This window comes from Haliotis rufescens, unplaced genomic scaffold (assembly GCF_023055435.1).
Source record: "Haliotis rufescens isolate VD_foot unplaced genomic scaffold, xgHalRufe1.0.p SCAF_6, whole genome shotgun sequence".
Lineage (NCBI taxonomy): Eukaryota > Metazoa > Mollusca > Gastropoda > Lepetellida > Haliotidae > Haliotis > Haliotis rufescens.
Window position 1 is genome coordinate 60,467,956 of NW_025964334.1, and position 117,169 is coordinate 60,585,124.

The 117,169-nt window shown below is 43.4% G+C and overlaps 7 protein-coding genes across 9 annotated transcripts; 3 read left to right on the plus strand and 4 right to left on the minus strand.

The window, feature by feature from the left end:
* Positions 1–574: 574 nt before the first annotated feature.
* Positions 575–26,686, plus strand: LOC124121716 (major egg antigen-like). Of its 3 annotated transcripts, none has more exons than XM_046484773.2 (2): positions 575–841; positions 23,908–26,686. In XM_046484773.2, the coding sequence occupies exon 2, from the start codon at positions 23,938–23,940 to the stop codon at positions 24,892–24,894; it is 957 nt and encodes a 318-aa protein (XP_046340729.1). In that variant the 5' UTR covers positions 575–841; positions 23,908–23,937; the 3' UTR covers positions 24,895–26,686. The 3 variants fall into 3 exon arrangements, with proteins under 3 accessions (XP_046340729.1, XP_046340732.1, XP_046340730.1); XM_046484776.2 differs by lacking the exon at positions 575–841 and adding an exon at positions 11,878–12,022; XM_046484774.2 differs by lacking the exon at positions 575–841 and adding an exon at positions 13,440–13,674.
* Positions 6,448–22,600, minus strand: LOC124121702 (sialidase-like). Its single transcript, XM_046484754.2, has 3 exons — positions 22,477–22,600; positions 7,484–8,216; positions 6,448–6,508 (listed from the first exon to the last, which is right to left on the minus strand). Exons 1-3 carry the CDS (start codon positions 22,598–22,600, stop codon positions 6,448–6,450), a joined length of 918 nt encoding a protein of 305 aa, XP_046340710.2.
* Positions 26,687–43,676: 16,990 nt separating the features above from the next.
* Positions 43,677–49,473, minus strand: LOC125374882 (circumsporozoite protein-like). Its single transcript, XM_048386570.1, has 2 exons — positions 49,179–49,473; positions 43,677–45,063 (listed from the first exon to the last, which is right to left on the minus strand). The coding sequence occupies exons 1-2, from the start codon at positions 49,471–49,473 to the stop codon at positions 44,531–44,533; spliced, it is 828 nt and encodes a 275-aa protein (XP_048242527.1). The 3' UTR covers positions 43,677–44,530.
* A 1-nt stretch (position 49,474) lies between these two features.
* Positions 49,475–60,050, minus strand: LOC124121703 (mucin-12-like). Its single transcript, XM_048386571.1, has 3 exons — positions 60,021–60,050; positions 49,952–50,586; positions 49,475–49,862 (listed from the first exon to the last, which is right to left on the minus strand). Exons 1-3 carry the CDS (start codon positions 60,048–60,050, stop codon positions 49,475–49,477), a joined length of 1,053 nt encoding a protein of 350 aa, XP_048242528.1.
* A 4,051-nt stretch (positions 60,051–64,101) lies between these two features.
* Positions 64,102–82,658, plus strand: LOC124121706 (di-N-acetylchitobiase-like). The gene is made up of 9 exons (XM_046484758.2): positions 64,102–64,428; positions 66,776–66,917; positions 68,055–68,275; positions 68,796–68,973; positions 70,143–70,240; positions 71,362–71,544; positions 73,051–73,144; positions 74,214–74,357; positions 76,278–82,658. The coding sequence occupies exons 1-9, from the start codon at positions 64,279–64,281 to the stop codon at positions 76,442–76,444; spliced, it is 1,377 nt and encodes a 458-aa protein (XP_046340714.2). The 5' UTR covers positions 64,102–64,278; the 3' UTR covers positions 76,445–82,658.
* Positions 82,659–83,368: 710 nt separating this feature from the next.
* Positions 83,369–96,744, minus strand: LOC124121707 (hsp70-binding protein 1-like). Its single transcript, XM_046484759.2, has 6 exons — positions 96,206–96,744; positions 95,222–95,396; positions 94,748–94,969; positions 90,426–90,581; positions 88,857–89,065; positions 83,369–84,763 (listed from the first exon to the last, which is right to left on the minus strand). The coding sequence occupies exons 1-6, from the start codon at positions 96,344–96,346 to the stop codon at positions 84,686–84,688; spliced, it is 981 nt and encodes a 326-aa protein (XP_046340715.1). The 5' UTR covers positions 96,347–96,744; the 3' UTR covers positions 83,369–84,685.
* A 3,002-nt stretch (positions 96,745–99,746) lies between these two features.
* LOC124121712 lies at positions 99,747–111,666 on the plus strand. Its single transcript, XM_046484766.2, has 7 exons — positions 99,747–99,958; positions 100,493–100,669; positions 105,059–105,233; positions 105,905–106,187; positions 106,787–106,891; positions 108,407–108,664; positions 111,200–111,666. The coding sequence occupies exons 1-7, from the start codon at positions 99,799–99,801 to the stop codon at positions 111,500–111,502; spliced, it is 1,461 nt and encodes a 486-aa protein (XP_046340722.2). The 5' UTR covers positions 99,747–99,798; the 3' UTR covers positions 111,503–111,666.
* Positions 111,667–117,169: the final 5,503 nt, after the last annotated feature.

The window sequence follows — 117,169 nt, forward strand, 5'->3', positions numbered from 1 at the left end:
ATAAGTGGAATAATCTTGCACGCGACGTTAAACCCAATTTCACCTCACCTCACCTTCCTGAGTAGACTTTGGATGACAGGTGGCTGGGACAGATTGTTTTTTTCCAATTCTGTTTCTTCTTTTTCATTTTTTGAATTCTGCAATAATAACGCGACGTTAAACCCCATTTCACATCATGTTGTTCTACCCAAAGGTGGTACTAATGCTTACTAATTACTGAGTTTTTTCCATCATTTATCTTGTTTGATAGAGGGATGACGGGCAAAAACAGTCCCCTTCTGTACTTCTGGGTCACTCAAAGATGAACATGTCACGTTATCGCCTTCAGCAGCAGATCACAGCAGACGACAACCACACCATGTTTACGCCATATGTGCACTAGCTTCTTCCACGGACACAACGTAGAAATAAATTATGAAATATAAATATATTTCACTATATGTCAAAATCACTCGTTTAATTTATTTATGCAAATCACCTTTATTATGACGTCACGATCAGTATAAAGCGTATTGTGTGCAGGTCCTACCCATATATCGTCTGCCCCCGCACGTGCCGGCCGCCATCTTGGATGGGTGCAGCGGTAGCGGCTGTTTCGCAGAGAGTAGTGACAGATATCAAAAACGCGAGAATTATTCAGCATTGCTCAGATTCCGCGTAGGGAGGATCCCAAACCACATCCCGCACCCCCTACTTTTACAAATAGACTGGCCTAGCTAGCGGTTGCACCCAGCAAAATACGAGTAGGAATCGGTCGTCTGCTAGCGCCCCAACAGGTTTACATTTTACTGGATTTTTCTCGGATTGGATTGTATCGACACCGACAAGGAATACCCTACAGGTAAGAATCTCTCTGTTGTCTCCGTGTCTGTGAGTGACATGATTCTAGCGCTTAGGAACAGGCGTTGATTTCACGCCTGCCAAATAACATTGGTTCCGATCAGATGCTGATATCGATTTTATGGCTGTCACGTGACTGTGGTGCGAGCTCGTATAGCCTGTTTTTCAGATCGGTGGACAACAAGACTATCATTTGATGGGAAGGCTGACGGTGATTTGACCGCAATTTCTCTTTATGCAGCAATAATGGTTAAATGACATAAGATCATGTACTTTTGTTGAGCATTAAACCACATGATCACGTAACTAATAATAATAACAAACAAACTCGCAGACGAGGCCGAACCAGCAGATAAATAAATCATGCAGACATGCAAAAATGTTCTTTATCGACTGAAGAATTCAAGACGCATTACATCACGTAGAGAAGCTGTATATCGCAACAGTCGTACAGTCGTACAGTCGTACTCGTTTACTGTCTGCTGTCCGTATTTGTTATATCGGAAACTAAAGAATAACTTCGAGTATCAAATCATGTTCCCATTTTGCCAGGATTCCTCGACATGCAACAGACTTGCATCCATACTTAGCTTATCGTTATCGGGTGTTCCAGTGTTCCAGGGTCAGAACATAAAGCATGTTTACAGATAGTGTTTCTGTCAGTGGCGACATTTCCCGGACAGTTTTCACGCACTGCATTGTTTCGAGTGTGCTGGCTGCTGCAGGCGGTTTAGTCCGCCTGAGAGAGGGTGTGCAGTGGGTCAGTGAGAGATATCTATTCTCATCTCTACTGGGCGTGATACTCGACAAACACGGAACCAGCCCCTCGCTGTGATAACGGCGAAGTGGGATGCAGCAGGCACGTTATCTGTCTTTTTACTTTTTTATCTTGTCTATAAAAACTCAGGACTCTTTAGGCATTTTCTTGGGGTAAGGAAAACTGGTAAAAATGTATTCCTCTTTTATGTACAGGTTAGGTGAAAAAAAATAAAACATAGATGAATGTCACAATTACAAGGTTTGTCACCTGTTAAATAGTTTTATGTCAGCTCCACTTCCGTACCTGCGCAGCGATGCATATTACCTGGCGAGAAGATTAACAACGGGAGACCCTTCGTAGTGAAGAAATTCGGATTATATAATGCTGATCTTTGGCCAAAGTTAAACAATCTGCTGCAAAACAATTCGCCTTCAAGTGGGGGTATACTATTACCGACTAAATGTTTGGGGGCGTTGGAAGACCCTGGTTTTGTAGATGGTTGCTGAACAGGATATGCCAGACCGTACCCACGACTAAAAGTGAAAAACAATTAATAATTTTGTAGTTGTTAAAGTATACTACCCTAGAGAAATTAAGAACACTCGAAGCTTTCTTATTGCTATAGTTAATCTGTCATGCCGTGGCAGATTAACCATACTGATATATAGAATTGTTTTAAGTCGATTTTAGCAATGTCCCAGCAATAACACAGCGGAGGACACCAGAAATGGACTTCACACGTTGTACCCATGCCGGGAATCGAACCCGGACATTCGGCGTGACTAGCGAACGCTTTAACCACTAGGCTGCCCCTCACAGTAATATGAAAGAATCGGGTGTTCCTTAATTTCTTTTGAGTAGTATATTTATCCTCCATCACTCAACAAGACTTCGACTGTGATGGTAATGATGATGGTGGCAATGTATCTGTTACCATGGTGATGATGTGTTTATCTTGTCAGGCAATTGTGGACTTTGATTGATGTGAATGAGATACGAGATGTCAGAGGTCTAGATAACTTGTTAAGTAGTTGAGTATTTACTCCAGGGTTTCTATTTATATTGGGTTATTACATTTTTCATTGGTAACCAACATTTTTTCACTCATCTATTCATCACTCTATTGGGTATTTCCAAAAAAGAGTGAACAGTTCAGATTTAAAAAAATGAAATTACGTTTTAGATGTATATAACCATGATAACTGTTCTAAATATATAGGCTTGACTCGGATAGTAAATTAGCTCGTAATTGTGTTTCGGAAATTAGCTCCTTTGTACGCATGTTGAAAAAGCTTCATTGGGTATTTACGCGTGCTGTTTTTACACATTTGAGTTCTTGATTAAATACATACGTTTCTGTACGCAAGTTAATTAAAAGTAATTGGGTTTGAATATTTTGGGGGGTATTTAACGCAAATACGCTGCTTATCTGTAGCTCTGACTGATGGTGTTCAATGCCTAATGTGTACCCGCAGTGATGGTGTGTTTCTACAGTGCCAGTATATTACCACGCACCTGTTGTGTGGGGAGCTGTCGGCCTACTGTCTCCCGGCTGGGGGGAGACGCACCTATGTTCCGTGTGTCTTTATTAGGCATCATGGAGTTGCCCAGAGTCCTTGGAGACATGATCAGGAAGTTTTAGTGACAGCGAGATGTCGGTGGGGTCGGTGATGGTGGAATGAGTGGTTTGCCAAGGGCGGTGTTTAGGGGTGGGTAGTTCAGGGCGGTGTTGAGAGGTGGGTAGTTTAGGACAGTGTTGAGGGGTGAGTAGTTAAGGTCGGTGTTTAGGGGTGGGTAGTTCAGGGCGGTGTTTAGGGGTGGGTAGTTTAGGGCGATGTTTAGGGGTGGGTAGTTCAGGGCGGTGGTTAGGGGTGGGTGGGTAGTTTAGGGCGATGTTTAGGGTTGGGTAGTTCAGGGTGGTGTTTAGGGGTGGGTAGTTCAGGGCGGGATTTTGGGGGTGGGTAGTTCAGGGCGGTGTTTAGGGGTGGGTAGTTTAGGGCGATGTTTAGGGGTGGGTAGTTCAGGGCGGTGGTTAGGGTTGGGTAGTTTAGGGTTGGGTAGTTCAGGGTGGTGTTTAGGGGTGGGGTAGTTCGGGGCGATGTTTAGGGCCGGGTAGTTCAGGGTGGTGTTTAGGGGTGGGTAGTTTTGGGGTGGGTAGTTCAGGGCGGTGTTTAGGGATGGGTAGTTCAGGGCGGTGTTTAGGGGTGGGTAGTTTAGGGCGGTGTTGAGGGGTGGGTAGTTCAGGGCGGTGTTTAGGGATGGATAGTTCAGGGGTGGGTAGTTTAGGGCGGTGTTGAGGGGTGGGTAGTTCAGGGCGGTGTTTAGGGGTGGGTAGTTCAGGGCGGTGTTTAGGGGTGGGTAGTTTAGGGTGGTGTTTAGTGGTGGGTAGTTCAGGGCGGTGTTTACTACTGTTTAGGGGTGGTTAGTTTAGGGCGGTGTTGATGGGTGGGTAGTGTAGGGTGGTGTTTTGGGGTGGGTAGTGTAGGGCGGTGTTTAAGGGTGGGTAGTTTAGGGCGGTGTTTAGGGGTGGGTAGTTTAGGGTGGTGTTTAGGGGTGCTTAGTTGAAGGTGATGTTTATAAAATAAATAGGAGCCAAGAGACTTTCTTCATTTTCTGATACTGCAGTAATCTAGACCTGCCAAACATTATAGATTTGCATGGGCTGTATTTGTTTCAGGGTCTGTATTACAGACATGTGTACTTTATAAACATCTGCCAGTGAAACATATTCCGGTCCTGTGTAGTAAGTCCCTGAACACGACGGTAGTCCTTATGCTGAGTGTGAAGTCACGTGTCAGGTCACTGAAGTCACGTGTCAGTGGCACGACCTTTTTGTTTCGTCGGCTACGATGACATAACCAACAGTCACCGAGCCTGACCACCCGACCTATTTAGTTGTCTCTTACGACCAGCATGATAAGGAACCAACCCCGTCCCGGAATCTCCGGGGTTTGAACAATAGCTCTGTTTTAACACAGCGTGTCTGCTTCTTGTGGGAGGGAAGCATGGAGTAACATGGATAAAACCGGGAGCCTGGACGTGGTGATGACGACATCACGGCTGGGATGAACTTAACTTCAAACCATCACAGCAAGTCCCTGTGTTACATGGAGAAGAACAATGGCCGCGCTTTTATTAACACTTTCTACTTTGAAAAACACTACACTGCTGAAGCTGTGTCCATGACTTGCCGCTGACTCGAAGGCTGTTTGCTTTAGTTACTGAGAGGGAATGGAACTATTGGCTATTTCTCATCAGCTGCTGTGGGCTGTGATGGCCGGCCACTGTGGGCTGTTCTAGACGGTTCAGAGTCGATTGCCTTTCCCTTGATTATGTAGTTTGTTAACAGGGTTCAGCCGACTGAGTAGAATGGAAATACTAACGTCATTGATTACTCGCGGAATGTACGGTAGCCTGTTCGGACCAACTGGTAAACCTGTGCAAACAATCTCTAAATACATTGAACAAATCTTCAGTGTTGTTCGGTTGAGCACGGACTTGTATAGGTCCGTGGTTTGAGCTAAGCTTCACTAGCTCATAAACACGAGGAAAAACTCATTGATTAATCTGAGTGAAGTATGGAAGCCCAATTGGGGCATCTCTGTGTGTGATGCCCGTCAGTTCGAAATGCTACCGTGTTTTTTAATACTGTTTATACAATGTCGATTTTTAGCCAGTTACCCGAAAAGCGATAAAATTCCTCAAAACCAACAACAGCATTGCGTGCATACCAATTTCAAGCAGATTTCAATTCCAAAATCAATCTCAAATTATTTGACATAAAACTGGTTTATCGGAAACGGTTCTGTAGATCGTATCAGAATATTTATAAGCCTGTCTTTTGTACCCTGGAAGTATCGGCGGTCGCTGGGGGATGTGATTGTGTGTTGGGGAAACATCGCTGTGTGGAGTTCCCGGCCTGTGTGGGCCTGGGGTGATTGATCGGGGAGCGACAGATTTGTATGGAAGTCCGTGTGGACAATAACACCCGGATTAATTCGAGGGAGGCTGTCAGACGCTCTCTTATGAGTCTTCATTAGACTTGCTGCAGGACTTGAAATATCTTCCTTCCTTATTCGCTTGCACTATCGGCTGGTACGCCATGATGGTTGTCTGCCGCCATCCGTATACACATGGTCCACTGGAGTGAGTGAGTGAGTGAGTTGGGTTTAACGCCGCTTTTAACAGTATTCCAGTTATATCGCGGCGTGTCAGCTTAACGTGGGAGGAAAGCCCGAAGTGATGCAGGTCTCAGACGTTTACCACTTCGGTGAAACCCACGAGCACGGGCATGGTGCTGACAAACCTAGAAACATAATCGGGGTGAACCGGGATTCGAACCCACAATCATAGGTTTCTGGCGTGCCCAAGGGACGCAACTCTGCACAGCGAATCGCGGCGCCTTAGACGACTGGGCCACCCGTGCCCCCTGGTCCACTGGAAGTATGGAAGAACAACCATCGTGCTTTCCATCACAAGGTGCGCGTCATGTTAGATCATAGAGACGCATGGTACGTCGCGTTAGATCTCAAAGACCCATTGTACGCCATGTGAGATTTTGCAAATACGTTAGAATATGCAATCATATGTCGTAATCAATGTTAGTATGATTAAAATGATACGCTGCACATCATGTCAGATCATAGAGACGCATGGTACGTCACGTTGGATAATAGAGAGACAAGGTACGTCACATTGGATCATAGAGATACAAGGTACTTCACGTTAGGACTAAGAGACACATGGTAGATCACATTAGGTCTGGAGAGATATGGTACGTCAAGTTAGGTCATAGACACACTGCACACCACGTTAGATCATAGAGACGCATGGTACGTCACGTTGGATCATAGAGACGCATGGTACGTCACGTTGGATCGTAGAGAGACGCGGTACGTCACGTGAGGCCTGGAGACACATGGTATGTCACGTTAGGTCATAGACACACTGCACACCACGGTAGAAGATAGAGCCGCATGGTACGTCACGTTGGATCATAGAGACGCATGGTACGTCACGTTGGATCATAGAGAGACACGGTACGTCACGGTAGGTCATCGAGACACATTACGTCCCGATGGATCATAGAGACACGGCACGTCACGATAGGTCATAATCGTAACCATGTAATCAATGCTAGTATGTATGAGGAACATATTGGAACGTCCCGTTAATTAAAATGACACGCTGTACATCACGTTAGGTCCTAGAGAGACATTATAGGTCATAAAGACACATGGTACGTCTCGTTAGGTCATAGAGAGACAAGGCGCGTCACGCTGGATTGTGAAGAGACGTGGTTCGTCTAGGTCTCTTCACTAGTACGTGGGAAGAAAACACGGGGTACGTCACATTAGACGTACATTAACAACGATTCGTTAGAAAAGACAGGAACATCCACAGCGTGGATTTTATAAGCATGAAACCTCGAAAAAATTAACACGGTTTATTCCGAACGACAGTTAAGGGCTTCACGACTGAATTCATCCAAATCATCGTCCGTCTCTTGCTTCAGTGTGATAAACATTCGAAGGGAAGAGACTGCCGTACAGTCTAGGCCACCTCTTAGACATTTAGACTTTTATACGGTTTACAAAATTTGAATCGAAAATATGTCAAAATATTTTTCAAAGCGCTGTTGCCACTTTGAAACTAGTGCCGTCGACTTCTTGTTTGCCATGTCATTGGTCGATCAAAGTTCGCGAAAGGTCGTTCTGACATGACCTGTAATTATTTTGTTTTGCCGTAGTGAGAACTAAGATCTGATTTTAATGAGAATGCATCATTACTCCTTGGCTATACATACGGCAACCAGTACAGCAGTTTCTCCAGCATCTTGCAGGTACATGCTACCAGATGTCAAGTAATAGTGACATTTCTGACCCGCTGGGAAGCACTGCTGGATCCGCTACACTGAAGTCTGCAGGATCCGCTACACTGTAGTCTGCAGGATCCGCTACACTGGAGTCTGCAGGATCCGCTACACTGGAGTCTACAGGATACGCTACATTGGAGTATGCAGGATCCACCACACTGTAGTCTGCAGGATCTGCTACACTGGAGTCTGCAGGATCTGCTACACTGGAGTCTGCAGGATCCGCTACACTGGAGTCTGCAGGATCCGCTACACTGGAGTCTGCAGGATCCGCTACACTGGAGTCTACAGGATCCGCTACACTGGAGTCTACAGGATCCGCTACACTGGAGTCTGCAGGATCCGCTTCACTGGAGTCTGCAGGATCCGCTACACTGGAGTCTGCAGGATCCGCTACACTGTAGTCTGCAGGATCCCCTACACTGGAGTCTGCAGGATCCGCTACACTGGAGTCTACAGGATACGCTACATTGGAGTCTGCAGGATCCACCACACTGTAGTCTGCAGGATCCGCTACACTGGAGTCTGAAGGATCTGCTACACTGGAGTCTGCAGGATCCGCTACACTGGAGTCTGCAGGATCCGCTACACTGGAGTCTGCAGGATCCGCTACACTGGAGTCTACAGGATCCGCTACACTGGAGTCTGCAGGATCCGCTTCACTGGAGTCTGCAGGATCCGCTACACTGGAGTCTGCAGGATCCGCTACACTGGAGTCTGCAGGATCCGCTACACTGGAGTCTGCAGGATCCGCCAGTTTGATAAGATGTGTAGATACTCACAACCCCGTGTTAGATAGACACTGTCTGCTGCAAATCCCGTGGCTGGTGATGTAGGGAAGGGGGAAACCACATCGATCTGCGCCTAACCCCACTCTCCACATCCCCCGGGACGTGAATACAACGGCTCCTGGGTCGTCAACGAGGGCAGGGCGAGGAGGCGATCAATGGAATTGGATAACTAGCAAGCACTGATTTAATGGTTTAGTGCCCTTGAAGGATCCGACCCATTTCATCACAGACTTGACGGCGTTAACTCAAGTGGCACCAACCCACTCCACTCAGTGCCTCATCTTCTACGTCATTAAGTATACAGATTACTCCCCATCATCACACGTGACATCAACCACGACACTACCCCTGTCGTCAGATCTGATGCCTGGATGTAAATTATATAATTACTCACAACTCAAGACCTACTCGATGTCCGAGGGTAGGGTCTTATGATTAACGCCAGGCAGTACGTTACCGCTATAGAACTGTCTCTGGGTGAAGACAGGATATAACAGATTTAACGGTGGCCTTATTACCACATTCAGTAACATTTAGGTCCAATCGATGTCGTAACGCCCCACTTTGAACATGCCTTTAAGATGAGATGTTTCACAGAGGGGGGTGAACGTCTACTGCAGGGAGGGGATTACTGCCGTCTGATTGGGGCCTATTGAATGGGTAACGCTCATCTGGTAAAATGCCTTGCCCTCAGAAGGTGAAATGGACTGAATATGATTGCCCAGCTCGGGAATTTATTGCTTTGCCGGAATTAAGATACGGTACATTTAAGTAAAGGGAGTCTTTGAGAAGGACGTTTATTCGCTGACTATTGCCTCACAGCAGAACGTTGATGTTTACAGATTTGATCGAGCCATTGATTTGAGATGGAGAGTGCGGCAGAGTGTTTGCTCAGTGGAGGAAGTCTGTCGTCAGACAGTCAGGTCGGGGGAACCAGAAGCTGATGAACAGAGGAACTGGGAGCTCATCGCGCTGTGCACGTTCTGTGTACATGGCTGTCAGGCTCCCTCGGCTGAAACACACTGCGTCCCCCTTCTCAATCCTTAAAGACGCCACTCTCTGATAGAAATGATTGTGGTCAAACATACAGTCATATCGTCATTCAACCGTGGTCATACTGACATTTTAAACTGTGGTCATACCGACATTTTAAACTGTGGTCATACCGACATTTTAAACCATGGTCATACCGACATTTTTAACCATGGTCATATCGACATTTTAAAGCGTGGTCATACCGACATTTTAAACCATGGTCATATCGACATTTTTAACCATGGTCATATCGACATTTTAAAGCGTGGTCATACCAACATTTTAAACCGTGGTCATACCTACATTTTAAACCGGGGTCATACTGACATTTTTAACCATGGTCATATCGACAGTATAAACCACTGTCATACCGTCATTATAAATAATGGTCATACCGTCATTATAAACCATGGTCATACCGTCATTATAAACCATAGTCATACCAACATAATAAAGAAAACATGGTCACAATGACAGCAGGCAGGTTGTAGTCGTGTGTGTGAAACGACGTTGAAGTCTCGTGTGTGTAACAACGCTTTTGTCTTTTGTGTGTAACGTTGAAGTCTCGTGTGTGTGACGACGCTGTAGTCTTGTGTGTGTAACGTTGTAGTCTTGTGTGTGTAAAGTTGTAGTCTTGTGTGTGTAAAGTTGTAGTCTTGTGTGTGTAACGTTGTAGTCTTGTGTGTGTAACGTTGTAGTCTTATGTGTGTAACAGTGTAGTCTTGTGTGTGTAACGTTGTAGTCTTATGTGTGTAACGTTGTAGCCTTGTGTGTGTGACGTTGTAGTCTTGTGTGTGTAACGTTGTAGCCTTGTGTGTGTGACGACGCTGTAGTCTTGTGTGTGTAACGTTGTAGTCTTGTGTGTGTAATGTTGTAGTCTCGTGTGTGTAACGTTGTAGTGTTGTGTGTGTAACGTTGTAGTCTTATGTGTGTAACGTTGTAGTCTTGTGTGTGTAACGTTGTAGTCTTGTGTGTGTAACGTTGTAGTCTTATGTGTATAACGTTGTAGTGTTGTGTGTGTAACGTTGTAGTGTTGTGTGTGTAACGTTGTAGTCTTATGTGTGTAACAGTGTAGTCTTGTGTGTGTAACGTTGTAGTCTTATGTGTGTAGCGACGTGGTAGTCTTGTGTGTGTAACGACGCTGTAGTCTTGTGTGTGTAGCGACGTTGTAGTCTTGTGTGTGTAACGTTGTAGTCTTGTGTGTGTAACGTTGTAGTCTTATGTGTGTAACGTTGTAGTCTTGTGTGTGTAACGTTGTAGTCGTGTGTGTGTAACGTTGTAGTCTTGTGTGTGTAACGTTGTAGTCTCGTGTGTGTAACGTTGTAGTCTTGTGTGTGTAACGATGTTGTAGTCTCGTGTGTGTAACGTTGTAGTCTTGTGTGTGTAACGTTGTAGTCTTGTGTGTGTAACGTTGTAGTGTTGTGTGTGTTGCGTTGTTGATATGACTGTGTTCTCCTGGAACCTTCGTGTACAGCAGGATGGCAACTGTTTTTGTTTCGCCTCAGGAGGCTGGCCGGAGATGGGTCCATCTTTAAGTCATCTTCATCGTTAATAGGTCGTCTTTCAAGCACAGCTTGGACATATATCCTTCAGCTGATGTGCAGTTAGTGTCGGCTATGTCCTCGTTACTGTGGTGGGGCGTGATATGGACAATAGTTTCCTAATCAGATACACCTGGACATCCCGCCCTGCTCACACTGGGTGACTGGACCCGCTCACCAGGCAACTCGGCAGTCAGTTCACCTTTCACGACCTCCAGACGTCTTCATACGTCGGATGTTTACCTACATCACCAAGCAATACCAACTCACAGCGCCCCCTCCACCGTCACAGCAACCTCTATACTCCTCACCACGCCCTATTCACACCTCACAGCGCCCCCTGTGAAACCGCATCTCACAGCGTCTCCTATACCCCTCACCGCGCCGTGTTCACACCTCACAGCGCCCCTATACATCTCACAGCGCCCCCTATGCTCCTCACCGTGCCGTCTTCACACCTCACAGCGCCCCCTACGCATCTCACAGCGCTCCTATACACCTATACCTACATGCCATACCCAATCACACACAAATGTATCAAATCATTCACACATCCTATAAAGGGGCGATTAGATAGACTAGTGGTTAAAGCTTTCGCTCGTCACGCAAAATACCCGGGTTCTATTCCCAACATGGTTAAAACGTGTGAAGGCCATTTCTTTTGTCCCCCGCCCTGATATTGCTGGAATATTGCTAAAATCGGCATAAAACCATACTCACTCACTGCTCCCTTACAAATGATTAGCTTGAGAAAAACGGGTCTAAGGAATATTTTATGCTCTTTAACAGTGAAAAACACGGGCCTGGCATAACAGCCACATTGATTGGACGATTTCTCCCTAAATGCAGGCATGTTGTTTATGTCCTAACGTGATAAGAGAGACGTGAGTGGTTCCTGATCGATTGTTTCGCTTGTGGGTGATGTGCAGCAGGTTTATGTGCGCGCCAATCAATTGCTCCCCCTGTTGAGCCATGCCATAACACATTCTAATCACCAGCTCGTTGTTAAAACAGCGTATGATCAACGGTCGGTTATTCCTGGGTGCTTGGCGAGATGACCTGTTTTGTAAGAAGGGGCATGTTCCTGTAAAGACTTATCGATTCCCTCAAGTCAACGTCTTGTGATACCCCCTCCCAGGACACCTTGAACGGGGCTGGAGAATCGTTTCCAAACCAGCAGGTACTTGCCACATTGCTCGGTTTTCTGCCATTAAGGATTAACTCACAATTTCCACATGGTAATCATATTACTGAACTGCATCGCTCGGGTGAAACTAGACTTGCTGCAAGGTTGTGTTGGTCGCTCCCGGGGGATTAACCGTTATTATATTTCGTTATGATTAAAACTTATGAACATTATGTTTTATGATCCATGGTAAAATAACGCTTCGCTTCATTCCACTGAGAAGCGCTGGTAGAGGTGTCGAGTTTCAATTGATTCCTTGATACCAGATAGATGGCCCTTTACTGCTGCTGGGGCTCTGTCAGCAGATCAGCGGGAATACGATTGTTCAGTATTAGGCTCAGACTAGTTCATGCTTCTGCTGACGTAATGTAGGATGAAAGGTAAGTCTCACCTCAGTGGCAGACCTCAATAACATGTTTCACTAGTGGGTTTCACCTCAGTGGATGACCTCAACAGCCTGCTTCATTCGTTGGTTTCACCTCAGTGGCTGACCTTAACAACCTGCTTCATTCACGGGTTTCACCTAAGTGACAGACCTCAACAAACTGTTTCATTCGTGGGTTTCACCTTAGTGACAGACCTCAACAAACTGTTTCATTCGTGGGTTTCACCTTAGTGGCAGACCTCAACAAACTGTTTCATTCGTGGGTTTCACCTCACTGGCAGAACTCAACAACATGTTTCACTAGTGGGTTTCACCTTAGTGGCAGACCTCAACAACCTGTTTCATTCGTGGGTTTCACCTTAGTGGCAGACCTTAACAACCTGTTTCATTCCTGGGTTTCACCTAAGTGGCAGACCTCAACAACCTGTTTCATTCGTGGGTTTCACCTTAGTGGCAGACCTCAACAAACTGTTTCATTCGTGGGTTTCACCTCACTGGCAGAACTCAACAACATGTTTCACTAGTGGGTTTCACCTTAGTGGCAGACCTCAACAACCTGTTTCATTCGTGGGTTTCACCTTAGTGGCAGACCTCAACAACCTGCTTCACTTGTGGGTTTCATCCTAAGCGGCAGACCTCAACACCCTGCTTCATTCGTAGGTTTCACCTTAGTGGCAGACCTCAACGACCTGTTTCATTCGTGGGTTTCACCTAACTGGCCGATCTCAACAACCTGCTTCACTAGAGGGTTTCACCTAACTGGCCGATCTCAACAACCTGCTTCACTCACGGGTTTCACCTTAGTGGCAGACCTCAATAACCTGCTTCATTCGGGGGTTTCACCTAACTGGCAGACCCCAATAATTTGCTTCAGTTTCACTCACTCTCTCCCTCACTCACCCCAACCAACCAACGACTCACTCACTCACTCATCTGTATATCTACAAAGTTTCCTTCGCCTCATGTAAAGATATTCAAGCGGGGGCCTGTGTAAGTCTAGTCTTGAGGGAATCTCCCCTAGCTGAGGTGTCCGTGAGGTCGGTAGAGCGGCTGGGATAGACGTCGCTGGTCGTCGTCCAAGTCGGTCCGGGCGGTGTTTGTGTTGGCTCCGTCTGCCGTTACTGTCACGTCACACACCTGGAGTGTAACATACCTGCTGATTTACCTGTCAGGTACCATCGACAGGCGGCGTTCTTTGATCTGTCAGTTGGTCAGGACACGATCAGCATGGGAATCACGATCAAGGAAATGTTGGGTCGGGGTAAGTTTTTTTTTTCTCTTTGATAATCAGATGTAGTGTAACCGGGTAACAGAATACCGTACATTAGTTACATTGTTGACAGGGGTATAGTCGTCACAGATGTGGCTCAGTTTGTGATGTTACAAAAAAAATATACTGTCGTGCTACACAAATTGACACGATCAAATTTTGTGACCTCATAATATATTTGATACTTTTCAACGGTAGTATTTCACATCTCATACTATGTGGGTCATTTGTGACGTCATACCAGGAACCACGACACGGGATGGGTAGCTGTTGAAACAAGCACCTGAATTTCGAAATCGGTGCCACGACAGTGAAATAGACAACCGCGTGCAGGGGACTATATCTGTCAATCATATATCTGTCAATCATGTGTCGCTTCAACCTCGGATCACTTACTGTAGGTATAATACTTATATCACGCCGAGTGATAACCTCCATATCATGTCTAGATCTTGTGTCACTTAAGTTATGTCGTCTTACGTTGGTCGACGTATCGGGAATAAACACGTCGACAGTGATCGATGTACAGATGTGTCACTTGTTGAATTCTATACCATATGTCGCAAGAGTGGTTACTAGTTTCAATGCATACTTTGATAAGGCAGTTACTTCCTCACAGTGTTGAACAACACTCGGCTATAGTCGTCTGTGTATTAAACCTATTCTGTATGACATGGCGGTGTGACATTCACGTTGAATATTAATGCTTCATGTAATGTTATTGACAATGACAGGAATACACCCAACACGTATTGGTGATGTAAATGATTTACTATAGAGAAGGGACTAGTACAGTAGAAATAGCAACCTCGCTATGTCAACATCTGACGCGGGCACGGAGGAATGTTGAGTCTATTTACGGTCGATTTGAAACGCGCGGCACACGCCCACGAATATAGGTGACCCTGACAATGTGACGCATTGACAATAGGTAGCCTGCTGTAGGCGACATGAATCGCCCCAGTATGGATGTAGGGAGCCTGACACATGGCACAGCATCTTCCTCTAACTCAACAGTTGATGCAGATACAGATGAACATGGCTGGCTGGGTACAAGCAAATGAAGCAACTGTTCGGTGTGGGCGATATTGATCAGGTTTCTGCACCTGGTTGAGTATATATGAATATTGATAAACAAGGAAAGGTGTTTCACGGTGAATGAGGAAAATGTTTTTATCAGCCGCGGAGGGGTATTATTTGGTCAACAAGAGATACGATTATGCGGTATAACGTCCTTGCCGTGGGGGGTGGGGAGGGGGCAAGGGTCCTCCTGATCCTTTTATGTTTGAGTGAGTGTGTATGGTTTTACGCCGCTTTTAGCAATATTCAAGCAATATCACGGCGGGGGACACCAGAAATGGCTTCACACGCGGTACCCATGTCGGGAATAGAACCCATGTCTTCGGCATGACGAGCGAACGCCTTAACCACTAGGCTACCCGACTGCCCCTAATATATATGAAATACGTGACAATGAACTTTGTAATAATACAATGCCAATCTATTATTGGACCGGTTTACCGCTTTCGCAGTCCCCTGATACTTCCTTAAGTATTGTGTGAAGAGGAAACTATTCCGTTTGCCGAGATTATCCGTGGGACCTTGTTAATCTGTGCTATTACTGGGGTTGTGTTTGTTAGGGTCTGGTTAAAACAGTGGAGTGTTTGTTCAGTGACTCGTGTTTGCCAGTGTTAATTATGCTGTGTCAGCAGTCGATGTTATTGAGGCGAACTCGGGGACGTTTAACTGTGTTGACAATGAAGGAGTGGACGTCAACACATCGAATCGCTATGGAATACTCGCCGGGACATCTTATTTAAAACGGGATATATGTGTACGTCGGACAATGACAAACTTGTCGAGATATTGTATTTATAACAATATGATTTGTACGTCGAACTATGGCAGATCTGTCGGGACATTGTTTTGTTATAAAATAATGACGTGTCCGTGGAACTATGGCAGATCTGTCGGGACATCTTCGGGTTTTTAAGATAATGATGTGTACGTCCAACTGTGGCAAATCTGTGGGGACCTATTTTTGTTATAAAATTATGACCTGTACGTCGAACAATGGCAGATCTGTCGAGACATCTTCTTCTCTTTAAATAACGATGTGTACGTCGAACTATGGCAAATCTGTCGGGACATCATATTTGTGACAATATGTGATCTTCAAATTATGGGGGGGCGGTCGGGTAGCCTAGTGGTTAAAGCGTTCGCTCGTCACGCCGAAGACCCGGGTTCGATTCCCGACATGGGTACAATGTGTGAAGCCCATTTCTGGTGTCCCCCGCCGTGAAATTGCTGGAATAATGCTAAAAGCGGCGTAAAATCAAACTCACTCACTCACTCACTCACTCACTTCAAATTATGGCAGACCAGCTGGAACATTTGGTGCATCGTACAGAAACCAGGACGTGTCTGCGCTGCCACACACCTCCAGTAGTAGACTTGATGAGGGTATTCTGTAATTATACACGTGTGAACAGAACAAGAACAGAACAGAAGTTTATTCAATATTTTAGGCCATATGACCTATAGTACAGTAGTGTTTGTTTTTTGTATCAACATTGTACAGTCACGTGTGGGTAATAATAAGTTTACATAAAATATTATCGTCTAATTTCAAAAATCTTCTTCAGGAATATTGACAGAGATGATATTGTATTTGCATTGCAGGAGTTCAACAAATTTCTCATCAGTTGTTCATCTTTGTACATAGTTGAAATCATAGGGAGGTATCTATTTCTAAGAAACTGATAATATTTACAAATGAGAAGTACATGAAACTCATCCTCAACATAGCCTTCATTACAATAACGGCATAAACTACTTTCTTTATCTTGTACATTTTTCTTTCTGAGATTGTTAACATTAAAATTATGTAATGATATACGTAATTTACACAAAGATCTTCTCAAAGTTCTATCCTGAAGTACAGATACATATTTTTCAGGAACAAGTAAAGATTTTATATTCGTATAATGGCATAAAAACCTTGAGGATGATATTTGACAGTGCCAATCTTGTGAGAATATATCAACTAATCTTTCCTTAAGCATGAAGATAAATAGTTTATCATTTCCAACATCTTGAGATATCCATGCAAGAGAAAAACCAGACATACAAAGAATATTCCTGATATCAGACACCCATAAACAATATTTACCCTTTTCATCCAAGGCTTTTAACATATTATAACAATGAAGAGGAAATCTATTTGAATTCATACGAAGTAGCTTTATCCAATATTTAACTGCCCGTATACACGTGTGGCACTGCTAGGATGTCATGGCTGTGTGGGTAGTCTTTGCACAATGCTATTGCGCCATGGGGTCCGACTAGGTTGCTTTCACCATGTTGTTGAATGTTGAACTGAATAGAAATAAATAGGTGCCTGAAATCTCCACGTTCGTCTCCATGGTAACGTGCTATTGAGTATTCAGCGAGGATTCAAACACCATCTCCCTCATGATTAGCAATGGCCTATCACCACATCCATGGGTTTCACAAAAGTGGTCAGTGTCTTGGATCTTGTTTGTTTGTTTTGTTTGTTGTTTAACACTCAGCAATGTTCCACCTAATGACGGCGGTCTGTAAATAATCGAGTCTGGACTAGACAAATCAGTGATTGACATCATGAACATCGATCCACGCAATATGGAAACGATGACATGCATCGACCAAGTCAGCGAGCCTGACCACCCGATCCCGTTAGTCGCCTCTTACAACAAGCATAGTCGCCTTTTACGGCAAGCATGGGTTGCTGAAGACCTATTCTACCCCGGATCTTGTTCTTGGATCTAAAACCTGCACTGCCACGTCATACAGAAAGAATATAGAAGTTGACTCTGCAGTCTTTAAATTTAACTGAAAGAGTGAGTATGGTTTTACGCCGCTTTTAGCAATATTCCAGCAATATTACGACGGGGGACACCACAAAAAGGCTTCACACATTGTAACGTGTGGGGAATCGAACCCGGTTCTTCGGCGTGATGAGCGAACGCTTAAACCACTAGGCTACCCCACCCAAATGTGAAGCTCATTTCTGATGTCCCCCGCCGTGATATTGCTGGAATAATGCTAAATGCCCGTAAAACCATACTCACTCACTCCCATCCCCCACCCCCCACTCCCCACCCCCCTCCGTGATATTGCTGGAATATTGCTAAAAGCGCGTAAAACCATACTCACTCACTTCACGTTTATGAGTGTGGCGTGCGGTGTACATTACACCACCTTGTTACAGTCGATGTAGTCTTCCCATCTCTGACACGGCTCTCACACGTATCGCGATACCGAGATAAATGATCGTTTTTCCCCTCATTTACTCATTACGAGACCATAAATAGCCATCAGCTTCAACAAGTGCCCTGAAAATACCACGGTAACACTTGAGACTATTTCTGTGCGGCTTCAAAGTCAAACACGTCACTTCCGGTGCCTCCACAGATCTGCCTGTCGTGTACAATTCGGTGGGATTCACTCCCATGGTCAGATCTCGTCGCTCACATCTTGGCCATACCTGTCTGGCCACGTTAGTGGTCCGTTCTGGAATTGATGTCGACTTTTGTTCTTGTTTCCCGGAGTGTAGATGGGATGAACTCAGTGTACACTGTCACATCTCGTTTCACGTGTTCTAGGTTTGGTTGGATGGTTTGTTGTTTAACGCCGCACTCAGCAATATTCCAGCTATATGACGGCGGTCTGTAAATAATCGAGTCTGGACCAGACAATCCAGTGATTGATATCATGAGCATCGCGATCCACGCAATTGGGATCGATGATCGTGCATCAACCAAGTCAGCGAGCCTGACCACCCGATCCCGTTAGTCGCCTTTTACGACAAGCATAGTCGCCATTTACGGCAAGCATGGGTTGCTGAAGACCTATTCTACCCCGGATCTTCACGGGTTCGTTTCCTAGGGTACATGCCTGCGTGAATGGTAGGTGTAAGAGGCAGTGAGTGAATTGAGTTTAACGCCGCTTTGAACAGTGTATCAGGTGAGGTGAGGTGAGATAAATTGGTGAGGTAACATCTTTTTGTATGACGCGCCCGGGGATGGAACCCCGGACCTCCCGCTCTCTGGGATGACGTAAAAGATGGTATTTGTTGTTACCCTGCCTGGCGCTCGGTAATAAGGGGCTAAACAAGGACTGGTCGGCTTGGAGTCAGTATACTGTGTCTGAGTGGGGTATTCATGTTAAACTGCGGCATGGTATCTCAGTGAGCTAGCAATATAAATCGGCATCAGTCTGGACTAGTACAAGCAGCTACACACACACTCACACACGTGGCTATATGAGTGCAATAATCTTTGACGCGACGTTAAAACCCATTTCACCTCACCTCACCTCACCTCATCTCATCTCACCTCACCTCACCTCACCTCACCTGGGTGGACGCTCTACCACCAGACAAGGGAGGTGGTCTTCAGTTATATCATCTTGATGTGGATTAAATGCCCGAGTTGACGCAGCAGGTTCTAACCCACACGCATGGATATGGTGCCCATAAACCAAGATCAGGGGCAGGGCGAAGCTGGGATTCGAACCCCTGATTATGTCCCGGGACGTGCGACTTGAGACCGTGTGAGAGTGTTGCAAAACTGTTAACGTCGATCAGTACCGAGCCCCGTTCCCAAAGCGATCCAAGCGCACCGACTACCGTAAGCCAATGTTACGGTATTGGAGTTAGAACTGTACACGTGAGACTGTACACCTGAGAGTTTACACCTAAGAGTGTAGACCTGAGAGTTTACACCTCAGACTGTACACCTAAGATTGTACACCTGAGAGTTTACACCTGAGTCTGTACACCTACGACTACACATGAAAGTTTACACCTAAGACTGCACCTGAGTCTGTACTCATGAAATTGAACACATGGGATAGAAGGTGTAGACTATAGGCATGAGATGGTACGGTGTGGATGGAGACCCGCTACCACCACTGTCAACGTCAGGTGTTTGTGTGTGTGTGTGTGTGTTAGTGTTAGTGTTAGTGTGTTAGTGTGTGTGTGTGTGTGTGTGTGTGTGTGTGTGTGTGTGTGTGTGTGTGTGTGTGTGTGTGTGCAAGACCATGTTTTACATATGAGTTTTTACACCAACAAGTGCGTCATCTCCTATGTCCGTGTTCACACAGCATCCTTTGGTCCTGGGAGACAGATCCCCCTGCTTCCCCCATCAGCCTCTGTGTGAGGTACATAGCAAGACGCGGTGTTTACTGCCACGTGAAGATCGAAGCACTCAATCCCGGGGGCTTATCACGTCTGGATGTGAGCGGTTTATCGATAAAGCAGAAAGCTTAGAAAGTGTTTCATGCCAATGCAATTTGCTATCAATAAATATTGTAAGAATTTCAACGTCAGCGTGTGTCTGTTAAAAGAATGCAGCAATGGCCGTGTTGAATTGGACTCTTACGAACACAGTAGGGATGGTGTGTGTGTGTGCGCGCGCGCGCGCGCGCGTGAGTAATGTATCTTCTGGGCACGTGTCCCGTGAAGATCCGGCGTAGAATAGGTCTTCAGCAACCTATACTTGCCGTAAAAGGCGACTAGGCTTGTCGTAAGAGGCGACTAACGGGATCGGGTGGTCAGGCTCACTGACTTGGATCGTGGATCGATGCTCATAATGTCAGTCACTGGATTGTCTGCTGCAGACTCAATTATTTACAGACCGCCGTCATATAGCTGGAATATTGCGGCGTTAAACATCAAACAAACAAGAAAACAACCAAACTGGACACGTCAGTCTAGTCCCCAATGTCATGTATCTACTGGACACGTCAGTCTGGTCCCCAATGTCATGTGTCTACTGGACACGTCAGTCTTGTCCCCAATGTCATGTGTCTACTGGACACGTCAGTCTGGTCCCCAATGTCATGTGTCTACTGGACACGTCTGTCTGGTCCCCAATGTCATGTGTCTACTGGACACGTCAGTCTGGTGCACAATGTCATGTGTCTACTGGACACGTCAGTCTGGTCCCCAATGTCATGTGTCTACTGGACACGTCAGTCTGGTGCACAATGTCATGTGTCTACTGGACACGTCAGTCTGGTCCCCAATGTCATGTATCTACTGGACACGTCAGTCTGGTCCCCAATGTCATGTATCTACTGGACACGTCAGTCTGGTCCCCAATGTCATGTGTCTACTGGACACGTCAGTCTGGTCCCCAATGTCATGTGTCTACTGGACACGTCAGTCTGGTCCCCAATGTCATGTATCTACTGGACACGTCAGTCTGGTCCCCAATGTCATGTATCTACTGGACACGTCAGTCTGGTCCCCAATGTCATGTGTCTACTGGACACGTCAGTCTGGTCCCCAATGTCATGCATGACACGTCAGTTGTATGGTCGGTCGTGTCAGATCATTCCAATCTGATGTACCCGGAGAGACACTCGCGTGTCTAAGAGCCTGGAATCCGTGCACAAGGCCGTGAATCCGTGACATTTGCCGAATTCACCCGAATTGTTCCGAGAATCCCAGGCTGGGCGGCACACCAACTTAATGTTTGTGTTTCCTTTGAACGTACATTACATCCGGGGCACGAGGAGACGGGGTCGTGTACACTCCGGGCCCGAGGGGACATAGGTTCCGACGAGAACATACTGCACGTGCCAACAACTGTTATGACCTTGGATACACGCGCTGCGCATTTGTAACACAGTAATGTTCGGATTATATAACGGTATGAGGCCCTATCCCCTGCTGGTTTGTAAAGTACAACCAACAGGCCTTGGGGGGGGGGGGGGGGGGGGGGGGCTGGAGGGGGGAGGGGGGAATTCAGTACATCCGTATCCTCAGGAACATCCTCAAGTGTCTACCTCTTGTGTCGTATGAATAGCACTCAAGCTGATCCCTGAAGCGCATGTGAGTCCGGTAGTAACTTTACAGAGCTACCTTTCTTTCCTGTGTATGTAGTGTTGCGACCCCGCCATTGTGGCTGAGTGGGCTGGAGTGTTAAAGGGTACAACCCATCTACATCAAAGCCCCAGTAGTACCGGCACACAACCTTGCAGTATTTGCTAGACAATGACTGACAATCAGCGTACTTTGAAGATGTAAAGTGGAGTAAGGCCCATCTGATCTTGTGAGGGAGAGCACACGGCGGTATGAATAGACGTTTATAGGACATAACGCCCTCATTGGGCAGGGTCCAAGCATACAATTATGCATTATATTTTGTGTTATGTGAAAGAAAGAGAGAGGAGAGACAGGAAGAGAGAGAGAGAGAATGTTTGTTTGTTGTTTAACGTCACACTCACTCAGTAACACTCCAGCCATATGACGGCGGTCTGTAAATAATCGAGTCTGGACCAGACAATCTAGTGATTGGCATCATGAGCATCGACTTACACAGTTGGTATACGATGACATGCATCAACCAAATCGATCACCTGACCACCCGATCCCGTTAGTCGCCTCTTATTTAAGCAATATTCAAGCCATATAACGGTGTAGGACACCAGGAAGTGACGTCACACAATATCCCCCATGTAGGAAGTCTTCCGATAACGTCCCCAGGGGAACACGTGCCGTGATAATATGGAGAGAAACAGGTCGAGGGAGAGAGTTGGTCGGGTGGGGGGACCTGGAGGAATCTGCCCCCTGTTGTACACACCACCCGGAACCTCGTTATTCAGCTCCGTTCGGTGTGGAGGTGCCGACTGACAGGGTCACGGTATAGGGAGGTAGCAGTGTCAGGTCACGTGGTTCCGCCATCATGGCGTTACCTGTATCCGTGGTGCAATTATCGCGTACTTCATGCATTGTTTATTTACCTTCCAGTGGGAATGTTTCGAAAATAAGCTGCTGAATAGCCATGTACGATGTTGATGCTGATAACGACAGCACTGTAACGGCAGATGGAAACACGGCCGTCCATGCTGCATCCATCTCCGACATGCCAGCGTTCAATTATCTTACCATCTGACTGAGATCCCCCAAGGATAAGGAACGATCGAAACCTGCTGGTGGGTTGAACACAAAGTTGGCAAGTTGGCAAACTAAGAGAGCGTTTAAGTATTTCCCCGGCAGTGAATTCCAGAGGGATCTCTAGGTTACAGTAACCTCCGACTGGAATACTCTCGTCCCCGTGATGCTGCAATGTTGAGATGTAGTTGCGGTGATCAAGGTCGCCAAAGACGTAGCGTTCACGGTCACTTATGTCAAAGAGTTAGTCAACAGAAAGAAGTTGGATATTGATGCCAACATCAGACAATAGACTGGGAATGTATAACCTGTTTTATCTTTGTAATTGTTGTTAACTCGGGGAATGTATTCTTTTGTCTATATCAGGATAAACCTATTTTAATTGCAATAATATTTGTTTCAAAAATGGCTGTTTCGTGTTACAGGAATGAGACTCGTTCGCTAGGCTCTTCTCGCAACTACAATTATTTCCAGGCTATGCAATCACATGTTATTCTTGGTATGTCATGTGTCATGTGTCATGTGTATGTCAGGCGGATAGAGGTGTGTGGCCTGGTCCTGGAGAGGTAGTTCAGTGGTATAGGCGTGTCAGGTGACCGGTTTCGACTTCCCACGTGTGTACACCATGCAGACCCCTTTCAGCACCACATGCCTTCGTATCAAGACCCTCTTATCTTATGAGAAGGGAAACTCACTCACTCACTCACTCACCGTATTATTCACCTCCCATCCTCCAAGTTATGTGATCTTCCTCCAATCATCTGTGACTTGGTTGAGTCGACGGCCGACGGCGGGATCGATGCTCATAATATCAATCACGGGACTGTCTGGCCCAGATTCATTTTTGTACAGACGTAGTATAGCTGGGATGTTGCTGAATGCGGCGTAACTCAACATTCACCTTTCCATCCACTCACCTACTCACCCACTCACCCACTCACCCACTCACCTGGTCCGTGAAGATCCGGGGTAGAATAGGTCTTCACCAACCCACGCTTGCCGTAAAAGGTGACTATGCTTGTCGTAAGAGGCGACTAACGGGATCCGGTGGTCAGGCTCGCTGACTTGGTTGATGCATGTCATCGATCCCAATTGCGTGGATCGATGCTCATGTTGTCAATCACTGGATTGTCAGGTCCAGACTCGATTATTTAAAGAACGCCGTCATATAGCTGGAATATTGCTGAGTTCGGCATGATACAACAAACAAACAAAACAAAACAAAACCAACTCACCTGCTCACACTATGATGAGATGATACAACTGTTCTTCTGTTTCAGGTGACTCGACCCCTCCCCCAGCAAGCTACAATGGCGAGATTCCGATCTGAGCTCCACATTCCGATAAAGAAAGATGATTTGAACTTCCAGGACCGCCAGATCAGTCTGTGGACGGACATGGAAAGCAGGATGGAGCAGCGGAGGAAGGAATGGGAAAATGAGTTCGAGAAGATGCGGCATGACTTCTTCACCCTTAAACCCTCAGAAAAGAGGTCTAGCATCATTCAAATGGACAATAACAAAACTATGTTTGAAACAGACAGTGAGGGACGACAAAAGTTCAAGGTCAGATTTGACGTCAGCGAGTTCAAGGCTGAGGAAATACAGGTCAAAGTTCAGCAATCAAAGATCATTGTGAACGCTCGCCACGAGGAGAAGACCTCCAACTCGACGGTGAGTCGCGAGTACAGCCGACAGGTGGACATTCCCAGCCACGTCGACCCCGACAAGCTGCAGTGTCTCCTCAGCAAGGACGGCATACTCAGTATAGAGGGACCAGTGCAGAACTTGCTGCAAAGGGAGGTAATGCTTCCTATCCAGAGCGACACTACATCAAAGCCACTAGGAGTCGCTACACCCGTGAAGAATCCAATCATAACGGAAGCGGACGGGTCGAGGAGACTTCGGCTTCAGGTGGACGTTGGAGAGTTTAATCCCGAGGACATTGTCGTCAAAACTATGGACAAGAAGCTGATCGTCCACGCGGAGAGGCAAGAGAAGATGACGAACCGAACGCTACATAAGGAGTTTAATAAAGAGTACGATCTTCCGGACAGTGTCGACCCTACAACCATCACGGCCTACATAGCAGAGGACAAACAGCTGACAATAGAAGCGCCCCTGAAGCCCCTTCAGACTCAGCGCAAGTCATATGCCGTGACCCAGAGCTCCAATGTCAGGAAAGTATCTGTTACCAAGGATTCGGCCGTCACCATCACAGACAGCCAAGACAGGCCAATGGTCACCATCAGCGTGCACAGGAGATAGGCGTGTCACATGACACGCACACTTTGATGACGTTTACACATTTACGGTTCTGCTGTTGAGCTATGGATATATCGTCTGTAGACCCCTGGTGGTGTAGATGTTTCCAAGGTGATGACGTCATGGCGCTTTCATCTCATCACGTGATGTCGTCACGCGAGTTGTCATGGAAACAATGTTGACATGTTCACGACTGCTTCCGATGCATGTTCGATATCACCAGAGAAGCTTTCCGATTCAACCCGAGGGTGGCCGATTTAAACAATATTGGTCTTCGGTGTATTTCGGAAAATGGAACGTGCTAATTCTGTGCATACGGAGCGCATATATTCGTCGAGTAGAGAGAAGGCAGGGGTATAGGCGGTGTCCAGGACAGGAATCGGCCGATTTCAGTCAATGTGCTTATGTGAGAGTTATGTCCCGTGTGTGCCCCTGAGTGGCCCCGTGCAATATGGTCACGTGACACCAGGCCATGTGTACAAGTATGACATCCGCAATTCTAATGAATTTCCCATAATTCCAAGTGTGGCTAAGGAGTACTGCTTCCGGTAACAGCAGCAGCAACAGCGGGTCGCGTGCTTGTGATGCGACAACGTTTCAGGATGTAGATAGTTTGTCCACGCTATCCTGTGACACGAAGACAAGATGTATGTCCAGCAGTGATCTATGGTATAGCGGTTGGTAACACTCTAGCTTTAGATATCGCCGTTTACGTACTAGATTGTATATAGAGATAGGCTATTTATTCCACTTGTTTAAGCATATTTTGTTGAATTTTAGAACTGTGATAGTTTCTAGTCTATGTATATTTGAAGCACAGAGGTATAATGTTTTCAATGGTGCTTGCAATATCGCCAATCTATATAATATAAACTGTATGCTTTATGTTATCAGGGGATATCTGTTCTTTAACTGAAGTGTCTGTCTGTCCGTCCGTGCGTCTGTGACAACTCCTGCTAAGGTGTATAAGGGGAGCGTTTAGAACGTTCGTTGCAGGACAGACCCCAGTCTCCACGTCTGGTCATCCATCAGTTCTGAGTTGTTTATTCTGTAATGTGCCTGAATCTAGAAACGGTCCTCGTCGCTTTTTGTCCCAACGTAAATTATCTGTAAAAAAGAAAAGAAATCCAAACTGTACACGAGTATCGGCATGTGTCGACTGATATCCAGGACGAATATATGATTGACCTCAAACAGTGAACAAACTTAATGTGCAGTTTTTTCATCTTAGGCTGGTGGTAGTATTAAGGTATAGGTACTAGATCGTTGTTTAGGCGGGTACGAAACCTCGAAGACTAGATAACCAATGACTCCCCAGATATGCCAGGAATCTCGCCCTCATCGCTGAATGAAAGATGGATACAACCCAGGGCCAAAATAGAAATTCATCTGTTTCAAGTTTATTTAGCTTTTTAAGCATGAAATCTTTCCCTCTGGCAACAACGCTTGAACCGCGGAGATGATCTATTTCTGTTAAACTTATCAGTTATGTGCGGAGGTTGGCATGTTTGGGGATCAGTACTATCTCTACTGGGATGGAGGAGGGGGGGAAGGATGAGGGGGATTACGCCATAACATCTGCCGGGGGATATCTCGTGAATGAATCATTCACAATATGCAGAAATATCTTTCACCTTCAGTGCAGGACTCCATATAGACACCGGCGTATATTTGAGCAGGGGGAATCCAGTCTAAGAAACGCCGTGGCTCCACCCTCCCTTGTTGTTGCCACTATCAGAATTAAATTGTCATCAACACACACACACATACACACACACACACACACACACACACACACCCCTTGTCTTTATAGGCACCCTGCCCGTACAGCCTTTTCAGTCCGAGTTATTGTATCTATGCCATTGAATATATCAACAACAAATATCAAAATAATATTCATGTGATGAGTTGTGTCATCTTTATCACTAATAATTAACTGGTACTATCCTCCGCCTTGGGATTGTAGGTCACAAGTTCTTCGTTATTTGTTCTCAGGATACAGAGTAAAGTTTGTTTTTGAAATCTCACCTTTTTTCGAAAACTGAAACATGTTGATATTTTCATATTGCGGTGGTTGAGAGTGACTTTAATATGGAATGTCTGTTGTTTATTTATTTATTTTATTCATTAGTCGATAGATTTTGGTTTCCTTGCAACCTATCTCAGTACCTGATAGATAAATGGGTATATTTACAACGTATTTTAAAACCTGATGTGGTTTCCTGACAACTTTTCTCAGTACCTGATAGATCTGGTTTTCCTAACGGCATATTTCAGAATCTGGTGGATTTGCATCTCAGAACCTGATAGATGTGGGTTTCCCAACTTATTTCAGTATTATATCGGGGCCGACCCAACATTCAGTGTTATATCGGGGCGACCCAAACATTCAGTGTTATATCGGGACCGATCCAACATTCAGTGTTATATCGGGGCCGACCCAACACTCAGTGTTATATCGGGGATGAGTCCCACATTCAGTGTTATATCAGGGCCGACCCAGCATTCAGTGTTATATCGGGGCCGACCCAACATTCAGTGTTATATCGGGGCCGACCCAAACATTCAGTGTTATATCGGGGACGACCCCAACATTCAGTGTTACATCGGGGACGACTCCGACAGCTTTGTCAACTGCCACCATCGTTGCTGTTTCTGTTAAGTCAGCCATCTTGGTTCTGCAACCCTTGCTATAGTTTTCAATCTTAGTTTGTTTTCTGCAATATTGTATTCTATTTACGTGGATCTAATGTTTGTTTCACGTCTATGAAAGTTGTCGTTTCAGGTATCAATCTTGTTGTTGGCAAACGGTTGGATGTATAATACTATATACGTTGAAACAAAGAACATGTTATAGTTCTCAGCTATATTACCAGTTACTCCGTTCCTCGTCATTATACCAGGGGGTTATCTCCCCTTGACTTCCATTGCCGCATGAATATACATGCTCTTGTCATTCGTCACCACTCGCCCCTTTCCGTAACCTGCAAGAAGACTCGTCCGCCTATCGATGAATGTTATGTGCGAAAATACGACAAACCAATCAGAATACGCGTATGATTTTAAGTTCTTCATCAAAGAATCCCTCAGAAATATTTTTTTATTTTATATACGTACTGCATCTAAAGATATACCCAAGACACAGTTAAGTGTGTTCAATCATACTGTATAATTCCGCACGTCCCGATGTGCTTAAAATTGCATCTGAAATAGATATAATATATGGGGGAAAATGTGTGAACCATTACGCAACGAGTTGATAATATTTAGGTATGCCCGTTTGCGCTAAGACGGAACCCGGTCGCAAAAAATGGCCATGAGAGGGGCACGAGTCGCTATTCGCTTGTCCCGGAATAACACGAGTTGGTTACGAATGTGCTCTTGTGGGCGAATGTTAACACGTGACTGTGTTTGAGTCGCGGCATGTGTATGTCAAACTGAGACATGTTGAATTTCAGAGGCAATGCTCTTATCACGGGGAGATAACTCTCCATACACTTCCGTTACGTATGTTATTCCTTCGTAAAACGTTAATAAATGATTCAACAGGTTCGTGTTCGTCCTTGTTGTCTGCTTCTCATGTTGGGGTTGTGTACAGTGAAGCCCCGTTATACAGCAAAACCCCGTTATACAGCGAAACCCTATTAGTCAGGAAACAAAACCAGCCCGACAGCATGTGGTAGATATGTACACACGCGACCATTCATCCATACCCATGATTACCCCGGGAACTGAATAGTCTGCATTAACGGGGTTAACTACATGCTACGGAAGGTGTGGTCCTGCACCATGACTTTGGAATATATATATATATATATATATATATATATATATATATATATATATATATATATATATTACTAAAAGCCTAATCTAGTCTATATCAAACAAGTCTAGTTTCCTTGAAAACAGCAGAATAGGAAAGGTTCTTTTGAAGAGAAACATATATGATTATTTTAAAGATAGACTAAGTGTTAGAGCAAAAGCAAATACTTTCGTCCAATAGATGGTCACTATTTTGATCAGGTGGAGTACATTTATATGATCATAAAGTACTGTTAAGTAGACAGTCTATATGGGCTTGAAACCACGTGCTCCATGAAACTTGTACACTTCAGCATGACAGGCCTTAAACAACAAACAATGGGTTCATGTATTTATTAACCCCAATAACAGGTGAGGTGAAATTGGGTTTAACGTCGCGTCCAAGATTATTGCACTTATATAGCGACGTGCAGGTACGTGTGTGTGTTTGTGTGGCTGCTTGTACTAGTCCGGACTGATGCCGATTTATAGTGCTAGCTCACTGAGATACCATGCCGCAGTTTAACATGAATACCCCACTCAGACAGTATACTGACTCCGAGCCGACCAGTCCTTCTTTTAGCCCCTTAAGGCCGAGCACCAGACAGGGTAACAACAAGTACCATCTTTTAACATCTTTTGGACGCGGTCGGGTATCGAACCCCGACCTTCCGCTCTCCGGGCGGACGCTCTACCACTAGACCACGGAGGCGGTCCAACACCAATAACAACCTTTTGTAATTCATTTAATAAATTCTGCTGGCATAAGTTCTATTCCATAGCAATCTGGATCTCTTTGTGGCCTTGCTTAAAAATATAGAAACTGTCCCTTTCCTGGACTTGATTCGTCATGACAGAGAGACAGTTTTGATTCCTCAGACTGAAAATTCAAAATACAATCTCGAAAATTGTCCCTTATAGACCTCAATTGAGCGCACGCTTTCTGATAAAGAGGCGTGTGGCTAGCGTTCTGCATAGAAAGACTGAAGCCAATGGTTTACGGAAGCCTTTTAAAGCCATTTGTTTGTTTTTTGTTTTTTTCTTGAAATTTCAAGATACTAAGTTAAAATTTCAAGCTACAGTTTTAAAGTTTCAACTTCTTTTCTTGAAAGATCATTATCTTGAAATTTCAAGAATAAATAAAAAGATAAAGGCGTCCGTACTTCTTTGATTCCATCAGATCTTAATAGAAGTAGATAGTGGTATCAGGTCTTTGAAAGAGGCATTTAGGAGTTGTTTGTTTGTTTGTTGTTTAACGCCGCACTCAGCAATATTCCAGGTATATTACGGCGGTCTGTAATTAATCGAGTCTGGACCAGTCAATCCAGTGACTGACATCATGAACATCGATCCACGCAATTGGGAAACGATGACATGCATCAACCAAGTCAGCGAGCCTGTCCACCTGATCCCGTTAGTCGCCTCTTACGACAAGCATGGGTTGCTGAAGACCTATTCTACCCCGGATCTTCACGGCTCTCATTTGGAAGTGATACACATAAGGAAGAGAGTTAAATTCTCTTCCTCAGATAGAGGTAGTAGAAAATTTAATATAAGTTAACTATTCATGTTGAGTCGCGGACTTGCTCAGCCTTAGATAGAAAATATCGGCCTTGTAGACTTATTTTAGCCACTGTCGTGGCGGGAACCCCACAGCGTGCACGTGAGTGAGTGAGTGAGTGAGTGAAGGCACGAAGTGGTGGAACCCACGAGCACGGGTGTAGTACCGACCGACAGACCTAGAGACAAGTGGCTACGCTCAGGCACAGAGTGGATCATAGTTGTCGACATCGTGGTATGTAATTGTGGCCGAAGTGTCTGGTATGCTAACAGCATCACGGGGCGAACTGGAACACCTACAGCAGGAGTGGGTTACCTGTGTGTCATGTGGGATTTGATCGCGATGCACTGCCTGAGTACCCATGTGTGCGAGGCACGTCTTGTATTCCTAGACACGAGTGTATGTGCGGGGGGTAAGGTGTTGGGCAGGCAAAGTGTACCTCGGGAAGGTGTTTAGAGCGCTTTCACGTTTCACGCGAAGAAAAAAAATGATGTTATCATGGAAGAGTTATATTTGAAGAATATATTTTGAGGTATTTTTTTATGACTTGGGTCAGCCTCTACAACCACCCCTTCCCCTACAACCACTCCTACCCCTACAACCACTCCTACCCCTACGGCCACCCCTACCCCTATAACCACTCCTACCCCTACAACCACTCCTACCCCTACAACCAACCCCGTCCCTACAACCACCCCCACCCCTACAACCACCCCTACCCCTACAACCAGCCCCGTCCCTACAACGAACCCCACCCCTACAACCACCCCTACAAACATCCCTACCCCTACAACTACCCCTACAACCATCCCCACCCCTACAACCACCCTTACTCCTCCATCCCCACTCCCACGTGGCTGGTGTACACCCACCACCACCCCCACAGCGACCTTGTGAGGGTGACCCCAAACAAATCCCAGTGCAATTACTTCATTTGGTTTTCTCGTAACTCCCCTCGCAAGATGAGCTGCTTGTGGTGCGATGTCTCTTAGGTTTTCCGTGAATTTGGGAGGTTTTCCAACAAGTTTTAGTGTAATTGTGTAGCTGTGCCAACCATGGGAGGCATGTCGGTGTCTCTGCGAGTGTCGATGGTGGGGGCGAGACTACCGGTGACTAACAGAGGGTGAATGCTGGTTCAAAATAACGGTATATTTCGGGCACAACTGGCGCTATATCCAGACATGGCCATTATTTAACAATGTGTCTCGCGGTGGAGAAAATGTTTTATGTATAACGGTACAGTTACCAGATACATTTATCCACTGAAACAAGAGCATGCGATATCAGAGTTTCTAGTTTTCATGTCAATCAATATCTTTGAGAACAGGAATACATGGTACATGCTTTATGTATGATAGCTTCGAATCCTATGTTCCTACAACTTATTTTACTCAAAGGGTTCATTATTTAGCCACACATGCACACATACCTCTCAATGAAATATATACTCTGAACCAGGACGGCCGATCCGTTGAGTGAGGGACGTTCACAGGTCTTGATTCTGATTCTGACACAACTCCCTGTACCATGTTTTTAAAAAGTGAGAATTAACAGATACTAAATCATTAACAAAGATAGTATCACGTTTTGCACGACACAATCAGTCGGCTGTTGGTGTCGTCACCTGGTGAACACACGTGGCTGTTGACGTCGTCTGATGAACACACGCGGCTGCTGACGTCGTCTGATGAACACACGCGGCTGCTGACGTCGCCTGGTGAACACACGTGGCTGTTGACGTCGTCTGGTGAACACACGTGGCTGTTGACGTCACCTGGTGAACACACGCGGTTGTTGACGTCGTCTGGTGAACACACGCGGCTGTTGACGTCGTCTGGTGAACACACGCGGCTGTTGACGTCGTCTGGTGAACACGCGGCTGTTGACGTCGTCTGATGAACACACGCGGCTGTTGACGTCGTCTGATGAACACACGCGGCTGTTGACGTCGTCTGGTGAACACACGCGGCTGTTGACGTCGTCTGATGAACACACGTGGCTGTTGACGTCGTCTGGTGAACACGCGGCTGTTGACGTCGTCTGGTGAACACACGTGGCTGTTGACGCCGTCTGGTGAACACACGCGGCTGTTGACGTCGTCTGGTGAACACACGCGGCTGTTGACGTCGTCTGGTGAACACACGCGGCTGTTGACGTCGTCTGGTGAACACACGCGCCTGTTGTTGACGCCGTACACACCTGTGTGAGTTAGTGAGTTGGGGTTAACGCCGCTTTTAACATTATTTCAGTTCTATCACGACGTGTCAGCTTAATGAGGGAGGAAAGCCCGAAGTGATGCAGGTCTCAGACGTTTACCACTTCGGTGAAACCCACGAGCACGGGTATGGTGCTGACAAACCTAGAAACATAATCGGGGCGGACCGGGATTCGAACCCACAATCATAGGTTTCTCTGCACCGCGAATCGCGGCGCCTAAGACGACTGGACCCCCCGTGCCCCAACACGTGTGTAATTCAGCAAGGGATTAATGAAGATTCTCTGGCATCAGTCTTTTATTTAAGACTAATAATACGTGAATCGCTCGTGTATCTCTTAAGCCAGACCACATTAACGGTCGTCGTAAATCCCTAGCTAATAAATCTGCGTATAATACCATATTGGTGTCACATTGCTTGCTGTGCTACTCAAGGTAATTAACTACCATCTAACAATGTACACAATGCACGCCCAAAGATAAATAACGGCTACATCGGAGAACCGTTCTGTGTGGCGTACAGCTGGCATGACGCCAGCATCTCACGGCAGCGACAGGGACGTGTGTCAAGTGACCTGGACGCCTTCCAACGACATCACGGCAGGTGCTGCTGGTATTCGACGAAGGGCTGTAAACACGGAAGTGAAGGTTGTGTGACGAGATGCAGACAGACGCAGATGTGTAATGGGATATGCTGCAGTCTTTGGCAACGTTTCCGAGGCGACATCAAGGTTTGAAGACAGAGGACAGGAACGTCAGAAGTGTTGTCAATGCAGCTTCAAGCTGTGTTTGGCTCACGTGTACATTCTTGTGAATATGTCGACATCTCTTGTCCTCTGTCACCCGCTGCAGCCAGTGAAGCAGGACAGTGAAGCAAGACTGCTATGTGGGCTATAGATGGGCACACAACTCTACAATTCCACTGACATAGATTCTACTTGTTCTACCCTTTGGACATTGCGTAGCACACAGAGCTCTATAGATTGTCTTTGTATATCAACAAGTTTTGGACAGTCAACAGACTACAGACTCACACTGCAGGCTCTATCAAACTACAGGGTCTATCATACTACAGTCTCTATCACACTAAAGGCTATCACACTACAGGCTCTATCACACTGCAGGCCCTATCTTACTACAGTCTCTATCACTCTATAGGCTATCACACTGCAGACTCTATCACACTGCAGACTCTATTTTACTACAGTCTCTATCACACTACAGGCTCTATCACACTGCAGGCCCTATCTTCCTACAGTCTCTATCACACTATAGGCTATCACACTACAGGCTCTATCACACTGCAGGCTCTATCATATTACAGTTTCTATCACACTACAGGTTCTATCTTACTACAGACTCTATCACACTACAGGCTCTATCACACTACAGTCTCTATCACACTACAGACTCTATCACACTACAGTCTCTATCACACTACAGTCTCTATCACACTACAGTCTCTATCACACTACAGACTCTATCACATTGCAGGCTCTATCATACCACAGTTTCCATCACACTATAGGCTATCACACTGCAGGTTCTATCACACTGCAGGCTCTATCATACTACAGACTCTATCATACCACAGTTTCCATCACACTATAGGCTATCACACTGCAGGCTCTATCACACTGCAGGCTCTATCACATTGCAGGCTCTATCACACTGCAGGCTCTATCACATTGCAGGCTCTATCTTACTACAGTTCCATCACACTATAGGCTATCATACCACAGTCTCTATCACACTATAGGCTATCACACTGCATACTCTATCACACTGCAGGCTCTATCTTACTACAGTCTCTATCACACTATAGGCTATCACACTGCAGGCCCTATCATACTACAGGCTCTATCACACTATAGGCTATCACACTGCATACTCTATCACACTGCAGGCTCTATCTTACTACAGTCTCTATCACGCTATAGGCTATCACACTATACGCTATCACACTGCATACTCTATCACACTGCAGGCTCTATCTTACTACAGTCTCTATCACGCTATAGGCTATCACACTACAGGCTCTATCACATTGCAGGCTCTATCTTACTACAGTCTCTATCACACTATAGGCTATCACACTGCAGGCCCTATCATACTACAGGCTCTATCTTACTACAGTCTCTATCACGCTATAGGCTATCACACTGCAGGCCCTATCATACTACAGGCTCTATCACACTGCAGGCTCTATCTTACTACAGTCTCTATCACACTATAGGCTATCACACTGCAGGCCCTATCATACTACAGGCTCTATCTTACTACAGTCTCTATCACGCTATAGGCTATCACACTGCAGGCCCTATCATACTACAGGCTCTATCACACTGCAGGCTCTATCTTACTACAGTCTCTATCACACTATAGGCTATCACACTGCATACTCTATCACACTGCAGGCTCTATCTTACTACAGTCTCTATCACGCTATAGGCTATCACACTGCAGGCCCTATCATACTACAGGCTCTATCACACTGCAGGCTCTATCTTACTACAGTCTCTATCACACTATAGGCTATCACACTGCAGGCTCTATCACACTGCAGGCTCTATCATACTACAGTCTCTATCACGCTATAGGCTATCACACTGCAGGCCCTATCATACTACAGGCTCTATCACACTGCAGGCTCTATCTTACTACAGTCTCTATCACACTATAGGCTATCACACTGCAGGCTCTATCACATTGCAGGCTCTATCTTACTACAGTCTCTATCACACTTAAGGCTATCACACTGCAGGCCCTATCATACTACAGGCTCTATCACACTGCAGGCTCTATCTTACTACAGTCTCTATCACACTATAGGCTATCACACTACAGGCTCTATCACATTGCAGGCTCTATCTTACTACAGTCTCTATCACGCTATAGGCTATCACACTGCAGGCCCTATCATACTACAGGCTCTATCACACTGCAGGCTCTATCTTACTACAGTCTCTATCACACTATAGGCTATCACACTGCAGGCTCTATCACATTGCAGGCTCTATCATACTACAGTCTCTATCACGCTATAGGCTATCACACTGCAGGCCCTATCATACTACAGGCTCTATCACACTGCAGGCTCTATCATACTACAGTCTCTATCACGCTATAGGCTATCACACTGCAGGCCCTATCATACTACAGGCTCTATCACACTGCAGGCTCTATCTTACTACAGTCTCTATCACACTATAGGCTATCACACTGCAGGCTCTATCACATTGCAGGCTCTATCTTACTACAGTCTCTATCACACTTAAGGCTATCACACTGCAGGCTCTATCATACTACAGGCTCTATCATACTACAGTCTCTATCACACTACAGTCTCTATCACACTACAGTCTCTATTACACTACAGTCTCTATCACACTATAGGCTATCACACTGCAGGCTCTATCACATTGCAGGCTCTATCTTACTACAGTCTCTATCACACTTAAGGCTATCACACTGCAGGCTCTATCATACTACAGTCTCTATCATACTACAGTCTTTATCACACTATAGGCTATCACACTGCAGACTCTATTACACTGCAGGCTCTATCATACTACAGTCTCTATCACACTATAGGCTATCACACTGCAGACTCTATCACACTGCAGGCTCTATCATACTACAGTCTCTATCACACTATAGGCTATCACACTGCAGACTCTATCACACTGCAGGCCCTATCATCCTACAGTCTCTATCACACTATAGGCTATCACACTGCAGGCTCTATCACACTGCAGGCTCTATCATACTACAGTCTCTATGACACTATAGGCTATCACACTGCAGACTCTATCACACTGGAGGCTCTATCATACTACAGTCTCTATCACACTATAGGCTATCACACTGCAGACTCTATCACACTGCAGGCCCTATCATCCTACAGTCTCTATCACACTATAGGCTATCACACTGCAGGCTCTATCACACTGCAGGCTCTATCATACTACAGGCTCTATCACACTAGAGGCTATCACACTGCAGACTCTATCACACTGCAGGCTATATCACACTACAGGCTCTATCTTACTACAGGCTCTATCACACTAGAGGCTATCACACTGCAGACTCTATCACACTGCAGGCTATATCACACTACATGCTCTATCTTACTACAGTCTATATCACACTATATGCTATCATACTGCAGGCTCTATCACACTGCAGGCTCTATCATACTACAGTCTCTATCTCACTATATGCTATCACACTGCAGGCTCTATGACACTACAGGCTCTATCACACTGCAGGCTCTATCTTACTACAGTTTCCATCACTCCACAGGCTCTATCGCACTGCAGGCTCTATCACACTACAGTCTATCATACTACAGGCTCTATCACGCTGCAGGCTCTATCACACTACAGTTTCCATCACACTATAGGCTATCACACTACAGGCTCTATCACACTACAGGCTATATCATACAACAGGCTATATCATACTACATCTTACTACAGGCAATCAAGTCAGATAGCACGGAAAGGGATCCCATCTACCGACTGGGTCACAAGACGGCCTGAACTGGCGTTCCTGCATATGTGCCCAATCTCCAGTCCGCCTACCAATCTCACTAACACCATTATACAGCCCTGCTGTAATTACATCAATGGCTTTATGGCGTAATACAACATGCGATCTCCCAATCTAACGCGAGAGTATCGGAGATATAGCACTATCCTTCCGACTAGTTAGACTTTATGCGTGTTTCACGGTTGTCGGATGGTAATCGTGCTTCAAGAGAAATTACCAGCAGATGGCCCGGCTGCGTGTAGTATGGTAATCAATACCATATTATATGGGGTATCTGTTAGACAAATGTTCACAGTTAGTGGCTAGGAAGACAGTAGCGCTTCACAGCGGAACCAACTGTCCGCAACGTTAGGAACAATGTCATTAAACTACTTAAAACTCTCACTATTAAACTAACACCTCTGACGTATTACTGTGGTGTCAAGGTAGATTTGCACAAGTCTCTGAGGCAATAGTTTATTAGTTTGAATCATAAGTTAAGGATTATGTAAATGTTAAGAACAAGTTGTCTCTATGATAGACTGGAGTCCTTAGACTGTCCACATATCTGGACAGAATTATGACACATCCATGGACTTTTCTTTCAGTACAGCCTTGGAGCAAGGCTAGTGCCAAGGTGGGGGTAGATTGTTCAGCTTGCTACATTTCCTTGATTTCTACAATGCCACGTGACAACGTCCATTGACTTGGATCACCTCGAGACATCAGTGTGGAGACGAGTGTGTTCTTGGGTACGTCACGCCTTTCAAGGTCACCGCTGCCACTCCGCTGACACGGCAGAGTACGTGACCTATATGTACCGGATGAAGAAACATCTGTTAAAGTGTTTTAGAGTATTTGAGACGGTGTGGAGGTAAACAATAACAGGGTGAAACAGACAGCTGATGTCACAGACAGATTCACATTAAGATTTCAGAGTTCCCCGATCCAACCAGTTCAAACCGATTAATATTAATTTAAAGAAGCCAAGAGAGAGAGAGAGAGAGAGAGAGAAAGAGAGAGAGAGAGAGAGAGATCGGTGGGCAGGATGGTTTTTTCCGGGACACCAAGCTTCAACACCAAGAATCTTCAGCAGAACAGACACGAATTATGTCGTTGTCTGCGTTTTCATTGGTTGATATTAATATAATAAAGAGTCTATATGCCGTGAACATGGCATAACCTGTTACAAGCGAGTAATGAAAGCAGATAAAACTATGGCATAGGGTGTCACCGCCGTGCCACGCCCCATGAAAGTATTGTATCTGTTAGTGTCTTGAGTTCGCAATATCTGTTTAACGAACCCTGCTGGCGCACGCGGATCTGTTGTTGGGGTCGAACAGCTCAGCACTGCCTGCACGATCCTGCTTTCAGCCAGTTGAAGTGTTATGAGTGAGTGAGTGAGTTTTGGTTTTACGCCGCTTTTAACAATATTCCAGCAATATCACGTCGGGGGACCCCAGAAATAGGCTTCACACATTGTACCCATGTCGGGAATCGAACCCGGGTCCTTAGCGTTAGGAGCGAACGCTTAAACCACTAGACTACCCGACTACTGACGTCATACATGTAATACCTCACTAGTGAACATCAGTAGTAACACAGAGGTCATACATGTCATATTGGTCAAACCACGCCATGTCCGTTATCTAATGAACAGGAAATGCTGACTTGACATAATATATCTCCTCTGACAGAGATATGTTGAGACAGCGGCAGATGTAAGTACACCCCAAACATCTCAAGAACAGGTCGGCACACTCTCCTGCTGATTTGATAACGAAGAATATTACGAAAGCCATCCAGAAATAACCTTTTAAATCTGTTACCTGGCAACCTGCCATTACAGTGTGCTTGAAGCCAAAGTTTCGGTTAATCTTAGTTCACGATTGCACAGCTTAAAATACCCCACGGTTGTTTTTAAATCTAATTAGACCCGAAATGAACTCGGCGTTTTTAACCCAGGAAATGAAAGTTGAGTGAGACCAGATTTCTTTGAACATCCTATTTAATGGCCAACGCTTGATAGGTAAATCCCCTAGCGGAAGAAGTTAGGCATTGAAAGACGACCACAGCACCCAGGAGGTTGAATAGAGATGTAGGGTTAATCCACAAACGTTACCTTAGTTTCACGCGTGTGTTTGATTGCGTTTGCGGATTGATGCTGTGTGTTTGATTGTTTTTTGGGTTGAGGTCGTGTTTGTTTGTTTTGCGTGTAGAGATCGTGTGTTTGATTGTTTTGCGTGTAAAGGTTGTGTGGTTGATTGTTTTGTGGGTTGAGGTCCTGTTTTAGATTGTTTTGCGTTTAGAGGTCGTGTGTTTGATTGTTTTGCGTGTAGAGGTCGTGTGTTTGATTGTTTTGCGTGTAGAGTTTGTGCGGTTGATTGTTTTGTGGTTTGAGGTCGTGTGTTTGATTGTTTTGCGTGATGAGGTCGTGTGTTTGATTGTTTTGCGTGTAGAGGTCCTGTGTTTGATTGTTTTGCGTGTAGAGGTCCTGTGTTTGATTGTTTTGTGGGTTGGGGTGGTGTTTGTTTGTTTTGCGTGTAGAGGTCGTGTGTTTGATTGTATTGTGGGTTGGGGTCGTGTGTGTTTGTTTTGCGTGTTGAGGTCGTGTGTTTGATGGTTTTGCGTGTAGAGGTCGTGTGTTTGATAGTTTTGTGGGTTGGGGTCGTGTGTGTTTGTTTTGCGTGTTGAGGTCGTGTGTTTGATGGTTTTGCGGTTTGAGGTCGTGTGTTTGATGGTTTTGTGGGTAGGGGTCGTGTGTTTGATGGTTTGGCGGGTTGAGGTCGGTGTTTGTTGGTTTTGCGGTTTGAGGTCGTGTGTGTGATGGTTTTGTGGGTTGGGGTCGTGTGTTTGATGGTTTTGTGGGTTGAGGTCGTGTGTTTGATGGTTTTGCGGCTTGAGGTTGTGTGTTTGTTGGATTGTATTGGCGGGTTGAGATCGTGTATTTGTTCTATTCTATTTGCGAGTCGCGTGTTTGTTGATTTCATTTGCAGGTTGGGGTCATCATGTTTTTGTTTACATTTGCGGGTTGAGGCCGTGTGTTTGTTTATATTTGCGTGATGAGGTCGTGATTGTTTGTTTATACTTGCGGGTTGAGGTGTGTCTGTTTATATTTGCGGGTTGAGGTCATGATTGTTTGTTTACATTTGCGGGTTGAGGCCGTGTGTTTGTTTTTATTTGCGGGCTGAGGTCATGATTGTTTGTTTATACATGCCGGTTGAGGTCGTGTGTCTGTTTATGTTTGCAGGTTGAGGCCGTGTGTTTATTTTTATCTGCGGGCTGAGGTCGTAATTGTTTGTTTATACTTGCGGACTGAGGTCGTAATTGTTTGTTTATACTTGCGGGCTGAGGTCGTAAGTGTTTGTTTATACTTGCGGGCTGAGGTCGTAAGTGTTTGTTTATACTTGCGGACTGAGGTCGTAATTGTTTGTTTATACTTGCGGGCTGAGGTCGTAAGTGTTTGTTTATACTTGCGGGCTGAGGTCGTAATTGTTTGTTTATACTTGCGGGCTGAGGTCGTAATTGTTTGTTTATACTTGCGGGCTGAGGTCGTAATTGTTTGTTTATACTTGCGGACTGAGGTCGTAATTGTTTGTTTATACTTGCGGGCTGAGGTCGTAATTGTTTGTTTATACTTGCGGACTGAGGTCGTAATTGTTTGTTTATACTTGCAGGTTGAGGTTTTGATTGTTTATATTTACGGGTTGAGGCAAACTCATTAAAATCATATCTTAGTTCTCGCTACCGCTAAACAAAGATCTGAGGACATCCCATTAGGGGTCACGTCAGGACGACCGTTCATCCGACCAATCAAAGCGTCGCTTACCAGATCATGAACGTGACAGTCGGAATGTGTTTCAGATCATGCAACCTCGATAATGTTAAAATCCGAACGATAGTTAAGGCCCGTACGACTAATTCAGTCAAAAGTATCGCCTATCTCTCACCTCCATGGGATGAACATTTGAACGGAGGAGGCGTTGCACAGTACGTGGGAAGCACTGCCATACAATCTCAACCATGTATCAGACATTCCGGAATGTTCGTTTGTTCAGTTTTTAAAAGTTTAATCGAGAACTGTGTCAACATATTTTTCAAGCGTAGTCTGAAATGGAAGTCGCCAGGTTGAAACCAGTGCCCTAAAGCTCGAGAATGTGTGAAGCCCATTTCTCGTGTCCCCCGCCGTGATATTGCTGGAATATTGCTAAAAGCGGCGTTAAACATACTCACTCACTCTAATTGGCTGATGTCGACTTCTTGTTAGTCATTTCAACTTCGCGAAAGGTCGTTCTGACGTGACCCGTAATAGGATGTCCTCAGATCTTTGTTTAGCGGCAGCGAGAACTTAAATTTAGATCTGATTTTAATGAGATTGGGGTTGAGGTCGTGATTGTTTGTTTACATTTGCGGGCTGAGGTTGTGATTGTTTGTTTATACTTGCGGGTTGAGGTCGTGATTGTGTATCCATGTCTCGAGCCAGGGTGTCAAGCATGCCGGGTAATAAACACTACGACATGAGTAAGAGAATGGGGTATTCACGTCGTGACAGCTTCACATGGAATGAAAACCGGAAGTGATGCAGGTCTTCGACCTTTACCACGCGGTGAACCCACAAACACGGTCTGTTGCTGGAAGTCGAACCCCAGAGTGTTTGTGACACGTCTGACACATCGCACTGACGACTGGGCCACCCGCGCCGACCTTAGTACGGGTACATCTCGAGATGCAACACTGACACCACTTCCACACCCGTGACAGTGAAGACAGCCAACGTCTCTGTTTAGGGTTTGCTTGGACAAAGGCAAATTGCTTGCTTGTCATCGGTATCCACGAATACTTCGCGGTACAGACACGTGACGGTGGGGACGAGGATCTTGGGTGTACAAGTCGTTGATAACATTAGCAACTACCCGTCGGGGACCTCCATCACAGTTCACACGATGACCACCCCATCCTCCTTCTTGAATTGCGATTCTTAAAGCAGGTGCGTGTCAATCCCGAGTCTCTTCTGTTCAAGGGCGCCATGACAACCTGCCCGCCTGAAGCAAACCACTGTCGATGTATTGATAAACCAGTGCTATTTTCATGTGCGCGTTTGCACAGTTGTTTTGCAAAGAATTGTGCCAATATTGACACGGCATAAATTGACGCGGAAGACGTGACCACGTGACGGCAGGATATATCGCTCCCCTACAACTGATCACAGATACACGCTGGCAAAGAACGTCTGTTAGTTTTGTATTGAAGAATAAGGAAGGACTAAAACCGTTTTGTTTTGCTGCAGTTGAACAAGGCGACTAGGTCTATGTGTATTAGACTCGCCAGTTGTATAACGTCTCTTTGTCTAGAATGACAGTCGTATAACGTCTACTCGTCTAATATGACAGTTGTACAGGGCATATTTGTTTAGTATGACAGTCGTATAACGTCTATTTGTCTAGAATGACAGTCGTATAACGTCTACTTGTCTAATATGACAGTTGTATAGGGCATATTTGTTTAGTATGACAGTCGTATAACGTCTATTTGTCTAGAATGACAGTCGTATAACGTCTACTTGTCTAATATGACAGTTGTATAGGGCATATTTGTTTAGTATGACAGTCGTATAACGTCTATTTGTCTAGAATGACAGTCGTATAACGTCTACTTGTCTAATATGACAGTTGTATATGGCATATTTGTTTAGTATGACAGTCGTATAAAGTCTATTTGTCTAGAATGACAGTCGTATAACGTCTACTCGTCTAATATGACAGTTGTACAGGGCATATTTGTTTAGTATGACAGTCGTATAACGTCTATTTGCCTAGAATGACAGTCGTATAACGTCTACTTGTCTAATGTGACAGTTGTATGGGGCATATTTGTTTAGTATGACAGTCGTATAACGTCTATTTGCCTAGAATGACAGTCATATAACGTCTACTTGTCTAATATGACAGTTGTATGGGGCATATTTGTTTCGTATGACAGTCGTATAACGTCTATTTGTCTAGAATGACAGTTCGATTGCGTCTATTTGTCTAGTATGACATCTCAGATGCATGGTCCTCTTACAACAACATGACGGAAGACTAGACTCGGAGATCTTCTCGTATCAGTTTTTTTCACAGACGAATGTAGGTTTTGACTTGGTTGGAAGCTGGAGTTGGAAAGACATCTGGACACGTTTGTGTTGTTGAAAACAAAGACGCCGATCGGAATACAGGTGAAGTTTGGATGGTTGGTTATGAACGTCAGTGGTCGGTGGTGAGATCAGGTCCTCCAGAGAAGCACGTCAGCTATAACACTTGCCATGTAATGTAGAAGGAGTGAGTTTCCTCACCACTGCTTACATTAAACAGTACTACATTGCTGACAACTTATCATTGTCCAAATACAACGCAATGATCTTCTACCGAATCTCAGCCGAAACAATGCAGTAAAGTTTCAATCATTGTCAAACAACAGAACACAGTACCATATAACAGTCAAGAATTTTCGGGGACAATTTATTTTTTCCGATAAATTCCCATTCTTTTGAATTACAGCTGTAATTAAGTCTGACGGAGTGAAACACTTCACGTTGGTACTGACGATGTTGCAATATGAGGATGTCGCAATATGTAACCGCGCGGGTCAGCCAACACAGGGAAACCGGCTCAAACCAGTTACAGATCCATTACAAGCTGTACATAGGGTTGTCGTCATCTGGTACGTTGTTGTTACGACAACAAACCAGAATACGGCAGGAATTCCGGTCACTATTTGTGTACCTTGGACACGTGTCAAGAATGTACTGGCTACTTGATCAAGAAGCACTCACTTCCCTCGCTAAACCGCATTGCAGTCTGAAAAATAAAAAAAATATAATGGAATTGGTTCTTCTGTGATTATTATGACAGTGTTCCATGTACAGAGATCAATGTTCGTAGATGCCATGTGTCAGTCACCTGTTATCTTCCTTCTCTCTGTTACCTCCCCCCTTCTCTGTGTTATCTCCCGCCTTCTCTGTGTTACCTCCCGCCTTCTCTCTGTTACCTCCCGCCTTTTCTGTGTTATCTCCCGCCTTCTCTGTGTTACCTCCCGCCTTCTCTCTGTTACCTCCCACCTTCTCTCTGTTACCTTCCACCTTCTCTGTGTTATCTCCCACCTTCTCTCTGTTACCTCCCACCTTCTCTCTGTTACCTCACACCTTCTCTCTGTTACCTCCCGCCTTCTCTCTGTTACCTCCCGCCTTCTCTGTGTTATCTCCCGCCTTCTCTGTGTTACCTCCCACCTTCTCTGTGTTACCTCCCGCCTTCTCTGTGTTACCTCCCGCCTTCTCTCTGTTACCTCCCGCCTTCTCTCTGTTATCTCCCACCTTCTCTCTGTTACCTCCCGCCTTCTCTCTGTTACCTCCCGCCTTCTCTCTGTTACCTCCCGCCTTCTCTGTGTTATCTCCCGCCTTCTCTCTGTTACCTCCCGCCTTCTCTCTGTTACCTCCCGCCTTCTCTGTGTTACCTCCCGCCTTCTCTGTGTTATCTCCCGCCTTCTCTGTGTTACCTCCCACCTTCTCTGTTACCTCCCGCCTTCTCTCTGTTACCTCCCGCCTTCTCTCTGTTACCTCCCGCCTTCTCTCTGTTACCTCTCGCCTTCTCTGTGTTATCTCCCGCCTTCTCTCTGTTACCTCCCGCCTTCTCTCTGTTATTTCCCGCCTTCTCTCTGTTACCTCCCGCCTTCTCTCTGTTACCTCCCGCCTTCTCTCTGTTACCTCCCGCCTTCTCTCTGTAACCTCCCACCTTCTCTCTGTTACCTCCCGCCTTCTCTGTGTTACCTCCCGCCTTCTCTGTGTTACCTCCCGCCTTCTCTGTGTTACCTCCCGCCTTTTCTCTGTTACCTCCCGCCTTCTCTCTGTTACCTCCCGCCTTCTCTCTGTTACCTCCCGCCTTCTCTGTGTTACCTCCCGCCTTTTCTCTGTTACCTCCCGCCTTCTCTCTGTTACCTCCCACCTTCTCTCTGTTACCTCCCACCTTCTCTATGTTACTGCCCGCCTTCTCTCTGTTATCTCCCGCCTTCTCTCTGTTACCTCCCGCTTCTCATGTTGCAGTGTCCGGGAGAAGCTTGCGTGTTTTAGAACTAGAGACGGATGATGGCGCCATATTAACCATGTTTCGGGGGAATAACCTCAGGCTTGCTGTTGAATGCGGCAGCCATACGAAGACTCCTTATACGAAACTTCACTGTTTATTCTGCCATGCCAGATCGAGGCTCTGATCACGTTGAGGATGGTTTACATGTATTGTTGATATGTGACAGCAATTCCATAAATCCACCAATAACTGAAGCCTTCGTTAGACTTATGACAACCGACAATATCCCTATTATCAAATGTACCTGAGATCAGAAGAAAATCACCTTTCCCTGTAACATAAAGGTCACTTTCCTCCAGCCGTTTATTCAGCATGTAAATTCTGTCTTGTTTGTATTATGGGCCGAGGACCTAAAGTGGACCCGTGAACATCCGGGGCATTATACGTCTTCCTCAACCCATGCTTGCCGTAAAAGGAGACTATGCTTGTCGTAAAGGAGACTATGCTTGTCGTAAAGGTGACTATGCTTGTCGTAAAGGTGACTATGCTTGTCGTAAAAGGCGACTATGCTTGTCGTAAAAGGCGACTAACGGGATCGGGTGGTCAGGCTCGCTGACCTGGTTGAAGCATGTTATCGAACCCAATTGCGTGGATCGATGCTCATGACATCAATCACTGAATTGTCTGGTCCAGACTCGATTATTTTCAGCCCGCCGTCATATAGCTGGAATACTGCTGTCTGCGGCGTTAAACAACAAACAAACAAACAAATCATAGATGACGTGCCTGATGAATGAAAATGTATTGATCTGGAGCGAAATGAGATTGCACCTACTTGTATAGTTGATATTCGGGAGATCACGAACAGGATTGATGGATGAATGATTTGATGATTGGTTTGAAATGTGAATACACAAAGCCTTTTAGAAAGTGGTGAAATGAAACAATTGGCCGCCGTCATATAGCTGGAATATTGCTGAGTGCGCCCTTAAACATCAAACAACCTAACTGTCTGCCTGTCTCTCTGTTTGTAATGTAGCCATACTAGAGTGATGCAGTTAACTACGGTTATAACGAACTCAAATGAACCACTAATGCTAGTACGTTATAACCGTAGTCCGTTATATGCATATATATACCGCATAATAACAGCAAGTGGACGGGGCCCCAAAACAGTTCGTTCTATCCGTCAATACGTTACAATCGTGTTCGTTATAAACGTAGTTTACTGTGTAATTGTGTGCAATACCTTAATGTGTCTAAGCATTGTTTGCATTTCATTATGCAAGCTGCAAATGTCAAATGTGTGATGGAACAACGGTATGTAAATAGTATACGTGGTTGTGGGCACTAAAATGGGCTGAAGTTCCATTGGTGTTTTCGTTCTGTTATTTGGATATTCCTTATTACCACCGCCCCTCTCGTGTAGCGCTGGGATCCTGGCGTGTGGTAGATACAGTGTTGAGGAGGACACCTTAATGCTACTTCTGCCTCTGCAACAACGATCAAAGCGTGGAGGGGCTGTGTTTACCATCAACTGGTCGGTAGAGCCTGGATTACATTGCTTTAGCCTCGAGCTTATCGCTCTGTTACTCTCAAACCCACCACATATGTAAACTGTGTTCTGTCTACTGGCACTGTGTAAATCTTCATAGGTGATCGCATTTGTAACAGGGATACCTGACGACCACGCCTATAGATCTTCTCAATAGTCGAGAACCCACCACGCCTAATTAACCCGCATGCACAGAGACATCAGTAGACGGATGCCCAGTCTTCGGGACTACGCCCTACAACCACTCATTAGCCTCGAACCCGAGACTGGCATCTGATATCCCCACAGATCTGAGCATTACATGCAGACGGGATGTAAACAGCGCTCAACGCCTTGTCTGATCTTACAATTGACTCCAGCTTGAAGTAAATAGAAGACCGGAAACATATTCAGAATCAGGAGATTTGAAAAAGATGTTTTATCCCGGCTGACCATAGATAACAGATCTCATATCCGCCAAATTATCCCAATATGTTCTACAAAGGTCAAGATTAAAATATGAACCCTAATTTCTAAACAAATTTGTGATCCGGTGAATATTGTTTCCCGCCGCATGAGCAACCCTGGGTCTATTTATCTACCGATAATCTTAAAGTGGAAAAAACGTGGTTTTGAATTCGTTCTGTTTATCTCCATATCGATGTGATGATTGAAAAAAATACACGTTTCAAGTGGTTATTTATAGTGACTCTAAAAACTATATGTGAGTTTTTGTAGTGTAAGTCTGACTTAATATGTACCTCCCGTATCTGTTATCTGCCAATGTATTTGGAAGCACGTGGGAGTGATGACGTAGAACCCGGAGCAGAAAGATAATTATTTAGCCGTGTTATCGTATCCGTAGCAATATAAGTAGAGCTGTCATCACTAGTTGCGCTTTCGCAAACAGCCTGGTACAGATCGCAGGTAGATAAGTACAGTAGGTCACTGCCGTAAAAAATCAAGGTTACAGTGGAAACATGCTGTAACCAACCCTCACCTCAGAATAAAATATTTTGTGTGATGCAAGCGGCCTTCAAGAAAGATTTTGTTTTAATGGTTCGGACGTCGTTCCCTACGGGAATATGAACAATTATACACACACCCAAAGCCCCACCCCGACATACCCCACCCCTTCTCTGCGGGTGATAACGACACTTTTGAGGTTAACATCACTCTTGGATGAGTGAGTGAGTGAGAGAGTGAGTATGGTTTTGCTCCACTCTTAACAGTATATTCAGGAATATAACGGCGGAGGACTATTCGTGGTAGATCCGGGGTAGGATTGCGCTTCAGCAACCGATGCTTGCCGTAAAAACCAACTATGCTTGTCGTAAGAGGCGACTAACGGGATCGAGTGGTCAGGCTCGCTGACTTGGTTGATGTATGTCATCGTATCCCAATTACGTGGATCGATTCTCATGATATCAATCACAGGATTGTCGGGACAGATTCGATTATTTAGAGACCGCCGTCATATAGCTTGAATATGGGTGAGTGCGGCGTTAAACAACAAACAAACAAACAAATCATGGATGACCTGGTTGATGAATGAAAATGTATTGATTTTGAGCGGAATGAGATTGCACCTACTTGTCTAGTTGATATTCGGGAGATCACGGACAGGGTTGATGGATGAATGATTTGATGATTGGTTTGAAATGTGAATACACAAAGCCTTTTAGAAAGTGTCAAATGTAACAATTGCCTCTCTTGGAGCCTCGGTGGCTGAGAGGGTTAGATCGCTGACTCTGTGTGGTGGCGATTAGGTGCCTCACTCTGAGAATATGGCTTCAAATGCCGGATGGGATTCAACCCCTGAAGAACTAGAATTTGTATTTCACCAAGAAAGTGTAATCCCATATACAACATGTGTTGCATGGTTTGAATTGATTTTAAATTATGGGTCGAAGTGGGTTTTTTAATTAAAATTGTAAATTCAACCGTGGTCCCGTCATCTTTCCGAGACAAGAGCGTTAACTGACTATAAAAGTCCAGTTTCCATCCTTGCCGAACTGGGCTGGAATTATAGATTAATCTTTGGCTGGACCGTAGAGCTACTAGTGGCTATAACGAGTTATGTTCCGCTGACACGTCGTGATATAACTGTAATACTGTTTCAAGCGGCGTTAAACCCAACTCACTCACACCTTCTATTGACAAATCAGATTCCCTCTCTCATATCACATTCATTTGCTTCAAACAAAATGGCGGCGCCCTGTCGAAGAAGATCTGCTGGATAATCGAGATCTAATAAAACGGGTCTTATACGGTGAGCGCCTTGATTAAGTACATTACAGAATTTGCCCATTTGGCGGTACATATGCTTTGCAAATCCTGCAGTCAACGAAATCAGCATGTTGAAATCCATGTTGTTTACGAACCGGATGTCTTGCTCGTTACGCGATTTTGACTGTACTATCCACAGACTTCATAGTCCAGCCAAAATGTAACTCTATATATTGCAGGATAGTTCGGCAAGGGTGGAAACTGGATATTTGTAATCAGTCAACTCTCTTGCCCCGGGAAGACGTGATTCCGTAATTGTTCCTGGTTACCCAAGCTCGGTAGTTATAGTTGTACCTACGTTAATATATGCAGGGCCCACGTTACAGTCAGAGGCTGTCTGTTGTGTTGTGTCCTGCTGTGCTGTGTTGTGTCCTGCTGTGCTGTGTTGTACCCTGCTGTGCTGTGCCCTGTTGTGTTGTGTCCTGCTGTGCTGTGTTGTGTCCTGCTGTGCTGTGTTGTACCCTGCTGTGCTGTGCCCTGTTGTATTGTATCCTGCTGTGCTGTGTTGTACCCTGCTGTGCTGTTTTGTGTCCTGCTGTACTGTGTTGTGTCCTGCTATACTCTGCTGTGCCCTGCTGTGCTGTGCCATGCTATGTTGTGTTATGTCCTGCTGAACTGTGTTGTGTCCTGCTGTGCTGTGTTGTGTCCTGCTGTGTTGTGTTGTGTCCTGCGGTGCTGTGTTGTGTCCTGCTCTGTTGTGTCCTGCTGTGCTGTGTTGTGTCCTGCTGTGCTGTGTTGTGTCCTGTTTTGTGTCCTGCTGTGCTGTTATGTCCTGCTGTACTGTGTTGTGTCCTGCTGTACTGTGTTGTGTCCTGCTGTGCTGTGTTGTGTCCTGATGTGCTGTGTTGTGTCCTGCTGTACTGTGTTGTGTCCTGCTGTACTATGTTGTGTCCTGCTGTGCTGTGTTGTGTCCTGCTGAGCTGTGTTGTGTCCTTGTCCTGCTGTGCTGTGTCGTGTCCTGCTGTACTATGTTGTGTCCTGCTTTGTTGTGTTGTGTCCTGCTGTGTTGTGTTGTGTCCTGCTATGTTGTGTTGTGTCCTGTTCTGTTGTGTTGTGTCCTGCTGTACTGTGTCGTGTCCTGTTCTGTTGTGTTGTGTCCTGCTGTACTGTGTTGTGTCCTGCTGTACTGTGTCGTGTCCTGCTGTCCTGTGCCCTGCTGTTTTGCGTCCTGCTGTACTATGTTGTGTCCTGCTGTACTGTTTGTGTCCTGCTGTGCTGTGCCCTGCTGTGTTGTGTCCTGCTGTGTTGTGTACTGCTGTCCTGTGCCCTGCTGTGTTGTGTCCTGCTGTGCTGTGCCCTGCTGTGCTTTGTCCTGCTGTACTGTGTTGTGTCCTGCTGTGCTGTGTTGTGTCCTGCTGTACTGTGTTGTGTCTTGCTGTACTGTGTTGTGACCTGCTGTGATGCGCTGTGTCCTGCTGTACTGTGTCGTGTCCTGCTGTCCTGTGCCCTGCTGTGTTGCGTCCTGCTGTACTGTGTTGTGTCCTGCTGTGTGGTGTTGTGTACTGCTGTCCTGTGCCCTGCTGTGTTGTGTCCTGCTGTGCTGTGCCCTGCTGTGTTGTGTCCTGCTGTACTGTGTTGTGACCTGCTGTGCTGTGTTGTGCCCTGCTGTACTGTGTTGTGTCCTGCTGTACTGTGTTGTGTCCTGCTGTACTGTGTTGTGCCCTGCTGTACTGTGTTGTGCGCTGTTGTCCTGTGCTGTGTCCTGTACAGTGATGTGTTTTGCTATACTGTGTTGTGTCCTGCTGTGCTGTGCCCTGCTGTGTTGTGTCCTGTTATTCTGTGTTGTGTCCTTCTGTGCTATTATGTGTTGTGTCCTGCAGTTCTATGTTGTAGCCTGCTGTGCTGTGTTGTGCGCTGCTGTGTTGAAAACATCTAAATGATGAATGTATTGATATCTGGCAGGATGTAACACCACCGAGTTTTCGGGTGGCAGACATGCGGCGATTACGAATCGTCAACACTATCAACCAGCTCGTCGGATCGTCAGGGGAGCGCAACGCAAACATAGAACCATATCAACACCTTGGGAAGTGCAGCAGTGTAAGTGAGTGTCTGTGGGGCAGTTCTGCTTATACTGGCTGGACTACTGGTGAGCGAGGCGCGACTGGGTTCAGACTGGTCCAACATTCATTCAGATAATCCCTGCACCCAACGTGCAGCTTTGCCTCACACAAGCTGCGGAAGTTCTTATCTACTCGGGTCAGCTACGGTCATGGCAAACACAGTTGGGTCATATCAATAATGCATTATACAGTCAATACATTAATGTAAGTGCTTTTCGGAATTCCACATGCTCGATCAATCGTCTACAGCGTTGCACTCAAGGTCGTGTGGGAGAAAACGTTCCATCATTTATTGAAGGTCGGCGCAGTTGATCCTGCTTGTAATTGCACAATCTTCTGTTGTCGGGCAGAAAAGGTCGAGTAACCTCGCGAAGAACTTATTCAAGTTGTAAAAACTGTATTGTCTCAACACCATGAACTGATGCCGCATATCCAGACGTCATAACCTCATAACACATATCCAGATTCCATGAACTCATAACACATATCCAGACGTCATAAACACAAGACACATATCCAGATGCCATGAACTCATAACACATATCCAGATGCCATGAACTCATAACACATATCCAGATGCCATGAACTCATTACACATATCCAGATGCCATGAACTCATTACACATATCCAGACGTCATAAACTCATAACACATATCCAGACGTCATAAACTCATAACACATATCCAGATGCCATGAACTCATAACACATATCCAGATGCCATGAACTCATAACACATATCCAGATGCCATGAACTCATAACACATATCCAGATGCCATGAACTCATAACACATATCCAGACGTCATAAACACAAGACACATATCCAGATGCCATGAACTCATAACACATATCCAGATGCCATGAACTCATAACACATATCCAGATGCCATGAACTCATAACACATATCCAGACGTCATAAACTCATAACACATATCCAGATGCCATGAACTCATAACACATATCCAGATGCCATGAACTCATTACACATATCCAGATGCCATGAACTCATAACACATATCCAGATGCCATGAACTCATTACACATATCCAGATGCCATGAACTCATAACACATATCCAGATGCCATGACCTCATAACACATATCCAGATGCCATGAACTCATAACACATATCCAGATGCCATGAACTCATTACACATATCCAGATGCCATGAACTCATAACACATATCCAGATGCCATGAACTCATAACGCATATCCAGACGTCATAAACTCATAACACATATCCAGACGTCATAAACTCATAACACATATCCAGACGTCATAAACTCATAACACATATCCAGACATCATAAACTCATAAAATCACAAACGGATTCCTGGCGTGCCTAAGGGACGCAACTCTGTGCTTTGAACGACTGGGCTACCCGGTATATATAACACGTTAACGCCAGAGAATAATCAGTCTCGATTATCTGCAGAAACTCTTCAATAAGGGAGGTAATTCTTATCGGCAATGTTCCCTTGAGATTGCAAGGTACATGAATGTCACGATCACGCTTCAGTCGACGTTCACATTGTAATCATAACGCAAGGGAGATAACCCATGTTGTCTTTTCCAAACAGCGGCATTATTACGAAGGCTCGAAAACATTCAGCATCACTCAGTCAAATGCAATAGATTTGAAAAGTGCAAGAGTAGAGAGGGCTCCAGATTCATGCATTATATTACCGTATTCGACGTAATAAGCGCCCAGGGCGCTCTCAAAATTAATAATAGGGGGCGCTTATTAGAATATTTTTTGGTGGGAAAAAACAGAGTTGAAAGATAAATTTCGTGGTTGATGCTGACAGCCTGAAATGTTTATGTATGACAGATATATTTTTTTCAGAATTTAATTGCCAATAATAAAGGGTGCCTATAACACACGAATGCGTATTATACTCGAATAGGGGGAAGGAACCGGTGCGTTTTATCTTGTGTGTTTTTTGGTTTGTTCTTTAACGCTGCACTCAGCAGTATTCAAGCTATTTGACGGCGGTCTGTAAATAATCGAGTCTGGACCAGACAATCCAGTGATTTACATCATGAGCATCGACCTACGCAGTTGGGAAACGTTGTCATGTGTCAACGAGCCTGACCACCCGATCTCGTTAGTCGCCTCTTACGGCAAGCATGGGTTGCTGAAGACCTATTCTACCCGGATCTTCAAAGGTGTAACATGATTATGCTGTAGTTCTATGGCAGCTCACTCACTCACTCACCCGCCTCCGTGGTCAAGTGATAGAGCGGAAGCTCACGGGTTCGATTCCCGGCCGCGTCATTCCAAAAGACGCTGAAAGATGTTACTTGTTGTCACCCTGTCTGGCGCTCGGTATTAAGGGGCTATGACAAGGACTGGTCGGCTTGGAGTCAGTATACTGTGTCTGAGTGGGGTATTCATGTTAAACTGCAGTATGGCATCTCAATGGGCTAGCGCAATAAATTTAGCTTTAATCCGGACACGTACAAGCACACACGCCCCCCCCCCCCCCCCCCCCCTACACACACACACACACGAAGACACATTAATCTTGAACGCGACGTTAAACCTCATATCACCTCAAGAAATGGACATCAAGTCTCCAAGAGCGTCGTGCAACCTCCCGTCTCACCCACACTGAACACGCACAAACATGGGCCTGGCTTCGGCTTTGGGATCACTTATCTCTGTAAGGAGTTTCAAAGCGACACCTGACCATGTCAGTATTTCATCTAATTGAGACCAAATTGGCGTAACTGGCGTGTCGTGGAGTTCACAGACAGCATTCTGGCTGTGGTTTACAGAGGGACGTCCGTGTTATCGATGATAGGAATGGAAAACAGAGTCACCTGAGTGTAAAGGGCCTTGCTATCAGATTATGTTAAAAGGAAAACGAGAAAAGAGGTATTTGCTGCAAATAAAATCTTCACATCTGCTTTAGGAGCCTCTCGGTTGTATCAGAATGTCGGCTCGGACACCTGTTCAGCCGATAAGGCCAAGTGCAATCTGTATAATTAACAAGGACAGGCAGTAACACACGAGTGAAGACGCTGTTAACTTTCTTTAGTCGTAATAAAACTGTAAATATGAAATGAACTGGAATTCGAGATTTTGCAAATATTTATTCGGTTAATGAAGATATATATATACCGTGAATATACAATGTCATTTAGCAGTTGTCAAATGTAACATACGTTATACTTGGATTACAGTATCTTTACAAATTCTTGTACTTTGGGGGTTGAGTCCCATCCGGGATTGTCACACGGTCATACACGTATTGGTGAAGTGTGGATGCAAAAACATTTTGGAGAGAAGTGGAACACGTCTGTTTAGGAGTGAGTTTTTACGCCGCTTGTAGCAACATTCCAGAAAAATCACAACGGGGGACACCAGATATGGGCTTCACACATTGTATTCATGTCGGGAATCCAGCGAACGCTTTAACCACGAGGCTACCCGACCGCCCGTCTGTCTAGAAAATAAAGCGACAAAACCCTTTCCATGTTCAATAGAATATACAACAGACTGTGCAATACTGACTATATCATGAGCATGTGTTTATGAATCACTACCAAATAGTAATGATACCAGGTGTTTGCGAAAAGGTGAGCGTATCCTGCCACACCAGGGACACCCGTCACAAACACATGCACAGGCAAGTCAATTGTTCACCTAAAAAACAACATTGGAACGTATGGTACAAGTCAAAATAGGGAATTGCATCGCACATCATTTTAGTCACTGATGCGTCAAATATGGAACTGTCCTCCACATGTCTACCACAAAACCCTTTGAAAGCTTACTGAGGCCTTCGATGTTGTAACCTTGATCAAACAACTTCTGAGCAAGAGTCGTACCACGCTCTTTGAAATCTTGGAAGAAAGAGATGCTCGATTGTATCTGAAAGTTGTGACATGTCGACATCAAAGGCTGGATCTGCTGGAATATTGCTCGACATGAAGGGAAAGTGGACTGATGGAAAATTGAAGTCATCCCTCTTGTCATACAGTCTTGTGGAGAGTACTTTGTCTCTCTGGGTCTTTATGCATAGATCTAAATATGAAACAGATAAGGCGGTCTCACTGGTCTCCTTTATTTCAAGTTCAGGTGGGTAAATCAGTGGAAGGGAATTGGCTACGTGGCTGTTATTGAACGATATCAGATCATCGATGTACCTGAAGCTTAAGTTAAACTTCTTGGCCAAATCACCTTGTTTTGACCTTGCCAATCTGAACAGAAATTCCGATTCATACGTATAAAGAAACAGATCCGCAAGAAGGGGAACACAATTGGTGCCCATGGGGATGCCTACCTTTTGCTTATATTTTACCCCAAAATTTTACGTAGATGTAATCAATGAGGAAGTCCAGCATTTCACATATTGTTTTCTCGGTAAACTTCAGATGGCATTTGCTTTCATTTTTCACAACTTGTCCTGAACCTCAGAATATAGATACGTAACTGTATGTGTGTTGACCGCGTGTTGTAACAAAAGCCCCATGGATCAAGGGATGAAGTTTTTCCTTAGGTTTGTCATGTGCGACAGAGGTGTACAAAGTTGAAAAATCAAATGTTTTGACAGAATGGAACTTGGTTCTGGATTGCAAAAAGTAGAGCAACTTCTTTGAGTTTTTGAGAATCCACATGGTATTAATTCCACTTGCCTCAAATACTTTCTGTGAATATAAAGAAATTCCTTCCTTGATTTAATGAAGGATTATGGTCAGTCTTTGAGACAGGGATGTGGTGGTACATTTGTATGGGGGGCGGTCGGGTAGCCTAGTGGTTAAAGCGTTCGCTCGTCACGCCGAAGACCCGGGTTAGATTCCCGACATGGGTACAATGTGTGAAGCCCATTTCTGGTGTCCCCCGCCGTGATATTGCTGGAATATTGCTAAAAGCGGCGTAAAACCATACTCACTCACTCCCTCAATCTCCGTATTGAGTTTTTATGGAGCTCTGGACTCCAGTACACAAGAGGCATGGCCATGTCTTCAGGTTTTAGAATCATGTCAAAAGTTGACAGAACTGATTTATGGTTTGGGCAGATTTCTTCCTCAGTTAACATACTAGCCTTATATGTGGCATTATTTGACATATCATTAATACCAAGTTCTTTGATCAAACAATTAATGTAGTGATGCTTACATATTTGAGTTGTGTTATTTGAGGCCTTGTCAGTTGGAACAACTACAAACTTTTCATGTCGGGCTGCCAGACAGCTGGTTGGGACAGAATAGGTTATTCCAATTTCGTGTCCTCTCTTTAAGTTTGTGCATTCTACCTATGACTACATCGCGCACTGACGTAACCACTCTGAAAGACATTCAACAGGTTCCTCTTCCCTTTTGGCCCATATTTTAGCATATTCTTCGACAACATCCACGATGATTTTGTTATCTCAGTTGGTAGGAGGTTGCTCACGGCACATTGGTCCATATTTGAATAACTGACAAAGGTTGTTGTTGTCCACAATAGAGAAGTCACCTGTGATTATATGACCCGCAGGTTGATAGCAGTGTGAGGAGTCTTGGCAGCCACAAGTTGTGGAATTTACATCATGAGCGGCCAATTCCAAGTTCTGCAACACGTTCTTATATTTGAACAACCTGGATGAAATTGTGTTCGTATAGGAAAATGAAATCGTTGGGGTTCCTGAAATTTGAAATATTGTGGACATTTGGGGAAACTGATCTTTGTCTGAGAATGTTACTTAAATAAAGACAATTATCTCACACAATAGACAGATACATAGGGGTGATCACTAGACTAACATAAGCATTCTAGTCTATGAAATGAATATATTTTACAGAAAAAACAGTTGTTAAATTACAGTCATAAAATAAAATAAGGAGCCCAGAGACTTTCTTCATTTTTAGAGCAGTAATCTAGACTTGCATTAAAGACTTGCATGGGCTGTATTGGATATATTTGTTTCAAGGTCTGTGTGACAGACTTGAGTTATCACGTGAGTGTGTTTTTGGACAAGTAAATATCCCGTATTAGGATCCTGTATAGCCAGTCCTGTTTCCAAAATTGAGAAAATTTGTAAAATGCCTTACCTACGTCCCTGTTAGACACGTCATTGTCTTAGACTATTGGTTTGGTAATGATAACACGTATCCCACGTCATGTTTGCTTGTAGACACTGAAGGTAGTACCTACCTGACCTGTAATATTTGCATATGTATCCGTTCATTGGCCTAAAGGATACGCGTTTTATTCATTGCCTTTATCTTGCCGGGGAGCCTACCATTAGATGATAAAACAGGTTTCCTACGTTATGCCTGTGTGAAGATTAAAGCCCCTCGCTCTCTGTGGGTGGGTTGTCGCACTACTTTTGTGGACATACTATATAAACTTTTCAAGTCATTAGTACATATGTTACCGACCCGTAAAGATCCGGGTTAGAATAGGTCTTCGGCAACTCATGCTTGTCGTAAGAGGCGACTGATGGGATCGATGATCAGGCTCGCTGACTTGGTTGAGACATATCAAAGTGATTCCAATTTCGTGGATCGATGATCATGATATCAATCTTTCGATTGTCTGGACCTGACTCGATTATTTACAGACTGCCGTCAAATAGCTGGGATTCTGCTGAGGGCGGGGTTAAACAACAAACAAACAAACAAACATGTATTACCACTTCTAAAGTTATGGATGTGAGGTAGGGGGGCTTATGGAAGCACCAGGTGTTGAAACAGTACATATGAAGTTTATTAACTAAGAATTTAGAAGTTCAACACGGTCAACTTTTGTGTTTGGTGGACTGGGTATGCTTTAATTAGACTGGGTATGCTTCCATTAGATACATTGTACACTGTACTATTTGCTTGACACGTGTTGTCAAATATTGGTTGAAAAGACTCAGTTGTAGTGAAGACAGGTAGTATAGTATACACAGTTTTGTAAGAATATGCCCTTACATAAACTAGAATATAGAGCCATATACGAAGAAACAATCTGTCTGTGGACGACACACATATCAAGTCGGTAAGAGTTGTCTCCCTTATATATCTCCCGACAGTCCGCGGTTTGATCACTGTGATATACTCACTCCTACACATACCTGTTGAATAAGATCATAGTCTATTTTTACACAGATAAAGGTGTCATAAAACGCTTGAATAACGACAACGGGTGTGTTCAGTGTTCAGACCAACAAGTGTCGTCCATATACCCTGTGCAATGGAACTCTGTTATCACGTAGCAAGCCACACTGGATGCTGGACTCAGTGGTCGGCTTCTCAAGTCTCCGAATGTACAAACTGTCTCGATACGACGAAGTCGGATATTACGAGTAATCTGTTGTAGTAAACCAAAACATTCTACACACTGAGAGTGAGTGAGTAATATATGGTTTTACGCCGCCTCAAGAGATATTCCAGTAATATCACGGCATGGAACACCAGAAATGGGCTCCACGCCTTGTACCCACGTGGGGACTTGAAGCTAGGGCTGGGACAGTCCAAATTTACTACCCGGGTACCTGGCCCCATATCACCCGACCCTACCCGGGTACATGCTGTAGGTCTCGAGAGTTTGGTACAAAATGTCCGAATGGGAATTGTTTTACTGCACCCTTAGCAAAACGTATTTACATACACCTATAAATCGATCTGGTCATGCATACACTGAAGTTGGCTGAAGCTCAAAACATAATAGTCAGAAGGAATTAGCGATTAGGTAACAATGGACTTATAGTAGTGATTTTTCTTCTCATAAACAATATATCACGTGACTTACCTCGGATCCGGGTAGTCCTGTGGGCACCCGGGTCCTACTCAGTACCGACCAGACCCGAGCTAGCCTTCCCAGCCCGGCTTGAAGCCGGGTCTTCGGCGTGACGAGCGAGTGCTTTAACCTCAAGGCTACCCCACCACCCCTCAAACGCACAGGGAGCGGTGTCGACCTCGTCTGTTAGTATATGTAATATCCCTCATTCGTGAACTGGCGAGAGGGGCGCGAGTGCGGATACAGTCTTTATTTTAAAGGTAGCGTAGTGCGGGTGGGTGGGTATTTGAGTGGGTGCACTTAAAATATCAAAACTACCAGCTGCATGCTAAAATACTACCGGGGAAAAGGAAGTATACTCTTGAAAATTAAATTTGACCAAAAAATTACAAACGTTTTCAGAACGTTACTAGGATGAAAACAGTCGCCGAAACACTGCAAACTTCAAGTCCAAAACACATATATGATACCCACATCAAATACATCAGCATTTCGACCCGTGAAGATCCGGGGTAGAATCAGCAACCCATGCTTGCCGTAAAAGGTGACTACGCTTGTCGTAAGAGGCGACTAACGTGGTCGGGTGGGCAGGCTCGCTGACTTGGTTGATGCATGTCATCGTTTCCCAATTGTGTGGGTCGATGCCATGATATCAATCACTAGATTGTCTGGTCCAGACTCGATTATTTACAGACCGCCGTCATATTGCTGGAATATTGCTGGGTGCGGCGTTAAACAACAAACAAACATACATCACCATTTTTTTTATCCTTTTTATCCATCAAACATAGGGGTATACTTTCTTTTGCCCGTCACTTTATATCAAAGAATATTTCAGAAATATGATTCAATGTTTTGAAACCTATTTGCGATCATATTCTTAGAGTTACATAACCAAGTTCAGTTGGTAAATATGTGTCATTCTATTTCGTGGTAGGTCACAGAGTGCAGGATCACATGACGTCAGCAGTGTGCCGGGTGTGAGTGGTGTATCTTCAGTTCCGCCTCCCATGACAAACAGTGAATGTACACTTTATGAATATGAACTTGGAGTCATTCAAGGAACTATAATTTATGTTTGTAAGCCAATAGTCCAGCAATTGACAATTTTTTATATAGAGTTTATTTCGGACCATATATATATTATAGTGTGTGTGTGTTTCACGTTTACATGCTTCAAACACATGCGCGTGTGTACGTGCGTGCGTGTGCGCGCGTTTCTGTGGTACGTAAACGAGTGTTTGTGTATGTATGTATGTATGTGTGTGTGTGTGCGTGTGTGTGTGTGGTACGTAATCGTGCGTGCGTGTTGAGTAAGTTGGAGAAAGATCGCCGCTTAAACATCAACATACCGAGTTGTCTCTCCTACAGTCAATAGCCATGGCGAGCACAGATGTTCAGGCTATCGGCCACTAGTTGGCTCAAGGCCCACAAGCACTGTGGGGAATATAGCTGAAGTACCACTGGCTGCGAAGTAAGACATCGACCCATGTCCTGAATTGTTGATTTACAATCACTAGTGACGTTTATTGGTTGTCAACAGATCTCTAGCACGTGCACTTATCAAGTATAAATCTGCCTAACTTCCATAGTTTTCTGCAACGGAAGACAGCACAGACCACGTGACCCTCACACCCAGTCACGCGCTGTCACGACCGTCTCGCATTGACCCAGTTACTGATGGCCCCTCACGTGTCCTCTTGATTCTTCTATTGTGTATGGACTTTGTGCTATTATTGAAGTGTGAGGCGAATTGAGGTGTATAGCCAGGCATGTAATCCTGGACAAGTATTGAGTTAATACCTCCATGTGGATTACCTCGCTCTGCAGGTGTGTGCAGGCCAGGTGTGGCTACCCGCGACAGGTTGGTTAGTTGGTTGGTTTATTGTTTAACGCCGCACTCAGCAATAGTCCAGCTCTATAAATAATCCAGTCGGGACCAGACAATCCAGTGATTAATATCATGAGCATCGAACCACGCAATTGGGACCGATGACATGCATCAACCAAGTCAGCGAGCCTGACCACCCGATCCCGTCAGTCGCCTTTTACGACAAGCATAGTCACCTTTTACGGCAAGCATGGGTTGCTGAAGACCTATTCTATCCCGGAATCTTCACGGGTCCCGCGACAGGTAATCAAGGTCACCTGGCTGACCGCTCCAGTGCTAGTGGCATGCGTGATCATGCGTCCAAGTCATGAGAGCTGTCCGGGGAATTCTAAGCACATATCCATATGCAAGCCACACAACTGGCGGCCCGTTCACACAGGACCAAAAGCCGGATTTTAAACCATTGAAACAAATAAAATACATTAGTAGGCGTAAATATAAAATCTCTCAGTAACTGCTCAGTAACATTCATATGATATTGATAATATTCAAGTATGTGTACATGTCCTTTGTGTGTGTGACGTGGATACATAAGCGGGAAGTCCCTACGGTGACTGGACAAATTGTTCCATACGTAAAACTATCCGGCAAAAGCAATCACCTGTTCCAAAGTGCTACGCTTATGCTTCTTACAATTTTGATTGAATATATATATAAAGCTGTAACTAAAATAACACGATATTGGAATTTATTATTCTGATAAAGTCATAATTTCAGCTACAATTTCTTCCGACTATTGCATCAAAATATTTTGAAGTTGTATCATTGGGTAACTTTTAAATGAATCACCGGTAGATGCGGGGGGGAAACGTGTATAAACGTGTAGGTGTATTTTGTTTTGGTTTAGCCAAGATGGCGGACGTTTCCGAGCGTAAACGTATATAACGAACAACGGATATAACGAACTGATTTCTCCGGTCCTTTAGAGTTCTTTATATTTATGTTCTAGTGTATACAGAACAACAAATGTACTATGACCTGGGTTTATTTGTATCCCACAATGCAGCAAGTGTGCATCAGGTCCTAACACATCTGTTTTGTCATGTATCACACGTCATACATCTGTTTGTCGAATCGCATCATTAAAGGCGCATCAAGAAAAGGCAGCATATATCTTCATATATATTTCTTAAGGACAAAACCTCCCAGTATTATGAATAAACACAGGCATGACAAAACCCTGGATAGCAGCCGGACATTTCCTCTAAGCCATCATTCGTGACCAACTCGTGTTATTCCGGGACAAGCCGAATAGCGACGGAAAGGGGCGAGTGGTGACGAATGCCAGGCCATGGGCGGTCATGTGGCCTCAATATCTTCATTAGCTACATCACTGAACGTGGGTCAATGTGGTTATTCAATAAACAAAGATCTAGGCATACAGAGGCTGCGGCTCCTTCATTAAACACACGATCACAGCTGCTAACTTTCTAATCTCTGTTGGAATTATGCAGTTGTTAGCCCTATTAACGAACTAGCACCTAGTTTGCAGACGGGCTTCGTTAACACGTGTTATCTTGTTGTCTCTTGCTTACCCCTAGGTCTATAGTCTTTGATTATCTGAATATTGTATCATTTTGCTTCGTTAAATAAATACCATGCATTGTCATTCTAAACAATTCCAAACAGGTTTAGGATACATAATTAGGCATCAAAACGCGTATACATCATGGCACAAGGATTAAATACTTTTTACAACGTCGTTACCAATTAGACATCTTTTAGGGAGAGGAAGTGCCCACTATTAACACAAAGATGGAGAATATATTAGATTACTAATTATCAGCAGAGCTGGTGATAAGGCCCGGTTCATGAATTAAATTCATAGTCTTGAATTACTACGCGATACACTTTCAGAAAAGCAGCGTTATAACGAGGTTATACAGTTATTCACCGTAACTGATATCCAAATACTGACTGGCACGGCCTCGACATACTTTTGGCGTTATTCACGCCGTGTTGCACGGTTTAGTATTTAATCCACATGGAGAAGTACAAATGATCAAACGCAGGCTTCCCAGCTCATGACGTGTGTAGTGAACGTGTAATATGTACTTCAGAATGACCCTGCAACTCTTCCATTGGCGTGTGTCAGCATGCTATCAAGGAACATAAGTGAGTGAGTTGGGTTTAACGCAACATCATTCCAGTTCTATCACGGCGTGTCAGCTTAATGTGGGAGGTCAGCCCGAAGTGATGCAGGTCTCAGACGTTTACCACTTCGGTGAAGCATGGGTATGGTGCTGACAAACCTAGAAACATAATCGGGGCGAACCGGGATTCGAACCCACAATCAAAGGTTTCTGGCATGCCCAAGGGACGCAACTCTGCACAACGACGACTTAGACGACTGGGCCACCCGTACCCCCTCAAGGAACACGACTCCCTGCACGGGCGTCAGTCACTCAGTGTTGCAACGCAGTACAAATGAGGGACTTTAACTCTGCTTACACACACACACACACACACACACACACATATGTGTGTGTGTGTGTGTGTGTTTCTCGAGAGAGAGAGAGAGAGAGGGGGTCTTGTTATCAATAAGGGCAGCCATTTGTTTTACACAAGGAAATCTTTATGAAATGTCAGTTCATCACGCATGTGAGTACGTACGTGCACCCAACAACAGATTTACTGAATATTATTAAGAAGTTAAAATGGCTTAAAAACAACACAACAGACTTATTACGCTAGGAATAGAAGCCAAAAAAAATGAAATAATATGCACTGACTTACGTTTACCTATTATTTTCACTGGTTGATAAAATTAAACATACATAAGTCTGGAAATCGTTATCATACTAAAGGAAAAGAGTAGTTTTTCTACTCAATTTGTAAAATAACTGAAAATATTAAGGCGTTTTGTAAATAGTCTTATTGAAAAATTCAGCCGTTTCACGCACTGACTGACTTTTTACATTGGTTTGACATGGCTGTAAACACATACCTACATGTGTTTTCATCTTAATTTTTCAGTTGTTGTAAATGCCAGATCTATACTCGTATGTTGTATCCCCTCAACAACATCCCCCAAGAACACCCACCGCAGGCTGTAACGCCACCAACTACACATGTATTAACAGCCTCGAAACCAACGGCCGATGTGATGTGTTTTGTCTTGCTGCAAGCCCCTCGAGGTCCGGTCCTAGCTACCTGTGCACTCGTCTACATGTCCCGGGAGATCAATGGTCACCTTGTTTCGATTCACAGGGGACGTCAACAAGCCTCACTTCTGCTTTCTTGTTCCAGGATTGTATCAAAATCTTTAAAGAAACATGTAAAAATAAAGTAACAATCTATATATGATATTACATATCAATAAATGTATTAAGGATTATTAATTTATCATAAAAATGTGGTATAAATTCGCTGCTGCTTTGTTATATGTTCAATATCTATGTATTTGACTACTTTAATATTTACTGAAGAAATTAAAGCGTTCATGCTCAGAAATACAAGATGAGATTTCTGCGCGCCACAATTCAGAAATATTCTCTAAGTCGTCATTCTGTTGGTCGTTGCGCAGTTGCGGTGTAGAACCTGTTGCTGGGGAACTAGTATACGCACACACGTAATGGCGGCTGACATGCCTCTGGACATCGAGAACAGGTCCGTCGTTTGAAGTGATTGCCGAGATCCACTGCGCACCCCGTGGTACATTCACCATAAACTTTTTCCATATTTACATTTTTCATCACTGTCGTTGACACAGAGTGAATATGGCGTTGACCTCAGTGCACACCTGCGCTTACCTGTTGGTGATTGCTATGTCGGCTCTCTCCGTCTCGTCTGCAGGCAAGGTGGTATGTCCATGCAAGACGAAGGATGGGTGTGTTCGTCCGAACAGAATGAAGTCCACGGATAAAGAGGTACTGGTCGCATCATTTCGGCTCTGCAGTTCAGTCATAGTTATAGGGGTGTCTGATTGTTGTACATTCGTAAAACAAAACGCGGAAGTGAAGTCGCCTCTAGACTTGCTTCAGCTCTTATAACAATATACTACACTCTAAAGCGATTAAATATGGATAAGTCATAACGAAACCACGTACTCTGTCATATTTTTTTCATTGATGTCAGTAATATCTAATTTTGTTGATCATGTTGATGTTTAGTCAATCTATTTATCTGGGTTTTATTTATCGGTATTCATCTTTAGGAACGTTGTAAAATATAACATGGTTGTCTTCATTTTGATTTATGTTTCCATGAGCTCAGTATGAGTATATGGAGATTATAATTCTAGAATTCTGTCCTAAAATGTTACTCTATATGATGATGAACTGGACACTAGGGATGACCACATTCCAGTGATGAGAATGTGGCTAGAGTTACCTGCCCTTGTTTGATACAACCTCCTTCACTTGTACATCAGGTGCACTTGGGGCCAAAAAATATTGATGGAAAGATATTGAATATATTTTAAACAAATAATACTTTTCAGCCCACAAAATAATCAATGAATAAAGTGAAAGTTATGCATATTGTTTCCAACCCCCTTGTTAAATATGCTGTCATGCTGACTCACAGTTGTGATGACAAAACCATCTTGTTATTGCTCATCCTGCCCCGCCTACACGTTGATGTTGATGTTGTCAATGCAGATTTTGTTGATGCTGTCCTTCGCATCATCATCCATAAGACTTTCACAAACTGTTTCTACTTCCTCTAGAATGTGTCAGGGCGGTCAGGTAGTAAAGTGGTTAAAGCGTTCACTCGTCACGCCGAAGACTGAGGTTTGATTTCTGACATGGGTACGATGTGTGAAGCCCATTTATGGTTTCCCCCGCCATGATAATGCTAGAATGTTGCAGTGTAAAATCAAACTCACTCACTCTAGAACATGTTCCTGATTATACCATGGCTCAGCATGTTTAGGACAATAACAGGAATTATCAACTCTCTTTATTCACTGACAGTGGGATGATATATTATGTGCTGTACTCCCTGCCACATTATATATGTCAGCTGACTTAGGCCATAATGTTTAAAATAATGCCAAGATTCAACATGTGGAGGATTGAGATAATTCCAGTTCAGTTGTGATATATGACTCATGTTTCAAATTCTGCATGGTTTAATAATATTCTCAAATTAAGAACCACAACAGGACCAAAATGACTAGATTTATTTGGCCGAAGTAGGTAAAAGATGCAGACAAGGTACAATATTTGGCACATAAGGTTACACAGTAAGAAAGTGTATACTTGAACAAATTAAACCCCAAGCATTAAATTAAACAAGCAAGTAACCAAACACTGTATGGCACAAGTAATATTTGATAAGATATTAAGCGAGAATGAAACCTACTCATATAGAAAATATCTTTTAAATAATAGTGTTCCGTACATCTGTAAGTAGGTGTGGAGGCAACTGGTAAAGACGAGGCATGAAATGTAATATATATGATAGAATTGTACACGCAGAGATTTGAAGTTTACGTCTGAAGGTGAGAATTAAAAGTTGTGTAACCCAAATCGCGTTGACCAGGTCAGATATTGAATAGTGAGGCACATGCAAATTAGATAAGTTATAAAATTTAAGGGAAAATATTAAGTTAAGTTTTTACCTTGCCGCTAGGGTTGATGGGAAATTTAGGTCTTGCCAGCCTAAGACGATAATTGAGAAACAAGCATTGTTATTGTGGGTAGAAGCTTGACCTGGAAAAGAACTAGCAGACAGAAAACTGTATAAACAAAGTATAACCTGGGTGTATGGAAAAACCTTGCAGGCAAAAACAAAAATGCCTTTCATGGACATGCATACAAACAGAGGTTGTATACGAACTTCAAAACAACTGCTGTTGGGGATCTCAGTTAACCATTTTAAACTTTTAAAAAATCCCAATTTTGGACAACATAATGACTTTCCAAATTTGCCTGCCAGGAGCACTCAATTAAGAAGCAACCCATGGAGACCTGGGGTAGAATAGGTCTTCAGCAACCCATACTTGCCGTAAAAGGCGACTATGCTTGTCGTAAAAGGCAACTAACAGGATCGGGTGGTCAGCCTCGCTGACTTGGTTGATGCATGTCATAGTATCCCAGTTGTGTGGATCGATGCACATGATGTCAGTCACTGGATTGTCTGGTCTAGACTCGATTCTTTACAGACAGCCATCATATGGCTGGAATATTTCTGAGTGCGGCGTTAAACAACAAACAAATAAACAAACAGTTAAGAAGCCTAGCTACATCCCTGGCTGTTTACTGTTCACAGGTATTTATTGTGACAAATGGTACGGCAGACTACAGGAGTTGGGAATGGGATTCCTTGACTTCCGTCATCGCCACGGAGACCAACCTCAACACAGACGTCATGTGCTTTGCTCATCAGATGCACAAGAAATACGGCTTCATGGGTAACTAGTGCAGGCACTGCTCCTGGTTGTCAGCATCTTCCTGAGGCAAAGGGAGATAACTGACTCTAAAAGTCCAGTTTCCACCCTTGCTGAACTAGGCTGGAATTTCTGGGCTCGATCGTATCTATTATGAATGGACCAATCAGATTCCATCTCTCGTATCACTTGCATTTGCTTCAGACAAAATGTTGGCGTCAAGTCAAGACGATTTGATCAATTATCAAGATCTATATTGTGATAAAACGGATCTTACAGCACCAAGTGCATCAACTCACGTGAGCACCTTGATTAAAAACAATAAAAGATTTGGAAAATATCTGTTGACAACGACCGAAATCTGTACAACGGATTACGAACCGGATTTCGAATTTGTTGTGTGATTTTGATTGGACTATGCATAGACTCATTAGTCCAGCCAAAACTTAACTCCAAAATACCAGCTTAGTTCGGCAGGGTGGAAACTGGACTTTTATAGTCAGCTAACTCTCTTGCCTCAGGAAGATGGGGTGTTGGGAGACCGGGAGATATTCTCCTAGTTTTCATTTTATGTTCATGAAGTAAATCGCCTGCAAACATGTTAGAAGATCTGTGATGTGTTTCTTGATATGATTGTTTGGAGTTGAATTATTTTTTTTATAATAACCCATAACATTGCAGAGTCTTTCTGCTATGGCTTATTGTGGTTGTCTGGTGAAGTGGCTCAGCATGGTTGCCTGGTGAGGTGGCTAAGCATGGTTGTCTGGTGAGATGACTAAGTGAGGTTGTCGGGTGAGACGGTTTAGTGTGGTTGACAGGTGAGATGGTTAAGTGTGGTTGTCGGGTGAGACGGTTTAGTGTGGTTGACAGGTGAGATGGTTAAGTGAGGTTGTCGGGTGAGACGGTTTAGTGTGGTTGACAGGTGAGATGGTTAAGTGTGGTTGTCGGGTGAGACGGTTTAGTGTGGTTGTCGGGTGAGATGGCTAAGTGTGGTTGTCAGGTGAGATGGCTAAGTGTAGTTACCGGGTGAGATTGAAGGTAGGAGTGGATGTGTGTGGTTGATCGTTGCAACAGATTGTTGAGGCTGCAGTTTGGCTGTTCCTGGCTTGTACAGCTAAATGAGTGCATGAGGACCCTGTCTCACTGACGGTTGTGTTTCAGTCCATCTGGACTACAAGGCTGCCAACTCCAACTCCAGCTCCACCACGTGGGTCGACAGCATTGTCAGCCGCAGGAACTCCTCACACGCCGACTTTGTCTCAGTCAAACTCATGAACGTCCTCAAAACTAAGGATGCTTCCATAGTGCAGAAAGTGAACAAAATCCTCCTTGCGCTCAAGTCAGCGCTAACTCCAAAGATACATTATGGACATCCTATTGAGGTGGGTACACTGTCTGTCTAGGAACCTACCTAACTATGTGATGATCAGTAGTTTAGGTACAATGAGTTAGACGAATATAACTCGTATCATGAATATAGGGTAACAAATGCGAATATTTATTCACGATTACAATAACAAGTCAGCAGTTGATGTATTATTTATTATATTCAGTGAAACAATAACATAAATTATTTGACATAGTTTGTTAATTATTTATTTATTATACATTTTATATACTGCACTTATCCAGGTACTAGTCAAATGAAATATATAAGAGTGTTGTCTTTGAAGAAAGCTATGCGTGTAATATATTTTTAGGGATATTTTAAGGGACAAGGTATATAAATGCACATAACTCCATATTAAAAGCTATTCAATTCTAGTGACCTAGAAAAATGAATTCAGTTCATGAATGGATATGGTTCAATTCATCGGATACGCGAGTGAATCATAACAGCCTTGGTGTTCAGGTGTGTTGATCTGTACTGAATTTTCATTATTGTTAATGTTGTCGTTGCAGATGGTGTGTGTGGTGCCTTGGAAGCCGGCTTGCTATGGTGGTGACTGCACCATCACTCAGGACACCCTGTATCACGCCTGTGACTGGATCATGATTGACCCCAGCAGCTTTGAGTACCAGCATGAAGGAAGCGGGTGTCAGGCTAGGGCCACTGTGCCTTTCACCATGATCAGTCTGGGTGAGTGCAGGTGCTTGTTAGAGGCAGGGAGGGCTGTGTGAAGCTGGAGCCACTGTCTCCACCGTGATCAGTCTAGGTGAGTGCAGGTGCTTGTTAGAGGCAGGGAGGGCTGTGTGAAGCTGGAGCCACTGTCTCCACCATGATCAGTCTGGGTGAGTGCAGGTGCTTGTTAGAGGCAGGGAGGGCTGTGTGAAGCTGGAGCCACTGTCTCCACCATGATCAGTCTGGGTGAGTGCAGGTGCTTGTTAGAGGCAGGGAGGGCTGTGTGAAGCTGGAGCCACTGTCTCCACCATGATCAGTCTGGGTGAGTGCAGGTGCTTGTTAGAGGCAGGGAGGGCTGTGTGAAGCTGGAGCCACTGTCTCCACCGTGATCAGTCTGGGTGAGTGCAGGTGCTTGTTAGAGGCAGGGAAGGCTGTGTGAAGCTGGAGCCACTATCTCCACCATGATCAGTCTGGGTGAGTGCAGGTGCTTGTTAGAGGCAGGGAGGGCTGTATGAAGCTGGAGCCACTGTCTCCACCATGATCAGTCTGGGTGAGTGCAGGTGCTTGTTAGAGGCAGGGAGGGCTGTGTGAAGCTGGAGCCACTGTCTTCACCATGATCAGTCTGGGTGAGTGCAGGTGCTTGTTAGAGGCAGGGAGGGCTGTGTGAAGCTGGAGCCACTGTCTCCACCGTGATCAGTCTGGGTGAGTGCAGGTGCTTGTTAGAGGCAGGGAAGGCTGTGTGAAGCTGGAGCCACTATCTCCACCGTGATCAGTCTGGGTGAGTGCAGGTGCTTGTTAGAGGCAGGGAGGGCTGTATGAAGCTGGAGCCACTGTCTCCACCATGATCAGTCTGGGTGAGTGCAGGTGCTTGTTAGAGGCAGGGAGGGCTGTGTGAAGCTGGAGCCACTGTCTTCACCATGATCAGTCTGGGTGAGTGCAGGTGCTTGTTAGAGGCAGGGAGGGCTTTGTGAAACTGGAGCCACTGTCTCCACCATGATCAGTCTGGGTGAGTGCAGGTGCTTGTTAGAGGCAGGGAGGGCTGTGTGAAGCTGGAGCCACCGTCTCCACATGGTGACAACCCAATGTCTACTCCTATGAGAAGGGGGGTCTATGACCCAGTAGTTACAGTTCTCCGCACATTCATACTTTGTTGTCTTGCCTCCCATTTGGTGTTTCTGCTTGACCAGGTGTGGATGAATATGCATCCTTCGGGATCAACGAGGAGCGAGTGATCCTTGGCATCCCCTGGCATGGCTACAAGTACAACTGTAAAGACTTCACATTTGTGAGTAGACCCACAGTTGTTGTAATACTAGCATGTCCTGTCATCCATTGGTGTGTGTGTTGCTGGCTCGGACTTGCATGACTAGATGATGACATCCCTAGATGATGACTGATGATGACACGACGATGACTGATGACTGATGATGAACGGATGATGACTGACGATGACTGATGGTGGCACGATGATGATTGGATCATGATTATCGGATGATGACTGATGATGACATGGTGATGACTGATGAAGACTAACAATGACTTGATGTTGACATACTAATGACTGATAACTGGATGATAATATGACGATGACTGATGATGACGATACAAAGATGATTGATGATGACCCGACATTTACTGATGATGACACATTTTTGACTGATGATGATACGACGGCTACTGATGATGACAGATGACACGATGGTGACTGATGGTGATACAACAATGATTGATGATGACATGATGACGATGACTGATGAGGACAAAACGATGACTGATGATGACATCATGATGATAAGATGATGACTGATGATGATACGACGATGATTACTGACGACACGACGATTGCTGATGAAGATGGATGATAACTGATGATGCCTTGGAGATGACTGGATGATGCGACCCATGAAGATTCGGGATAGAAAAGGTTTTCAGCAACCCATGCCTTTTGTAAGAGGCGACTGTGCTTGTCCTATATGGCGACTAACAGGGTTGGGAAGTCAGGCTCGCTGACTTTGTAATGCATGTCATCATTTCCCAATTGCATGGATCGATGCTCATGATGTCAATCACTGGATTGTCTGGCCTAGACTCGATTATTTACTACTATAGGAATATTGCTAAGTGTCGTGTTAAACGACAAACTAACATCAACTAGATGATGAGAAGACTTGTCTACATAAGTAAGTGATGATATATCTCAATGATAACCGGACTAGCCGGCACCATGAAATGACAACATAACCAGATGACAGCAGGCCAGACTGTTCTTCTCTGTAACCCAAACTCACTCACTCACTCACTCACTCACTCACTCACTCACTCACTCACTCACTCACTCACTCACTCACTCACTCACTCACTCACTCACTCACTCACTCACCCACTCACTCACTGATTTGTTGCCAGCGTATGGATTTAAGTAAGTGCACCCTGAAGGAAGTCAAGAGCGAGGGGTCCAACACAAGCCACTGCGACGTTGCCGGGTCCCGAGAAATGATATCAGTTGGAGAACTCCTGGACAAGCATCAGGACCAACTGACCACAGCCTACTGGAACAAGGCCTACAAGGCTCCCATGTTTGACCATTGTGTAAGTACACCCTTGGACGCCCATGTTTGACCATTGTGTAAGTACACCCTTGGACGCCTATGTTTGACCATTGTGTAAGTTCACCATGGACGCCCATGTTTGACCATTGTGTAAGTACACCCATGGACGCCCATGTTTGACCATTGTGTAAGTTCACCATGGACGCCCATGTTTGACCATTGTGTAAGTTCACCATGGACGCCCATGTTTGACCATTGTGTAAGTACACCCATGGATGCCCATGTTTGACCATTGTGTCAGTTCACCATGGACGCCCATGTTTGACCATTGTGTAAGTACACCCATGGACACCCATGTTTGACCATTGTGTAAGTTCACCATGGACGCCCATGTTTGACCATTGTGTAAGTACACCCATGGACAGCCATGTTTGACCATTGTGTCAGTTCACCATGGACGCCCATGTTTGACCATTGTGTAAGTACACCCATGGACGCCCATGTTTGACCATTGTGTAACTTCACCATGGACGCCCATGTTTGACCATTGTGTAACTTCACCATGGACGCCCATGTTTGACCAGTGTGTAAGTTCACCATGGACGCCCATGTTTGACCATTGTGTAAGTACACCCATGGACACCCATGTTTGACCATTGTGTAAGTACACCCATGGACGCCCATGTTTGACCATTGTGTGGGTTCACCATGGACACCCATGTTTGACCATTGTGTAAGTTCACCATGGACGCCCATGTTTGACCATTGTGTAAGTACACCCAGTTTATCGTGTGTGTAAAGTACTACATGGTTTACCGTGTGTGTAATGTACTACGTGGTTTATCGTGTCTGTAATGTACTACGTGGTTTATCATGTCTGTAATGTACTACATGGTTTATCATGTCTGTAATGTACTACGTGGTTTATCATGTCTGTAATGTACTACGTGGTTTATCGTGTCTGTAATGTACTACATGGTTTATCATGTCTGTAATGTACTACATGGTTTATCATGTCTGTAATGTACTACATGGTTTATCATGTCTGTAATGTACTACGTGGTTTATCGTGTGTGTAATGTACTACGTGGTTTATCGTGTCTGTAATGTACTACGTGGTTTATCGTGTCTGTAATGTACTACGTGGTTTATCGTGTGTGTAATGTACTACGTGGTTTATCGTGTGTGTAATGTACTACGTGGTTTATCGTGTCTGTAATGTACTACGTGGTTTATCGTGTGTGTAATGTACTACATGGTTTATCGTGTGTGTAATGTACTACGTGGTTTATCATGTCTGTAATGTACTACATGGTTTATCGTGTGTGTAATGTACTACGTGGTTTATCGTGTCTGTAATGTACTACGTGGTTTATCGTGTGTGTAATGTACTACGTGGTTTATCGTGTCTGTAATGTACTACATGGTTTATCGTGTGTGTAATGTACTACGTGGTTTATCGTGTCTGTAATGTACTACGTGGTTTATCGTGTCTGTAATGTACTACGTGGTTTATCGTGTCTGTATCTGTAGTTGTGTGTTTCAGACGTCTAACATGTCCAACTGTCACCAGTACTGGTACGAGAACATCCACAGTCTCCGGCTCAAGTATCAGTATGCCCATGATTTTGGCCTCAAAGGTAAACATACAGTTTGTTCAGATACACCTGTAGTCTTTAGTCTGTAACAAATACACCTGTAGTCTTCAGTCTGTAACACGTACACCTATAGTCTTTAGTCTGTAACACATACTCCTATAGTCTTCAGTCTGTAACACATACACCTGTAGTCTTTAGTCTGTAACACATACACCTATAGTCTTTAGTCTGTAACACATACACCTATAGTCTTCAGTCTGTCACACATACACCTGTAGTCTTAAGTCTGTAACACATACACCTGTAGTCTTTAGTCTGTAACACATACACCTATAGTCTTCAGTCTGTTCAGATACACCTGTAGTCTTTAGTCTGTAACACATACACCTATAGTCTTTAGTCTGTAACACATACACCTGTAGTCTTTAGTCTGTAACACATACACCTGTAGTCTTCAGTCTGTAACACATACACCTGTAGTCTTTAGTCTGTAACACATACACCTATAGTCTTTAGTCTGTAACACATACACCTATAGTCTTCAGTCTGTCACACATACACCTGTAGTCTTTAGTCTGTAACACATACACCTGTAGTCTTTAGTCTGTAACACATACACCTATAGTCTTCAGTCTGTTCAGATACACCTGTAGTCTTTAGTCTGTAACACATACACCTATAGTCTTCAGTCTGTTCAGATACACCTATAGTCTTTAGTCTGTAACACATACACCTATAGTCTTCAGTCTGTTCAGATACACCTGTAGTCTTCAGTCTTCAAGACATACACCTATAGTCTTTAGTCTGTAACACATACAACTATAGTCTTTAGTCTGTAACACATACACCTATAGTCTTTAGTCTGTAACACATACACCTATAGTCTTTAGTCTGTAACACATGCACCTATAGTCTTTAGTCTGTAACACATACACCTATAGTCTTTAGTCTGTAACACATACACCTATAGTCTTTAGTCTGTTCAGATACACCTATAGTCTTCAGTCTATAACACATACACCTATAGTCTTTAGTCTGTTCAGATATACCTGTAGTCTTTAGTCTGTTTGCATACACCTGTGATCAGGTCACACAAACTCATATGTTTCAGGGATTGCTATTTACTTCGCTGAAGATCTGTCCAAGTCCAACACGCCAGCCAACACGGGCTTCACGGGGGGCATGTGGGACTGGGTCCTCCACGGAATCCTGCAAACAACAGTAAAACAACCCCCGCCAGTCAAGTACCATGCTGGTAGGTGTAGCTTGAGTTTATTACCATGCTGGTAGGTGTAGCTTGAGTTTAATACCATGCTGGTAGGTGTAGCTTGAGTTTAATACCATGCTGGTAGGTGTAGCTTGAGTCTAATACCATGCTGGTAGGTGTAGCTTGAGTTTAATACCATGCTGGTAGGTGTAGCTTGATTCTAATACCATGCTGGTAGGTGTAGCTTGAGTTTAATACCATGCTGGTAGGTGTAGCTTCAGTTTAATACCATGCTGGTAGGTGTAGCTTGAGTTTAATACCATGCTGGTAGGTGTAGTTTGAGTTTAATACCATGCTGGTAAGTGTAGCTTGAGTCTAATACCATGCTGGTAGGTGTAGCTTGAGTTTAATACCATGCTGGTAAGTGTAGCTTGAGTTTAATACCATGCTGGTAGGTGTAGCTTGAGTATAATACCATGCTGGTAGGTGTAGCTTGAGTTTAATACCATGCTGGTAGGTGTAGCTTGAGTTTAATACTATGCTGGTAGGTGTAGCTTGAGTATAATACCAGCAAGCATAGCTTGAGTATAATACCAGCAAGCATAGCTTGAGTATAATACCATCAAGCGTAGCTTGAGTATAATACCAGCAAGTGTAGCATGAGTATAATACCAGCAAGTGTAGCTTGAGTATAATACCAGCAAGCGTAGCTTGAGTATAATACCAGCAAGTGTAGCTTGAGTTAAATACCATGCTGGTAGGTGTAGCTTGAGTTTAATACCATGCTGGTAGGTGTATCTTGAGTTTAATACCATGCTGGTAGGTGTAGCTTGAGTCTAATACCATGCTGGTAGGTGTATCTTGAGTTTAATACCATGCTGGTAGGTGTATCTTGAGTCTAATACCATGCTGGTAGGTGTAGCTTGAGTTTAATACCATGCTGGTAGGTGTAGCTTGAGTTTAATACCATGCTGGTAGGTGTAGCTTGAGTCTAATACCATACTGGTAGGTGTAGCTTGAGTTTAATACCATGCTGGTAGGTGTAGCTTGAGTTTAATACCATGCTGGTAGGTGTAGCTTGAGTTTAATACTATGCTGGTAGGTGTAGCTTGAGTATAATACCAGCAAGCATAGCTTGAGTATAATACCAGCAAGCATAGCTTGAGTATAATACAAGCAAGCATAGCTTGAGTATAATACCAGCAAGCATAGCTTGAGTATAATACCAGCAAGCGTAGCTTGAGTATAATACCAGCAAGTGTAGCATGAGTATAATACCAGCAAGCGTAGCTTGAGTATAATACTAGCAAGCGTAGCTTGAGTATAATACCAGCAAGCGTAGCATGAGTATAATACCAGCAAGTGTAGCTTGAGTTAAATACCATGTTGGTAGGTGTAGCTTGAGTATGATACCAGCAAGTGTAGCATGAGTATAATACCAGCAAGTGTAGCATGAGTATAATACCAGCAAGCATAGCTTGAGTATAATACCAGCAAGCGTAGCTTGAGTATAATACCAGCAAGTGTAGCATGAGTATAATACCAGCAAGTGTAGCATGAGTATAATACCAGCAAGTGTAGCATTAGTATAATACCAGCAAGTGTAGCATGAGTATAATACCAGTAAGCGTAGCTTGAGTATAATACCAGCAAGTGTAGCTTGAGTTAAATACCATGTTGGTAGGTGTAGCTTGAGTATGATACCAGCAAGTGTAGCATGAGTATAATACCAGCAAGTGTAGCATGAGTATAATACCAGCAAGTGTAGCATGAGTATAATACTAGCAAGTGTAGCATAAGTATAATACCAGCAAGTGTAGCTTTAGTATAAGACCAGCAAGTGTAGCATGAGTATAATACCAGCAAGCATAGCTTGAGTATAATACCAGCAAGTGTAGCATGAGTATAATACCATACTAGTGTACCCCCAGTGTGCACCCCATCTGTAAGTTCTGTTTGATGTTTCAGATGTGGTGGCTGGGGCGGCCATCGGCTGTCTGTTGCTTGGACTGGTTCTGGGAGTCCTCTTCACCTGCCTGGGACTGCGACATCGCGTCAAGAAGAAGCCAGGTGCTCCCTTCAAGCGCGACCGGCAGGTGGAGTACCACGACGAGGATGATGACTTGAACTTGTGATCACATTTGGCAGCAGTCAGCAATTCTCCATCAAGAAATTAAAGAAAACAAAATTCAAGTAATGTCAGCTGAGATTGTAGGAAAGAGGCATTGTGTGTACACAGATCTCTCAATGGTTAGTTTGATTTCAAAGTTTACTGGGTTGTGAGCATGGCCAGCTTCTGTCAGACCTGAACACAACGTATAGACAGGAGCAGTCTTGATTTAATCAAAATCTCTAGGGATATTCTTTTGTTCCGTGTTAAAGTGGATTTTGTTATTGGAACTGTTTTTTGTTCAATGCCTTAGAAATGAAAATATTTTTTAACACAGGTTTCGTTACTGTACAGCCCACTGGACCTTGGTCAACAGCTGTTGTAGACTGTCCCAAGTACTTGGGCTCACGTCCGGTATCTTTTAGCCTTGATGTGTACAAGTATTTATTTATTTATATAGATCAGTTGAATAAAATTTTAATTTTCTATGGAAATATTAAGACACATCATACAAGTAAAGACATAATATTGTATTGAGTTATTATTGGAATTGATAGGGGAAAGTTAATATAAAAACAATATTAGTTTGTCTAAGTTGCACAGATTTTCCTGAATCGGTTAATGAGCTTAGAGATTGATCATTTTCTGGGTGTGTATTATCATGGTATCTGTTGTTATGGCAACTCTTGCTTGAAAGTGTGGAAGCAGTGGCATTGTCATGGTAACTGATGCTATGGCTTAAAAGTGTGGAGTGTAGAAGCTGTGGCATTGTGTTGTCATGGTTACCGCTGCCATGACAGCTCCTGCTTGATAGTGTGGAGTGTGGGAGCTGTGGCGTTGTGTTGTCATGGTTACTGCTGCCATGACAGCTCCTGCTTGATAGTGTGGGAGCTGTGGCGTTGTCATGGTAACTGCTGCTATGGCTTGAAAGTGTGGAGTGCAGGAGTTGTAGCATTGTGTTGTCATGGTTACTGTTGCTATGACAGCTCCTGCTTGAAAGTGTGGAGTGCAGGGGCTGTGGTTACTGCTGCTAGAGGGTGTGATTTGAACATTCCCTTCCCTACATTCTTCATATAGTATAAGACAAGAAGTTGTGATTTGAACATTCCCTTCACTACATTCTTCATATAGTATAAGACACTGAAGTTGTGATTTAAGCATTCCACTCAGTACATTCTCCATCTAGAGAACCATGGGCCAACTGTCATTGTCTCTGCAGAGTTGTCTCCCTTAGGAGTGCCAGACACCAATGACCGTGACTGAATCCTAGATCCGCCCTGGTTATGGTTCAAGGTTTGTTTGTGTTCGTTGGTTTTACCCAGAGTCTAATACCTGTATCAGGTTTCCACTCACTCACTCACTCACTAAAGTAAAACATGCTACTCCATGAGTCTGGTGAGATGGTAAGTTACCCACTCGGGGAACCTGGTCCTGACAGCTTGGGGGCATGGGTGGCCCAGTCGTCTAAGGTGCCGTGATTCGCTATGCTATGATTATGGGTTCGAATCCCGGTTCGCCCCAATTATGTTTCTAGGTTTGTCAGCACCATACCCATGCTTGTGGGTTTCACCGAAGTGGTAAACATCTGAGACCTGCATCATTTCGGGCTTTCCTCCCACATTAAGCTGACACGCTGTGATATGACTGTAATACTGTTAAAAGCGGCGTTTAACCAAACTCACTCACTCCTGACAGCCACTCTCATCTGTGTGTGTCAGTAAATAGCTGTCGGTACTTTCACCATGAGACGAGTATTATCTGTGTGTGTCAGTAAATAGCTGTCGGTACTTTCACCATGAGACGAGTATCATCTGTGTGCGTCAGTAAATAGCTGTCGGTACTTTCACCATGAGACGAGTATCATCTGTGTGTGTCAGTAAATAGCTGTCGGTACTTTCACCATGAGACGTGTATCATCTGTGTGTGTCAGTAAATAGCTGTCGGTACTTTTACCATGAGACGAGTATCATCTGTGTGCGTCAGTAAATAGCTGTCGGTACTTTCACCATGAGACGAGTATCATCTGTGTGTGTCAGTAAATAGCTGTCGGTACTTTTACCATGAGACGAGTATCATCTGTGTGCGTCAGTAAATAGCTGTCGGTACTTTTACCATGAGACGAGTATCATCTGTGTGTGTCAGTAAATAGCTGTCGGTACTTTTACCATGAGACGAGTATCATCTGTGTGCGTCAGTAAATAGCTGTCGGTACTTTCACCATGAGACGTGTATCATTCGGTTCTTTCAGTGATGGAAGTGTGTATCTTACTCAGATAATTCATTATGCCAGATATTTCCTATTATGTCTTGTGTTTGAATGTAGAGGTACGAAAATATAGCACCTTGCTTCTCAGACTCCAGCAGGGAAATGCAAATTATTTTGTTTCCGCAAATTTGCCCATTTTTCAAACAAAACAAAAACAGGATGCAAACTTCAAAAGTTGTATCTCATGTGTGTGCATTCTTACATTGATGCCTTATGTTCTGTGATGGTCTGCTGATCTCAGGAATCTGGTAACCATGGATACCCCGAGATATAGCTGTTGGAGGAAATGTACACGATATGTTTATGAAGTTCTGTTGGAATCAACATGTAATTTGCAGCGTTCTGATTGCCTTGATTCACGTGAGGCCTGCAGGAAGTGGAGAATATTGTGTGTGGCACTATTTGTAGTTATTCAACACAGGCTGAACATGTTGCTAGCCAGCTACAAGAATGAGTCCCAGATCTAGAGTTATCCCCCTTGTTGCATTCCGTGTTGTGGGAGCTGTGTTGTGTTGTTGTTCAAGATGATGGAACAACTGTTGTGCAGATGTTTGTGTCCTCACACAACATTCCAATACGTATGTCGATCATCATTCCAGAACATATTTTGTATACAAACGTTGAACAGTTTAGCCGGGAGGGGCAACCGATGGCAATATGTATTTTAGTGATCTTATATTCATATAGCATTTGCTCATTCACTGAACCAGTGAGATTTGATTCTGTTGGTTTGAAATACTGCATCTTTTTTTACTTGGATTGTTTAATTGTGTGTTTTACCTGGATCTCTGGCTGGTCGCTCTCCCTATCTACCTGGTGTAGAGCTCTCCCTATCTACCTGGTGTAGAGCTCTCCCTATCTACCTGGTGTAGAGCTCTCCTATCTACCTGGTGTAGAGCTCTCCCTATCTACCTGGTGTAGAGCTCTCCCTATCTACCTGGTGTAGAGCTCTCCCTATCTACCTGATTTAGAGCTCTCCCTATCTACCTGGTGCAGAGCTCTCCCTATCTACCTGGTGCAGAGCTCTCCCTATCTACCTGGTGCAGAGCTCTCCCTATCTACCTGATGTAGAGCTCTCCCTATCTACCTGGTGTAGAGCTCTCCTATCTACCTGGTGCAGAGCTCTCCCTATCTACCTGATGTAGAGCTCTCCCTATCTACCTGGTGTAGAGCTCTCCCTATCTATCTGGTGTAGAGCTCTCCCTATCTATCTGGTGTAGAGCTCTCCCTATCTACCTGGTGTAGAGCTCTCCTATCTACCTGGTGTAGAGCTCTCCCTATCTACCTGATGTAGAGCTCTCCCTATCTACCTGGTGTAGAGCTCTCCCTATCTACCTGGTGTAGAGCTCTCCCTATCTACCTGGTATAGAGCTCTCCCTATCTTCCTGATGCATTTGTCTTGTATATATTTGTACATCATGTCTGCATTCTATGTGGAGAGGCCTGTCAAAGCCATTTACTGGCTATGTCTAAGGTTATTATTGCTGTTCCAGCTGAACTGTTTGAAAATATATGAACCATTGACAATTGTACTATGTGAATATAGTCTGCACTGTTTAGTGATCATAGTCTTGGGACTACAAGAGCTATAACGAAAAAGGTAATAATTACAAAGCAGGTATTCTCATGTGGCGACAGCAGATGAATTGACATTTCGTATTTCCATATTGTCTGAATGCTTCTCGTATCAAACATGTTGTGTATGGTGGGTTTACAGCACTCCTGTAATCAACTGTAGAAAACTGGTGTTATCTGTTTGCCAAAGTTTGTATTAAATGATACTGCTTGTTACTACTTAAACGAGTACTTTCAAGTACTAACTCTAGATCAGTGATGAGGTGACTGGAAGAACGTCATGTGGAAATGTATGTTGATATTGTCGTGCGACGTGTCGTGTGACGTGTAGTGTACAGAGAGCAGATATATGTGAAGAACATCCAGTGAAGTCCTGATCATCTGGATAGTATTTCATAGGCTCTGTATTATCGCGGTATCAGTTAATCTACAACCCGTCAACTGTTTACTTATGCAAATCTAAGTATGAGTATACGCGTTAACTTTCTTATGAGAGTTTCTAGAATGTTTTTGAAGTGGAATTACCCCTACCTCCATTCGAAATTTGTTAGAAAAGAACCCATTTTTTTACGCGATGTCCCTTGACGCAAACTAGGCCGTACGTGGCATACATACTGATTATGCATAATCCACACGTATCACACAAACTAGTGATACTGCGATAATACTGCCTTACCCACCCTTGAGTCGCTAATGACAGGTACTTTGTTTACCCAACTCTGTTAAGAAAATCAGCACCAATCAATCCCAATTGATATTTCATAAAAGTTGAACAACAAACAAGAAACATTTTGCGTACGACATATTTAATAGGTTAGTAAGTGATTGCCATTACCATCCATTAGGAATTAATTACCATAATAAGGCTTAAAAAAATGAAAAGAATTGGTTCACAGGCAATGACTTTTGAAAATATAGTGCATGCGGGCAGTGGTTTTCTTTGGCTTGTTCAAACTAGTAGGTGCCCAAATAAACAGTTGTGTACCATCAACCTGGGAAAGGGCCTCCCTATATCAACAAACAACCGCTCCTATTGCCGCCATGACCATAACACACGATGTGCAGTAAAGCGGTGCGCATATTAAGGGAAGTAACTGGGTGCTATATTGGATAGCATTGATTTTAAGTATTAGGATTTTTTAATAATGGAAATAAAACAAAACATGCGCCAGACTTTATGATGATGCGGGCGGTGCCTGAGAACCAAGACTATTATTTTTTTAGCCTAATATAGTGTAGCATGCTACTGTCCCCTGTGACATGGCAGCCCGGAGGAACAGATCTCCGGGTGAATCTTCAGGAGTCTGGCATGGGGTTCCCTTGGAATAACATGGGAGACTTCTGAATCATAGGGATCACGACTTGCGTGTCACTGAAAATACAAACACAGGCTCTCTCTCTCCAACTCACGCACATGCACACGTGCAGGTTAGCCTCTATTTGTACATGTACAATGACAGCTTAGATTGTTTTTGCTTGACCTGCAATAATTCTGAAACTATTGAAAATGGATATTTTTGCAGTTAGGTGTTTTTTAGTTTGTTGTAGTGTATTGTTCCCATTGTGTTAGCTGCTTTCTCTCTCAGTGTTGCACAGTCACAGCAGAAGATTTCATGTGAAAGGGAGATGGGAAATTTTCAGATGAAAGGCTTAGAAGAAAAAAGAGAAATTTGTCTTTTTTAACAAAACAAGAAATTATTCATCTTCAGTGACCTGCGAGTGTTGCTGACAAAATGAACGTGTCAGCTTTTTCAGTTTGCTCCATGAGATAAAGTTCTGTTTATTATGTTTTGATATTGATATTGATGCATTGATCGTCATGATATTACACTGAAAACCACCGTCTTCTTCACTTGTGCAAAATATCATTTTTTTAAATTTTCAAATAAAATAGTATTTCATCACTGAATACATAACATTTTTAGCTTTGTCATGAACTTAGCGTCCTTGGTTTCGGTCAGATTCTGACAATCACATGTTCGTGACACGCTTTGTAGAACACAGTGAAACGTTGTCATATTTTGTCACACGTATGCAAGTAGGGTGCCCATATTAGGCCATTGTGTGAGATCGTCACATTAAACAGAGTTTGCTTTGAGAAGGTTTCACTGTGTAAGAGTTAGTGCAAATTTTTACTACAACTACTGCTGTACTTGACCTTCTTTTTTCTTCAAGTTTGCTATCACTTCAAAAGATAAAATAGTTTTGGTTTATATTTTATCACCATACAGCTAATATTTTTGCATCAGTTTGTGAGTTGCTGATTTATATTTGTATAAGAATAGAAGTAATTGTAAGCCTGTAACAACATGAAGTGATGTCTGAACAACCACCCTGTACAAATAGTTGTGCTGTTTGTCCTTTATGCAATTCACTGGAAATAAACAATGGATTTTTATACGTTTCATGTGTTGTTTTATAACTTATGTTCTTCATCCTCTGTTGTAATGACATCCTGAAGTCAACAGATGTAATGACGTCCTGAAGTCTACAGATGTAATGACGTTCTGAAGTCAACAGATGTAATGACGTTCTGAAGTCTACAGTTGTAACGACGTTCTGAAGTCTACAGTTGTAACGACGTCCTGAAGTCTACAGTTGTAACGACATCCTGAAGTCTACAGTTACTTTGTTTGTTGTTAAACGCCGCACTCAGCAATATTCCAGCTATATGACGCTGGTCTGTAAATAATCGAGTCTGGACCAGACAATCCAGTGATTGACATCATGAGCATCTATTTAATGACATGCATCAACCAAGTCAGCGAGCCTCACCACCCGATCCCGTTAGTCACCTCTTATGACAAGCATTATTGCTTTTTACGGTAAGGATGGGTTGCTGAAGACCCATTCCTCCCCGGATCTTCAAGCGTCTGTAGTGATGCAGCCTACAGCTGTAGTGATGTCTCAGGTTCAGGTGAGCTATTGTGAACCATGGCACGTATTACATCTCATCAGCAGAGTTGCTGTTATGACCGAGAGTACCATGCATGTGACACATCTTGATTTTCATCCATTTTTCACGAGACTATTCTTGAAATGACGTAAACACTGATGGACTCCTTCCACACTCCTGGCGAAACAGCAGGGAATAAATACAGAAGCATGTTTCTTATCACTTGGACACTTTAATCTTCAGGTCAGCATTTTGCAAGTCTGTGATAAAACCATTGTCGCTACGGCCCATCAGGGTGAACATGATCAAGCCACGAACACTGAAACCATCGACTCGATCTGTTCCTAGACGGACAGTCCTCAACATTCTAAAGCAATCTATCAATTTACCTAAGTATCCATTTGACACATTGAAAGATCGGCCAAACGATCAATGAAGATTAATGCCCCATTGTCACAGGTTCATTGACAACTTTGGAAATCTCGCCCATCAGATGGATCATGTTGGCTATTTTAACGTCTTACAGTTAGTTCATAACAGACATTCCTCATCAGCTGATATTAAATAAATCTCTTTGTTGTAACTACAATAGATGTTACTGAAGAGTGAGTGAATATCGTTTCACGCCGCTTTTAGCAATATTCCAGCGATATCACAGCGGGGGACACCAGAAATGGGCTTCACACATTGTACCCATGTCGGGAATCGAACCCGGATCTTAGGCGTGACGTGCGAATGCTTAACCACTAGGCTACCCGACCGCCCCTGTTAATGAAGAGAAATTGGTGTGCTCATGTGCTGTCATTTTGTCTGCATCCTGCGATACAACTGGTTGTGTGGCTGTCGGTGTAAAGAGGAAGTCCCACATACTAAAGGAAATTGTGGAAAAATCCCTCGAGGTACAAAATAGTGATAGAAAGAATTATAAGAGATGACTTTCACTTTGTGTGAGTTCACTGGAGCTTAAACATTCCTATAGTGAAGGCCTAACTACGAACGTTGGAGCTTGTGACGTTCCTGCTATCAGTGATTGAAATGGGGCACTCAAGGTAACCATGGTAACAAAGTAGTGCAAGATGTCCTGTAAGCCTCACGATAAGTCACACATCCACACAGTAACCATGGTAACAAAGTGAGGCAAGATGTCCTGTAAGCCTCACGATAAGTCACACATCCACACAGTAACCATGGTAACAAAGTGCAACATGTCCTGTCAGTGTCACAGTAACAGCCACAAATCGTCAAAACAGTTTTTACATCATTAGTGTTTTTTACAACATCATCAGCAATAATCCAGCAATAGCATGGCAGATAACACAACAGGAGAGCGAGCATCCCCAGAGGGAACATCCCCCATGGTTAACGCTGCACATCAAGTCACTTGTAGCTTCAGCAACAAAATCAACACATCACAAGCCTCCTTGAGTCCTGCCATCACGGCTGCTGGAGGCTGGGCAGTCCGGTTACTGAATCAACCATGTGTGTGCTGCATCCTTCCCGTGACATCCCATGACCTGCCCCAGCCGGCTTCACCTGGCCCCGCAGTCCACAGTCGAGTCCCCCTCCGAGATGATGCGCAGCAGCTGGGTGGCATACTGTTCCTCCTCCTGAAACCAACAGGATGTGAGTGAGTGAGTGAGTTGGGTTTAACGCCGCTTTTAACAGTATTACAGTTATATCACAGTGTGTCAGCTTAATGCAGCGCCTTAGACGACTGGGCCACCCGTGCTCCCCCAACCAGGATGTGGCACACATTGACAGGGATGTGAAATCTCCGCGGAAAGGCGGAAAATCGCGTTTTTTAAAACAGTAGTCCTCGGAAAAAAATCATCTCCCGCGTAAAAATTTAATATTATTTTAAAAAAAACCAATGAAAAATATGATCGAAAACCGGACAATTGGCGCGGATTGTCCTGTTTTCGATCAGAGCTTTCACCAGCATAGGTTTTCGGACATCATACGTTTTCTGTCACGAATACTTGCACTATAACGTGGGGTGTGGCTACACACAGAAATTGTAAATACTCAGAGTCAGCTGATGGCTTGTTTTTAAGATAAAGTTGTCTTTTAGCCTGTAAGTGAATGAGATGTTTTACAGTTGTTCATGTGATAAGCGAGAAAACTATGAATGTTTCTTCAGCGTCCAAAACCCCATGTCATGGGGATATATGTTGTATTAATGTCTTATGTTTGCAATGGAGTTTTGTTTTTTTCATCAAAAGGTAAGTACAAGGTAAGTTTTTTTCAATATGCTTCAACATGGGGAAAGGGTCAGACATTGCACGCTTGTGACAGTTGTCCTTGTGTCTGGGGGATGGGGGTTGAAGTTTATGGCAGTATTGCTCCCAGACCTGGCGGGTAGCCAGGTGCGCGAAAGCTATGCCCAATTTTTTAAAAGTACTGATTTAACTTCGAAATTTTACTGCATCTGCCATCTTGTTTATTTGACTTATTGACTTTGGCCATTGACTTATTACATTTCTTGGTGTGAATGTTGTCCAAACTGCACAATATTGCTTAAAATGCAATCAAATGTTTTAAAAATTTCTGGGGGGGCATGCCCCCAGACCCCCCTAGACTTTTCCTCTTTTTTCGGGAAAACCTGCTCACATCCCTGCATTGACCGCAACATGCAATGACAGGAATACTTTTCTCATTTATATCAACATTTCCTCAAATGATGCAAAGGTAGTGACAGGGATTTCTCTACACCTACTAGTCTCTACACCTACACCTAGTAGTCTGAACCAAATGTCACCAAATAAAGATTTGCAAAACAGAATGACAAATTTCCGGATTCATGTTGCCTTGTACTAACTTATGTTAGGACTTTGTACAGGCAATTGTATTCCACTGACCAATTTGGGCAAAATCAAATAACAAAAAATTCACAAGCTGTCTGCCAAGAGTATTTATCTGGGTAAATCACTGCATGACAATCTTAATTCTACAAACCAAACTTGATAATCATTCAGTATTGGAGGCAACCTCTCTCAGCATCATTAGCCTGTTTGTTTGTTGTTTAATGCTCCACGCAGCAATAATCAAGCCATATGATGGCGACCTGTAAATAATCAAGTCTGGACTAGACAATCCAGTGATCAATATTGTGATCAACAATCCTTAAAATGGAGGTCAAAGGACATGCTATCAACCAAATCACGGAGTCTGACCACCCGACGCCCCTGCCTGACCACCCAATACACAAGCTTGACCACCCAATACACAAGCTTGACCACCCAATACACGAGCCAGACTACCCCATCCACTAGCCCGACCGGCATGTGAAGATCCGGGGTAGAATAGGTCTTCAGCAACCCATGCTTGCCGTAAAAGGCGACTATGCTTGTCGTAAGAGCCGACTAACGGGATCAGTGGTCAGGCTCGCTGACTTGGTTGAAGCATGTCATCGATCCCAGTTGAGTGGATCAATGCTCATGATATCAATCACTGGATTGACTTGTCCAGACTCAATTATTTACAGACCACCTTCATATAGCTGGAATATTGGTGAGTGCGGCGTAAAACAACAACCCAACCAACCAACCAACTAGCCTGACCACCTGATCCACGAGACTGACCACCTGATCCACGAGACTGACCTCCTGGTCCACCTGATTCTTCTCGTATGTGAGGCAAGACAAAGCAACATTCCTGTTTTTCGATTTTTAAAACAATAAATCCACACAAATAAGGTTCATCACATGATGATATAGCTCCCAGATCTGGTGCAATCTGGAAATGACCTTATTTGCCTGCATGCCAAGTTTAGTAAAGAAAATATAATGCTGTTCAGTATTTGTAAAAAAAACAAATCATCAAATGACCACAACCACTACCCTCATTTTTACTAAAGTCCACTTTGTTGTCATGAGAGAAAAAAAAAAATATAAAAATATTTAAAAATCCTAGACTGATCTATATACAAAGCAATATATGTAGCAAATTTCAACAAGACGTATTTAACTGTTTTAGAGTTCTGCTCCCGGAAACAGAAAATACGGCCAGCGAACGGACAGGTGTACTGACAGACATAGTGATTGCTATATCCCCATTTTTCAAGCCGGCGAGATAATAAGGTTAACATTTAATAATATCCTTTTTTGTTCACATTTAGTTGAACAATATTTGGTAGAACCTGGGGCAGAATAGGTCCAGTAATATATTGTGTAAAAGGTTTTTACTTGAAACATCCTCCACATTCACTGATACAACCTTCACAGACTCACCTGATACAACATTCACAGACTCACCCGAAATGACCTTCACACTCACCTGAAATGACCTTCACAGACTCACCTGATACAACATTCACAGACTCACCTGAAATGACCTTCACAGACTCATCTGATACAACATTCACAGACTCACCTGATACAACATTCACAGACTCACCTGATACAACATTCACAGACTCACCTGATACAACATTCACAGACTCACCTGAAACAACCTCAACAGACTCACCTGAAACAACCTTCACAGACTCACCTGAAACAACCTTCACAGACTCACCTGAAACATCCTCGACATTCACTGATACAACCTTCACGGACTCACCTGATACAACCTTCACAGACTCACCTGATACAACCTTCACAGACTCACCTGATACAACATTCACAGACTCACCTGATACAACCTTCACAGACTCACCCAAAACAACCTTCACAGACTCACCTCAACAGACTCACCTGAAACAACCTTAACAGACTCACCCGAAACCTTCACAGACTCACCTCAACAGACTCACCTGATACAACCGTAACAGACTCACCTGAAACAACCTCAACAGACTCACCTGATACAACCATAACAGACTCACCTGAAACAACCTCAACAGACTCACCTGAAACAACCTTAACAGACTCACCTGATACAACCGTAACAGACTCACCTGAAACAACCTCAACAGACTCACCTGAAACAACCTTCACAGACTCACCTGAAACAACCTTCACAGACTCACCCGAAACAACCTTAACAGACTAACCCGAAACAACATTCACAGACTCACCCGAAATAACTTTCACAGACTCACCTGAAACAACCTTAACAGGCTCACCTGATACAACCTTAACAGACTCACCTGAAACAATCTTCAGACTCACCAGAAACAACATTCACAGACTCACCTGAAACAACCTTTACAGAATCACCCGAAACAATCTTCACCGACTCACCTCAACAGACTCACCTGAATTAACCTTAACAGACTCACCTGAAACAACCTTCACAGACTCACCTGAAACAACTTTCACAGACTCACCTGAAACAACCTTCACAGACTCACCTGAAACAACCTTAACAGACTCACCCGAAACAACCTTCACAGACTCACCTGAAACAACATTCACAGACTCACCCGAATCAACTTTCACAGACTCACCTGAAACAACCTTAACAGACTCACCTTAAACAACCTTCACAGACTCACCTGAAACAACATTCACAGACTCACCCGAATCAACTTTCACAGACTCACCCGAAACAAGCGTAACAGACTCAACCGAAACAACCTTCACAGACTCACCTGAAACATCCTCAACACCTCACCTGATACAAACTTAACAGACTCACCTGAAACAATCTTAACAGACTCACCTGAAACAATTTCAACAGACTCACCTGAAACAATCTTAACAGACTCACCTGAAACAATCTTAACAGGCTCACCTGAAACAACCTTCACAGACTCACCTGAAACTCTTCCTTGTCTTTGACCAGCTGTATCCTGTCTTTCAGCAGTTGGTGCAGCTGCAGCTCCGGTCTCCGACACTCCGCAACTGCTCGACTGTGGTCCGTGACAATCATCAGCAGCGCGCTCATCAGATGTTCATGTAGCTGGCTGTGGTCCTCTCCCAGGTGGCCGACCAGCTGGTCAATCATGCCAATATCGCACAGGATGTCTGAAAAACAGATGGTTGTCAATCATATAATCATGTCACTATCACATAGGATGTCTGAAAAACAGAATGCTTGTCAATCATATGATCAATCATGTCAATATCGCACCGGATGTCTAAACACAGAATGGTTGTGAGTGACATGATCAATCATGTCACTGTCACATAGGATGTCTGAAAAACAGAATGGATGTCAATCATATAATCATGTCACTATCACATAGGATGTCTGAAAAACAGAATGGATGTCAATCATATAATCATGTCACTATCACACAGGATGTCTGAAAAACAGAATGGATGTCAATCATATAATCATGTCACTATCACACAGGATGTCTGAAAAACAGAATGGATGTCAATCATATAATCATGTCACTCTCACACAGGATGTCTGAAAAACAGAATGGATGTCAATCATATAATCATGTCACTATCACATAGGATGTCTGAAAAACAGAATGGATGTCAATCATATAATCATGTCACTATCACATAGGATGTCTGAAAAACAGAATGGATGTCAATCATATAAGCATGTCACTATCACATAGTATGTCTGAAAAACAGAATGGATGTCAATCATATAATCATGTCACTATCACACAGGATGTCTGAAAAACAGAATGGATGTCAATCATATAAGCATGTCACTATCACATAGGATGTCTGAAAAACAGAATGGATGTCAATCATATAATCATGTCACTATCACACAGGATGTCTGAAAAACAGAATGGATGTCAATCATATAATCATGTCACTATCACATAGGATGTCTGAAAAACAGAATGGATGTCAATCATATAATCATGTCACTCTCTCACAGGATGTCTGAAAAACAGAATGGATGTCAATCATATAATCATGTCACTATCACATAGGATGTCTGAAAAAACAGAATGGATGTCAATCATATAATCATGTCACTATCACATAGGATGTCTGAAAAACAGAATGGATGTCAATCATATTATCATGTCACTATCACATAAGATGTCTGAAAAACAGAATGGATGTCAATCATATAATCGTGTCACTATCACACAGGATGTCTGAAATACAGAATGGTTGTTATAACTTGTCAATCATATAATCAATCAAGTCACTATCACACAGGATGTCTGAAAAACAGAATGGTTGTCAATCATATAATCAATCATGTCAATATCGCAATATCAATCACATAATCAATCATGTCAATATCGCACAGGATGTCTGAAAAACAGAATGGTTGTCAATCATATAATCAATCATGTTAATATCACACAAGAAGATGTTTGAAAAACAGGAGTTTGTCAGTCAACTGGTATGTAACCACCAAAAGCTGTTTGACATAATCATAATTTGTTACTATGGTTACCTTTATAAGCTGGTCGGTTGGAGCACAGGTGAGTGAGGAAGAAGGATGACTTTATCTTGAGTTTCTCCACATCTGCCTGCATCGCCCGCATCAACACAGAGAAACCATCCTTGTCCACAAAGACTTTCTGGGCTTCACAATTCTCCCGAGATAAACCTGCACATCCATGACACAGCATCATAGTAACCATGGCAACACTGATTTTATATCATCTCTCAAAACATGACACATATTACATAGACCCATGATCAGTGCTTCTAAAGCTTCCACCAGCTCTTTACACTCACCACATGTTGACTGAGATGTTTGTGAACCATGTAAACAGCACCCCAGTTTCAGTGAAAGATCTACAGCCATGTCAAACTTGTCTTTTCATTTATCAAAAAATACTTAACATATTCAACTGAAACCTATACATCTACAGCATCAGATACAAACATGAGACTCTATACAGAGTTGAATCCTATAGGCATGCAGAGTAGCCTCCCTTTGCCATGCAAGGAACCTTGGATTACTGGTTCGAATCCTGGTTCACCCTCATCCTGTTTCCAGTTTTGTTTCAGCACGAAACCTGTGATTGTTGGTTTCATGAAAGTGGTAAAAATCAACAACATGTATCACTTCGGGCTCCCCTCCTACATCAGCCTGACACTTCGAGATATAACTGGAATACTGTTAAAAGCGGCGTTAAACCCAACTCACTCACTCACTCACTCTCCTCCTACATCAGCCTGACGCGTGGAGATATAACTGAAAGACTTTCAAAGTGTCATTAAACCCAACTCACTCACTCACTCACTCACTCACTCACTCACTCTCCTCCTACATCAGTCTGACACGTGGAGATATAACTGAAAGACTTTCAAAGTGTCATTAAACCCAACTCACTCACTCACTCACTCTCCTCCTACATCAGTCTGACATGTTGAGATATAACTGAAAGACTTTCAAAGTGGCATTATACCCAACTCACTCACTCACTCTCCTCCTACATCAGTCTGACACGTGGAGATATAACTGAAAGACTTTCAAAGAGTCATTATACCCAACTCACTCATTCACTCACTCACTCTCCTCCTACATCAGTCTGACACGTGGAGATATAACTGAAAGACTTTCAAAGTGTCATTATACCCAACTACTCACTCACTCACTCTCCTCCTACATCAGTCTGACACGTGGAGATATAACTGAAAGACTTTCAAAGTGTCATTAAACCCAACTCATTCACTCACTCACTCACTCTCCTCCTACATCAGTCTGACACGTGGAGATATAACTGAAAGACTTTCAAAGTGTCATTAAACCCAACTCACTCATTCACTCACTCACTCTCCTCCTACATCAGTCTGACACGTGGAGATATAACTGAAAGACTTTCAAAGTGTCATTAAACCCAACTCATTCACTCACTCACTCACTCTCCTCCTACATCAGTCTGACATGTGGAGATATAACTGAAAGACTTTCAAAGTGTCATTAAACCCAACTCATTCACTCACTCACTCACTCTCCTCCTACATCAGTCTGACACGTGGAGATATAACTGAAAGACTTTCAAAGTGCCATTAAACCCAACTCATTCACTCACTCACTCACTCTCCTCCTACATCAGTCTGACATGTGGAGATATAACTGAAAGACTTTCAAAGTGTCATTAAACCCAACTCATTCACTCACTCACTCTCCTCCTACATCAGTCTGACACGTGGAGATATAACTGAAAGACTTTCAAAGTGTCATTAAACCCAACTCACTCATTCACTCACTCACTCTCCTCATACATCAGTCTGACACGTGGAGATATAACTGAAAGACTTTCAAAGTGTCATTAAACCCAACTCACTCATTCACTCACTCACTCTCCTCCTACATCAGTCTGACATGTGGAGATATAACTGAAAGACTTTCAAAGTGTCATTATACCCAACTCACTCATTCACTCACTCACTCTCCTCCTACATCAGTCTGACACGTGGAGATATAACTGAAAGACTTTCAAAGTGTCATTAAACCCAACTCATTCACTCACTCACTCACTCTCCTCCTACATCAGTCTGACATGTGGAGATATAACTGAAAGACTTTCAAAGTGTCATTAAACCCAACTCATTCACTCACTCACTCACTCTCCTCCTACATCAGTCTGACATGTGGAGATATAACTGAAAGACTTTCAAAGTGTCATTAAACCCAACTCATTCACTCACTCACTCACTCTCCTCCTACATCAGTCTGACATGTTGAGATATAATTGAAAGACTTTCAAAGTGTCATTAAACCCAACTCACTCATTCACTCACTCACTCTCCTCCTACATCAGTCTGACACGTGGAGATATAACTGAAAGACTTTCAAAGTGCCATTATACCCAACTCACTCACTCACTCACTCTCCTCCTACATCAGTCTGACACGTGGAGATATAACTGAAAGACTTTCAAAGTGCCATTATACCCAACTCACTCACTCACTCACTCTCCTCCTACATCAGTCTGACACGTGGAGATATAACTGAAAGACTTTCAAAGTGCCATTATACCCAACTCACTCACTCACTCACTCTCCTCCTACATCAGCCTGACACGTGGAGATATAACTGAAAGACTTTCAAAGTGTCATTAAACCCAACTCATTCACTCACTCACTCACTCACTCACTCTCCTCCTACATCAGTCTGACATGTGGAGATATAACTGAAAGACTTTCAAAGTGTCATTAAACCCAACTCACTCATTCACTCACTCACTCTCCTCCTACATCAGTCTGACACGTGGAGATATAACTAGAGACTTTCAAAGTGTCATTAAACCCAACTCACTCATTCACTCACTCACTCTCCTCCTACATCAGTCTGACACGTGGAGATATAACTGAAAGACTTTCAAAGTGTCATTAAACCCAACTCACTCATTCACTCACTCACTCTCCTCCTACATCAGTCTGACACGTGGAGATATAACTAGAGACTTTCAAAGTGTCATTAAACCCAACTCACTCATTCACTCACTCACTCTCCTCCTACATCAGTCTGACACGTGGAGATATAACTGAAAGACTTTCAAAGTGCCATTATACCCAACTCACTCACTCACTCACTCTCCTCCTACATCAGTCTGACACGTGGAGATATAACTGAAACTTTCAAAGTGCCATTATACCCAACTCACTCACTCACTCACTCTCCTCCTACATCAGCCTGACACGTGGAGATATAACTGAAAGACTTTCAAAGTGTCATTAAACCCAACTCATTCACTCACTCACTCACTCTCCTCCTACATCAGTCTGACATGTGGAGATATAACTGAAAGACTTTCAAAGTGTCATTAAACCCAACTCACTCATTCACTCACTCACTCTCCTCCTACATCAGTCTGACACGTGGAGATATAACTGAAAGACTTTCAAAGTGCCATTATACCCAACTCACTCACTCACTCACTCTCCTCCTACATCAGTCTGACACGTGGAGATATAACTGAAAGACTTTCAAAGTGTCATTAAACCCAACTCACTCATTCACTCACTCTCCTCCTACATCAGCCTGACACTTGGAGATATAACTGAAAGACTTTCAAAGTGTCATTATACCAAACTCACTCACTCACTCACTCACTCTCCTCCTACATCAGCCTGACACGTGGAGATATAATTGAAAGACTTTCAAAGTGTCATTAAACCCAACTCACTCACTCACTCTCCTTCTACATCAGTCTGACACGTGGAGATATAACTGAAAGACTTTCAAAGTGTCATTATACCCAACTCACTCACTCACTCTCCTCCTACATCAGTCTGACACGTGGAGATATAACTGAAAGACTTTCAAAGTGTCATTAAACCCAACTCACTCACTCTCCTCCTACATCAGTCTGACACGTCATGTCAGAACGACCTTTCATCTGACCAATCAGAGCATTGCTTATCAGATCCTGAAAGTGACAGTTGGAATGTGATTTTGGATCGCGCAACCTCAAAAAAAAATCCACATAGGGTATTCCAAACGACAGTTACGGGCTTTATGTCTGTGTTCATACAATCTAGACCATCTATTAGCCATTCCAAAATGTTTTTTTGTTAAGTCTTCAATTTTTCGATCAAGTATATGTCAAAATATGTTTCGCATAGTCACCAGTTTGAAACTAGTGCTGTAAAGCTTCATTATGCTGCCTTCTGAGTGGCTATTGTCGACTTCTTGTTAGCTATTCAATTGGTCTGTCAAAGGTCTGAAGTGACCCGTAATGGAATGTACTCAGATGTTTGTTTAGTGGTAGCGAGAACTAATATTTGATTTAAATGAGATTGCCCCAACTCACGTACATGAGATGGCATACAGGGCCTTGGTCCTGACAGTAGGGTCAAGGTCAGAGTCCAGCAGCTGCAGCAGTGTGGGGAGGAGGTCCGCCTCCAGGACAGCCGCCTGACAGTACGGGTTGTTCTGTGTCATTGTTCCGATCAGGTCTAGGCATGTCCATCGCAGTTCCGCAACATCGCTGTTTAGCAGAACAGGCAGGATTTCAAATCCACCAATCTTGTGAAAGTCTGCAAAAATGACCCGCAGACATCTAATCAACAAATATGTCAACGAGGTAATCCAACAGACATCACTACACTTGGTTACAGATATTTCAACACAAAGAATTGATATTTACGCAATAGACATCATACACACTGCAGAAGATCAAATAATTAATCAAAGCTGTAAACATGGTAACCTGAAGGGAGATAATCAAAGCTGTAACCATGGTTACCTGAAGGGAGATAATCTTGATATGCTGTGAAGGTTGTACACACCTATAGCGAAGTCGATCTGTTCTGCCCACTCGGTAATCTCCTCCAGGGCAGTTACCTTCTTCTCCACACCATCATCGCTGTCGCCCTCCATCTTGACCACACGGACACACAGCTGCATTCTCTCCACTGGGCTCACACTCATGTCGGTCAGCGCCTTCTCCAGCCATTCCTTCCGCTGAAATATCCACCTCATGATAATAATAGAACATCATCATGTTATAATAAGTAAACAATGCAACATGCTTAAGGGATCATGTACGTTTTGTCAAAGGGGGAGATTTGGGGGGCCCTAGAATAAAAAACTGTAACAGAAAACCTCCAGGACCCCAGGGCCCCTTTTCATTTCTAACAGCAAAATTAAAACTTGTAGTTGGACACAAACGATAAAAATCAAAGCCTCGTTCCAGACAAAACAATACGCTTGCATCAACTTTCATTTCCACTGATCAAAATAAAAGGTTTAAAAACGTCTAGAATCAGACTCAATATTGCCATTGAACCTTTTGTTAGAATTAAAAGATGAGCTGCATCAAAACCGAAAATAAAAGGAAACTGCAAATGTTTGAAATTTCTTTGGGACCAGTAATGAAGTCCGGCTGTGGAACAGATTGGAGGCTGACAGTCAGTCTCAGTCACAGCTAAAGGATGAAAACCGGTGTTCACTAGTCATTTAACAGGAACATCTGCAGGTTGTGTGCATGGTAATGTGAGTGTGGTATCATGAATATTCCTATCCCTATGATTAATATATTTCCAGATAGAGGCTAGAAAGTAGAAAATCACATATAAATATATGAAAGAGTTATATATGATTATATTTTGCTGAATTACCACTGACTTCACGTGAGACTTCTCTTATCATGCTTATTGTCTCAAATGTCGAGGTTTAATTTTAAAAATACGTTTTCAAACCATGAAAATCAACAAATATTATTTACTAGAGGGTGGCAAAGAGCCCGATTACATTAACTATCGGGTTATTACCTCATCAGACATCTGGCTAAAATCTGCTGAGGTCGTAGGATCCTCGGCTTGTGTGGCCTGCACACAGAACTGGAGAAGACTCTTCATGTCTTTTGGGATTCTAGATGGGCCTCCATTGCCGTCGTCACCAGGTGCTGCCATGGCGAGTTATACTCAGTCCCGTTACTCCTGGAATAGGCGCTGTCTCGATATCAACTAATTCTGACTTCCACACAGCTGAAGAGTTACTCAATATATACCGCACTTCTCATCATAATTGCGCACGCATAGGTTTGTTCAGTAATTCTTCGACGCTTGTCAAGATTAATGTGGAAAAATCGAAGTGTCTCCAGACGATTCTAGAAGATCTCGTCGCGAGGGTCGTAAGCCGGTATGGCGACTATTACAAACAAGAGGAGTGGTAACTGCTTGGTTTTCTTGTGTTTATTTAAATATTTGACATTGAAAGGTCTGTATTTATTCAAATGATAACAAATAAGCACATGTGAATAAATCCCACATCGCTATCCGGAAGTATCAATATTTGTGACTCTGGTGAGGAAGAGTTCCATAATTGACTGACACAGTTTGTTATGTTGCGCAGCGAAAGACGGATCCCAGTCATACTATTTCATCCGTTCGGGACCTTTCCGACCATGGAGTAGGGCAGGTAGCAGCAAGTATTCCAGAAATACCACGACGGGGGACACCAGAAATGGATTCACATATTGCACCCATGCGGGAATCGAACCCGGGTCGTCTGAGTGACGAGCGAACGCATTTTATTAATTAGGTACGCTGATGCAAATAACTAAAATACAAGATAACTTTGTTCCAGAGGATCAACACAGCTCCAAGAAATGTTGTAGCATACCTACCTATTGATGTAAGTACCTATACTGTCATAAAACTTACAGATGTAACCCTGACGGTTAAACAAATTGTAATTTGCATGTGGTACCTTCAGTGTCAGGAGTGAGTGAGTGAGTGAGTTGGGTTTAACGCCGCGTTTAACAGTATTACAGTTATATCGCGGCGTGTCAGCTTAATGTGGGAGGAAAGCCCGAAGTGATGCAGGTCTTAGACGTTTACCAATCCGGTGAAACCCACGAGCACGGGTATGGTGCTGACAAGCCTAGAAACATAATCGGGGCGAACCGGGATTCGAACCCACAATCATAGGATTCTGGCGTGCCCAAAGCACAGCGAATCGTGGCGCCTTAGACGACTGGGCCACCCGTGCCCCCATCAGGAATGAGAACATGACACATTTGAGTTTAAGTACATTTATCATCCAAAACTGGCTATCACCTGTCTTTTGATATCAAATATATCAACACTCTCTGATATATTTGATATAAAAAAACACTCGGGTGAGATTCTCTATATGTATTATATATAAAAACATAAATAAAACATCATGAAAACAAAACAAGTAATGTTTTCACAACAATCCCATGTGGTATTGTCTTCAAGTTAAAAGAGGTATTACGTTGGCGCAATCACAGTGGTATAGATGTTAAATGTTTAAAGTTTTAACCGAGAGGCAAAAACAAAACTTTTGTTGGCGCATCACATGTTAGCAACGTATGTTGCATTGTCAAGAATTAAACGAACAATTATGGCAGTAACACAATGGCTGGACGGAATGGCATAAAAGTGTTTTGTATATCTACTGTGGTAAAGTTATTGATATTGTTCATAATTAATCTTTTCAAAGTAATAGTTGCTTTGTTGTAATATTATTTTATAATGAACTAGATCAATGGAGGCATGCAGATATTGTTAAAATTGAAACCCACAACGTTGTGAGTGCGTAATTTTTATTTAACCATGAATCATACTTCTTCATCGTTCTGACGTGACCCGTAATGGAATGTTCTCAGATCTTTGTTAGCGGCAGCGAGAACTTAGATATGATTTTAATGAGATTGGGCATCATTAGCCATGCACTGCAGCATCTGTAATCCCGTCAATGTGGCAACATTAATCCTGCAATGCAGCATCTGTAGCCAAGTCAAGACAGATCTGGTTATTTTTCGAAGGAAACGTCACTAGACAGCGTCACATTGACTAGTCTCTCTAGCCTGTTGTACTACCGTTCTTGCAACAAAACAGGACAGACCCTTTTTCAACAAAACAAAACAAGGCCCCATACAACTTCTGGCCCTGGCCAACACAATCACCAGACTTATCACCTATAGGACTCTTGTGAGACTACATTGAACGTCAAATTAGAGCATGGCTAGGTCGCCCTTATACCAAGGATCAGTCGGCACAGGCCCTCTGAGAAGAATGGCGTTGAATCCCATTTCTTGTGATCAGACGTGTCACATCTTCTCATGGTCGAGTTTTGGCGTCCATAGATTCCCGTGGTGGGCATATACACAATATAGACTGACAGTTGTGACATTAGGAATGATTAAAATGAGTTTCATATGCTGATTTCAGTTTTGCTGGTTGATCGAATACTGAACAACTGATCCCACCCTCCAAACTTTGGACACAATACCTTCTTTTTTGTTCTCATTCATGGCATAATTTTTTATGATGTTGATTTATAATTCATGTCTTTTGACAAGTATGTTTATGTTGTATTTGTTTCCAAGTAAGGATAAATGAAACATTTCATGTCACATTCAACAACTGTTTCAGTCATATCACAGCGGAACAAGTGAAGTCAATAACCTTGTCCAAGGATATACTAATAAATACGTGTCACAGACATGTCTGTCAGGCTCATGTCTCGATGTCAAACATTATGGCTTTGCACACGACATACTCTGTATTGATGAGGCTGGTCGTATTGCGGTCGAGACTGCTTCTTTTTTTTGAGGATGAGATTGTTTTTCAAGGAGATGGAGATTTTTACTTACACAGAATAATGAGCTGTGTCTTTCCTTTTTTTAAAAAACCGCCACCCCCATGATGGACCACGTGATGCTTATATCGGTTTGTCTAAACATGACTAGACGTCGATGATTGGTACACGGAGATATGCCGAGAATGTAACCCTGACCCTGATATATACTCACAGCCAAAAGAACGCGAACCATAAAAAACATATATAGAGGTATGTACGTTAAAAAGAGGCGTTTCCAATGTGTACCAATCAATGACAAAACTAACAATCAGACAAGTGTTACCACAGAGTGTCTTTATTCTTATCACGATATGCTGCATGTGATTTCCAAACTTTACACGCTAATCCTGCATGAAACAAATGGTGCATCTCAAGTCATGGATCTATGACGTCACATGTGATGCGTTCATGGCCGTCCATTCACACAACATACCCGTATGTTCGTTTGTGCGTCGAACTAATCTAAGATCGCTTGAACATGAGTAATTCTTCTTCTATTGACCAACATAATAGGTATTCGCGTTTCTTTTGCATGCCGACACGAAACAACAAACAATAAACAAAAAGAAGCAGTCAACATCTGTCGAAAGCCGTCAATGGACAACTGTGGAAGTTCTCGTGAACCCAGACGCATGTGCTTGGCACTGTTTATCGGCCAAACTAACTATCACATGACCCAGCCTTGTATATTACTGATATGAATACATGAGATCGCACAGGTTCCAGGTCGTTCAGTCGCTGCGAGCTGAGGATGTGGAAGGTTGTTGTTGTCGTGGCCGTTCTTGGATGGGTAACGTGTTCTTTCGCGGTCACCCCCCACATTCTCCCCCCTCTGATCGAAACAGGTCCAGAGGCGGCGGTGATTATTGTTCCTGGGGCATATCTGAAGGGAGAAGCCTATATACCATTAGGTAAGTTTATGTCCTACGATACGAACTACCTACAATTAAGACGACGTGTACGGCATGATTTTTGAAAACGTCATTCTTGTGAACATTGTTATTTACTGTGTAGCATTATCGATTGATACTGTTGCAAAGATTTACACCTGAAACAGCATTGTTTGTTGATTGAATGATTGACTTAATGATTGATTGATTGATTGACTTAATGATTGACTTAATGGTTGATTGATTGATTGATCGATTGATGTGGGTTGGTTGGTTGCCGCACACAGCAATATTCCAGCTATATGACGGCGGTCTGTAAATAACCGAGTGTGGACCAGATAATTCAGTGATTATGAAAACATCGATCTACCCAATAAGGATACGATGACATGCACCAACCAAGTCAGCGAGCCTGACTAACTGATCCCGTTAGTCGCCCATTACGACAAGCATGGGTTGTTAAAGACCATTTCTAACCCGGATGTTCACGGGACCACATGGGCAAGTTGGTGAAGGGGGTTGAGCGGGGCAGGTACACGACATGTTGTGTTGCAGGTACTCAGATCCAACTGTCGGCAGCCCTGAGACTCTGGGTCGTCGTTCTCGGGGAGTTCCTCGATGACCTTCCAAATCCAGTAGAGCTGCCCAAGGGCATAGCAAACGCGACTGCGCAGCTCCGGAAGCGCGGGATGACCTCTGATAACATTTTCCTGGCTGGTCACAGTTTAGGAGGTAAAATCACAAAGGTTCCGTTTGGATGAATGTTTGAATATATGTCCTTTGATACATAGGTATAGTGAGGGAGGACCTTACACGACTGAAATAGCAGGACTGACCTCCCTATTGGCTTGTCGAACTGTCATATGATATTCTACTTGGCTTACTATCAATCTACTCGCCCTACCGCCATTCTACTAGCCTTACTATCAATCTACGTGACTTACTATCAATCTACTTGGCTTACTATCACTCTACGTGACTTACTATCAATCTACTCGCAACTACCGCCATTCTACTAGCCTTACTATTAATCTACTTGGCTTACTATCACTCTACGTGACTTACTATCAATCTACTTGGCTTACTATCACTCTACGTGACTTACTATCAATCTACTCGCAACTACCGCCATTCTACTAGCCTTACTATCAATCTACTTGGCTTACTATCACTCTACGTGACTTACTATCAATCTACTCGCAACTACCGCCATTCTACTAGCCTTACTATTAATCTACTTGGCTTACTATCACTCTACGTGACTTACTATCAATCTACTTGGCTTACTATCACTCTACGTGACTTACTATCAAACTACTTGGCTAAAATCACTCTACGTGACTTACTATCAATCTACTTGGCTTACTATCACTCTACGTGACTTACTATCAATCTACTCGCCCTACCGCCATTCTACTAGCCTTACTATCAATCTACGTGACTTACTATCAATCTACTTGGCTTACTATCACTCTACGTGACTTACTATCAAACTACTTGGCTAAAATCACTCTACGTGACTTACTATCAATCTACTTGGCTTACTATCACTCTACGTGACTTACTATCAATCTACTCGCCCTACCGCCATTCTACTAGCCTTACTATCAATCTACGTGACTTACTATCAATCTACTTGGCTTACTATCACTCTACGTGACTTACTATCAATCTACTTGGCTTACTATCACTCTACGTGACTTACTATCAAACTACTTGGCTAAAATCACTCTACGTGACTTACTATCAATCTACTTGGCTTACTATCACTCTACGTGACTTACTATCAATCTACTCGCCCTACCGCCATTCTACTAGCCTTGCTATCAATCTACTTTGCTTACTATCACTCTACATGACTTACTATCAATCTACTTGGCTTACTATCACTCTGGGGCGGTCGGGTAGCCTAGTGGTTAAAGCGTTCGCTCGTCACGCCGAAGACCCGGGTTCGATTCCCGACATGGGTACAATGTGTGAAGCCCATTTCTGGTGTCCCCCGCCGTGATATTGCTGGAATATTGCTAAAAGCGGCGTAAAACCATACTCAGTCAGTACTATCACTCTACGTGACTTACTATCAATCTACTTGGCTTACTATCAATCTACGTGACTTACTGTCAATCTACCCACCCTACCACCATTCTACTTGGCTTACTATCAATCTACTTATCGGCTGGATAATGATTTTTGGTGTAATTTAAATACTGTATTGTTAATCAGCTCTTCTGGATGTGTAATTTACTTTGTTTATTTTTGGTAAGAGAAAGTAACATGGAGATGCGTAATAGTTGGAAAAATGTAAATAAACTTTTAAAAGAAACCCTATCGTTATCTCGCACGGGTATAATGATACGTGTACATACGAGATCCATAAATAATTATAAAAACATGTTTTAAAACATTCCTAACTGTATCTTATTATGCTAACCATGTATGACTTGTGTAAATCGGGGACAATTATCAAAGGGAGGTAAACTTTATGATACGAGTAATTGTTAGATCGATGTTAACACATTTTTGAGAGGAACCATATCTTTGTCTCACGCATAGATAATGATACGTGTACGTACGAAATGCAGAAACCATTATGAAAATATCTTATAACCTTTCTAACTGTACATTAGTACACTAAACATGTTTGTGTTACTCGGGCTCAAAGATCAAAGGATGCCAAGCTCTGTCCTGGGGACGGGCGGGAAACGTCGACCCAGTTTCCGTGTAGCGAGGTATACGTACGAGCGCTTTTGTACAGCGTGAATAATTGACGTGCCAGGCTACAGGAGTAAACATACATCACGCTAAGCACAGGGAGGTAACTCTCATAGAGAAGTATGATTCATGGTTGAATAAAAACTACGCACTCACAACGTTGTGGGTTTCAATTTTAACAATATCTGCATGCCTCCACCGATCTAGTTCATTATAAAATAATATTACAACAATGCAACTATTACTTTGAAAAGATTAATTATGAAAAATATCAATAACTTTACCACAGTAGATATACAAAACACTTTTATGCCATTCCGTCCAGCCATTGTGTTACTGCCATAATTGTTCTTGACAATGAAACATATGTTGCACAAACATGCACTAGGGCGCAACCAATCAACGACAATCTAATATTTTGCCTGCAGTTTATCGTTTTGTTATATGCAGATGATGCTGCCTTATTCAGTGAAGACCCTGCAGACCTACAACAATCACTTGACAATTTTCATAGTTACTGTTCACGATGGAAACTAAATGTAAACTTGTCCAAAACCAAAATAATAGTTTTTGGAACCAGGCCTGCTAGAAACAGCAATCTGAAATACTAATTCACCTTTGGCAACCAAACTATAGAAATTGTCGATAACTATACTTACCTTGGAATAAAGTTTCACAGAAACGGGAGATTTGTAAAAGCCATCAAAACCTCAGTAGAAAATGCAACAAAAGATATGCTCATTACTTAATAAGACGTAATATTAATTTGACTTTGGGTTGTTTAAAATCCGCATTGGATTCTTTGATTTTCGCGATCCTTATGTACTGTTGTGAAATCTAGGCATTTGAAAACATAAAACTAATAGAAAAAGGTCACTTAAAATTTCTTAAACTGGCAGCAGGTCTTCGAAATGCAACTCCAAATTATATGATTTACGGGGAGCTCGGCAGGGAACCCTCTATATCAAAATGAACAAACGTGTTATTCTATTCTGGCATAATCTATAATCAAACTCCAAAATTAACAAATATGGTCTATACATTGATCGCTCATAACTACGCTTGCATCTCTGAAAAACTTCAATGGACAACACTTGTCAAGAAAATACGAAACAACTGTGTTCTCGGTGAAGTATTCGACAACCCGTTCCTGTGTTCATCTCCAAGGCCAGATTTAAAAGTTAAAGAAATATTGAAAGACCTGTTCCTGCAGAATTGACACAGTTCCATTACTGAGAGTTCTTAGGTTATGTACTATAAAATGTTTAAAGAAAATATAACCTTTGAAAAATATCTATAGAAGCCTAAAAATGTTTATCACCCAATCTTAAAATTTAGAACCACAAACCATAACTTACCAATTAAAACTGGACGCTGGTCTGACATCCCCAGAGTGGAACGTTTGTGCGATTAATGTAGTTCTCCCGCGGTTGGTGACGAGTTTCATTACCTGTTTAGATGTGAAGCTCTTCTCCAGTGGCGGTCTATGTACATACCAAAAGATCTTTCTGAATGGCCTAATTTGCATAAATTTAAAAAATGTTTATGCAGCATTAAAGTAAAAGATATGAAAAACTTGTCCAAATTCATCAATACCATATTTAGAAATGTTGAAGCTGTTCGAAAACGTGTATGGGACTCTTGTTACTTTATTTCTATCATATTTCTTTGTAACCTTTGATCCTGTACATTATAGTAGGGGCGATCGGGTAGCCTAGTGGTTAAAGCGTTCGCTCGTCACACCGAAGACCCGGGTTCGATTCCCGACATGGGTATACAATGTGTGAAGCCCATTTCTGGTGTCCCCCGCCGTGATATTGCTGGAATATTGCTAAAAGCGGCGTAAAAGCATACTCACTCACTCATATACTAGTATGTATTTGCACAATACTCCTGACATCTTGATACTGATATTTTTATTATATTATGAATTTATCATATAATGTTTCTCATGTACCACCGTTGTGGGATTGTCTGAGAACAAACTGAACTGAACTGACAAATATATATATATGACAAATACATACATACATACATACATACATACATACATACATACATACATACATACATACATACATACGTACGTACGTACGTACGTACGTACGTACGTACGTACGTACGTACATACATACATACATATATTTGTGTGTGACCATCTCTAAGCTTTATCTCTAAGCTTATCACACTACTTCACTAGTCCGTCTGTCATGTCGAATTCACGACACATGACATAATCATCAGAGCTCCTTGTACTTATCTAGATTACTTGATGCATCTATGTTGCACCTTTAGTGTGCAACTAGCTTTTCATGTCAACATCCACCCGGTGCAAGGTAAATCCAGTACCTCAAATCGAGCCCTGTAATAGACTTGAGCGATGTACGCGTCTATGCGGTGTTTTCTCAGGGGTCTTTGTTGGCGAGTATGGAAATTCCCACGCACATGAGTTAAAGGGGATCCTGCTGTTTGCGTCGTACATCACCAAGGGGAATGCTCTGTCGCAGTACCCTCTTCCTGTTCTCACTATCTCCGGCGACCTGGACGGTATGACCCGCATCACCAGGATCGCCGACACCTTCCAGTGAGTGATAGCAGACCGTTAAAGTAACACTATCTACTTTGCTGCACTGCAAAGTCAACAAACATGAGTTTCTTGCAGATTTCAAGGGCAAATCAAAAAGTAGTGTCCCTTAACTGTAACAGGATCCTCTGATATTGGGATCGCCTGGATCTGTCGACTCCATACCCGTGCCCGTTGGTATCAACAAAACTATGTTTCCAACCCGCATCGTCACCTAAGGCTTTCCGTTTAGTTCCGTCCAGTTCCGTTTGTCACGCCGAAGACCCGAGATAGTATCACTCACTCACTCACTCACTCAATCCCATCCACAATAAGCTGCAACCGCGTGTTATCACTGAAATGTCGTTTAGAGTGAGTGGGTATGGTTTTACGCCGCTTTTAGCAATATTCCAGCAATATCACGGCGGGGGACACCAGAAATGGGCTTCACACATTGTATACCCATGTCGGGAATCGAACCCGGGTCTTCGGCGTGACGAGCGAACGCTTTAACCACCAGGCTACCCGACCGTCCCCCGTTAAACAGACGTGTAATACAGACAAGCGTTGTACTGACATCTCTTGAGATCGAGAAGCCGGTGATCTATGAATCCGTAATGCATATTGCGTGAACGTGATGTTACGAAGATATCTTGTCTTACATAAAGAAGGGAAACTGTCCTTGTCCACAGGGAGCTGAAAGGCGACGTCGCTCACAACGTCAGCGCCATGTACCGCACTCCCGTCGTCGTCATGCCTGGAATAAACCACGGCCAGTTTGCGTCTGGTACAATGCCTCCAAGCGTCCTCGAGAAGGACCTTGACCCGGAAGTGAACCTGACGACTGCGCACAAGGCAATAGCTCGGCACTGCAACGACTTCATGGTTGTTACTCTGCAGCAGCCTACAAGTCACGTGACAACTGCACAGGCGGCCTTGACCCAGGCGTATAGGAACACCAGCAGCATCATGGAGGTAGGGCTGTTAGCTTAGATAACGCGATATGCAACTACCTTCATCCTTCTATATTCGATGTGAAAAACTTTATTTCATGGATGGAGAGAGCTGACAGATGTACTGCGCCCAACTGCGTCCAACTGCGCCCAGCTGCACCCAGCTGCACCCATCCCAACCAGCTGCTGTGTGGACTATGGTGGGGTGATGTGATAGGAAGCTGGAAAGTATTGCGTTCCCCAATTCAGCCCTTGCTAGATATTGCGTTCTCTAATCCAGCCCTTGCTAGATATTGCGTTCTCCAATTCAGCCCTTGCTAGATATTGCGTTCTCTAATCCAGCCCTTGCTAGATATTGCGTTCTCTAATTCAGCCCTTGCTAGATATTGCGTTCTCTGTTTAAGCCCTTGCTAGATATTGCGTTCTCTAAAGCAGCCCTTGGTAGATATTGCGTTCTCCAATTCAGCCCTTGCTAGATATTGCGTTCTCTAATTCAACCCTTGCTAGATTTTGCGTCCTCTGTTTAAGCACATGCTAGATACTGAGTTCTCTAATTCAGCCCTTGCTAGGTATTGCCTTCTGTGTTCAAGCACTTGCTAGATATTGCGTTCTCCGTTCCAGCCTCTGCTTCAAATGAAGACGCTGGACGAGAATAAGCACTTGGTGTCCGGATGGAGCGTCCAGGCACAGAAAATCCTTGCTGGCAACGTGGGCACAACACTCAAGGTGATTGTTATCTGTGCTAGATTGTCTGTACAAGCACAAGTACATGATGGTGAGCTACACTGCTCGTACATACGTCCCACTAGTCAGCGAATCTGGTGATGTTACGTAGTTATATAACTAAACATTAACTGAGTGTGGGTCACGAACGATGTGGTTGCTACCACCATCAACGTTTCCGCTGTCGGGGCTTGATGACGTCACACGTCTGGCAGACGGTTTCATACTCTATGTTTCATGAAGGAATGTCTATCTATCAAGAGCTACTTAATGTGTCATGAAATAGTCTCTAACTATTGATAGCAACTTTATGTTTCATGAAATAGTCTCTATCTGTCAAGAGCTACCTAATGTTTCATGAAATAGTCTCTATCTATCAAGAGCTACTTTATGTTTCATGAAATAGTCTCTATCTATCAAGAGCTACTTTATGTGTCATGAAGATAGTCTCTATCTATTGATAGCGACTTAATGTTTCATGAAATAGTCTCTATCTATCAAGAGCTACTTTATGTTTCTTGAAATAGTCTCTATCTATTGATAGCGACTTTATATTTCATGAAATAGTCTCTATATATCAAGAGCTACTTTCTTTTTCTTGAAATAGTCTCTATTAATAAAAAGCTACTTTATTTTTCTTGAAATAGTCTCTATCTATTAAAAGCTACTTAATGTTTCATGAAATAGTCTCTCTCTATTAAATCAACTTTAATTTTCGTGAAATAGTCTCTATCTATTAAAAGCTACTTAATGTTTCATGAAATAGTCTCTATTTATAGCGACTTTATGTTTCATGAAATAGTCTCTATCTGTTAAGAATTACCTAATGTTTCATAAAATAGTCTCTATCTGTTAAGAACTACTTTATGTTTCATGAAGATAGTCTCTATCTATTAAGAACTACTTTATGTTTCATGAAATAGTCTCTATCTATCAAGAACTACTTTATGTTTCATGAAATAGTCTCTATCTGTTAAGAACTACCTAATGTTTCATAAAATAGTCTCTATCTATTAAGAACTACTTTATGTTTCATGAAATAGTCTCTATCTATTAAGAGCTACTTTATGTTTCTTGAAATAGTCTCTATCTATCAAAAGCTACTTTCTTTTTCTTGAAATAGTCTCTATTAATTAAAAGCTACTTTATGTTTCATGAAATAGTCTCTATCTATTAAGAACTACTTTAAGTTTCATGAAATAGTCTCTATCTATTAAGAACTACTTTATGTTTCATGAAATAGTCTCTATCTATTAAGAGCTACTTTATGTTTCTTGAAATAGTCTCTATCTATCAAGAGCTACTTTCTTTTTCTTGAAATAGTCTCTATTAATTAAAAGCTACTTTATGTTTCATGAAATAGTCTCTATCTATTAAGAACTACTTTAAGTTTCATGAAATAGTCTCTATCTATTAAGAACTACTTTAAGTTTCATGAAATAGTCTCTATCTGTCAAGAGCTACTTTATTTTCTTGAAATAGTCTCTATCTATTGATAGCGACTTTATGTTCATGTAGGTGGTCAACACCGTGTATGACTCGGTGGACTTCGGTTCTTCGAAACCAAAGATCAACAAGACGGGACAAGATGAAGAAGTTGTCGACACCTACACCCACGTTGACCTTCCCTCCAACCCCCTGGACATCTCCACCAACCTTGACTCTCCTCTACAACTCGAGGTTAAGATGAAATCACGTGACGCAATTGTTCAAGCAACGACCTCTGGTGCCAGCACTGTTACAGACTCAGCCGGAAGTTGCAGGGAAATTAACGAGGTACTGCTGAACAGGATCACCGGGTATCTTCCGACCAAGTGGATACCGTCATCACGACGATCTGTTAGATCCAGGTTCAACCATGAGTAACATGATAACCAGTCGTAACGCCTTAGTAACATGATAACTAGGTCGTAACGTCTTAGTAACATGATAACCAGTCGTAACGCCTTAGTAGCATGATAACCAGCCGTAACGCCTTAATAACATGATAACCAGTCGTAACGCCTTAGTAGCATGATAACCAGCCGTAACGCCTTAATAACATGATAACCAGTCGTAACGCCTTAGTGGCATGATAACCAGCCGTAACGCCTCAGTAGAATGATAACTACGTCGTCACGTCTGGATAACATGATAACCAGTCGTAACGGCTTAGTAGCATGATAACCAGTCGTAACGGCTTAGTAGCATGATAACCAGCCGTAACGCCTTAGTAGCATGATAACCAGCCGTAACGTCGTAGTAGCATGATAACCAGCTGTAACGCCTTAGTAGCATGATAACCAGCCGTAACGCCTTAGTAGCATGATAACCAGCCGTAACGTCGTAGTAGCATGATAACCAGCTGTAACGCCTTAGTAGCATGATAACCAGTCGTAACGCCTTAGTAGCATGATAACCAGCCGTAACGCCTTAGTAGCATGATAACTAGCCGTAACGCCTTAGTAGCATGATAACCAGTCGTAACGGCTTAGTAGCATGATAACCAGCCGTAACGCCTTAGTAGCATGATAACCAGCCGTAACGCCTTAGTAGCATGATAACCAGCCGTAACGCCTCAGTAGAGTGATAACTACGTCGTCACGTCTGGATAACATGATAACCAGTCGTAACGGCTTAGTAGCATGATAACCAGCCGTAACGCCTTAGTAGCATGATAACCAGCCGTAACGTCGTAGTAGCATGATAACCAGCTGTAACGCCTTAGTAGCATGATAACCAGCCGTAACGCCTTAGTAGCATGATAACCAGCCGTAACGTCGTAGTAGCATGATAACCAGCTGTAACGCCTTAGTAGCATGATAACCAGTCGTAACGCCTTAGTAGCATGATAACCAGCCGTAACGCCTTAGTAGCATGATAACTAGCCGTAACGCCTTAGTAGCATGATAACCAGTCGTAACGTCGTAGTAGCATGATAACCAGCTGTAACGCCTTAGTAGCATGATAACCAGCCGTAACGTCGTAGTAGCATGATAACCAGCTGTAACGCCTTAGTAGCATGATAACCAGCCGTAACGCCTTAGTAGCATGATAACCAGCCGTAACGTCGTAGTAGCATGATAACCAGCTGTAACGCCTTAGTAGCATGATAACCAGTCGTAACGCCTTAGTAGCATGATAACCAGCCGTAACGCCTTAGTAGCATGATAACTAGCCGTAACGCCTTAGTGGCATGATAACCAGTCGTAACGCCTTAGTAGCATGATAACCAGCCGTTACGTCGTAGTAGCATGATAACCAGCTGTAACGCCTTAGTAGCATGATAACCAGTCGTAACGCCTTAGTAGCATGATAACCAGCCGTAACGCCTTAGTAGCATGATAACTAGCCGTAACGCCTTAGTGGCATGATAACTAGCCGTAACGCCTCAGTAGAATGATAACCAGCTGTAACGCCTTAGTAGCATGATAACCAGCCGTAACGCCTTAGTAGCATGATAACCAGCCGTAACGTCGTAGTAGCATGACAACCAGCCGTAACGCCTTAGTAGCATGATAACCAGCCGTAACGCCTTAGTAGCATGATAACTAGGTCGTAACGTCTTAGTAGCATGATAAATAGGTCGTAACGTCTTAGTAGCATGATAACTAGATCGTAACGTCTTAGTAGCATGATAACTAGATCGTAACGTCTTAGTAGCATGATAACCAGTCGTAACGTTTTAGTAGCATGATAACTAGCCGTAACGTCTTAGTAGCATGATAACTAGCCGTAACGTCGTAGTAGCATGATAACCAGCCGTAACGCCTTAGTAGCATGATAACCAGCCGTAACGCCTTAGTAGCATGATAACCAGCCGTAACGTCGTAGTAGCATGATAACCAGCTGTAACGCCTTAGTAGCATGATAACTAGCCGTAACGTCTTAGTAGCATGATAACTAGCCGTATCGTCGTAGTAGCATGATAACCAGCCGTAAAGCTATTATGATAACTACGTCGTCACGTCTGAATAACATGATAACCAGTCGTAACGGCTAGGTAGAATGGTAACCAGTCGTAACGCCTTAGAAGCATGATAACTACGTCGTAACGTCTTAATAACATGATAACCAGTCGTAACGGCTAGGCAGAATGATAACCAGTCGTAACGTCTTAGAAGCATGATAAATAGGTCGTAACGTCTTAGTAGCATGATAACCAGTCGTAACGTCTTAGTAGCATGATAACCAGTCGTAACGTCTTAGAAGCATGATAACTAGGTCGTAACGTCTTAGATCACCTTAGCGCTAGGATCACTTTGAGGAACGGGGCCCTGGTCTTTACGTCTTCGTAATAATAAAATAATGAAATGTTCTCTCCGCCCACAGGCCGCGACGAAACTGGCTGTTACTTCCTCCTCCCTCCGGGCACAGTATCGGTATCGCACTCGAGCTGTACGGCCGCTGGTCTTCAAGAACGACACCAATCTCAAGACCGGACTAGAGTGGTTACCATGGAAACTTCAGTTTACAGAAACGGAGCATGCGCTTGAGGTGACATCCGCTTCCTTGATAACGCCTGTGGATTTCGTGATTTCGTCCTTGGCCGGGATGTTCTATTGCAAACTGTTGTCGCCATATCGCGCCATGGAGTGGATATACGTCGACTCGCTCAGGAACCACACCCTGTGATGTCGCTGTTGTCCTGTGATGTGGCTGTTGTTCTGTGATGTCGATGTAGTTGACTAGAGACACATCCCGCTTGTGTTCGGACATGTCTCCAGCCACCGCCGAGTAGTCGATTGAAAAACTGAAACATGTACACCTGAGCCGTCTCAATACAATACAATATATTGTTTGTTTGTTTGTTTGTTTTTTAACGCCGCACTCAGCAATATTCCAGCTATATGACACACTTCCCTTTCCAACCAGCCCCCGCAGATCACAAGCCGACCCATTCGAATTTTATCGAATATTCTGCTTCATTGTGTTGTCTTTGGTGAGTTCTGACAACACTAAACGAAAATCTTCCATAGATATCTCACCATGAGCCAGTGCTGTTGATACATGCTCGTCAATGCTGTTTAACTTTGCGTCAGTCAGCCCACGAATACTATCATGTTTTAGTGCTTTCTTTTGCATAGATATCTCACCATGAGCCAGTGCTGTTGATACATGCTCGTCAATGCTGTTTAACTTTGCGTCAGCCAGCCCACGAATACTATCAAGTTTTAATGCTTTCTTTTGCATAGATTTCTCACCATGAGCCAGTGCTGTTGATACATGCTCGTCAATGTTGTTTAACTTTGCTTCAACCAGCCCACGAATACTATCATGTTTTAGTGCTTTCTTTTGCATAGATATCTCACCATGAGCCAGTGCTGTTGATACATGCTCGTCAATGCTGTTTAACTTTGCGTCAGCCAGCCCACGAATACTATCAAGTTTTAATGCTTTCTTTTGCATCTGGCGAGTTATTCCTGTCAGTCCAGAGACAAACCAACGTCAGCTGCACCAAGCCCATGCCTGCAACTACAGTAAAGTACGGTTATAACGAACTCAAAGAGACTACTAATTTTAGTTCGTTATAACCGTAGTTCGTTATAAGCATATATACAGCATAACTACAGCAAATCGTCGGGACCAAAAAGTAAGTTCGTTATATCCGTCAGTTCGTTATAAGCGTGTTCGTTATAACTGCAGTTGACTGTAGAAGCGTAATGTCCACTCCACCAAGAACATTCACAACTCCACGATACCTTGTTTTAGAATCCAATTTGAGAATCCAGCTCCTTCTCTTGCTGATGTTTTATTTCACTTATTTGATGTTTTCGAATTCCGTCAACGGTATCCATCTATTCAGATACTTCATCAAGGATAGGATATAAACCCGTCATACGTATATTAACTATCATGAGTCTTTAAATGGTTCATAGTTTTTACGCCATCTAAGACTTAGACCCGGTAATACAGCGAGGAAATCACTAGGAGCAACAAGACTTCAATATAAAGTGTGGAGCTGGGAGGTATTGCACTCAAGTTCTTGAATACATAATTAAATTCAGCAACCACATTTAAGCTCACATCCTTAAATGCTGGGCGACTCATTAACAGATGGCCCGGTTTCTCTGGTAGTGAGTGAGTGAGTGAGTGAGTGAGTATGGTTTTAGGCCGCTTTTAGCAATATTCCAACAATATCACGACGGGGGACATCAGAAATGGGCTTCACACATTGTACCAATGTCGGGAATCGAACCCGGGTCTTCGGCGTGACGAGCGAACCCTTTAACCTCTACCCGACCGCCCCTTCTCTGGTAGTGGAGCAATGAACACGCAATTTTGTTTTGATGGAATATAAGCCCCCGGTATAATCCTACGATTCATGACCTTATTTAAACGACGTTCCTTACCCGTCATAATCACATATGGTGGTTTAATGAGGATATTTATAAGCCAGTCGATTTTTTTTTCAAGCATAATCCATTTATCATCACCAGTGAGGACAGGATTGTACAAGGTGTTTTTAATGGGTTCTCTTACCTCAACATCATTTAAATCTCCTAGAATAGATGCTGCAAATGTAACTTCTTTCCGCTTTTATACATTATCGTGTAAGTGTAAAACATTATATAATCTGCTTTCAATACCAGGTTTATCAAATCCTTCTGTGTCTCCAAGATCAGAAAGTATTGAAACTTTGAGTTTCGTAAAAATGCACCGCCTTAACTTCTTATACTGTAATGCTGAGAACAATTCGCTTCTACCTCTATTGTATTTTTCATCTTTGACTGGAGTAGAGTAGAAGGACTTTCACGTTGATTATTATTAGTGGTACCAATCAATCCGTATGGCATTAGGTGGTCCAGTCAGGGGCTTGAGTTGGAGGCACAATTACGCAAGGTCTTGTGGCGTTCATCTGTTATCATGCTTGTTGTAGTCAAGGATGTTACGCATTCTCTTACCACAAGAACCGACTGTCATTCTCTTACCACAAGAACTGACTGTCATTCTTTTACCACAAGAACCGACTGTCATTCTCTTACCACAAGAACTGACTGTCATTCTTTTACCACAAGAACTGGCTGTCATTCTCTTACCACAAGAACTGCAGCAAAGAGGAGTCCGACAGACTTCTGGGGATTGCAGGAGCTTTTGCAGGAGTTCCTTGCAGGAGCTTTTGGTTCATTCTGAGGCACAACAAGCAGGCCATCTTTGGCAATGTATGCCACGTGGAGGCAGCGTTTGGTGTTCTTGATATTACTCTGTTTATTTGATGGGCGGGTTCTCTGGATAAGATGGGCGGGTTCCCTGGATAAGATGGCGGGTACCCTGGATAAGATGGGCGGGTTCCCTGGATAAGATGGGCGGGTACCCTGGATAAGATTGGCGGGTACCCTGGATAAGATGGGCGGGTTCCCTGGATAAGATGGCGGGTACCCTGGATAAGATGGGCGGGTTCCCTGGATAAGATGGGCGGATTCCCTGGATAAGATGGGCGGGTACCCTGGATAAGATAGGCGGGTTACCTGGATAAGATGGGCGGGTACCCTGTATAAGATGGGCGGGTTCCCTGGATAAGATGGGCGGGTACCCTGGATAAGATGGGCGGGTACCCTGGATAAGATGGGCATGGGTACGTCGTAGGTCAGAGCTCTCGGACCGGATGGCAAGTCAGGCAGCTCAGCTCCTGTGAGGCAACCTCGCATCGCAACGAAAGAGCACACTTGACAAGATTCGTTTGTGCAGTTGGGAGCATTGTCAGACGGAATGTTGGCTGTGCCAGATATATACTGAAGCTTGGTAACGGCTGACAAGAATGTTGACACTCTCGATCTGGCTGAGAACTCCCACGACATAGCTTCTCAAGGGCTTGGACACAAGGTTTGCTGTCAGTGAGGATATAACACTCATGTTCGGACTGAATGATGTAGGGTGAGAAGTTTTTAGTGGCCACAAAGTGCATCAATTTCGGATGGTAACCAGGTAGGTTGTCTGACATGTAGTTTTCGCTGGAGAAGTCAGCTAGCTCAGGCTTGTCGTCATGGGTAATCAAATGCCAGTACCAGACATAATTTACCCTGACTTTGAAGTTTATATAACACTGATTGAAAATACTGAACACAGTTATGAATGTAGGTTTATTTACAAAACTCACGAACATAAGGCTTGCGGGGTTGGATATATAGTCGTAAATGCTCCTGTGATTTACAGTGGCCCTGGTGCAGTGGAAAAACTCCTAGAATCTCAACAAAATGAAAAGGGAATAATCAGGGAAAATTTATTGCATATGAAACCCATATGGATGACAATTGGAGTTGTCATGTTTCTAATAAACCCCTTAATAGGGATTCTGTAAGAGATCATTGCCACGTCACAGGTACATTTAGAGGAGCCGCGCATAATGAGTGTAACTTGAAACTTAAAACAAATCCCAAAACAATATCAATCCCCATTTTATTTCATAATCTTAGAGGATATGATTCTCATCTCATGCAAAGACTGATGGTGGTTTAACGTGTATTGCTAATAGTATGGGCAGTTTTATATCATTCTCTTTGACTTAAACTATACATTATACAGACGAGGATAAGAAAGCGAGAACAAAATCTTCTCTGGACAATTTAGCAAATGCAAACAATCCCGATGACTTCTATAACAAATCGATATACTGATCGGTTAACTCGGCATTTGTTGCTGAGAAAAAGGTGTCTATCCTTACGAATATATGCATGATTGGCCCAGGCTTGATGAAACTAAATTAGTAGAAGGATATGAACCGAGTAAACCTTCTACAACCATATTATATCTCGACACCAACCATCTGTACCGATGGGCTATGAGTCCACCTTTACCCACCTGTGTTTTCCAGGGGGTAGACAATGTCGATGTGAATAATATTCCCAAAGATTCTGATAAAGGTATATACCAGAACTTGACTTAGAATACGCCACAAATGTACGTTAACATCATAACTGTTATCCGCTAGCTCCTGAAAGATTAATGGTTAATAGAGATTGGATGGCCGAATATCTACAGAACTCGACGGGAAAGACTAAATTAGCTAATGTTGAAAAAATGCGTACCAAAATTCATGGATAAGATATATATATATAAAGGCCGCCATAAAAATATCCAGTTGTATCTATCATTAGGTATAAGAACATATATAGAGTTCTTAAGTTTGGCCAAATCACTTGGATGGAGCCCAATATAACGCTGAACACAGATTTAAGAAAGAAGGCTACTAGTGAGTTCGAAAAGAATCTATATAAGCTCATGAATAACTCAGTTTCTGGGTAAAACTATGGAGAATCTAAGCAAGCGTGTTGATGTTAAATTAGTCAGATCTAATGAGGAAGAAAGACTAAGGCAACTTATAGTCAGTCCGGCTTTTAACAGAAGTAAGATATTTGACAACGACTTAGCGGCATTACGTATGAGGAAGAGCAATATAACATTCAACGGACCAGTCTATGTTGGTATGAGTACTCTTGACTTGTCAAAACACTTAATGTATGACTTTTATTACAATGAACTTAAGAAGCAATGCAGTGATAGATGACGGGTGTAAAATACCGATACAGATTCTTTGTTACTGGAAATAGAAAACTGATGATGCATATAAATATATGGCAAAAAATACATATATGTGATACAAGTGATTACCCAAAAGATAACCAATTGCACATCACAGTGAATAAGAAGGTATTAGGTAAGATGAAGGATAAATGTGCTGGAACTCCTATTGCAGAGTATGTTGGATTAAGACCGAAGAGCAGTTTTTTCTTATCTATAAAGAAGTCTGGTAGCGGGAGATAAGAACAGCTAAAGGTGTTTAAAAGTTTGTGGTAAAAAGGCATATAAAACATGAGCAGTATATAGAAGCATTGTTCAACAGAAGAACATTCAAATATGAGATGAGAAAGTCTTTGAAAGGCATTTACTCATACGCATAAGGGAGAGAACTTATGAATGTCAACTTGTTTATTATGAGAAACGCAACGTATATACTTACTCCTTTATCGGGTGTATACATGGCTAAATGCTAGGAGACAGAGAACATTATTATATGATAACAAACGGTCGAAAATTGACAAGGAAATGTGTTTCATAGCCACGTGTGTATCATAGCCACGTGTGTATCATAGTCTCGTGTGTATCATAGTCAAGTGTGTATCATAGTCTCGCGTGTATCATAGTCTCGTGTGTATCATAGTCTCGCGTGTATCATAGTCTCGTGTGTATCATAGTCTCGTGTGTATCATAGTCTCATGTGTGTCATAGTCTCGTGTGTGTCATAGTCTCGTGTGTTTCATAGTCTCGTGTGTTTCATAGTCTCATGAGCGTCATAGTCTCGTG

Coding starts and splice junctions, on each gene's coding strand:
- LOC124121702 (XM_046484754.2), bottom strand. CDS start 22,600: ATGTCGGAGATGGATGCAGCATGGACGGCCGTGTTTCCATCTGCCGTT. Junction 8,217..22,476: donor CGAAACATTCCCACTGGAAG/GTAAATAAACAA, acceptor CGGATCCTGCAG/ACTCCAGTGTAGCGGATCCT. Junction 6,509..7,483: donor CCAGCAGTGCTTCCCAGCGG/GTCAGAAATGTC, acceptor ATGTGTCTCCAG/GCCTCACGTGACGTACCGCG.
- LOC124121716 (XM_046484773.2), top strand. CDS start 23,938: ATGGCGAGATTCCGATCTGAGCTCCACATTCCGATAAAGAAAGATGAT.
- LOC125374882 (XM_048386570.1), bottom strand. CDS start 49,473: ATGGCACAGCACAGCAGGGCACAGCAGAGTATAGCAGGACACAACACA. Junction 45,064..49,178: donor CCCTGCATATATTAACGTAG/GTACAACTATAA, acceptor CAACATGAGAAG/CGGGAGGTAACAGAGAGAAG.
- LOC124121703 (XM_048386571.1), bottom strand. CDS start 60,050: ATGGCTATTGACTGTAGGAGAGACAACTCG. Junction 50,587..60,020: donor ACTGTAGGAGAGACAACTCG/GTATGTTGATGT, acceptor ATCACTGTACAG/GACACAGCACAGGACAACAG. Junction 49,863..49,951: donor ACAGAACAGGACACGACACA/GTACAGCAGGAC, acceptor ACAACAAAGCAG/GACACAACATAGTACAGCAG.
- LOC124121706 (XM_046484758.2), top strand. CDS start 64,279: ATGGCGTTGACCTCAGTGCACACCTGCGCTTACCTGTTGGTGATTGCT. Junction 64,429..66,775: donor TGAAGTCCACGGATAAAGAG/GTACTGGTCGCA, acceptor TACTGTTCACAG/GTATTTATTGTGACAAATGG. Junction 71,545..73,050: donor CTCCCATGTTTGACCATTGT/GTAAGTACACCC, acceptor TGTGTGTTTCAG/ACGTCTAACATGTCCAACTG.
- LOC124121707 (XM_046484759.2), bottom strand. CDS start 96,346: ATGGCAGCACCTGGTGACGACGGCAATGGAGGCCCATCTAGAATCCCA. Junction 94,970..95,221: donor ACAGATCGACTTCGCTATAG/GTGTGTACAACC, acceptor TCATTTTTGCAG/ACTTTCACAAGATTGGTGGA. Junction 89,066..90,425: donor CAACCGACCAGCTTATAAAG/GTAACCATAGTA, acceptor TCTGTTTTTCAG/ACATCCTGTGCGATATTGGC.
- LOC124121712 (XM_046484766.2), top strand. CDS start 99,799: ATGTGGAAGGTTGTTGTTGTCGTGGCCGTTCTTGGATGGGTAACGTGT. Junction 105,234..105,904: donor AGGATCGCCGACACCTTCCA/GTGAGTGATAGC, acceptor CCTTGTCCACAG/GGAGCTGAAAGGCGACGTCG. Junction 108,665..111,199: donor GTTGCAGGGAAATTAACGAG/GTACTGCTGAAC, acceptor CTCCGCCCACAG/GCCGCGACGAAACTGGCTGT.